Source organism: Suncus etruscus, chromosome 3 (assembly GCF_024139225.1).
Source record: "Suncus etruscus isolate mSunEtr1 chromosome 3, mSunEtr1.pri.cur, whole genome shotgun sequence".
Lineage (NCBI taxonomy): Eukaryota > Metazoa > Chordata > Mammalia > Eulipotyphla > Soricidae > Suncus > Suncus etruscus.
The window spans coordinates 110,836,990-110,981,168 of record NC_064850.1 but is presented as its reverse complement, the minus strand read 5'-3'; the positions used below and the strand labels follow the sequence as shown (position 1 = coordinate 110,981,168).

At 43.4% G+C, this 144,179-nt stretch overlaps 1 protein-coding gene across 1 annotated transcript; it reads left to right on the top strand.

Annotated features, from left to right (window-relative positions):
- The first annotated feature begins 47,823 nt into the window (after window positions 1–47,823).
- Window positions 47,824–138,233, top strand: FHIP1A (FHF complex subunit HOOK interacting protein 1A). Its single transcript, XM_049770192.1, has 12 exons — window positions 47,824–48,051; window positions 59,140–59,766; window positions 70,529–70,687; window positions 72,516–72,602; window positions 111,333–111,500; window positions 117,153–117,232; window positions 124,380–124,570; window positions 126,393–127,051; window positions 127,262–127,631; window positions 135,033–135,211; window positions 135,843–135,981; window positions 137,980–138,233. Exons 1-12 carry the CDS (start codon window positions 47,947–47,949, stop codon window positions 138,231–138,233), a joined length of 3,018 nt encoding a protein of 1,005 aa, XP_049626149.1. The 5' UTR covers window positions 47,824–47,946.
- Window positions 138,234–144,179: the final 5,946 nt, after the last annotated feature.

The following is a 144,179-nucleotide window of genomic DNA, read 5'->3' as shown; positions in this document are numbered from 1 at the left end:
AGGGTAAGATATTCATTAGTTTCCCTGAGTGATAATCTCTGACACCAGGAGTGTGATTTCTACAGAGGGTTTATTGATGAGTCACCAGTTCATCAGGATCTCTTTCTTACTTTCAGCGTCTTTGTAATCTGTAAGTGTGTTTTAGTTTTCCCTGAGGATTTGAATTGTAATATTTTCCCAGTAGTAGTGATAGAAGCCCAGATTAACAGTAGTTTGTTGTTATTTTTGATTTTGTTGGGCCACACTTAGCAATGCTCAGAAATTACTCCTGATGATGCTCATGAGACTTTATGGGATACCAGTGAGAGAACCTGAATTTGCAATGTGCCCTTCCCACTATACTGTCTCTCCGGCCCCACAGGTCTTTATGATCTACCTTCACTTTGGTAGAATCTTATGAAGAAGATATATATATATATATATATATATATATATATAAATAATTTTTTTTTAACTGGGGCTTTCACTGTTGCTGTTTGTTCATTGATTCTTCTACTCAGTAGCTATTGGTGTGTCTATACCTGCCAAACACTACTCTGGTGTTTGGAAAGACAAAAATTGAGCTCAAAGAGGTGAAGCTTCTTGAGGCTGAAGGTCTAATGGAGACACAGTGACTGCAAATATATTCTGAGAATGCTGTGTTGTAGGTATTTACAGAGTCTCTGAAAGAGCCTGGATACAGACCCATAATTCTAGCCTGATCTAACACATTCTCAACAGGCTGTACCACTAGATGGAGCAGTAGTTGGAGACTGTGAAACATATTTAGGTGGTTCAATTTAAAATTATGATCAACACCCTGGTCTTGCTCAGGGAACTGTAGGTGCTGCCAGGGATTGAACAGGGTCAGTCACATACAGTGCAAGTGCTCTACGTAGCCCTGTACTAGTTTGCAGGTTCAAAACATTTTAATTTCTTTTTATTAATATTTTGAAAATATAATTTTTGCATTACCAATTAGGAAATATTTGAGAGCTGGAGCCTACTCCTGGCTCTGCTTAGGGATCTCTCCTTGTGATTAAACCTTGTTTGGCTGTATGCAAGGTCAGTGTCTTACATGCTGTACTATTACTTTGACCCTTGAATCTGTATTCTAAAACTTTAAAAATATAAGTGTATTTTTAATATATGCAGATACTGTTTTAGTTTTACAAATGATGCAGACATGAAACTTACATAATATAATACAATATTTTTAAAAAACCAAAACTAAAAATTGAACTCAAAATTATGAGTTAAAAAGGCCTGCATAAATTAGAGTCGCCCATCGCTGTTATCTCTACAGTTTATGTACATAGTTCATGGTCTCAGGGCTCTGTATTGTGTGACTGTATTGACTAGAATTCTCTCCCCAGCTTTTTTCTGTGCATATTTATACCTTCAAAAAATGTTACCATTTCACAGATGCTATTTTTATATCCTGATTTTTAATATTTAGCTATATATGTATGTAAAAACTAATATCAGCAATATTCTGATATGTTTTTCTCATAGTGTTTTTCAGCATTTTATCTTAAAAATAGAATCTGAAAAATTTCAAGTAGATAGCAAAGTTGAAAAAAATTTAATAAATAAAACATTATTTGGCATCTCGATTCTACAATTAAACCATTCAATACTTGTTCTGCTTATTAACCCATATATATTGTTTGAGGCATTTAAAATAAATTTTTGATATCTTGAAGTGTCCTCTAGGTAATTCAACACAGTTATAATTAACTGAAATTTAGTATTGGTTTATAGATTTTTTTTGTCCTGAGCCACACCAGCAATGCTTAGGGGTAACTCCTGGCTCTGAGCTCAAGAATCAATCTTGGTGGTGCTCAGTGGACCATATGGAATGATGAGGATCAAACCCAGCTTGATCATGTATAAGACAAACACCACACCCGCTCTTCTATTGCTCTGGTCCAGTTTACAGATTTTCTTTAGACAAAAATTTATACTTAATGAAATATATTCATTCTAAGTGTTCATTTGCTGACCGTGACAAAGAACTGTACTGGTACAACTTTATCATAACACTTATTACACATCACCATGACCCTAATGTTTCCTAAGATCCATTCCAGCTCTGACCACTTTACCCTTCAAAGGCAGCACTATTATAATTTTTCTCTACCATAGACTAGATTTTTCTTTTGTATCATCTCATATATATATATAATGATACAAGATACACTCCTCTTTTGTATGATTCATTTTTTTTTAATCTCAACATAGTTTTATTAGAGTGGGCCTTCCCAACAGTACCCAGAATGTCTAGGGACCCCATGAATGATTGATTCTCAAGGCCTGCATTTCTATGTAAAGGTCTGAGGATATAGTGCTGCTTAGGCTCTTTGGTGCTGGAAATTGCCTGGGTCATCAGGGCTGCATCCAGAAATGCTCAGGGGACCATGTGGTGCCAGGGATGAAACTGGGGTTGACCACATGAAAACCTTGCTATTTTAGCCCCTGCATCATCACTGGTCTCCCAATATACTGTTTTTGAAATGAATTCTTTATTATTTATGGATAGTAATTTATTAGAAAAGAAGATACCACAGTTTTTATCATCTTATTGATGAGTACAAAGTATTTCTCTTTTTAGCAATAAATAAAGCTTCTATGAATTTTTTTAATGTTTGTATGCATTTAGTATCTATATATACATTTGTCTATATTTATTTTACTGTTTGTTTAAGGTAAATGTCTTGAAACTACCTTTTTAAGCTTTGGATCAATGGCTGGATTGGAGGCCATGTAACTGAATGTGGAGGTATGAAAATATGTTTTTAAATAAATGTCTATTATAGTAGGGTTATGAATTGGCAATTTGTGGAGAAAATACTCTGCTGAAGAGTTGGTGTTGGAACACTGAATGCATAAAATACTATCATTGATCATGTTCTCAATAACAGTACCTAAAATTTAAGAAAACTTGGAAAATGTATAACTTATATGTTTAATTTCAAGTGTTTCATTTCAATGGCTATTTTATATACACAGGTTACATAATAATTTTTAAGGTGATAAAGGGTCATGAGTGGAAACAGTTTAAAAAGTTCTGGTTTTAATGGAACTGATTTGAGAGCACAGAGTAAATCCTGAGATCTATGGGCAGTTCATGTAGGTCCAAGATGCTGAGTGTGTGGACTGAGATAGGAAAAGCTGCTTTAGAAAATGGTGCTGAAAAACTTAGAGAGCGTTATGCAAAAAAGAAACAAACAAAAACCCAAAACAACTGGAACTATATCCCACATATTTTCTAGAAATTAATTCAAAATGGATTATAGACTTTGAGATGAGACCAGACTACATAAAATGCATCAGAGAAAACATAAGAAAAACTTGCCAGGGGGGACTGGGGGCTAGAGAAACAGCACAGTGGTAAGGCATTTATTTGCCTTGCATGCAGTTGACCTGGGACGGGCGGGCCCAGTTCGATTCCTGTCATCCATATGGTCCACTGAGCTTGCTAGGAGCGATTTCTGAGTGCAGAGCCAGGAGTAACCCCTGAGCATCGCCTGGTGTGGCCCAAAAACCAATCAATCAATCAATAAATAAGTTGCTTAAAAAAAAAAAAAGAAAAACTTGCTGGGATATGGATCTCAGAGGCACTTTCAATTATTTGATTGCCACAGAAGGATAACAAAACCAAAAAAATCAACAAATGTGACTACATCAAACTTAAAAGATTTATATTTTCTGGCAAAAGAGGCTCAGGATAAAATAAAAAGATAACTTGAATGGGAGAAAATATTTGCACACATGCATCAAATAAAGGACTAGCATCCCAGATACTCTCCAGATTCATTCCCTTGTTTTCAGATAGCATGATCTCATCTTTTCTTCTAGTCAAGTAATATTCCATTGTGGCTATAACCCATAGTTTCTTGATTTTCGCCCAGCACTTTGGTTGTTTCCAGATTTTGGCAATTGGGAATAGTGCTATTAATGACCATAGGAATCAGTGGCAGGACTTTTTTTTCCCCCTTTTTTTTCATTTACCTGTGGGCCATCTGTATGTCTTCTTTGAAAAAGTTTCTGTTCATCTCTTCTCCCCACTGATTTTCTCTTTTCCTAACTTTTCAAAGGATGAGCATTTTAAAATTTCAAGTCCTATATGCTATTTTTCTCTTATTCCTGTTTTCTGTGACAGAGACACTGGTCCATCTGTGACTAAGGATGGTAGCCTGGATCTCCCTCTGAGAACTTTGAGGTCTTGGCTGTGATGTTATTTCACATGTCAGATCAGTTTTGAATTAGGTGAGACCAAAGTCAGGTCCATATTTTCCCATGTAGACAGCCAGCGGTTCTAGCATCATTTTTTCAGAAGAGTTTTCTTCCAAATACTTGATTGCTCTGGTGCATTTATTGAACACTGTGACTTGTACCTATGCAGGTTTACTCCTGGAATTCTTCATTCTGTTCCATTGATCTACCATGAGGGTGCTTGTCTAGCACCATAAAATGTGTGTGAAGCACAGATGTGAGTGATCATACAGAATCTTTGCCAGTGCCACACATTTTAAAAGTGATATATATATATTTTTTTATTTTAAAGGACATACTGTGATTGCATACACAATTGCATAAATTTGACTATTTAAATATATAGGTAGTAGATAAAACTTAAAAACATAATTCTGGGCAGATATATCCAAGTAACATTATTGTTTAATGTTAACCAGTAAATTCTAGTTTTTACTCTGTGACAAGTGAGTGCTGGCTTTTGGCAAGAACATAGACTAAGAGCTGTGACCAGAAGCCGTGAAGTCCTCAATCAGCTGGGAGAAGAACATTTGCTTTGCTTCTAAATGTTATTTATAGATTATTTCTATTATACTGTCAACTATTATTTGAGTAGAGAAGTACAGAGATTAAAAACTGCTAAAGGACTAACCTAGAACTTACTGTTCTCTATGGTCCTCTAGTCTATTGTAAACATGTATTCAAACACATACCAAATGATTTAAAATGAGAGATGGATCTATTTGACCAATCCTCTAAAAGCCTTTGCTGGGTAATGGAAGCCGAACAGCAGCCAAAACTCATCTCCTGTGTCCTGTCAGATGTGAGAGGTTATCTGCCCTATGCTTTCCTGTGTGGTCATCTGCTAGGCATTTAGTTGTATAATTGATCCCCTGTGCATATTTCTATTTTATATGGGCATATACATAAAATTATACCACTGCATCAAGTGTTTATAAATGCTGCTGCAGCTTCTTCATTGATCCACTTCTATGAGTCCTTTGTAGTTTATATAGGCCACCCTAGACTTCACTTGAAATATATGTACTGTTCTTTGGGAAGATACATTTTAATGGAGAAACAGTTATTTGGAGTGAATGGTACGTCTTTTGTGTGGGTTCTAGAAACTTTAGTCTTTATTTTTCATATGAAGGGTGAAAATTTTGTGCTTTAGATTTTTTCCCCTGCCCCTGCTTTGGATTTTCAAAATTTTATTTTATTGAAACCATTGTGATCTACAAAGTCCTGTATATATTGTTTGAAAGTTGTTCAGAAATACAGTGAATCAGGACCATTCCTATCACCAGAGTCCACCTCCCTCCACCAATGATCCCAGAGTGCACTTCCCTTTGTCCCCTGACCTGCCAGTAGAACATTTAAGTTTAGATTGTTAAAGTTTAGTTCTCTTAATTCTATTGTTGTTGACTTTGGCTTGGATATTTAGTTCTGTTTTTTATTTTTTTTCCATCAGTGCACTTGAGACCACTTGGTCCCTGGCCCCATTCTTTCTTTTTCCTTTCTTCTTGATTTTATAGAAAAATGAAGAAATAAGAGAGGTAAAACAAAGTAATCTGTGTTCCAAGGTTCTCTGAAAAAGGTGGGAGCCCTTATTTAAGAAGAAAAAAAGAAGAAAAACAGCAAAAAAAAAAAAAAAAGGGTGTGTATATGGCAGGTTTGTTTGTTTTTTGCTTAGGTGCAGCAAAGGTTTGGGAAAATAGAAAGGAAAAAGCTTTGACCTAAAATCAGGGAGACTCTACACATGAAGTATCCTGACATAAGATCAACTACAGGCTCCGGGCATACTAAGTTGCCTAACCCCAAAATCTTTCTTCATGGTCCTAGTAAAAGATCTTCTCAATCACAGTTGTCGCAGTCAGGTTTCTGAGATTAGAGATCTTGGATTTTGAGCAGATCCTATATCAAATTCGGGGTGACACAGAGCATCTTTTGGTTTCATCTCACTGTTAGGAAACCTGCCCTGAAAGCAAATTATTGCTGTTTTCATGCTGTTGGAGTGTCATATGAACCCACTTTCAGCAAGACAATGCCAGGGCAGCATTAGGGCCTTCCTTGATAGAAGTTCAATTCCTGGTGCCGAAAACTGTGCCAGTTCCAAAGATGGAGTGCTTTGGATTTTTTAAAGATCTTTTCTTGCCCTTATCGTAATTAAGATCTATTTATGATGGAAAAACAACTGGACTGGAAAACCTCAGTTTTCATAAATTATTAAGTCATCTCTGCAGTTTGTAATCAAGGTTGATTGATGCATTTTGTGGGAAGCAAGATTTCAGCAAAGCGGAAAGATAGAGAGGCCTATGGAGATAAGAATCCTGGGAAATGGGCCCGGAGAGATAACACAGCGGCCGTTTGCCTTGCAAGCAGCCAATCCAGGACCAAAGGTGGTTGGTTCGAATCCCGGTGTCCCATATGGTCCCCTGTGCCTGCCAGGAGCTATTTCTGAGCAGACAGCCAGGAGTAACCCCTGAGCACCGCCGGGTGTGGCCCAAAAACCAAAAAAAAAAAAAAAAAAAGAATCCTGGGAATTGTCTCAGAACAGGTTCTTTGAATTTTCACATGTGCTATTTTTTTTTTTCTGTTTGCTCGATAAAGCATTTTGTTGTTGTTGGTGGTGGTGATGAGTTTGGGCCATAACTGGCAGTGCTCAGGTATTACCCTGGAAGCTCTACGTGGTACCCAGGATTGAACTGGGTTATCTACATGCAGGGCAAATACCTTAGCTCCTATGCTATCTTTTCTAACCCTCTGCTACTGCTTTTTTTTTTTTAATTTAATTGTAGGTTTACAATACTATTAATGATAGATATATATGTTTTAACACATTCCAGCACCACTGTTACACCAGAGTGTGGCTTCACCCCTTGTAGAAGTCTTGCCCCTGTGGTAAGTATCCTGCAAAAGAGGAGTTCTACTATTTTCTTGCCTTTGGGCCTTTTCGTAAGTGGGCTATGAAGAAAAAAAGTAGGGGTATAACAGATAGCTCCACTTATTCTTGATGACATACCCCTGTTCCTTGCTGGTCACTTTAGATATTTGCTGTGGGATTCAGTGGAGTTGGGTCACAGTTGGCTGCTGTTCTTTCCCTTCAGAAGCCACCTCTCCAGTCCTCTGGATATTGGCCTTATGAGAAGGAAGCCCAGAAAATGGGTCAGAACTAGAACCCAAGACATATGGCAAGCTGAAGATGTTCATCAGATTTTTTGAAGAAAAAAATCTGGGAGATTTGGGTGCTCATATAGTTCTAAAGCAGAAGCAGAACATCCAGAACATTTTACTCTATTCCTTCCTCCTCATGACTCTGGGATCTCTTTGACATCCTCAGTGTGTGTCATCACCATAAGGTGTGCATGGCTTTTTCCGAGCTGCCTCTTACTGCAGTGAACATGATCATTTATATGGTCTCACCGTAGTATAGGCATGCTAAATAATTGATCAGGCCGTGGCAGGTAGAGGAGGCGAATGCAGTCTCTTTGTTGCTATGGTAATATGCTTGGTTTAAGGGAACTGTTTGTCATTTGAATCATATGGGCTGGCATGGGTGACATAATTGCAGTGGTTGAGGCAGTTGGAGGGGGGAAATCAACTTAAGAAGAGGTGACATTTTGAAGCAAATTAATATATATTTTAGAGTGTTCTTGGGCTTCCCATTGTGGAATGATTTACTCCCCCACCCCCCATGAAAAGGCTCATTCTTAGCTAATGCATTTGCATAGAGAAACGAATCAAGTGACAGATTTGTTTACTTGCTAACATGGTGGGATTTGATCATTTATTGTTGACAATGGCTCTGGGATGAGAGCCTCGTGCTTCTCTCTGTTATCCCTAGGAGGGTTCGCTTTAAGTGAAACTGATGCCATATCTATTAGAGATCCTGGTGAGAAAGGACAACATAATCTCTCATTTTCCATTCAAAACACTCATAAGTACTTACAGGCAGGGACTTTGTTGGTGTATTCTTTGAACAAACACTTAGCACTCAGCTCGCAGGACTTGGGAGTGGAATGTGAGTGGAGCAGAGATGTTTCCTGCCCATAGGTGAGACATCAGTGGACCAGCTCACTTCTCTCTAGGTCTCTCCATTGCTCTCCCCATCACCTTACAGAGAATTTTTCCATATATATATTTGATCAATGTGCTTGTTTATCTTCCATCCTAGTACATTAATTTTATTGTCTCTCTTCATGGTTGATAACTCCCATTTGTTGACCCAACACCTGATCAACAAAAATTGTAGTGACATAAGCTCATGCCCGTAAGGGGACCCCAAACTTCTGCCTTCAGCTGGAGGTGCAGCTGGTAGATCTTTCTGGATATTCTCCTCAGTGAGCATGTTCTACTTCATCTTGTTTCCTGGGTTACTTTGTTGTAACTTCAATTTTCTTGTGCTCTGGCCATACCTCTTACATGTGTTGGGCAGGAAAACAAAAGTTCTCGGCCAGTGGTTGGTTACAGGATCTAGAAATTATTGAGAGGAAACCAGGGAGTGGAGGAATGTAAGATGCCAGGTTTGTACATGAATTATAGCTGGTGTCCATGTTTCTGGCTTTTGGGATCTCCCCTTTGACTCTTTGGACACTTTTCTCTGTAGAAGCTCTAGCAGAAGTCATGCTCTCCCCAAGTATCTGGGGGCCTGGTCCCCACTGGATGGGTGTGAGCATTAGTGAAGCACTTGGGCCTCTTGGATCATGTTGGTGGCATGATACTGCAGAACTAAAGGGTGCCACACTTTATTCATGTTTCACTGGGATAGTAGAAACCATTATGTGTAGACTTCTAGAAGATTCCCTGAACATATGAACACTCAGGGAAGAGCAGAATATGTTGCCCTGTGTCACATCATGGTGGCAAAGGTTATTTAGGAAATAACCCTAAAAGGTCAGGGTTGCCCCCTGCACACCCAGGAATGTGGGGTTCTTTGTGATAAGTATATGACCAATGTAGGAATCAGATGCTCAAATGGCATGTCATATGGCTCCCATATCTTCTAAACAAAAGTGGGGATTTGGGCTTGAAATATTGCTAATGATGAACTCCCTTTTTTCACTGGTGGAGAGAGTGTTTAGAAAGACTTACCCTTCATCCCATGCCTAAACTACTTTGAACCTAAAGGTGTGGGAGGGCTGGAAATGAAGAGAAGTAATCAGACTGACCAAAAAGGATTCTGGTTTTTTTTCAGAACTTTGCTGAACCTGCTAGATGCCCCAGACCTAGAATCAGGACACCAGCTCAGCACTCGATTCTTGAACCTCTCTCTCTCTCTCTCTCTCTCTCTCTCTCTCTCTCTCTCTCTCTCTCTCTCTCTCTCTCTCTCTCTCTCTAACTTAATGAAAATTTTCATAATTGAGTTTCAGACATGCATTGAGCCCACCACTAGTGTTAACTTCCCTCCACCAGTGTTCCCTGATTCCTTTCCAGATTCTCCCATTGTTCACCTTCCACCAGGACAGGTACCTCTTAAAGTTTTGTTGTTAAAGTTTGAGTCTCATGATTTCAGTGTTGTTGACTTTGATTTGGATATTTAGCTCCATCATCCTTAACATCACCAATGTACCTGAATCTTCTTCTTTTTTTTTTTTTGGTTTTTGGGTCACACCCGGCAGTGCTCAGGGATTATTCCTGGCTCCAGGCTCAGAAATTGCTCCTGGCAGGCACGGGGGACCATATGGGGCGCCGGGATTTGAACCAATGACCTCCTGCATGAAAGGCAAACGCCTTACCTCCATGCTATCTCTCCGGCCCCTACCTGAATCTTCTTGACTCAGCTGCCTGCCAGTTCTCACCTGTCTTTCTTCCTATCTCCCACTCTTGTTTCATCCCTTCTCCTTCCGGATGATTCAGGTACCCCCACCCCTTTAAACTGGGCTGTTTTATATCTCTTTAATCTATGTCCCATTATTGAAGCAACCAGAGAAATAGAGAGCATTTTCCAGTTCTGATTTAAATCCCAGAAGAGAAAATCACATTGGTCCAGTCCCACTTTTGCAGTCAAGATACCACAGCAGCCTGACTCACATAATGCAAGGCGGCTCCCAGTTCCCCATGCACCTCCTGAAGTTGGGGAGTGACAACAGAGAAGAGAGGGCAGGTATGCTCAGCAAATGGAAAATTTCCATGTAAGGATGCCTAGTTCCTAAACAGTTACTTGTCATTTGTTTCAAAGTGCTTTGACATTTCTTTGTGGCTGAATTAAGAATTAAGTCTTTGTTGGTCCATTTTATCAGTGTGATTTTATTTACTTATTTCTTTGGTGAGGAGGGTTGTTGGGTCACATGCAGGATGTTCAGAGTTTATTCTAGGTTCTGTGCTGAGGAGAAATCCCTGGGAATTCTTGAATGACTATATGGAGTGCCAAGGGATTTGAGGCAGAGTCACTGCTAATGTGTATATGAGGCAAGTGACACTTCCTGTGCTATCTCTCTGCCTTTGAAAAAAAGTTCTGAATCCTAGTTTTTCTTTAAAGCTAATGGATTCTGCTTATCCCTGCACTTTATGAACTCAGATTGGAAAATGAAGGGTTTTTTTTGGGGGGGGTTAACATTGTGAAGTTAGAGGTCTGCAATCCTTTAGCATAACAACTTGAAGAATGTTACCTTTCATTTAAAAATATTTGTTCATCTAAAGTTCCATTGTTTATATCCTTCCCCAGAAGAATAGAATGAATAACCTTGAGATGTTGAGAATGTAAGAGGTGCCTAGCTTTCAAGATTTCATTTTATTTATGGGTTACAATTATGTACTCAGTGAAGTTTGCTGACTCACTGATCATCACCTCATGTGACTGTCCCCTGGTGCTCAATCCCCTACAGATGCCCAAGTGTTCCCCATCACTTACCTGACACACTGTGCTGCTCACTTAGGCAACACATATCTCTGACATGGCAGTGGGGCCAGCCAGTGGCTTCTGTTCTGCTCACACTCACCCCTGTGTTTGGCTGTTTTGCCAGAACAGCAGCTGCTCAGAGCCCAATTCTCTGGGTGGTGGGTGCTGGAGAAGCTTCTGGAGCTCACGATTTGTAAGCTCTGCAGCATAGCCCAACATCAAATAAATCTAGATGAATTACCGTGTGGCCTGTTACAGGACCCCTGACTCCCTCTCCGGGTTTGATTTATGCAGAAGTGCTTGCCTGCTGCCTCTCTTAATATTCAAGGAACAAGTTTTCAGTGCTCTGTGCATGTTGGAGAGCGGTCCTGGCTCAGGAAGCTGGGGAAGGTGTCAAGGGCATCAGCTGAACCCCATCATTCGATTTCTTAGAATAAAGATTTCTCCTATATAAAGCAGAAAGGCGAAGTGGAACAGATTGGGTTGTGAGCCAATAAGATAAATGATAAATGGAATGGGTCCTCAAAGGTGTGCCCAAGATGCTGGGAGGGGATTGGAGGCCTGGCTCAGAGGAGGTGGGAGGTAGTGGGGGGCCTCGTGGCCAGGCCTTGGCATGATTGATTCCTCTAGTTAGGCTCCTGTTTTCTAAATTATGGATTTTGATTGGGACTGAGGCTTTGTTGTAAGGCTGTTCTTTTATTTTGAGGGACTCGACTACTTTGCTTTTCTGTTTTCACCCTTTTCATGGAAATTCATCTTAGGAAACCATCAGAGTGTGCTTTCATTTCTATGCCAAGTAGTGTGGAGTAGTGAGAGGTCTAGAGGTGACCCAGGAACACAGAGTACTTTGGGTCTTGGAGGCATTGCACACTGCAAACTTCTTCAAGAGATGAATCACATGCTTGTCCCAATAGAGGCATTCCCCCCACCCTTTATGTGCGAGGGTAATCTAGATCTAAGGCTGCCATCTAGAGCCAGGTGGGCCTGTGATAAGTGCTGTGCCACATGGATCAACCCCATCTTCCTCCTGGTGTGCTCGGTGAGTCCCTGGAAGCTGCCCCTTGAATGAATCTGCTCTTTTGGGGGTAGGTACCCAACAGACCAAGACCCGGAAGAGGAGGGCGGTTTTACCTCTCATCCTGCCTTTTCTTTCCTTCCATGGCCTGTACTCTGTATGTAGTTCAGAGTCTCAAAGAGGACTTGGCTGAGGCTGAACCTCGGACCAAATTGATGATGAGGATGGTGTGTGTGTGTGTGTGTGTGTGTGTGTGTAAATTAGTTCTGCCTAAGGCTATTCTTTTGTATTGACTTAAGTGGTTTCTGTTTCTTTAGAGGGGTCCTCGTGGTGGGGCTCACAGTATGGGAGGGGTGGATGAGAAGACATAGTCTTATGATGCCCACAGATACAAGAAGGTGGAAGTTATTATATTTGTTCTGAAATGAGGAAATTGGGGGCCCAAAGTGGTTAAGTGCTTTGCTTAAAGCCTCAGACTTAGTGGGTGGCAGAGCTGACATTTGTAAAGCCACGTTGATTGGAGTCCACCAGGCCATGACAGATTTTCATACCTACCAGCTCTTCAGTAATGAGGCCAGGCTGTGTTGAGATGACATGTGACATGCAACCCTTCCTTTCTTGTTCCTGAGTGAGAATTTTTACCCAGTTCTTGATAACCAGGGTCCCTTCTCATTTTTGCATCTCAAGGTCAAGATCATCCAATAAGACTAAGTTTTCAGCCATCAGAAAAAAAATGTAATACTTGGTTCTCTGCAGTATATATACAGCACAACTGAGCTTGGGAATGGGCAGTGAGGAGATGAGACTCTAAAAAACTATCATCAGAGTTGCAGACCACTAGGGGATCACTCAAGTTAGTCTCTCTGAACTTGGGGTACATGAAAAAGCACCTAGCACAGCACAGTTATGGGGTGATCACTCAAAGGCCAGTTGGTGTTGCGAAGAGAACTAGGATGCTATCCCTAACACTGTATTTGTCACCTCTTCTCAGGGCTGTTACTGCATGTTACTCCCAAAGGGGGGAGCTCTTAACTTTGAGCTGCAGCAACTGTACTAGAAGCACCTTTATGTGTGGTCCTTATGTTTTGTTTTGTTTATATTCTGTTCTCATCCCCGGGCCTGAAGCATTTCAAGTGTTATAAAGCAGATTTTGTATGAAGATAATTATCATGTTCCTAATGTGGTTGGGAACTGAGGTGTTTTAATTAGTGATTTGCCAGCAACCTTTGCAATAAGGCGAAATGTGTGGTTTTTTTCCTTCCAGGTCGTGTCAGCTTGGTCCTAATTAGGGACATTTGGAGTGCTCCGGAATAATATCCACAGATTTGTACTCTTTCATTAAACAATCACGCTGGGATGACCTGATGGATCAGGCCCTAGTTTAGAAGAGGAGGGTGTTTTTACCCCTCATCCTGACTTGCCCTTTCCCTCTGTGGCCTGTGCCCCGTATGTGCTGCTCAGAGTACGTAGCACTGTTGGAAATTTTTCTTTTCTTTTTTTTTTTAAGGCTTTGGATTTTCATAGCATTTCTCTGCCGCATTTTCTCTCTCTTGCCAATTGAGCTAAATCCCCATGTAAAAATAATACATTTGTGTACCATGCTTACCGTTCTGGGGGTGTTCCAACTGATTCAGGATGGACGTGAAAGATGCCAGGAGTGTCCCTGGAATCTGAGCAAAAAGGAAGAAAGAGTAGGAGGATCCAGGGGGAGCATTGGCTTCATTTCTGACCCTCTTTTAAAAGACTGAGAATGCTCAGAACTGGAATTGAGTTTGACTAGTTCTAGGGCAATCCTGGCACTCAGCACTGAACTTGGTACAGAGTAGAATTAAAGAGGCAGAATTAATGAGAATTGGAAAGCTATTGATGCATAAGCTTTCACACACACACACACACACACACACACACACACACACACACACACACACACACAAACACACAGCTCTTGAGTTTCTAGTTTCTAACTAGAAAATGTGAATCACACTTGCATGCACGTGGTCTGGAAGGAACGCGGGCAGGATGTTGGTTCACATGGATCAGAGCTGCTGAGAACTTATTTTTCAGAAGACAGAAGTTGAATAGCTGCATAATAATTTTGTCATTGTCGGATTTTTTTTTTCTTGATTTTGTCCTTTCATTGCTGGAACTGGGATGACTTTCCAAGCTGAGCATCTTTTAAAATTTTGCCTTTCTATCTTGGACTTTATAGTTGCTGTGTTGAATCACCATTAATTGCTGAACTCCTTTCCTCTTTTTTTAAATTTAAATTTAAATTTTTTTGTTTTTGGGCCACACCCGGTGACACTCAGGGGTCACTCCTGGCTATGCATTCAGAAATTGCTCCTGGCCTGGGTGGACCATATGGGAAGCCAGGGGATCAAACCGCGGCCCATCCTAGGTTAGTGCATGCAAGGCAAACGCCCTACCGCTTGTGCCACTCCGGCCCCATCCTTTCCTAACTCTTAACACAGATTACATAACCGCTAACCTTAGCATTTTCTTTGGTCAGATTCTTCTTATGTTTCAAGGAGGGTCAAGAGTAATGCTGTTGACTTGTATTTGGGAGTTTGGGTCTTCAGCTGGTTCCCTACCCTGTACCTTACAGTGATATTCCAATTAGGGTTACACTGGGTCAGCATATGGAGTGGCCCACTGCCCTCACACCCAGAAGCTGGGTGAGGATTGTGACTCCTGAGATTCTGGGAGCAGGGTGAGCAGGCCTCAGGCATTTTCCTGGGAATAGGGAATGGGAAGCTGGTGGGCTGCCAGCTGCCTTCCAGCAGGGGAAGTTGTCCAGAGACAGGGCAAGGCCCAGTTGCAGAGTGCCCTTGAACACTTTCCCTCTTGTGCTCTTCTGGATGGACACAACTCTGGTGACAGTCCTATAATGTTACCTCCCCTCCACTTCCCTCCAGAGGTAGTAGCACAGACACAGGCCAGCTTAGAGCAGTTTTCTGGTGGGCAGATAGGTTTCTTTCCCTTAGCGCACCAGGACATGTAATATGTCTTCCAGTTCCATAGGCACTTAAAACTGAACTCTAAAGTCAGTCCATGGACCTATTTCTCAACCCTTTATAATTGTTTATTGATCACAGACCATCAGACCAGACACAGGCATCCCCTGCTCAGAGCCAAGTGGAGAGGTTGGGTTGGGGTTTCTGAACTGTCATCCTGTTTGTGATTTCGATTAATAGGGAAAACCCATTTTCCTGTGCAGAAATTTGGTGGTTGCCTCCATAGTGTTAGAGGAGGGGCCATGAGCGATCCCCACTGCGGGAGGAGGTGCAATCAGCAGTGATGAATGTGTGAGCACTTTTAATTAGTTTCTGTGCCTTCTGTCTAATGCAATCAGAAGCCCTGTATCAGGGCAGAGATTTAGAATCAATCATTCATCATCTTCCAAGGGGGAGAAGAGCCCATTTACTTTGCGCCTGCAACTTAAAGTCTCTGCTGGAGGGAATTACTCACTAACCAGGCAGATATCTATAAGCCAAGTATATTTTGAGCCTGTAGACTTAAATCTCAAATTGTGGATTGCTCTGATTAAGTATAATTGTGTGAATTAAGGTGTCTCCAGACTTCACTCTGTATAGGGAAATGCTCCCGACAGATGAAATAGTGATAGAAGCAGCAAGTCAGACTTACTTCAGGTGATCTGAGTTCTACAGCTGACTGTACTAACTAGTTCTTCTATGGATTGAAATGGTTATTATAAAGCCAGAGCAATAAATAGGGTGCTTGCTTTGCATGCAGCTGACTTGGGTTTAGTTCCTGGCACCACATGTGATCTAGTACCCTAGTCCTACCAGAAGTGGTTCCTGAGCACAGAGCTAGGAGTAGGCCCTGAACAGGGCCAAGTGTGGCCAAATAGACAAGAAATAGCTATCATTTAAGTAAGTTTATATCCTCACAGTATTACATCAAAGTTACAGCAGAGCATGACTAGACATGGCCATTTATAGTCTGTTCTGGGATTGGACTGACTAGTCCCATGTTGCTTCTGGGAATCTGCATTTTCACACTCCCACATTATGTGGATGGTTCCTGTCTCTGCCCAGGGAGTCCCGGGTGCAGACGCTGAAGGAGGTAGGGGCTACATCCATACTGATGATCTAAGACCACTGAGTAAATAAAGAATTCAAGGGATGAACCTTGGTTGGCCTTAGTGTGCTTGACAACACTCTGCAATTTAAGGAAAATCAACCAATAAAAAAATGCCTGATTTAACTAAATGATGGCCAAATAATATCTTTCTCTATTTTGGTCTAATGCTAAGATGCTTTTCTTCTCCTTAATGTGAAATTCTTGAGATCCAAGAACAAATTAGTCTTTGTGGCTGGGCTGCAACACCAATGAGTAGATGTGAACTGGCTTGTTTCTGCTGCTCTCTAATTCTGGGAGTGTGAACCAAGCCAGCAGAGCCTGGATAGCCAGAACACATCCGAGCCAGGATTTCCACTTTCGCAATATTAACCCAATGCTAGATCCAGGGTGTTTCTTTAGAAAAAATGCGCATTCTTCTTGCCATTTACCCATGGACCCAGAAACTCTGTCCTGAGAAGATAATTGTGCTCATATGTTCACGATAGCTAAAATCTGGAAACAACCCAAGTGTCCAACAACAGGCAACTAGATAAAGACATTGGGTATATATACACAGTGAAATACTACACGGCTATAAGAAAAGATAACATCAAGCAATTTTCTGCTACATTGGTGGATCATGCTGAGAGTCAGCCAGAAGGAGAGAGACAGATAACAGAATGATCTCTCTCATATTTGGCATAAAAAGAAACATGGTAAGGGAATAAAAAATAGTCAAAGGCAACTGAAAACTGCCCTAGAGAAATGAGTTTTCCAAGGTGGAGGATGGATGGAAGCATCTAATGATGCTTAATGATTAGACATCTAATATGCCTAATGATGGAGGTATCTGGTTGCTCTGGTGGAGGGTGTGGTATTGGAATTTTGTACATATGAAATTCTGTCATAATTGTTTTATGACTCACAGTAACTCTTAATAAAAAAAAGTGTTGTTCACTGTGCATCACACTGAGATCTGGAAGCCAACTGAACATCAGCCATGGATAGATTGGTTCAAGTGCATATTTAATGTTAAATTATGTCATTATAATGCATGTATTTTTTGCTTGTTTCTGGTTTCGAGAAGCCACATCAGACTACTCAGGGCTTACACCTGGCTTAGTACTCAGGGATCACTCCTGATAGTGTTCTAGGGACAATAATATTGTACCAGGGATCAAGCCTGGATCAGTCATATACTGTAAGCACCTTATGTGATCTCTTTGACCCCTGTACATAGCAAGTATTGGTAAGATAATAGTTTATCTTAGTTTATCATAGTTTAGAAAGCAGCTTGTACTGTATGAGTTCATCTTAATGGAAGCACAGGAAGTAGCAAATATTTTAAATTTATCATAGACTTAAACTAGTTATTTTTGTTTGGCTGAGTAATATTGTAAGATATTTTTGCACATTTTCATTTAAAATTTGTTTAGATAATGAATCTATACTGTACTGTGAAAAACAAACATGATTAGCTAAAGAAAACAACACAGATCTGAAATTAGAAAAATAAACAGCTCAGTATAAGGACTCAAATTATTTATAAACATGGATTTCTGAGAAAATATGTAATTGCTATGTATACAGTTCTTTGGGGGGTCTGGGGGTTGGTCTTTATCAACAGTGTTCAGGAACTGTTCTTAGTTCTGTGCATGAGAGAAATCCTTGATGTTACTATGAGAATCATCTAAAGTGCTGGGGATACACACTGGGGTCTGTGGGGTGCAATGTAATTACTGTAATCCCTGGACTACCTCTTTGGCCCTGTGTACAGTTTTTATCATGGCTAATTCAGTTTGGTTCATTTGCCTTTATTACGTTGATAATTGAAAATATTTGAGTCAAGGATTTAGGAAAACTACACTCTGATTTTGCTCAGGTTCAAATTAAAACAAGCTGAAAGGCAAATGGGGGAAAAAATGTGCTTTTGGGAATCAGCCTCCCCAACCCCTTGAACATAGTTAAAACTATGAACAGGAAAACATTTGAATTGTAGACATTTACAGTATGCAAAAAAGCAAACCATATAAAGTGAAATAAAACTCACATATGTATAATCCTGCTTTCCAGAATAAGTACTATTGGCAGTTTGAGGTATATCCTTCCTGGATTCATTATGAACATTAACATGCATGCTGTGTGCCTGTGTATTTGTATTCAAACACTCGGGCTTTGTCACAGGCTTCCTGGAATCACTGAGAGAAAGGAGATGAGCAGACATTGTGTTTTCATGAACAGGGGCCAAGCCCTGTTGAGTCGTAGAGGGTTCCCAGGGCAGCTACTGTGCCTGGAACGTGGAGGAATTTAGCAAAAAACCTCAAAATGCTCTGGGGGAAGCTGCTGTCTTGATTCTTTTTCTGGCCAATTGATTTTATTCCCAAAGATGTTTTTTATGAGACTCTACTAAGTAGTCTCATCTTGTGGATGTACCACATCTGTATGTTTCACTTTATTAACAATAATCAAGTTCTGCTGAAACACACAGCCTTGTAACCAAACATTTGACACATCTTGGGTTATTCATTGCAGGGAATGCACTGAACACTGAAATGCTGCATCAGAGGCTGTGAATAGTTTCTGCCTTTGCTAGTGTTGCCAAACAGCCTAATACTGCCACATCACACTCTGGAGAAGGAATGGGCTGCTCTTGGTTTCAGATATTTTAATTGAGATAATTGTAGATTCAAATGCTGTTATGAGGAATAGTATTCTTTGTCCCATTTCTCACTGGAAATATTTTTCAAATGTATAGTACCATAATACAACAGGTTATTGACTTTGGTCAGGTCCTCACATCTTGCCTACATGTATGCCTTGGGGTTCCCTATTACTCTTCTTAGTTCTGTTCATTGTACCCATTGGGTTAGGTTTGCATCCACCACCACAGCCACTCAGCAGTTCCAACAATATAACCACACCCCTCCCCTTTTAGAGTCAGGCCTCTTCCCTCCTGCCTTTTCAGAGAGCATCATTCCATGCTGGCAATCACATTAATCAATCTATTATTACATTTTGTCATTCTTTTTTACATTTTAAAAATATAGAAAAATAACCATTCAGTATGAAACTATTTGAAATTTCCCCTTCACTCAGCTAATTCCCTGGAAATTTATCCCAGTTGTTGCTGGTATCAATAGCTTATGACTTTTTTATCATTGAATAGTGTATCCTGGTACAGATGCACTAAAATTTGTTGATCTTTTGCTCATTGTGGGAAATCTGGTCTGATTTGATTTTTTTACTCTATTCAAACAGACAGGAGCATTTGTATACAGGTGGAGTGTGTGTGTATGTATGTTTTTGTTGTGTGTGTATGCATATTTTTTTTGTTTCTCTGGGAAACAAGCTGGTAGATCCTTGTCTGAATGGTAGAGTAGGTACATGTTTAGTTAGGAATCTGCCAAACCATTTTGCATGTGACCTGAAACGTAGGAGTGATTGAATTTTCACATCATCACCAACTTTAATTTTATCTATTATCATAGGAATATGGGCACGCTTTATTGTAACTTTATTTTTAAACTTTATTTGTAAACTTTATGTTTAACTTTATTTCCTTAAGAATTGGTAAGAGCGGGGCCGGCGTGGTGGCACTAGAGGTAAGGTGTCTGACTTGCCAGTGCTAGCCTAGGATGGACCGTGGTTAGATCCCCCACGTTCCATATGGTCCCCAAGCCAGGAGTGACTTCTGAGTGCATACCCAGGAGTAACTCCTGAGCGTCACCGGGTGTGGCCCAAAAACCAAAAAATAAATAAATAAATAAATAAATAAATAAAAGAATTGGTAAGAGTGAATATCTTTTCATTTGCCGATTATGCACCAAATCTTATTTGGTGCAATATAAATTCATTTCTTTGCCTACTTTCATTTTAAATTATTACTACTTTTACTATTAAAAATTGAGAGTTCATTAGTTTTCTAGACCTTGCAGATTTTTTGCCAGTCTTTAGTTTTTCTTTTCATCATCTTCTAGTAGGATTTTATAAAATAGAAATATAAAGATTTCTTTTTTTCTTTTTTCGGAGCCACAGCTGGCAATGCTCAGGATTCATTCCTGGCAGTTCTCAGTGGACTGTATGGAATCCAGAGACTGAACGAACCCAGTTAACCCACTGTGCTTTTTCTCTGGCCCCCAGAAATGTAAAATTTTCTATGTTTTGGTTGAGTTGACCAGTTTTAAAAGAATCCTTTTAAAAGTTTACCAGTTTTAAAAGAATCCTTAAAAGAATCTGTTTTTGTTATCAAGCCTCAGAATTCTGCCTTGTCATGAACTTTTAGACAAGTCTTCCAGAAACCCTGTAGCCTTGATTGTCATTTTGTTAGCTCAGGATAATTTAAGGATGGGGTTGAAATATTCCTAGCTTATTGGCATTAATTTTTTGGCTTTATTAATAACCCTTCCTTTGTCATTTCAAGAGCTGTAATAGCCAATTACAATGTTGCTTTCAAATGAGCCTAATCATTTGTTGTCTTCAGTCTTTTTTCCTTTCTTTCCTTTTTTTTTTTTTTTTTGCTAGTTCTGCAGTTTATCTCACTAATATGGAAAAGGAACTTTAGTCCTTCCTTTGATAAAGGGTGAAGACCATGGGAATAGGATTCATGAGGTGACTGTACTCCCATAATTGGAGACAGGGTTTCTTCTGAGGCAGAATGGGAAAAAACTTTGAGCTTGTTAGTTATTGAGAGGGGATGGGAAGGGAAGGGAAGGGAATTGGGCCATACTTGATGATGCTCAGTGTTTAGGGATCACTCCTGGTGGTTTTTATGGAGCTATATGTGCTGCTGGGGATTGAAATGGAATTTTCCACACTCAAGGCAAGTGCTTTATTGAAGCTGAAGCCTCATGGCCCACTACCAAGGGATCCAGGAGACACAGGTCTGGGAACAAAGGCTGACATGAGAAATAATCCACATAAAGTTGAAGGGGATTTATTTTACACCATATCTCTACTATATCTCTGGCCCCCTCTGGCTCTATGTATTAACTAGTTCTCTCTGGCCATGGTAGTGTTGCATTGTTATAATTTGGTTGATGGCAAATCTGTGGCCACATGGCCTAGTTTTTCATCTTGGCTCTTCTCCTACTTGCTGCTTGAGCAGGAACATGTTACTTTCTTTTGGGGGCAACCCTCCTAAGCAATGTGAAGGAGACTGGAGGCCACTCCTGGTGATACTGGACCAATGCAGCTGGTGACCAAATGCCAAGGATTCAGTGCTGTTTGGGTACTGTGGTGCCAGGGTCCACCATGGCCACCCTCTAGAGAAGGATTCTCCTCATAGTGCTCTGGCAATGCTAGGGGAAGATATTCTGTGACTGTGACCTCATTTTTGTTCCCAGCCTGGGGAAGCATGTATCGTCATCTCCTTCCCTTCACTGCCCCCTAAAGTGGGTATAATAATAGGGCCACAAGTTTCTTCCTACAATATAGGGTCACTATATGTAAAAGTGCTTGGTATGGTACTTGGCTCACTGTAGTTTGAATATAGTTTGGAAAATTATTGATGCAGCACTTGTTTTTAACAGTTTTTGGTTTAATAGACCTACATGTGTTCCTCACAAGGGTCCTCATATCACCTTTCACCATATAGTTGACCCTTGTCACCTGGTAACACTCATCCCTCCATGTAACCACTGATTTACTCTTAGAATCTAAATGTTTATTTATTTATTTTTAGTTTGTTTTGTTACTTTCTGTGCTATATTAGAGGGAAGCCATACAGTATTTATATTTTAATTTCTGCAACCCTTATATCAATATCTCTTTGGATACTTGTGAAAGTTTCATATTTATGGACCATAGAGATAGTACACTAATAAGACACTTCCTTTACATGCATCTGATCTTGCCTTGCACTGTAGTCCCCTAATCACTGCCAGGAGTGTTTGCTGAGCACAAAGCTGGGAGTAAACCTCAGTACAGCTGGATATGGTCTAAAAAACTGGGGGGAAAACAAACAAAAACAACAAAACCAGAAACAAATCCTGTTTATCAGAATCCTGGGTCTTTATTTCTGATCCACTGATTCAGACCTGAAGGATTAGAGCCCCAGGATTGTATTCATAAGTATTCATAAAGTTCCCAGAGGGTACTTAAGAAGGCTGGATTTATTTCACCATGGAAGTGAACTCTCTAGTCTATGTGGTGTTTGGATGCTTTTTCTAGGACCAATGCCTTCTCTCTTAGAGCACCCCTGGCATTGCCAGAGTCTCACCTAAGTTCATTAGAAAATCAGGGTATGGTGGAACTGTGTTCCATATTCTGCTTATGGAGTGGTACGTCCCTGGTAGGGAGGTGGAATCAGTGACAGCCGTTGCATTTCCAACAATCCCCTTATGACAATAATAGTAATAGACACTGGTCAGTGAATGGCCTCACCTTAAAGGCTTCCAATCTTCATAGTCTGGCATAGATGTGAAACTGGGTCTGAGGGTGATCTTAGTGGTAGCTTATGAATCTGTGTATGTATTCTCAGTGAGCTGCTCAAGAACAGACATTTTTCTATCAGCTTCTCTATGAAATTTAGATTCCAGTGTAAATGCCACAAATTAAACTCTGGGGCTAGTCCCTGGCTATAGAGATAGCAATCTGTTCTTCCATTTCTCCCCAGAGAAGGACTCTATAGGACTTCTCCTTCAGGAATGCTGTGGAAACACAATGAAGGTTTTTTCCAGCAACTTAAACTAGACAGTTTTGCCTACACATAGCCTTTAGATATTAGCTCTTGGAAACACAATTGGCTGCTTTTTCTAATACAGAGGAACTTCTCTCAGCCTATCCAAGTGCTGGCCAAGGTTGTTAGTGGAAATTGCATTGATGTATGTCCGCTTCCTGCTGGATGTGCTGTCTCATTGACTACTCAGTGAGCGCTCAAGAAGCCCAAACTTCTCCCACCGCTGGGTGGTGGACATTGTTACAACTATAGTACAGTTCATTATAGGACACAGAACTGATGACATATTGTTGTGAAAAGAAATTAATTGGTTTCTATGAAGTTGAATTCTTTGGAGGGACTAAAGAAGGACAAAGTGTTAGAAGACATCATCGTTGAATCTAATAGAACTAAAAGATTGGGCAGGATGTTTTTAAAATGTGGAAAGATTCTTACACTTAGATTTCTTCACACTGATATTTTTATCGACTTGAAGGAGCCAAGCTGGCAGTGATGTTTTATACATTGTGAGTATGGCTCATGCAAGTAAGACAACTTTAAACTTCCATCAGTAGACTTACACTTGAAAGGAAGAGCATGGACTTCTGTGAATCTGTTGGCCAAAGAATTTACTTTTAGAGTTATATTAAGACATTTAAATGTATACATGTTATTTTTAATACATGTTATTATTTATGTAAATATTCTGAGCCTCAAATTCTACTAATCTACAAATCCTCATCCTAAAGGTAGGAGGATCTCACAGAAGTGCTCTTTCATGGAGCATGATACTAACACAGCTAAGGGTTTGACAGAGGCAAAGTTGAAAAGAAGTTCTCCTCTGAGAGAAAGCAAAATTCTAGATGAACAGCCTCTAAATATCTTCTTGAACTCTCTCCTGTGTCTTGGTGATGATGTATATATTTTGCATTTGTGAGGCTCTACGTTCTAGATCATTACTACCCAAAACTTTAAGAAAATGAAAGTCCTTGTTGAATTTTATAGTTTTGAAATGTGTAGGACTCTTTATTTTTATCCTGTATTTTTCATTTTAGTTTTTCAAATTCTTAAGTGATACCAGTTCTACATTTGGTAAAAATCTACATTTTGTTTTCTCTTCTGGTGGAAACTCTCATACAACTGATGTTCAATACTGTGTACTGTATATAAGGCAAGGCAAAGGGATTAATTTTCCAAGTTTAGGAGTATTCAGAATACCACATAGCAATGAAACTAGGTGTAAGAAATTATCCTTACTTCAAATGTGAACTGATAAATGGTTTTGTAAGAGCTTAGAATTTCAGGAATAGCATCACGGGTCAGCTTCACAGGTCAACTCTGTTTTCTCACACACAGTCTTCTCCACTGAGTCCTTTGACCTAGTCAGAGCCTGTACAGACAACCCAAGGTTCTAGGAGCATGAGCTCCTGTGACTTCCTGAACCAAGATCCTCCCAGGTAGAGGAGGTGAAGGTAGAATAGTTAGAAAATTTGAGTGACAAGCTACATGAATTTGGCATATACGACATTGACTCTTGTCCATAAAGACACACAGTTGAATAATACTCTTCCTGAAGAAAGAAATGAGCTTTCATTCAAAATACATTTGCCACACTGATGAAGGGTGTACTTTTTTTTATGACCATAACCAAACTACGAACATATATGTAATCATGGTGCTTGAATAAACATATTAATAAAACAAATGAACAAAATACATTTGCCCTTTTATGTTAATGAATCAGTTTTGTGATCTGCAGATGCTAGATGCAACTTATGTTGTCACTTTTATCTGGATTCCTTCCTCTTCTTAGTTAAAGTTTTTTGTTTGCTTGTTTTATATTTGGGGGGGTGTAGGGAACCATACCCATAAGTGTTCAGGACTCACTCCTGGCTCTATGCTCAGGAATCTCTTCTGGTGATGCTGTATGGGTATAGGGTTTCATATGCAGTCAGGGAATCATACTGGCATTTGATACATGCAAGACAAATGTCTTAACCCTTATATTGTCTTTCTGGCCCTGATTTTCAAAGTAAATTTTCTTAGAGAACATGGAGTGCACTTGTGTTCTTAGCAGCAAAAGGCTAAGTAGATAGAATGATTTATTACCTATACCTAGAGCAGGCCCCCGACTGCTGAATGAAGGCTGATCTTGCTCATCTTAGTTTCCATCACTCATATTTGCTCACTGATGAGTGAAGACAGGGCGTATCCACTAGGTTAATGAAGAGTAAGGGGTACCTGTGGTTATAATGTGGCAAAGTGGCCTGGCTGGCTCAGGCAATTGGGCTTGGCCATAGCACGTGCATGTGGATGAGCCTTTATGTGGCTTTCTCTTCTCCACCAGGACAGCTCATTCATTTGCCACTCCTGGCTGTGTCCTCCCCTCTTAGTAATATTCATTAAGCTCTTACATGCTGAGTAGGGCCGGGTTTTGTCCCTTTTAATGAGCATGACCATTTAGGTTGAAGGATGGGCTTTTGTGCCTCTGCCTTGTCCTGCAAGAAGTAATCTGTGAGTATACATGATTCTGGCACTCCGTTCTCCTCAGTTCAGCAAGCTAATTAGATCAATCACACATTTTCCTTGGCAAGTGCTGGCTGCCTCTTTAAAACAAGGGGGAAAATCAGCTTGTCTTTGTGCAGAGATATTATCAGACCTGGGCTCTTTGTTAGGGTCAGCCTTTAGTGGGGTTTTTATCTTGATTTTGTAAATAGCCACTTCCTTCACACAAAAGATGCTTTTGATGTATGATTCCTTGCTAATCATTTCAGCCACTTAGCTGCAGTGCTTGTTCACAGTCATCAGATATGGCTTATGAGATGATGTTGACTTTGTGCTGTGGGTTAGGCTTTTAATTAATGCTTTAAAAAATAAGTAATTGCCAGGAAATATTGCAAATAACATCCAAAGAAAATCCAAAAGGAAAGGAAACATGGGTTCTCAGTGGGTTGTGAGTTGTGATTGGGTCTCTCCTTTTTGCTGCCAGTAGTTAATTTCCCTTCAAAGTGGCTTAAGTTTTCCCCCAACACCCACCACTGCAGGCTCTGTGTGTTGTTGCCTGGCCAGACCCATTTCATCACACCACCTGCTTTTCTATAGCCTCCCCTCTCCTCCACCCCTCTCTTCCGTTAGTTTCATTCCAGCTGTTGGGACTGACTTCTCTGAAGTGGGGAAAGAGATGGCAGCTCTGAGAAGGGAGTCTGCCACTTCCTTTGCTACCTATCTTAGTCACCAGGTGAAGTGCCTTGGAAACCTAGCACTGATCAAAGTCTGATGAGCCCTTGCATGTTCCAGACCTCATATCTAACAGGCCCGGAGTGGTGGTCAGCAGATCACATCTGAGTCCAACTTGTTCTGCCATGTGTGTGAAATCCCTGTCACATGATTTTTCCAGGAGCTTGGAAGTCAGACAGGAGTTCAGAAGTGCTATTTGCAGCTTTAAGCCCTAAATCTCACACAGATTTTCCAGGATTGTCTCTTTTTCTCACAGAAAAGAATTTCAGGAGGAGATGAGTAGTGAAAAGTATGTTTTAATTAGAGAGATAGATAGATAAATAGAGAGAGAGAAATAGGGAGACAGAGACAGACCTACACACTGTGCACTTAATCCTGACAGAACAGAGGCTACCATATGAGGTGCTGGAGATTGAACCAGAATTCACATTGATCACATGCAAGGTAAGTTCCTTATCTACTATATTTTCAGCTCCTCAATCTTACTTTATGGGTGAGAAAATAGAGACCCAAGAGAGAGTGAGGGCCTTGCCTGAACTCAGAGTTGGTCGGAGGTAGATTGAGGACCTAAACCAAGGAAATTCAGATCTAGAATCAATGTTTTTCCTAATAGACCTAAATTCTAGGAATCACTCTGGGAATCTGAACTCACAGTGATGGTTCTATCGAAACTCCTTCCTGATGCAGGTACAGGGAAGAATCAGTTAGTAATGACCAGTACTCTTTGTTTTGAACCCTTAGGTTCTGATTCTATGCTACATATTTCATTGATTAGAAGTCATTACATGCTCACAAGGAGATTTTGGAATGTAGAAGCACCAACAAAGAAGAGAAACTGTCCTTTATTCACAGTCTGTCCTTTTAGTTATAAGTAATAACATATGTACATTCATGACATTATATGTAAAATTACAGGATTATTATGTATCATTTTGAATCTTACTTTTTTTAACATTATAGAGTGAGAGCACTTTTCTGTGTCATTAAATATTATTGTAAATCATCATAATGAGTGAAAAGTTTAGACTATAGCAGACATATAATTTGCTTCTAAATTTAATTTTTTTTTCCTCGAGGGCTATACCTAGTGAGACTCAGGTTACTCCTGACTTGCACTCAGTAGTTACTCCTGATGGTGCTTGGGAGACCATATAAAATATAGAGGATTAGGCCATGTGCAAGGCAAGTGCCCTCACCACTGCTCTTTCTCTCCAATCCTGCTTCCAAATTTTAAATGACATAAATATTTCTGTAATTTGAAGGATCATAGATTGTAGCCATAGATGAACTTTTGAAATTTGAGAGATAGGATGAGGATTAGGGTGTATTCCTTGCAAGTTTCTCACATTGGTGCAATTCCCAGCATCACATGGTTCCCCAAGCATTGAGCAGTGCCACATGTTTGGGGACCTGAACTGAACCATGGGTTCCTATTGGTAGAGTACTGTGTTTGGTAGAGTACTGGAGTTTGTTCAGTAAATACATGGAGCCAATCTAAGGCAAAAAGGCAGAGAGATTTATTTAACATTCATGGACTACAACTAGACAGTCACCAAAATGGGGCTTAGAGAGGAACACAGGATTCTAATAAAAAGATTCCTGGTAACAAAGTACACTTGTAGAGCAAAGGGGAGAAGAAGAGCAAAAGAATTGGATTTCTTGATTGGCTGTTTCATAACATTGCTTTGACGTACATCAAGGCAGGAGAGACAGACATGGGACTTAGAGGGGACCCTTGCTGATGGGAATCTTTGGGATGGACACATTCTATACTAATGGTTTTGTTTCTAGGGCCCCATTCATTTTTTCTTGGCCACAAATTTGGCCTGGCTTTTGTGTTTTGTGCTTTAGTCATAATCTAATGATTTATGACCTATTGATTTTGCCCAGTTCCCAGAGGTGGACTGGATTTTGGCTCCCTCCCTGTGCTTTAGTTTCTTTCTTTTTTCTTCTTCTTTTTTTTTTAAATCTGGGGTGCCATGACCAGTGATTAGCAGCTTTCCAACGGCCAAACAGTGATACATCTGAAATCTCTTGATACTGATTCTGCACGTAGAATAAGCGAGCACCCCTGTGGGTGCTGCCACTGCAATTTAACCCTTATATAGCATGAATTTAAAATTAAAATGAACTCATGAGATGCATATTACTTATTTTTCAAATGCTAATTTATGACTTTCTTACTGGAATGCGCAACTCCAGGCATTTTACTTTGCTGGGGATGACCTGATCCTCGCCCTTGTTGACCAGAACTTTTGGATGAATCATTGTGTGTATGGAAGCTGATCCAACAAGAACCACATCTCAGACCACTGAGCTGGAAGCTCTTTAGACTAGAGCACTCTTGGCTGGGGTTTCAGGAGAGATACGAATGGCATGTAAAATTTTAGCCCTGAGGAACTGGACTAGACCTCAATCTTATCATTAAGAACCCACCATCTGAAGATAAAGTGAAGCATGGAGTAGTAATGTGGACGTTTTTATAGCTGGACAGGAACAGAAAGATTAGATTTGGAGGGTTCACATTCATTGACTTTGCATGATGTCTTCTGCTTCTCACTTACCTTTGTTATTCCCCCTACATAGTCTCCATTTGGCTCTCCAGACTGCAGGCCAAGTTTGGAGGGGCCACAGGATCAGAGGACAAAATATTTGCCACTCTTTTGGGTAAATGGAAAGGGATCCTGATGACCCTTATTAGAGGTGGCAGCTTTGCCACCATGTAGTTCTATCTTGACCCCTTCTAGTGCTCTGGGTTCCAGCATTTAACATTGATGCAGTTTCTGAACTTTGTTCTGATTAAGTCACATCCAAGTGTAAGCCATTGCTGGTACTTGGCAGTGTCAGCATGCCTGTTAAGGATGATAGAATGAAAGAAGTGTGAAGTTGGAGATCTGAAGCTCAGAAGGGAGATCTGGGGTGTGTGGGCAGGTTTGTATGAGAGCTCCTCTTAGAGCCACATCTTGGCAGGAAAGAGGAGACCAGATAGGGCAGGGGCAGGGAGAACTGCTGTTTTGTCTCCACAAAGGGGTGCTTTGGGGAGGACTTGGTATCTGCTTTTAGTTGGGCGAGGGTCCACACCCACCCTTAGTCCCTTGGTGTGAGCTGCCTGTGAGGGGAGCAATAACCTTGACAGAAGTGGGAGAGGCCTATGGCAGTAGCACCACTGGTGACTGGGAGATTAAATTTTTTAGTTCTAGAGGGACTGGGCAGCTCCTAGCATCAAGTAAAGACCTGTTTGCCTTGGAAACTCCCAGTCTGGGTGTGGAGGTTAGAGAGGTCAGCAAGGAGGCTGTGTTCGAGGAAGATGGTTTTAAGGTGGTAGGTAGTTGTGCAGGGTATGTCTGCTCCTGTATGCGTAAAAGAAAGCTTAATACATACCCCAGTACACACAGAAACTCTTTTTCTGGTACAGATGATCTAATGATGGGATTTGTTCCAGGGTCAGATTCTTAATCTGGCCAGGCTGCATCCTTAAATTACTCACCCAGGACAGTGCTTCATTTCCTAACTTGCTGAGAAATTGGATGTTGCTATCTGCTGAAGATGGGCAAGGCCTACAAAGATAATACTGAACCAGGATCACTATGCAAAATTTGAACTGTGTGGGCACGGGGGAAATGTTAAATATAGGCATCAGTGGCCTAGGTTCTTTCAATTGAGCTTCCCCAAAATGTTCACAGAGGTCCAAGGGGCTACTCCTGACAATACATGGTCTGGTGTTTTGGTCCTAGCAGTTCAGTGCTTGGGTCTGGCAATGTAACTGTCCAGGCCTACCAATATTAGTGACCTTTAGGGAAACCCAGTGGGGGAGGGAGAGAGAAGGGGGAGGGGGAGAGAGAGGAGAGAGATGTGGTGCCAGGAATCAAACTCAGGGTTTTGGACATGCACTCTGTACTATACAGTACTTTGTATTAGGAATACTAGTCCCATGGTCTGAATTTTTTTGGGGGGAGGGGGGTTCACATCTGGTAGTGCTCAGACCTTACTCCTGTCACTGTACTCTGGGATCACTCCTGGCAGGGCTCAGAGAGATCATATGTTGTGCCAGAGATCAGGTTAATCACATGCAAAGCAAGTGTCTTACCCACTGTACTACCCCTCTGACCTATGATCTGAATTTTATTTAGACTATTGCCTGGTTTTATATTTAAGTAACAGTTACAGAAAAATATTGCTCATTAAAGTTAGGCACCCCAACTTAGAAATCTCAGTTCTCTCATTTAAATTCAACCTCCAAAGTAGAAGAGATACATGGCAGAATTTATGGGCTGATACACATCTTATGCTTTGGTCTCCATCGCATAAAACAGAAACCACAGGAATATTGCAACTTGGCCTTGTGTGTGAAGTGTTCCTTGATAGATGCTGATGTAGTCCCTCTCTTAATGTGATCATCTGGAGATAAGAAATGAATACCACAGAGGGGGCACCAAGAAGAAAAAAAAAAGAGATGAATATCACTTGGTTGTGTTTCCCATTTTTTTATTGGCATAATAACCAGCTTTCTAAGATGCTATGGAATCATCAGCCATGTTGACCTATGTAGAGGAGAAGGGTAGCAGCCTTCCCAGCAGCTAGTGCCTCCAGGTTTCTGGACTGTCAGAGCTGGCCCTCCCTTAAGATGCCATTAATGACTCTTGATCGGCTAGGTAGAGCTTTTTTAAAAGTCATTCTTTCATCTATTTCCAAATGTCTAATCTTAGTAAAAATTGTATTTGTGATAGGTGTAAGTTCCATTCCACTTTTCTGTTGAGCTTATAGTCAAACAAACATACAAAACTGTTTCATTAAGGGCCTAGAATTCAGGGATCACTTCCAGCTTTTGTCAGTACACTCTTCTCTGCTTCAGGTGTGGGCTTTCCTGTGCCACCTTGGGACATGTTTCCATCAAACGTAGCTGGTTTTCATTAAGAAGCCTCTGTTTGGTGGAACTATTTCTGATTCCCAGTGCTGGCTTGATTCTTCCCAGCCACCTATTACTTCCAGTGCTACTGCTTGCTGGCCATACAGAGTGCCCTTCCTCAGAACTCCTATTTCTTCATCCATCAAATGACAAAGTTACAGATGACAATCCCTGTGTCAGTGAACAGTTGTGAATTTGAAGTCAACAGTTTAAGGTGCCAAGTGCCCAGTAAATAAATGACAGTCCTTATTGGCCTCTCCTTCCTGTCTTCCCAAGCAAATGTTTCATTTCTGGGAACTCCTTATCCCTCAAGCCTGGAGAAAGCTCCAGGCAGCACATCTTGGATAGATAAATGTTTCTGGAATTACCCACTAAAGTAAGAGGGGAGTTTATCCTCAGGGAGACCAGAGTCTCCATCTGAAATAACTGTAGCACAGCAGAATGATTTTTTTCCAGGAAAGTGCAGTTTAAGAGGTTCTGGACAGAAAAATATTAATAGGGCAGGTTTAAGGCAGATGTCTGTGAATGTCCAACTTATTATTTTAGATCTTGGTAGCAAAAGTGAGCACAATAAATATGACCCCAAAATGTGTGTATATGTGTATATGTACATACACCTGTACCTTAGCACAAATTAATAGTCTAATCAGGCAATAATCTAAATGAAAATTTAGATCATGGGGGCCAGAGAGATAGTACAGTGTGTAAGGCACTTGCCTTGCATGTGACTAACCCAGGTTTGATTTCTGTCACTACTTTTTTTTAGATTCTGAGAATTAAACCTCAGACCTTGGACATGCAAGGCATATGCTTTATTTGTAAGCTGTACCTCTGGCCTCTTGACACTTCTGGGGTGCAAGAAATCAATCTTGGTTGATTTGTGCAAGCCCCACTGTACTATCTCTCCAGCTCCCAAACACATTAGTACTTCTCTGCCTCGAGTTGTATCCCCTCAGCTTTAAATGACAACTTGTCTTTGTATCATGTTTGTGACAGAGATGAGCAGGATGCTTTTGTTTTTCTCAGCCCAAGCAGGTGGAATTTGAGCTGGCATCTGCTCAATGCATCCAACTCCTTTCAACACTTTTGTTACCATCGACTGGATTTCTTTTATCATTTGTACTGGTGTGTGCTATGTCATTGAGCGTAGGCTAATTTCAAATACCTTGATCATCGTTAGTGTGTATAGAACATTTGAGCATTTCTGCTTTAATTTTTTTCACTATATATGTATTCTGTTTAATGACAGCAAAAAGTAGATTCTTTCTCCAGCGAAAGAGCCAAAGTAAAAAAAAATTACTTTATAATCCCATTTTGGGCACTGGTTCTTTTGGTTTTGTGGTGTGCTCTCCCTCTCACAGCAGCTCGACCAGGAGAGAAATCATGGGGGGATCAGTTCAGACAGTCGCTTGTTCAATTCCTCCAGAGGCACTGATGCTTTGATCTTCACACTGGAGCTCCTCTGATCTTTTTTTCTGGAAGGCGTTTTTGTCTCTGTATGATGGATGTTTCACTGACCCAAGTAAATGGGAGAAAATTTGCTTCAGACTTTAAATGTATTGCTTTCCTTGTTCTTTCCAAAAACACACACTTCTTGGGTAAGACCATTTTAGAGGCATTTGGCATCAAATCACTAGAATTCTGGCTTTTAATGGAATGTGAAGCACGGAGAGGTAGTTTGATGGTTAAGAACCATTTTTTTGTTTCTTGCTTCTTCACTGGATCCCTGTCACATCTCTTCTCCCACCTTGCCTCTGAAACAAGAGTATCGCATTGAATTTTGGACTTTGGCTTTTTGTTGTCACTTTCCTTGTCCCCTTGGAGGGAAGGAAAACCTCCACTGTATGCAGAGGAAATTAAATTATGAGGGGGAATGTCTGTGGGAGTCAAGCAGGATGAACTGAGGTTTTGGAACTGAGTCTTCCCTTTGCTGTGGATAGTGGAATCTGTGATTCAGAAACTTATTAGTCATTTTGATACACTGTTGATTTGACTAATTACTCTGAAGGCTGGCTGGCAGACTGAATTGCTCAAGTCAACTAGTAATTTTGATCACATCAACAAGTAATTACAGTTTTGTGCTGGCAACAAATATAGAATACTGATTCTGTTAAACTAAACAAGATGTTATTGTGAGAGAATGGTATAAAAATTTAATTCTAGCTCTGCAGCAGTTTGTTACCTTTTTCTTACTTGAAGGATGAAATTCCCAGAACATACAGTAAAAATAGGTGGTGGGAACTTTGGAGAATATATAGTTTTATTCTTCTGATGACATTTAAACACATGAAAGATTGGTGCTAATGTACACAGGTGCATGCACACACACACACACACACACACACACACGTACACACATTTTGAGGGTCACATTGGCTGTGCTCAGGACTTACTTCTGACACCACTCTCAGGAATTACTCCTAAGGATGCTTTGGGGACTATCAGTGGTTCCAGGGATCCAACTAGGATAGGTTGCATGCAAGGCAAGTGCTTTTAACCCATGTCCTATTGCTTTGACCCAGGCAAAAATGAACTTTAATGTGAAACTCTTAAAACTAAATATAACCAACTTTAAAGCTCTAACTTGTTTTTCTCACAAAGGGCTGGGAGAGTACAGATGGTAGGGAGGGAACCTGCCTTGCATATAGCCAACCTGGGTTTGATCTCTGGCATCCCCTCTGGTCTCCTGAGCATTACCAGGAATGATTCTGAATGCAGAGCCAGGGGTAATCTCTGAGCATTGCAGGGTGTGGCCACCAAACAAAAAACAAAACTGAAGATTTCTCTTAGAAAGGCCTAGAAAAGAGAAATTTGTAGGACAGAATCAGAAGTTGTTGCTTCCTTGTAGATTATCAGTTAAGTCTTCATATTATTGTAATTAAGTCTGCCTAAAACCCAAATAACTTCCACCCTCCTGGTTCTTATTCCCTTTCCTCATTTCTAAGAACTCTTCTTGCAGAATGTGCTGTTTATTGCTGAGGTTTTAACTGGCAGTGTTTCTTATATGCTTATGCTTGTGGGTGTAAATTTAAATGAAATATTTGAAAAATAGAGACATGTTTACTTAATGGAAAATGTGTCTTTCATTTTCCTTGATTTGTCTATTGGTTGGTTTACCTATTTTAGACTCTTTTTTCTTGAAAACAGGAAATTCAGTTTACTTGGAACTGAGTATGAATTTGCTTCATAATTAACAGTTGTTAAGTGCTTATTCAGAGGAAAGTGCTGCAGTAACTTTATTGATTGAAATTGTACCATTAAGAAAAAATAAGTCATGACTTAAAGTTCAGAAACTTTTGAGTTTATTCCTGGGAAATTATATGAAACTTCCTGATGGCCTCTGTTTCAACCTGCTTCTCAAAGTGCAAATTTCTCACTGTGTAATACTTGAAAGTAATTCTTACATTTGAAGGACACATTTTAAATTTATTTTTATATAACCTCACCCTAACTGCTTACTGTTTTCTTAGATATACCACTGTTCCTTCAAGAGTAAATGAGAAAAAAGAACGTTGATTTTCAACAAGTGCTTTGCTAAGGGGAACTAGTAACTGTGTGTGTATCTTGCTCTCTATGTTGACATTAAAACATAATTTCCAGGTAACTTGAAATTTCAACAGAATTGAAGCAGATTAACTACTTTGGTAACCTACAGGATATGGAACCACAATAAGTAAATCATGTTAATATTATATAAAGTTATTCTTGCAAGAAAGAAAGAAGTTAAGTCCCCTTTGTGGTTCCATCTTGACAGTTCCTTTGACTTTAGGAGTTGACTCTTAAGTACACAGTGCTCACGGAGCCCTGAAACTCTGGTCTACTCTTCTTGCTCATCATTTTCTACCTAAAAACGTAAGCTCCAGGACGAAACTATGCCAAATGCAAATTTGGAAGCAAAACTTTGAACATTGCCCTTGACTTTTCTTCCTTTGCTTTTGCTTTCTTTCTTTCCCCACTGTGTATAAAGCACCCATAACACAGGTTAATTTTGTGGTAAGGAGTTCTAATTAAGGAAGTACAGTTAGCTTGAAACCATTCAAGTAAGTGCCCTTCACTCCAGAAGCACCATGCAGAGGATTTGAAGCAGAGAGTGGCAGAGTTGCTGTCTACAGTACTGCTCCTGGAGGTTTATAGTAAATGAATGCTTCTCCCCAGAGGGAGGACTCTTTTCTGCCCGTCTCTGTCCGTCAGCCCTATTTTTGCCAGGCAGCCAGCCAGTAAGTCATTCTTGCTACAAGAGAGGAACTGCTTAATAGAAGTTGTTTCAGCTTTGACTTTTATCTCTTGGGAAGGCATCACCATAAGTTCTGGACCCAAAGCGGAAAACAGTGTCTTCATTACCTTTTGCTAATTGCAAATTCTACATAACTTTCTAGTGGAAAGTCTCGGAAGAAGAAATAGCCAATGGTCAGCATTTACATCTACCTGCAGGACTAAGACGTGTGTGTGTGTGTGTGTGTGTGTGTGTGTGTGTGTGTGTGTGTGTGTGTGTGTGTGTGTGTGTGTATCTTTGTGTGTGTGCTCAGGCATGCAAAGCAGAGAGAACTTCCTCTCATTGACCTAACATGCTGCTCTGTTCTGGGGGTAAGACACCTTTCTCTACCTTTCATAGATTGATGCTTGTGGAAAATGAAGGCTTCAAGTCAAGAGTTGCTGTTAATGAAAGCAGTATTAATTTTTTTTTGTTTGTTTTTGTTTTTGGGTCACAACCGACGGTGCTCAGAGGTTACTCCTGGCTGTCTGCTCAGAAATAGCTCCTGGCAGGCACGGGGGACCATATGGGACACCGGGATTCGAACCAACCAACTTTGGTCCTGGATCGGCTGCTTGCAAGGCAAACGCCACTGTGCTATCTCTCCGGGCCCAACTTTTTTTTTTTTTTAATTTGAGTTTCAGTCATACAGTGTTCCAACACCCTCCCTTCACCATTGTACACTTCAATGGAAATTGAGCTTGCATTTGACCCAGAAAGCAGTATTTTTAAAGAGAGTGGTTTAGAAACTTGTTTACTGGTGCATAATTGCCTTTGGTTTTCAGGGCAAATGGTAGACTGAAGAATAGGTTTTGTACAAGAAGAAAACAAATTCCATAGAACATGTAGTATTCTATTTGGAAATATTTGGAAGAGTGGTTGTGGAGGCAGGAGAATTGTTCAAGTGAAAGAGTAGTGAAGGCGATATAAAAGTTTCTTGGCCGTTTTAGGAAACCTTCCTTGAAAGCTGCAGTTCCTTTGGCTAATTTTGATTTTTTTCTTAAAAAAAAAAAAAAGTTCTTGGGGCCGGAGTGGTGGCGCAAGCAGGAGGGCATTTGCCTTGCACACGGCTAACCTAGGATGGACTGTGGTTTGATCTCCTGACGACCCATATAGTCCCCCAAGCCAGGAGCAATTTCTGAGCACATAGCCAGGAGAAACCCCTGAGCATCATTGGGCGTGGCCCAAAAAGCAAGGAAAAAAAAGCTTCTTTTTTTTTTTTGGTTTTTTTTTTGGTTTTTGGGCCACACCCGTTTGATGCTCAGGGGTTACTCCTGGCTATGTGCTCAGAAATCGCCCCTGGCTTGGGGGGACCATATGGGACGCCGGGGGATCGAACCGCGGTCCTTCCTTGGCTAGCGCTTGCAAGGCAGACACCTTACCTCCAGCGCCACCTACCCGGCCCCCAAAAAAAAGCTTCTTAAAGATGATTAGGAGCCTGGGGGTCCCCTAGAGAATAGCTCTTGGAGAATCCTGTGTTCCTTTGTGTACAGATCTCAACTGCAAAAATATTGTCAGAACTTTACCCCCCGCCAAATTCCTAGAGCCATGAATTTCCCTTTATTGCAGGTAAACTGTACTTTTTTAGGTTAGTATTATTGCACCAGACTATTAGAATAAGCTTTTAAAATATGGACCTTAGGAAGGGCCTGCTTTTCTGTCTCCACACATCCCTCAATGGCATTTTCATTTCTGTTTGTTCCACTGGAGAAAACAAGTTAGCTCAGTGGTGGTTGGTTTCCCTTGTCAGTATTTGTTGGGACATTTTATGATCATTTTAATGGATTTAATGGCATATTGAGGTTTACTCTCTTTCAGAGGAGACTAGGATCATTGCTCAATTTTTTTTCCTTGCAGTCAGACCTAAAGGAGACCTTATGTGCCCTATTTTGGCTGCGTTCATCTGGCCAGGGCACAGTGTATATTCTTGGTGAGAGGAGTTGTCACAGTTACTTGGAACAGCATCTTATACTAGCTTTGTTCCATCCAACCTAGAAATGGACATGAGGGGACTGTGTAACTGTGATCACCTGCCTGAAGGTGCATGCACTGCCTGTGACTGGTGGTTCAACTGATGGTTGGCCACATGGTTGCTTCATCTTCCTCACCTCCCTGGTACTCCCAAGTTACCCAGCTCCATGGTTGTTTCACAGCTTTCTGGCTGGTTCTAGGATACCAGCAAACTGATGACTTCTAAACCCATTGCTATTGTTCTCTCTAATAGAGGCACATCCCTCTGTGCCTTGAACATGTCACCTCAGGCTGTTGGGTAGGCATGGAAGTGCCTTTCCAGTCACAGTGTTTGAAGCCTGGAGGCTTAAGCTGGTTAGTGTTCAAGACCATCCATATTGACCCATAGTTGGAGCAACCCCAAAACTGTAAAATTCAAGCTTTTATTTTCATAGAATGTCCATAATTCTCTCTTCAATACTTTCAGAACTTCAGAATTTGACTGTTTTATTTTGTTTGTTTTTGTTGTTGTTGTTGTTATTATTTCTGTCTGTGGCTGTGCTCAGGGTTTACTCCTGGTTCTGTACTCAGTGATCACTTGTGATGGTGCTCAGGGGGCCATATGGATGCCAAGGATTGAACCTGAACCTGATTTGGTGTGTGCAAGCAAGTGCCCTGCCCTCTCTGCTATCTTTCTGGTCTCCTATGACTGCTCTTTTTTTTTTTTTTTTTTGATACCATAACTGGTACTTTGCTTTTTTTTTTCTATTGTGACTAAAGTTCATTACACAGAATTATTTATAATACATAGTGACAATGAATGAAGGGCATTCTCACCACCAATGTTATCCTCCCTCCACTCTTTTTCCCAGCATGTCTCCCACATTTCCCTTCTTCCCCCCCCCCCCCCCCCAGAATCCTAGTGCAAATGGTCTCTGCCTTACAGCTTGTTATAGGTTGGGTATCTATTCTGTTTGGTGTTCCAGTCTGGTCATTTTTTTTTATTTACACTACATGTTCATATAACTGGTCCTGATATCATTCTTTTCCCCCCTCAATTTATGAGGCTGAATAATTCAAATTATGCTATTCTGTTGGAGGTAAAAAGGTTAAGGAAAAGAGGAGAAAAAATTTGGTATCAACTACTAAAAAAAAAAAAATCACCGAATAATATCCACAAAAGTGGAAAAGAAAGAAAAAAGTGGGAGAAAAAGGAGAAGGAAAATAATATAAAAAACAAACAAAAAATAAAACAAAACAACACCAGAAAAAGTGCTGCAGTGGCAGGGTTTGTGTTACCCCACCTTTTTTTTTTTTTTTGTATAGGCACAGCAAGTATTGGGGAAGGAAGGAAATTCCCGTGGCCTAAGAGATTCAGGGTTTCTCTACTCTTGAAGCATATTGTCATGGGAATAACCACTGGCTCCATACCTTCTCATTGCCATATCCCAGTTTTTTGTTTTGTTTTGTTTTGTTTTGTTTTTGTGGTGTTAGGAACCTTTCTTCTGTTGTGGATGAGAAAATAAGGCCACTATAGCAAGCAATCTTGATATTTGCGCAGGTCCTAGGACAGGGCCTAGGATAGAGTCTTTAAGGTTCTAGAGGTACTGTTCCACCATTGTTGGTGTGTTCAGTTTTCTGTATCATGTGCTCCATGTTTTTGCTTGTTCCCTAAGCTGAAGTCTAGGAAATTATGGTTCCAATGGTTCTGCTCAGTCTGTTGTCAGAATTGGGCCTCTGTACTAAGAAGTCTTGATTTTTGTAAAAGACCTGGGCTATAGCCTAGGGTCTCAAGGTACATTCTGTTCAGTCAGAGTTGTCAAAGTCAGTTTTCTGTAGTTAGTGATCTTATTTTTTATAGTTCAAAGGACGATACAACTTCTGATTTCCACTTAGTGTTAGGTGATGTGATAGGACCTCCTGGTCTTAGGTCAAGTTTTCATTTTCTCGCTGCCTCGTTGTCATATTAACACTGGCACAAGTATATCTCCCAATGCAGCTTAGTTCCTGGTGTTGTTGCACGGGTTTGTTTCAGTTCTATGTCTGGGACCTGGGATTTGAGAATGAATTAACACTGTCCAATCTCGTGGAGACTGAGTTGTATCCACATGACATATGTCCAGGATGGGAGGCACCCTTGTATAAAAAGTGTGAGTTCTTATCCTAGAAGATAACATCTTGTGTCTGAGTCCATGATTTCCCCTTATTTACTGTGCCTATACAAAAACGTATGGTGTCCTTTTGTATTGCTGGTGCTATTCCAGGTAAGGATGACAGGCTACACGTACAGTATCTGTGGTGTGGTCTGAGCTTTTATCCCAGGCAAGATGTTTTCTTGGTTTTTGACCAAGCAGCACCAAAACTGGTGAGGGTAGAGAAAATATGTATATATAAAAATAGAATATATAGATAAAATTGAGATATATAAAAAAAGGAAATTGAGAAAAAAAGGGAAAAAGGTATTTGAAAAAAAGAAAGTGATTGGGGAGGCTATCTGTATGTTTAGGAATACATATCTTAAGATACATTATTATAAAGGTATTAAGCTAACATAGGCAATATAGGCCTCCCAATTAGGTCTTCTGAGATATTCTTGTGGGGAGCGAAAGCCAAGGTACTTTTTTGTATCACAGACTTTGGTCTAGAGTTTAAGATATGATTTGCAGCATTTCAGAGTCCTATAGTGTCCTTGAACTGGGGGTTTTGCTGCAGCTGAATTCGGTATCATGCAACCGTCCATGATTTGAAGGGGGTGAGAGGGGTCACAAGCTTGAGTCAGGAGGCTTATTGGTTGTGGTTTCTTGCTGAGACACAAGATGAGGGATCAAGAGGGTGTCGTTCATTGAGGAGCTGGATGGTGGTCTGTTGGGAAGGAGGTGGGTCTTGGTGCCTAAGGAGTTAAAAAATGAGGGTAAACAGGGTTAAATAAGGGGGAGATAACAAATCCAGGTTGGGATATGGGGGGAGGGTAGAAAGGTCTCTGGGTGTGGAAAGGCAATATAGAAGTAGGGCTCTATACATTGTATAGATAAAATGTTTAAGGCTAAGGCTCGGTAGTCAGAGAGGACAACTTAGTAACGTTTACTTAGATACTGACTTCAGAGACCTATTTGAGTGCTATCCTCCATACATAGGACATTCCATTTCCTTACCTACAAATAGTCAAGAATTAGAATATTTTTGGACTATGTTAAAAAGGCTATATGTTGCGCGGTCGCATATGCGCCCGTGCGCTTTTGAAAAAGGTTGAGATAAATCTGCTTTGGCTAGCTGTCCGGGGGTTCTTTGGCTAGTTGTCCAGCCCAGTACCCACCACATACCAGTGCAAGGGACCAACTCCTGGCCTGTGGCTTCTCCAGATCCAGCTCTCACCTCTGTAGCTTCCGAATGAATGGATAGGGGCGGAGTTTTGCTCCACCCCATCCCATCCTCCAAGGCCCAGGTTACCAGATCAGGCTATGAAGACCCTCTGGCGTGGGGGAATCTGGGCCCTCGGACTGACTGGCAGCCATGACTGCGTTTTTATGGGGATTTTGAAACTGCTTCGAAGGGGAGGGACAATCATGGTCCTGTTTCTAAAATTATCTGTTAACTATAGCCACTTCCTTCCAAAAGAATATTCACACATTTATGAATTTGTATATATTCATGGAATTGTCTGGCTACCCACTTCAGTGCACTTAATATGTCTAATGCTACACTTAGGTGAAGGGCATTTTTCTTTTCTTTTCTTTTTTTTTTTTGCAGCCGAGGTTTCCTTGAAGTAATTCCAGAAGGTAATCATCCCATCATCTCCTTGATACTGTAGTTACATACCTGAACATTTTCACATGAGGCATTTCAACCAGTTCCAATGGACAGCTTTCAGGAAACTATTAGAGTCACTTCCTGAAGATACCTACTTGTCCAGAGAAAATGGCCAAAACAGGTGGTCAAAAAAGGAAAATCTGGGAGTACGATGATAGTACAGAGACTGAGGTGCTTATCTCACAAACCATTCTCAGTTCAGTCCCTGGCATTACATATGGTCCCTGAGCTCCAGCAGGAGTGATTCCTGAGCACAGAGGAGTAAGCCCCAAGCACTGCTGAGTGTGGCCCCAAACCTCTCCTCTCCCTGAAAGAAAAAAAATTCAGGAGTATTTTCTTGAAAAGAATATCACTAGTGTCAAAGAGTGCATCTTAGATTCAAAGCATCTGTCTCAATTACCTGCATGAAGATTCTCCCCCATGGAGACAGCTTATTTTATTTCTGTTTTTGTCTTAAGTTTCAGTGTTGTGATGGAATCATAACTCAGTTCTTTAAACTTTCAATAAAATAGTGATAGAAACGTGTGGTACATATCATAAGAGTATCATGATTTATTGAGCTGTTATTGACTTTCTTTGGAGTGATGAAGTTTTTACATTTTGACAACCTTATTCCATGTGTATAACAAACTTTTCCGTTTGGTTGCCAGTGTACTGAAGTTAATATACTCACTTAGTTGTTTCAACAGCAATCATTTTTAGTTCACAAATCATTGCCAGTATGCATTTAGCCTTAAAAATTAAGGTCCAAAACAATTTTCAGGTATGAATTCTGAATAGCAATTAAAAAATTCTTCTCCATTTATTCTGCTAATTAGCGAGTGGCATGATACTTGGATATGATCTAATTGAAAACCTGTTCTAATGAAATTAAGATGCAGAAAATGTGGGATTATTTCATGGCCCGATTCACAGCTTTCTTTTAATCTTGATACTGTTTTTGAAGAATGATTTTTTTCCAAATCTGAAACCATTTGAGTGTAAGCATGGAGAGAATTCTATTCTTGCACAACTTCTGTGTTAACTGCTGACCTCTCATGTGGTAGAGCAAACCAAGATCCTATTTTATTGAAATGATGGGCAGGAACCAGAAAAGGGGGCCAGAGTCTCAGACTTGGACAATTGGAAGGGGTGAGGACAAGGCCAGGAGAGCCAGAGGTTGTTAGCCACTTGCTTGTTTTTCACAGGCCAGCACTGTTCTGTAATGTAACAAAGAGTGAGAGGAGGAACTGGATGAGAGGATTAGAGCCCAGGGAGGATTTAGGTTTAATAGGATTTATTAGGCTCTAAGTAGAGGTTGTCTGAGGTAGATGACCCAAAATGAACCCATCCCCATTGCTATTAGTTATAATTGAGGGCACAAGGTTCCCTTCTCTTCGGATGTTCCCAATATTTGAAGAGTCTTCACCTTTAGATGGAATTTTACATGATAAGCACATTTACAGTAATAGACTTTTTATGGATGTTGTAGTAGCCAATTCAGGGCATTCCAAAGTGCATTCTAAAATAGTGATTCTTTTCCTATTGGCACTTGCTCAGGAAAAACAAACATAAATTATATTTGTGATGGCTGATTTCTGTGTGTGAGTTCCTTTAAGTCTATTTTAACACTGAAAAGAACATTCTAATCTCACATATAGAATTCTTGCCATAGTTTTGGCCATTACCTTCATTTTTTTAAATAATATATTTAAGCACCATGATTAAAACATGCTTGTAGTTGGGTTTCATATAAAAAAAAAAAAAAAAAAAAAGAACAGCCCCTTCACCAGTGCAACCTTTCCACCATTAGTGCCCCCTTTCTCCCTCCTCCTCCACCTCCAGCCTATATTTGAGACAGGCAGACTACTTCTCTCACTCACTACCATTGTCATGATAGTTGTTAGTGTATTATTTCTCTAATTGCACTCACTATTCTTTGTGGTCAGTTTCATATTGTAGCCAGTCCTTCTAGCCCTCATCTTTATTGTCTCTGGGTATTATTACAATATAAACACCCACGGATAGATAGAGCAACCCTTAGGAAAAAGAATATGGGAGGCATCACCTTTACCAACTTTAAATTGTACTACAAAGCAATAGTCATTAAAACAGCATGGTATTAAAATAAAGACGGATCCTCAGATCAATGGAATAGACTTGAGTATTCAGAGAATGTTCTCCAGACATACAACCAATTAATCTTTGATAAAGGGGCAAGAAATGCAAAACTGAGCAAAGAAAGCCTCTTCAGCAAATGGTGTTGGGACAACTGGTCAGCCACATGCGAAAAAGCAAACTCAAACCGGCATCTAACACCACGCACAAAGGTCAAATCCAAAGGGATTAAAGACCTGGATATCAGACCTGAAACCATAAGGTATATAGAAGAACATATAGGTAAAACATTCCATGACATTAAGACTAAAGGCATCTTCAAGGAGATAGCATCACTTTTCAAACAAATGGAAGCAGAGATAAACAAATGGGACTACATTAAGCTTAGAAGCTTCTGTACCTCAAAGGAAATAGTGACTAGAATACAAAGGCCACCCACAGAAGGGGAGAAACTATTTACCCATTACTTCATTTGGTGGCTGTGATTCCCTTTTCCAATAATGAAGCAGTTGCAAGAGAGTACCTACAATAAAGGGTTTTGAAGCAGGGAGAGCACTGAGCAGCTGCCCCATAGTCCTGTCCATTCACCTGAACTTGGCTCCAAACCCAGATCCTGTTGGTGGCTGTCTGCTCATCAGAACTGGGAGGAGAGTCCTGGGGCCCCACTTTGAGTTCAGAGCTGAACCCCTTAAATCGGGACTCCTAACTTTCGGGTTTGGAGAACTGAGCTAAAAGCTCCTACCCTTTATTTCATTTTAAATCTTTCTAAACTCCCAATCCTTCCACAAGTCAGCCAAAGAAATCATAAGGGGCTGAAGGATTGAGGTTTGTAGAGGGGCCTGCTCAGTCTCTGTGCCACTGAAGGCTGCATTGCTGTGCATTTGCTGAATCTCTGTGAAGACTAGTGCAGTTGCTTTGCCTCCTGTCATATGCTTGAGCTTGTCTTTGATTTGTTCTTCTCACCCCGTCTTTTCCCCTCTTCACCACCCCACCAGTCTTGATTCTCCATGTTCTTTGGTTCCTTCCCATTAGATGTCAACAGGATAAGTTTTTTCCTTAATAAAAATGTTTCTTGGACTGTTGCCTCTTATGGTGGCCATCCATTTATGTCCCTTAAGCAAATTTTATTATTCACTATTAGAGGATATTATATAAATAGATGAGACTATAAAGGATGAGCTATTTACAATGAAATGTCAAAAAGTTTACTATATAAATTTGAGTGAAAATCTGAATCAAAGAGGGACATTTAAAGTATTTAGTTATTGGCGATTCACAGAACAAAATATGATTTGGATGTGTTTGTAAATTTCTTAAGAATTGTACCAAAGGGCCGGAGAGATAGCATGGAGGTAAGGTGTTTGCCTTGCATGCAAAAGGGATGGTGGTTCAAATCCTGGCATTCCATATGGTCCCCCGAGCCTGCTGGGGCGATTTCCAAGCGTAGAGTCAGGAGTAATCCCTGAGCACTGCCTGGTGTGACCCAAACACCAAAAAGCAAAAAACAAAAAGCAAAAAACAAAAAAAAAAAAGAACTGTAGCAAAAAACATTTTGCAACAAGGTGTCTATGTGGAAATGAAGAGAAAGAAATCTTTATGTTGGATAGAAACTTGAGTTAGAGGACTGGGATCTAAGCTTTTAGCATTGTATGAACTATTTCATAATTTTATGATATGGAAGCATATGCTTTTCTCTTTTTATAGTCAAATATGAGATTTTTGTATATGTTTATGCAGATATTTATAATAGATATTTATGCATAATGCTTATGTATGGTGTTAGAAAATGTCTTTTCATTTTCCTAAAGGGTCCACACCTGGTAGTATTTGGGGAGCCTGGGAATGCTATTGAAAGATCTCAGCCAAGAGGTTGGCTGGGCAGGAGCTGCTGGGAATTTAACCCAGGGCCTTGCACATGGGAGGGGTCCGCTCTGCCACTTGATACATCTGTAGGTCATGTCTCCAATGATTCGTTTTTTTTATTTCTTTTTTATTTTGGGGGCCACACCTAACTGTGTTGAGGGTGTACTCCAGGCTCTACACTTAGGGGTCACTCCTGGCAGTGTTTGGGAACCATAGGAGACTATTGTAGGAATTGAACCTACTTACTATACTATCTCTCAGGTCCCATATTTCCAGTATTTCTGAATCCAATTTCTCTTGCCTTATGACTGGAAATTATTTTATAACTAATATTGAGAATATGCTTTATGGTTTGCATTAATAATGTGTTCTGGTAATGACCAACCAAGCCAGTGCAGAATCTGCCGAAATAGTAGTTTTCTCTGCATGTATTTTGGTAACACATTTTTCTCTCCAACCCATACCAAGAAAACACACTGCCAAACCACAGGCAACTAGTCTTGTGAAAAATAACCCTCCAGAATATTTTTTTTGGTTAGTGATGATTTAGAAATTAAAAATATGACTTGTCAGAGTTGGAACACTATCCCTTGGGTATGAAACGTGAATCTGTGCATAGGTGGGTTGCTCCCATTTTCCAGCTCCTGATGCTTGAGAAGAGAACAGAGAGAAGCTGATCGCTCTCCCAGGCTGCACATATGCACACATGGACACACACTCACATATGCATACATACTCACACTGCTACTCATGACTTTGCTTTGTTTTGCCTTTCTCAGTTTTTTTTTTTATTTTGAGACTTCTAGCTGTGATTTGAGAATTAAAAACAAAACTTGGGATATAGGGGGAAAAACAAGTGAAGACTGGTAATAGGAAAATGCAATGGTTATTGCAAACCTTTCTGCCCTTTTACATCTCTGATATATATGAAGCCTGCTCTTTCTTTCAGTTGCATTTTCTCAGGGACACGTTATTGCTATATTCGTCCTCCAATGACTCCAGAGGAACAATGGAAATACCCAAATCTTTGGCCTCTGGGTGTATAAGATAGTGGTTTCATTTGTGTGTTCTTCTGGCTTGGTTTTCCCTTCTCAGTTGTGGCTGCTTAACTCACCCTGACACTCTATGTTTTCTTTCACGACAGAGTTTCTTTGTGACTTTCTGTGCTGTGACACATTTAGCTAGTTCAGGCATCTGCTTCAGAAGTAGGATTGGATAAGAATCAACCAAGTAAGATGCACTTTTCTTTGGGAAGATACAAAGTCCCTGAGGGAGCAGGGCCAGGGATTTGTGCCAGGAGAAAGAAGAGGATTGTTTTCTAGAAAGAACACTGTCCTGGGAGTCAAGGGACTCATTTTCTATTTCTATCAAAACCTACTTACCAGTGTGTGACCTTGGCTGAGGTAGCTAGCCTCATGGCCCCTATTCTCGTCCTCTAAAGAGCTTGCATGTGAGGTTCCTTGGCAGACTCACTAAAGGGATTGTAGGAACATATTTCTATTTTGGAATTAAAGGCCACTGGCTCTGGTCTATTTCCCTTCCAACTCTGGAAGAGGACCCACTGTCCCAGATCTGGAAGCAGACTTGGCTTCTGCCTTTCCAACCTGTGGAGTCAACTCACAACCTATGGACATTTTCATAGCACACAGAAATGTGGTCTCTGAGGATTGGCCCAGAAATGGTGATATGAAAATGCAGGCAGCACTCAGATCCCAGAGGTAATAGTGGTGACAGGACATGAGGGGACACAGGCTGTGTCATGGGGCCACCCCACCATGGACAGCTACAACATGCTAGTCTGTGAAGGGCCTTATTTTACTCTAAACAAAGATCATCCCTGGTTTCTTTGTATGTTTGTTTATGACTTGGATTTACCCTCAGAGATGGACTTACTTGTAAACCTGGGTGTATTTACTGCCCACCCAGGGGTTGTCCCTATACTCAATAAAAACGTAGTTCTGGCAGGCAGCAGGGGAGCCATACTAGGTAGAAGACTGCCAGATTATATGTGTTTTACCCTCAGCCTGGTCTGGATTATTTCTTGTGTGACCCTGATTCAGACTCACTGACCTGGGCTTAGAGATACAGCAGCATATGGGTGATTTTACAGGAATTCACCATTTTCAGTAATAAAAGATAGTTCAATGTGATGGGTATAGTCTTTCCAATAGTCTTTCTCTTTGCTCCTATTTTTGTCTTTTTGTTTTTGTTTTGTTTTGGGGTTACACCCAGAAGTTCTCAGGGGTTACTCCTGGCTCTTCACTCAGAAATCGCTCCTGGCAGACTCAGGAGACCATATAGGATGCCGGGATTCGAACTACCGACCTTCTGCATGAAAGGCAAACACCTTACCTCCGGCCCCCAATTGACTTTTTTTTTTATTAAGTGGATTTTTTTTATTAACTGGATTTACAAAGTTATTTTATTTTTACAAAGTTTTTTATTAAGTGGATTTTTTAATTAACTGGATTTACAGTTACTCATGATGAAGTTTCAGGCATAAAATATTTCATACCAACCCCACCAACCAGTGTCAGCATCCCTCTACCAATGTCCTGATTGCCTTCCAGAAATTTGTAATTCTCCAAGAAGTAGAATGTTTGATAATTATTATCTATGGGGTCTGTGGTCTATAACAAGAATAAGAATAAACATGTATTTAATTTACACATGTAGCTTTGGTAACATAGTTATTTGGTACTTTTGGTAGCAGGATGGAAGAAAAGAAGGGGACCTTTAGAGTGAATAGGAACATATGTTTTGCATCTTGTCTTTTGCATTGAGTGTTCATGCTTTGATTTAGATTTGCCATTATTACTGTTCTCTCTCATACAAGAACGTAATGAGTTATATTTTTTTGCTGTCACTCTTGTCATTACAGATTTTGAGAAGTGCCAGTGAAGCAAGATGATGTCCCATTTCTGATGTGAGAATGAGAGTTCATGACTGCTTGCCAAATTTCTGGGACTATGAAATATGACTTAGAGGCACTAATTGATGAAGGTTTATGATGTCATCGGTGGTGACAGAAGGCAAACTCCAGCAGGCTGTCAGCCTGCAGGGAGTTGACCCAGAAACATGCATGATTGTTTTTAAGAACCACTGGACACAGGTAATGTATGAGTCACTTTCTTCGCTGGTCCTCATGGCCCTTGAAATCACCCTCACGATCAACTGGGGCTTTTGACCTCAGTGACAGGCAGATTGGTTTTCCAGAAACAGTGAGGAAAAAGTCTGTCCTCCCAGAGAGGACAGAGTATCTCTCTTGCTTTCCTAGACTAGACACCTGGTTAAAAGTCATGGTTTTCACAAAGGCAGGGAATGTCTGTTCTTATGATATTTTTAGAGGAACAGCAGTTGGCTTCCAAGTGACTTTGGTATCACTTTGCAGCATACTTGACTCTGATTATATCCTCTTTCATTTCCTCCTCCCTGATTTCCCAGTCTTTACACTGACCATGCTAGCTTACACAGTCATGAAATATTTACCAAGTGCTGTGCTGAGTACTCCAATTGCCTTCTATTTTTAATTTCCACAAACCCACCAGTTGCCTCAATTTGCAGTTTAGGGAATGGGAAATCATGGAGGTTAAAGATCTTGCTGGAAGTTATGTTGTGCCTCAGTGTCTAAGCAAGTGTCTGAGACCTGGGCCCATGATTCTGTGGCCTTTATACCCACCTGAATGCTTTTCCTTTTCTCCCACTGATGGTGTCTGTACCACTTAAAGAAAGATGATGCCTGGCAGTGGTATCTGAATTTATTACAAAGATGGTTAGAAACCTTTATTTTTACATCTTGTTTGATTTGACTTCTGTTCATATGGATAATTAGGGTTGAATATTTGGAAAATTTACCATCTCGTTCCCTTCCTCAGGGAGTTTCCAAGCAGTAAAATAAAATTGGTTTTCTTTACTACGTATCCAACATTATGCTCCCCAGGTGAGCCAGTAAATGGTTCTTCTTGTGACAGTTTCTTAATGACTACCCAGTTCCTTCCTGAGGCCGGAAACAATGCCTGGGTTAGAGCACTAAGCCAGTAAATCAGGGCAATTACAGGAAATACAGTTTGGATCAAACTGGCATCACTTCTTCCTGGGCTCATTTGTATTGTGTAGCCTCTTGCCACTGTCCAAGGTAAACTCTCAGTTCTTTTTCATTTGTTTTTGATTTGGGGGTACATACAACAATGCTCAGGGGATTACTCCTGGCTTTATTTTCGGAAATTATACCTGCTGGGCTTGGGGGACTATATGGAATACCAGGAATCAAACCCAGGTTGCCCATGTGCAAGACAAACACCCTACCAGCTGCACTATCACTCCAGCCCCCAGTTTCCAGGTTTTTTAAATATGTATTTTCTTTTTTTTTTTTTTGATCCCTGACATTTGACTGTTAGAAACTTGTGGGTTTTCTTTATTTTTGGGGGGGGGGAGGGAAAGGGGTCACACCGGGCAGTGCTCAGGGGCTACTCCTGGCTCTACACTCAGAAATCGCTCCTGGCAGGATCAGAGAACCATATGGAATGCCGGGATTCAAACCACTGTCCTTCTGCATGCAAGGCAAACGCTTTACCTCTCTTTGGCCCCAACTTGTGGGTTTTCTCTGAATATTAAGGGTAACATCTGCTTTAGCCAAAGGAAGAAGACACTTCAGAAGTTTTCCCAAAACAGTAATTACCTTTGGTTTTGTACTTAAACATATTTTAAGGTAGTGACTAAACCTTGAAGAATATATGTCAGAGCCCATTCTGTGTGGAAAGAGTTAATGAGAAAGGCTATTTTTATTTTTCATTTCAAAATATCCCATTTTGTATTTATATTGTGCATACTATATTGTTTAGTATTGTGTGCATTTTATGATTCAGTGTTTTAACTGGTAGGAGTGCACAATAAGGTATTTGATAGTAAGAACTTTTTCAGCCTCAGCTGTTAGAGTTGGATGAAGGAATCTATCATTTGCTTTACAAATACTTTGCTTCAGTTGTTGTTTTGTTTGTGTGTGGTACCTGGGATTGTGACTATTTCTGCCTGAGTAACTGCTGTGACCCAGTTAGTCTTCTGTACTACTCTTCAAACTGGATGTGATCTAATTAGTATTTGGGAATAGGCTCTTGATTTTCTGGGGTTGGGTCATCTGTCCGAGGCATGCTTTCTCCAAAGCTGTGGGGTATTGTTAAGTGTACCTCAATCCAGGATACATCGGTGTACTCTTTTACATTGGTGAAGGAATATATACCCATCCCTGAATCACACTGCTCATTTCCATACCATGAAGAACAACTTCAACATGATCAGACATTTGAGAGGATTGGAACCGTAGTACCCTCCTTTTAGTGCTGCAAGATTTTGAGTTGAGGATAAGGATAACTTTGCCAGGAGAACTGTGTTTTTTACCTCCTTTCTTACAGTGGGGACTATCTTGGAGGATATTTCTTAAACTTTGTGAAAGTTTCTTACAACTTCAGGCATGACTTTTCTTTTACATAAATTGAAAAATACTACTTTTCTCTTTTCCAAGGCTCTCGAGAGTCTTTCTACTACATTTATGAACGAAAACGTTTGGAGAAATTTATGTAGGTGCTAGTTACTTATTAAATAGAGTTTCACTGTCCCTAAACTTGAGAGGTATTCACTGTCATCATTCTGGATGAGGCAGAGAATGTCTAGGCCATACAAAGAATATAAAGCAAATTCAGTCAAGGTGCATACTTAGCAAAATGAATAATCATGGTCATAGGAATATAGTCAGGAAAAGTATAATTGTTGAGACATATGGTCAAAGAAATGGAGAAAGTGAGATTTTTCTAGCTTCACTGAGAAAAGAAGGTATTGATGGTAGTGTGTGTGTGTGTGTGTGTGTGTGTGTGTGTGTGTGTGTGTGTGTGAGTGAGGGCCACACCTGGCTGTGCTCAGAGCTTACTTTTGTCTCTGAACTTCTAAGTTCACTCTTGGGAGGTGTTCGGTAACCAAATGAGAGACTGGGGGTAGAACCTAGGTTGGCACCTGCAAGGCACTGTACTATCCTACTGTACAATCTCTTTAGCCCCAGAAAAGAAACATTTTTAAAGGAGTACTGGGTTAGGAAGAGAGTAAAGAAGGTAAAGTGCTTGTCTTGCATTCTACTGACCCAGCTGTCCCAAGGTTAATCCCCAATACCATATATGATTTCCTGAGTCCTGCTGGGAGTGGCTCCTGAGGACAGAGCCAGGAGTAGGCCTTGAATATTGCCAGAATGCACACCCTCCATATAAAAGAGTATTAGGCACAAATGATCAATGCTGACATTTTTGAGTGGTTGACAAAGTGCGAGAACAGGTTAGGGCAAGGGAGAAACATACACTGTGTAACAGGTAAGGAGGAAACCCTGAGTTTGGTAGGGATAAATGCTATTTATTTTGGTTTTTAAAGTTGTCTATATTAGTACTATATTATTAGAACAGGCTGGAGTGTGGTGAGCAATTGTAGAGTTGTTGGGAAACAAGCTAAAATCTGATGTAAGTCCCTATGACATATGACCAGAGCAGCTGATTTTTCCTAAAGTCACCCGAGGAAGCTTGTAAACTGGTAGGAAATAAGGGTTCATCAGAAGTGGACAACCAAGCTTCATTTCTTGGAGTGTCTTCCAGCTAGCAGGTACATGAAGGGGAAGCTATGGGACAGAGTCTATGGTAGCCAGTGTCCTTCTCTGTCAGGATTATATCCAGTAACTTCACCTGTGGACAGACTGTGTTAAACAACTTCTGTGGCCCTCAGTTTAGAAGCTGACTTTGATGGCGGAGGTGTTCTATTTTCCCTTAGGCCCCCAACTTTGTCCGTCAGAGCAGGCCTGCCCTCTGAGCCTGCAGGTCCTTTGCTTCTGGCTGGTCATGGGGTAGAGGCTTCATTGACCCTGGACACAGCATCTCAGTGCTGGGTGGACTTTCAGGAGTAGTTGGTGCTGGTGAGCCTGGGCTGCAGGAAGAACCGCGGCCTGTCCTTCTGCTCCCCCTGGATGATCTTGTGTTGTAAATTGCCAAAGCAGTAGACCCACAATCCAGGTCTGGGTTGTTCCTAATTAGACTTTTCATGGTGTCTGGACAGGATGGCCGTTTTTCCCTCTTGTTTCTCAGTCTCTAGAAAAAAATAGCATTCAGGGTGTTTTTGCCACCCATCCTGTGTGGTGCCCACTGGCTATGGCCTATCTCTGCTCTTCTTTCTGCCTAAATTCAGACTTAAGTATATAAGGATATTTTAATGACAGGGACACCCCCACACCCAGGCTTCTTGTATTGCAGTAGTTCCCAAGCTCTGGTTGGTGCCAAGAAGATGAGCAGCTCTGCATGCTCTCATTTTGTCCTAGGTGTGTTATTATTAGGTGTGTCTCTGCAGTAAAGGACTAGAGCAGACATTCCCCAACTCTGCAGGGGCTCCTATGTTAGGCTGTTAACTTTGTCTGAGAAACACCTCAGAAAAGGGCTCCCTGGAGAACAGGTGCAAGGATGAAATACAAAGCCATGAAAGATAAAAGTGTGAAGTACTAAGCAAGGACTGGCTGGGTACTCATTATGGTTGTAAAATTATTAGGAACATTCTGTAAAATTTGGCTGAAGATCATGAAGTATTACTCTTCTGGATGATGGAAAATGTTGCTCAGTTATGTTCTTTTGCCATAATGCCACTTTAAATGACCAAAAAATAGGGATATTCCTGTGACTCTCTTATGGTGACTAGGCTTTGGCCAAAGAGGCCCAAGTTGTCACCTGCTGATACATGCTTCTGTATAAAACAGAACAATGTTCAGAGAAAGTGGAAGCCAACTTCTCAACAGAAATTCTGGTGTTTGTCTTGAAGAGGAATCCAGTAGCACTCCATTTAGGGAGCTCTTTCATTCTGAAAGCTTTGATAATTGGGAGTTTTTGTTGAATTCGACAGACTACTGGTGGCCAGGGCCATCGTTAACATTCAGGAGCAGTTGGTAACCCTTCAATCTGCAGGGCTGGTTGATTTCTTTCCAGTGAAATGCTGTTTGCTTCTCCTACTCAGCTGCTGTAATTCCCAGAATTATAAATCAAGTGACTTTGAAGTTAGATTAAAACATAGTCACATGCATTAGTATAGAATGTGTAGGTCCTGGTCCCAAGTATTGATTGTTTGCATTGTTTCTTTATAGGATGACTGTCATTTCCATGTGGATTCGTTTGTGATCCAGTCTCAGAAGTCACATGTACATATTATCCCAGCCTGTATTTGTTCAAATTTTTAGATCAGCAAATGCCTCACTGTGATCAATGAAACATTTACTATGCTACTTCTATCTCAGTTGGTTTACTTAAGAGCATAGGTTTTATATCAAGGATTAGTTGGTGTTTATTCAATGCTACTTTCTGCCTCTCAAGGTGTAGATAAATAAAGAAAAAGCATTAGCAAAGTGGATTTTACTTGTTTTCACTCTCTTTCCTACTTGGTTTCCTCCACCTCTTCCTCTTGCCCCCTTAACTGTATTTTTATTTGCTTCCTGAATTGAATGCCCATGGAGAAGAGTATTCAGGTAGAAAGAATTTGGGCCTGGAAAGCCAAGGGAGACTGAGACTCTCAAATAGAGGGAATGGCAGGAATGAGCCAGGCTCTGGAGGTGAGTAGCACAATCCTAAACCCACAGGACCAGAAAGTCAAAGCTGATAGATAAGTAGGTACAATCAGGCAGCACAGATATCTGAGAGCAGGGTAATTGGAGTTGGATAGTAACATGAGAAGCAGTCGCTGCAAAGGAGAGAAACAAGGCAAAGCCCGGTCAGTCGCATTAGGAATCCCTCTTCAGAAATTGCAAGAAAGCTGAGCCACAGGGCCTGCACCCTTATGCCTTCAGATTTGCGATTCTTGGGCCTGTCATTGCAAACTGATCTCCTTCCAGCAGCTTTATGGGGGTGGCAAGCAGGACACTGAGGGCTGATCCCCCAGATTTTACTTTAAAAGCAGGTCATGGGTGTGTCTGCCTGGGAGAAATGGGAGGTGGCTTGGGACAGTTTTGACAGCTAGAGAATGAGGGTTAGGGATGGTGGCAACACAGAGGTAATCAGCACTTTGCTGATCTATGTGTATTCCATGACTCACAGGCAGTGGTTGTATCACACCCATCTTCCAGGCCGTGAGGCAGCTGGGCACGTCCGCTCTATTCGGGATCACTACCTAGGCTTCTGACTCTAGCTCTTATCTCTCATTTCTCTGGCCATTACAGGGCCAGTACAGGGCCCTGCTTTCTACCAATACCAGTTCAGTCCCTTGCCTGGTTTATGGTCCCCGACCATAAATGACCAAGGGTCATTTCCAAGCTAGGAATAGCTCCTGAGTAACACTGGTTATGGCCTTGGCCTCTAAGCCCCACTCCCCGCAAATGTACAGAATAAAATCTAATAAATGGTTTGCATTCAGTATAAAAATCTTAGTTCTTTTTGTTTTTCAGAGTAGAGAGTAGAAGACAAAAGTAGTTTTATTTTCAAGTCAATTTTATTTCTAAAAATGATTTATTGGGGCGAGCGCGCGTGCGTGCGTGCGTGTGTGTGTGTGTGTGTGTGTGTGTGTGTGTTTGGCCACACCCAATTGTGTTCAGGGGCCTCTTCCTGGCTGTGTTTTGCATTGAAGTGGCTCCTAGGGGGCCTCAAGGACCATGTGTAGTGCTGGGGATACCAGCCAGGATTGTGCTGTCAGCTACATGCAGTCAATTGCCTTCTTTCCAGCCCTGCCTGTAGAACAAACGATGCTTAATTCAGGGGACCTAGGAGATAGCTCAAAGTGCCCCATGATCCATTCCTGATGTCACCCATAGCACTTCCCAGTGTAGACCTGGAGCTCCCGTGCATCCCTAGGTATGAGTAGCACCCCCAAATTCTGCCCAAACATTGAACAATCTGCCACTGTTAGCTGCATATTGCTGAGAAGGTTCCCAGATGTTCAGGGCATTGCTTGGGAATCCCTCCCCCAATATTAATTCAGAAGAAAAGAATGCAACTGGTGATTGTGTAAATAGTCTTGTAGGATATTGCCTGAACCTGAGAAAAGCAGAACAGCAGCTTATAAAATGTTGATTTATTTGAGCACAGTACCTTGGAATCAGGCAGGGCCACCTGGGAGTAGTTCAATATGCTGCATCTCCAAGGCTGGGAGAGGTTCAGAGAGAAAAGACTGAAGCCAAGCATGGGAGGGAGGGAGGGAGGCATTGACTGGCTTCTGCACAAGCTCCCTTGGCTGTTTGTCATTAGTTTTTGGCTTCTAGTTCTGTACCCCAGCCACTGATAGGCTTCGATTTGGGCCTGCCAACTCAGGCTTTGACCTCCTCAGTTTTGTGACCCCCTCCATTTCCATTTTTAGATTTTTAATATGATGTCATCAATTCCTACCTGTGGCTCTCACTTGAATGTGGTTGCATTAACACAAATTGTAATTCTGGCATCAGCATGTTAAAAAGGTGCATGATGACCCCATTACAGACTGTGGTATTGCTTTAAATTAAATCCTTTTATGTTTATCAGTAAATGTCTTATTGAAATAACCTGTTTCATATTTCTGTCTATATACCCCAGGTCAGTAAAAATTTCTCAAGTGAAATGAGGTAGGGAAAGGTGAATGGGAAAACTTTAAGAATCCCTAACTTAAATAACTTATATATATAATAAATCAGATATATGATGACTCTATAATAAATTACCCATACTCAGTGCTTTTGTTCTTTCTTTAATACAAATTAAATTAATTAATTTAATTTTTCTTTAATTAATACAAAATTACATTGTGTGCTTTTCTTTATATTATGAACTTAGATCAGCTTACAGGAAAAGGATCTTACCTTAAAAATCTCATTTCTTGGGGCCGGCGAGGTGGCACTAGAGGTAAGGTGTTTGCCTTGCCAGCGCTAGCCTAGGACAGACTGCGGTTCAATCCCTCCGGCGTCCCATATGGTCCCCCCCAAGCCAGGAGTGATTTCTGAGCACCTAGCCAGGAGTAACCCCTGAGTGTCAACAGGTGTGACCCCCCCAAAAAACAAAAAACAACAACAATAACAAAATCTCATTTCTCTTCACACTCTAATCATACACAATTTGTCATGATTTTACTGTATAATTTAAATTATTTCATGACTGTATTTACACAAAATTATATGATTAAGTATTTTAAATAACTTTATGATGTTATAACCTCTGAATTATAATTTTCTTATACTTGACTGAGTCATTGATATTTTAACCTTTCATTGAAAGATTGCTCTGTATGAACTGTTTTTGGGGCAGGCCACACTCAGCGGTGTTCAGGGGTTAATCTTGGCTCTGCGCTTAGGGCACTCAGGAATTACTCTTTGTGTGCTCAAGGGAACTGTATGGGGTGCCAGGGATTGGGCACATGCAAGGCAAATGTGCTACCTGCTGTACCTCACTCTGACCCTTGTCTGAACATTTTTTGAGCAGCTAATTTGGATAGAGTTGCTTCCTTCCTTAGGACTTCCCCAAAAGTGAGATGAACAAGTCAAAGATCACGAACAGACTCAGAACTTCCCTTATACATCACACCTTGTTTTCCAGAAAGGTTGAACTCATTTCATGCCACTGTCAGTTAGAGGACCCAGTCCCAAGTTTTGGGCAGTCTGAGCACACATGACTATAATTACACTTCTGCCCCAGGGCCTCTTCGCACAGAAAGCTCTCATAAGTAAACGCTATAAGTGGACTTTGGAATTACAGAACTGATAAAGCCTGTGGCTAATTTGTTCTTTGCAAAGCGGAGTCTAAGAGCTTCGAGCTAGAGAACATGCTGTGTTGAGGTGGAGCCCCCTCTTGGATAATTGTGGTATTGTGTTCACTCTCAGATCCTTGTCTGGGCAAGCCCCACTGTTTCTGTCAGTGGGTTGTCAATCTGCTAGGAGTTGAGGGGGCATTTTGTTGGCTGGAATGGGTGTACACTCTGGAGTTTGACATGTAGAGAAGGAGAGGGGATATTTAGTTGGTACTCTGGGACCACCAGTCCTCGAGCCCTATATCTCCTGGGTAGTTGCTCACAGAAAAACTTCCTAATGTCAGCTCAAGGGTGTTGGGGTGATTTTTCTCCTCTATATGACAACATTCTTAATTTTATGATGAAGCTGATAGAGATCACAGGTTCTGTTGAGATTTATACATTCTAGAAGGCTATACTTCCCTAGTCTTTAAAGATTCGTTTGCCTGGCTTCTGACAGGAGAAAAACGTAGCCGTTCCCCTTAGAAATAAATTTCCCTCATTGCTCATGCATGCTGACAGAGCATTGTACCTTTGCCAACATCCCCAGTAACTTGCAAAAGTCCTGTAACCTAACTAAGACATATAGCAGTGCATGTGCGTGGTAGAACTGGGCTAGGAGCAAACTTTCAGGTTGTAGAAGACTGAGTCTGTAGTGGGTTGTTCAGAAAGACTCAAAGTTGTCTAGAACACTCTTGGTCCTGAAGTATAGTGAGTAGAAGGAAAGAAGTTGAGTGGAGAAAGACAGATGTGAAGTAATAGGGGCCAACAGGATTCAGTACATCGGTGGTGTTAAGGAAGGACAGAACTAAATATCCAAATCATGGAGTCAACAACAATGGAATCATAAGACCCAAACTGTTCGCCAAACTTAAAAAAGTGCCTGTTAGGATGGCAAATTGCGTGGGGGGAGGGGAGGTATGGGATGGACTCTGGGAGTATTGGTGGAGGGAGGTTGACACTGATGGTGGGATTGGTCTTGAAACATTGTATGTCTAAAATTTATCTATGAATAACTTTGTAAATCACAATGCAATACAAACATATTTCATTTAAAAAAGAAGACTGAAAGGAACCAATACAGTCATGGATTCAGTGTTCAATTATTGTAAAATGTGCTCTCTGAACATGAGTTTTAAAGGAAGCCAGTTGAAGAATTATCACAAAAATTCTAAATCACATAATAAAATGGAAGCAGAAGTCTAAAATTTAATTCTAGGTATCAGTGCAGTATAGATGAGTATAAGGAGGTGAGAGATACCAGATTCCTGCAGTGTTTCTGGGAAGAACCTCTAGGGCCCTCTGACTATAAACCATTTCCTTTGGTGGTAAAATATATAGTGTTATATTTTTTTTGTTATAGAATTTTGTTTGTTTTTGAGACACGTCTGGCTGTGCCCAGGGCTTACTCCTTGCTCTGCTCTCAGGAATCACTCTTGGCTGGCTCAGCGGACCACATGGGGATCAAACCTGGGTTCAGCTACATGCAAGATAAATGCTCTACCCACTATAGTATCTTTCTGGTCTGTGTGGATGTTTCGTTTTAAACATTTTAAAGAGTATAATTCAACAACATTAACTTCATCTGTACATTCTCCCTTTTTTAAAACTTCTCATCACTCTGAACAGAAACTCTGAATATAGGGTTTTGTTTTGTAATTGGTTAAATCAGGTTTTTTTCTTGGCTTACAAAAAGAGTTTATACTCTTAGTTTTTTCGGTTTTAACATCTGCTTCTTCTGGAGGTGTGTCTTGCTCTCCTCAGGTCCTGCTCACACTTCTCCTGCTGCCTTTGTCAGTAGAGAGGTTGTCTGTCCAGGCATACAGGAAAGGGTGTTGCTCTCTCAGCAACTGGGAGCCCCTGAATGCCCAGATCAGTTGAGCTGAACTCCCAAATCAACTTTTTTAGAAGACATGAGGACTTGTGCTTACTTGATGTATTTTAAAATGAAAAACAAAACAAAACAAAACAAAACACCTTTCATTCTTGACAGTATAGGAAAAAAATTAAAAATCTATCATCACCTTGAGTACAAAACCAAATACTAGTTTTCCGTGCTTACTTTAGTTTTTGCACGTTTTTGACATAGTTGATAATTACGGATCTAACTAGACACTAGTACCTGACTTTTTCATCTAATATATTACTGTTTTTCAGTTTGCTGTACAGTCTTTGGAATAACAGACCCAAGAATGTATGTAGCTTAGTTTTCATAAACATTCCTCTGCCTTTGACACTTAGGTTGTCAAAATGCATAACAATCATAAGTGAGCATCACCAGGGATCTTTCTCTAGGCTAGCTCCTTTATTTTATTTTAGGACACATACACACACACATGTTCACTCTCACGTTTATCTCTCATGGCTCCATCTTCTGAAGTGATTTGGTACAAGCAATGGTGCTGCTCTTGGTAAGGATGATCTGTATCAGCTGCATGATCTGTGTTTGGTTTGGTTCCAGGTTGTGAAGATCTTAGAGAAGCATGACCCCTTGAAAAACACACAAGCAAAACACGGCTCCATCCCCCCTGATGAGGCCAGTGCTGTGCAGAATTACGTGGAGCACATGCTCTTCCTGCTGATTGAAGAGCAAGCCAAGGATGCTGCCATGGGGCCAATTCTGGAGTTCGTGGTCTCTGAGAACATCATGGAGAAACTCTTCCTGTGGAGCCTGAGGCGGGAGTTTACTGATGAGACGAAAATCGAGCAGCTGAAGATGTATGAGATGCTGGTCACCCAGTCACATCAGCCTCTGCTGCACCACAAGCCCATTCTCAAGCCCCTAATGATGCTGCTGAGCTCGTGCTCCGGGACCACCACCCCCAACGTGGAGGTGAAGCTGGTTGTCCTGCTTAACCAGCTCTGCTCCATCCTTGCCAAAGATCCCTCCATTCTGGAACTCTTCTTCCACACGAGCGAGGACCAAGGGGCTGCCAACTTCCTTCTCTTCTCCCTCCTGATTCCTTTCATTCACCGAGAGGGGGCTGTTGGGCAGCAGGCCCGAGATGCTTTGCTCTTTATCATGTCTCTCTCGGCTGAGAACAACATGGTGGCCCATCACATTGTGGACAACACTTATTTTTGTCCAGTAAGTTCTTCTCTTTCGCTTGTTTCCCACCTACTCCTTTTCTCTTCTCCTGTCTTTGTTCCTATCATTTAAACATTTTTTTCCCTTTAACTTGGAGGGTATGAGGGCCACACCCATCACTGCTTAGGGTTTCCTCTGGTGGTGCCCAGCGGACCATATGTATGCCCAGGATTAAACTGGGGTTGCCAGAAGGCAAGGCAAGCAAGTGCCTTAGCCCCTATTCATACTTAGCCCCTGTTCCATACTTTTGCTTCTTTCTTTTCAGTGAGTTGTATCTAGAACATTCAGAGCAAAGATGTTTCAAGGAAAATCTTTTGCATTGGACCTGAGGCATTTATGGTGAGATCTTTTTAGGTTGAGCAGTGCCAGCAAAGGGAGCTTTATGTGTTTCCATTTCTTGGTTCATTTTTGTTAGTGTCGGAGCTGTTTTAGTTAGTTTGTTTGTTTATTTATTTATTTTAAGTGCATATCCTGAGTGATTGGCCAAATATGCACATTCTGTGTTATTAGCTTTGCAGGTTGATTTTGAGCCAATGAATCATGGCATGTGGTGAGACCTCACACAGCTGGCTCTCCAAATTAATTTGTTTCTCAGCAAGATAATGACCATAATTGTAGACCCACAGCACTGACTTTATCTAAAAAATACATATTTACTATTTGAGATAGCAAGGAGTACTCAACTCTGTTTGGTTTTTAATCATTGGTGTGGTGAGAAATAACATGGGAGAGCTTTTGCAGGTGTTGAACTCGCCCAGGCCCAGTCTCACTCAAGAAACAAGCTTGCCACAAAGTGGAAGAGGGACAGGGAGTGCAGTTTGGATAGAGGGGACCAGTGTGACAATAGTAGTTGAAAATAGCCACTCTGGACAAGAACTGGTCTGAAAGGAGGTAAAGTGACATGCATGATATCTCTTCAGTAACAATATTACAATCACAGTGCTTAAAAGGAAAAAAGTGGGGAGTGATGGAGGAGAGGAGAATGAGAAAAGGGGCTCTTTTAGTGGCAGGCTGGGGGTGAGGTGGGTAGGAGGGTAAATGGGGTTATTGCTGTCAGGAATTGGTGTAAGGATGGGTATTGGAACAAATCAATATTTTTGTTAATTAAAAAAAAGAGTGGATAAGGCTGGAGTGATAGTACAGGAGATAGGGCTTTTGACTTGCATGGGACAACTCAGGTTTGATCCTGGTATTCCATATAGTTCCTGCACCTGCCAGGAATGATTTCTGAGCAGTGAGCCAAGAGTAACCCGAGTGCCGCAGGGTGTGGCCCTAAAACCAAAAAAGGAAAACTGGCTACTTTTCATATATATGCAGCCATCTTGGGTTTGATCCCTAGAGCCACACATTATGCTCAATGCTCCATCAGGAGTGCTCTCAAAAACTCTCAGGAGTCAGCCCTGAGCACTGCTGGGTATGGCTCCCAAACAAAACAAAATGCTTTAGGACTCTGATTATTTTTTGGTGTTAGTATTGTCTTTCAATGACAGATTTCTAAATGTTTATTCTGGTTTATCAGAAATGTTGGGCAACAGTTACTTTGTTTTTCAACTCAGTGGATATTTCTAGTTTATTTCCATTATCAGTGATTTTTTTCTTCCAAACCACCTCATTATGTTTCTTTATAAATTAAATTGCTTTTGATAGTCCTGATTCTGCTAGAGAATAAGACAATTAGTGAGTTTTAGTGGAACAAGCTAGGCAAGTCACCATAAGAATTTTTATTGTTAATTAACACCTTGTGGATCGGTCCTGACCTGGCTGGGGGCATTTTGAAGTATATGTGTGACTGGTTCGGTTGTCATAGAGACCCTGAGTGGCTATGGAGGCTCATGCCTGATAGCTTTATAACAGTCTTGCACAGTAAAGAGCTGGTTTCCCAAAGTGGTCATTGTAATCCCAGTAAGTAACATACTGGATTTTTCTTTGAGGTTCAAAACCAATAATTTTATGCAGCTAAATACTTACTTTATATAAGGAGCCAGTATTATTTAGTTTGCAGTCAATATTTGAGTAAAAACTTTGAAAATAGAATTTCTGTTAAGAAAGTCAGGATACTATGTATGTCTTCTGAGTTCTTCCACTGATAGAAGAAATTGTGCCAAGATTTATAGTCAAATGGGAAGTAAAGAAGTAATTCTATTCATGTGTTCTAGCACATGAAATGTCATTTATCAATGTTAGAATCTTATAAACTGTTTTGAAAGATCTGGGCAAAAATGGGACTTCTTACCCTGATTCCAAACATTTCTCAAATACATTGCTGGCATTAGTTTTCTACTGCAGTTGTAACAAACTGGAAAAAAAAATAAAACAAAACAAAACTGTGTGTGTTTTAAACTACACATATTTATTATCTTATTGGTAGTAGTCTCTAACAAAGTCTAAGAAGTCCCACAGGCCCAAGATGTTGACAGAGCTGAGCCTCTTTCTGGAGGCTCTGTGGTGAATCCTTTCCTTGTCTTTTCCAACTTCAGAAGGTTGTCCACATTTCTTGACTAACAGCCCCTTTCCTCCATGTTTTCAGTCCACTGTCTGGTACTGTTTTGACTCCTGTCCTCATACCTCTACTTTTCCCCTCTTTTACCCTTTTTGACTGCAGTAGTTTTATTATATCCTCCAGGATAACCACTCCTCTTTAAAGATCCACTGATTGGAAACCATTGAATTTCTGCTAGAGCCTTTCTTCCACATGTTACCTCATGTGTTTGCAGCTTGAAGAAGTAGAATGAAAAGAATCATTTTTGTTTCTGGTGGAGGAGTGGGGGAAGCATCATTCTGCTAGTCAGGATTACTGCATTTAGAGAGCTCTTGAAATTTGGGCAAGAACACAGTATATTTGTGTTCTTCTAGAAATTTAATCTAGGTAGATAGGTAAATTTGGGAGATGCTAAGTGTAGTAAGAAGATCCAGTAGGATGTAGAAAAGGAATAACAGCAATGAGAAGGAAAAGTTGAGTATGTGTAACATCCTGGATAGAAGTAGTTTTATGAATAAATTCTACCAAGGTTTGAGTCTTGGTTTATTTGAATTATTTTGGGTTATTTTCTTGTCAAAAAAAACCAGCATAGATATTAAAGAGATGATCAAAATATCCAGATGGTTCTGTATGCCAAAGACAATTTAAAAAATACCAAAAAATAAAAAACCCAACCCCCAAAATGAAACAACAAAAGAAAGATAGCTTTCATAGAAGCAACACAATCCTGAGGTATTCTGAATACATATAAAAATATGTGAAGGTCAGCAAAGATAGTACTGTGGGAAAGGTGTTGGCCTTGCATTAGTGTTAAAGCAAAAGCTAGGATTAAAGACAATAATAGAGTAGCAGATCTTTGCAATAGAAAAAATCACACCAAGAATGACAAATGAATGTTAGCTAAAATATTTTTTTTAAGTTGTAAGTCCTAAAAATAAGAAAACAGTGAAGCAACTGCTTAGAAAATTGACAAAGAACTGAAACCCAACTACAAACATGTTTGTACTCATGGTGCTTAAATAAAGTTATTATTAAAAAAAAGAAAATTGGGCCCAGAGAGATAGCACAGCGGCGTTTGCCTTGCAAGCAGCTGATCCAGGACCAAAGGTGGTTGGTTCGAAATCCCAGTGTCCCATATGGTCCCCCGTGCCTGCCAGGAGCTATTTCTGAGCAGACAGCCAGGAGTAATCCCTGAGCAACGCTGGGTGTGGCTCAAAAAAAAAAAAAAAAAAGAAAAGAAAAGAAAATTGACAAGGAGTATGAATAGAGTGCCCCATGAAGACACACAAAGCCAGTTAACATAAAATATGTTCCTTTTTATTTTATCATCAGGGAAGTGAATATTAAACTCACAATAAGATACTACTTTGTTCTCATTAATATGGCTAACTTCAAACACAATGCCAAGTGTTTTTAGGGTGTTTACAAGGGTGCATATCCAGAGATATTCAACAGAACAGGAATTTGAGGAATGAAAAGTACATTAAGGGGAAAGATAAATAAGTGGGTTTATTTATCATCATTTGAGTACTACTCAGTATTCAAAATAGAATAAATCACATATAATTGCCTGCACATATGTGCAGTTTAGTATGTCCAAAAGTGGGTGGTAAAGGGGGGAAAAAGTGGGTAGTAAAGTAGAAAAAGGTTACATAATGCCACATGTAAATATTTGCTTAACATTTACATAAAGATAAAAAACCTGAATTTTAAATACTTGAACAGGTACAGGAAGATGAATTAATACCATTTGAACTACTTTATAGGTAAAAGGATAAGGAAATAATGGAATTATATTTCATTATAGAAAACAAGTTAGCTCTATTTTTAAAGTTTTATTTTGAGAAAATAAAAAGCATTAGGTTCAAGGTATAGCAACATGTTAATATCTGTTAAATTGTGAGGATAGTTTTCTATCCTGTTTTATATATTTATAATATGTCATATTTAAATATACTAGGATGAGAATGGAGCATGCTTTTAATGTTGAGATTTTTTTCACTTACTATAAGCAGATTTCACTGAGTAAGTGTAGCTTTTATCAAGACGTGTTTGAAAACTCAATATGGTTCATTAAAGCAAGGGAAAAGCCACCTCTCCAGCTGACCTTATTGCTGGGCTGGAACACAGAGCTTCGTTGTGTTAAGTTGCCCCTCAGGATAGATCCCATAATCTCATTTGTCCTCAGTTTTCTATAATTACATCTGACAACATAATTAAAAAAGGGTTTCTTTATGTTGAAGATAAAAAGCATACTCTATTAACCATCCGGCTAAGGACCACAATTGACAAAAAGCTTTCTCTAATTGGTCTGATTGTCAAAGTGTGTTAGCATCAGATTTTTGGAAGAGTAATGACTCCATTGGGAAACTGGACCACTTTGGGAAACATTGGCTTTTGTTGATAGGAAGTGCCCATAGGTTCTTATTGCAGGCCAGGATTCTCCAAGTAAAAAGTGAAAAAAATCCTCTGCGTTGGGCAGTTGTGGACATTTCAGTACCAGAAAACAATTGGGGACTGACTGACCATATTTCCTATTTATTTGTCTTATTTTCAGGCCACGCCTGCCAATGTACAGGGCTTACTCTTGGCTCTGCTCAGGAATTACTCCTTGCCCTCTGTTCTAGGAACCTGAGGGAGTGAACTGGGGTTGGCCATGTGCAGGGGAGGCACCTAAGCCCTAGTATTGTCCCTCCCTGATGTTTGTGTTTGATCCAAGATTGAGGATCAAGTCATCAGTTTCACACAGTGACCAGAGAAGAAAGCAAGTCCTTACATTGAGAAAAACAAATGGAAATAAGCAACCTTTAAGCACACGGCCACAGGTAGAAAATTATTTATCCATATCCAGGATTTATGAGGCTTTTTATTTTGGTAAGTTGTATCAAATGGTCCCCACCAGGTGTTTTGCTGCTAGCTTCAGACTAAAGCCATCTGTTCAAGGGCCTTTGTTTTTGCTAAAATTAACTACTACCATTCGATGTTGGAAGTTACAGCCAGACCTCTCCTGAGTTGTTCACAATGCTCCATGCATGTGCTGTTTTCTTCCCTCCCTAGGAAACCTGGCCAGGGCATTGTGGTTTGTTCTTTTCTTTAATCCTTGCAACCAGTCACTGAAGAAATGGAGCCGTTGAAACTGGAACACCTGCCTGTAAATGGCAAACCAATTTGATCTAATGCTAAAAACCCCAGTGATAGCTCCCAGGCCTCAGGGCTGGCAGGGAAGTAGTTTGCTTTTGAACTTGTATTCACATTGTGACTTTATGTGGTGATGTTTCCTTTAAGGTTACTTGGGGAAATTTGGGTTAGGGCAGAACAATGGTACAGGGGTTAAAGTGCTTGCCTTGCATGATTTGAGGCTGGTTTGATCTCTGGCACCACAACTACTTTACGGAGCCCTGCCAGGATAATCCCTCAGCCAGGACTAATTCCTGAGTACTGCCTGATGAGTCAGCCCATCCCAAATTGGGATATAAATGACCTGTAACATGATGTTTCCAGTATACAGCCTTACAGTTTGTTACGTGTATATTTTTGGATCCTCTTGAGAAGACAAAAATATCAGATTTCTTTCTATATCAGAAAGAAGAATAATAGCTTACACTTACATTTTTATGGTCAGGATCCAAAAACACGAGTACAGTGGGTGGACATTTTGTTTTTTATTTTGTCGCTCTTAAGTTCCAGATAAAATTTAATGGTAAATAGATTGTGTCATAAAGTTACCCAGAGGAAATTTTGTAGCCCTGCCTTCCCTCTGCCCTGTTTTGCCTGCACCCTTCATATCCCTTTGTTGCCAACTTCTTGTTACTGTTGACCATAGAACATGTGGGAGTAAGAGGCACCACCTCTCGGACCAGAATCCATGTGGTATCTGTAGTTTCTGGGGCTGGCCCTCCCTGAACTTGGACTTTGAATCCACAGGTTAATCCAGCTCTCACCCATGACTGCTTGAATCCATGAACATGGCACTGGAACCAGAGTGGTAAAGCCCCTGTGCAAAGTTAGGCCCATAAGTTCAAGGTCAATTGTGTATGTGCTGTCTTCAACATCATACTTGGCTGACCTTGTCATTATTTCCCCAGCAGCAGCCACTGGTAGCCTGCCCCACAGGAAGTTTTTAGAAGGACCTGGGGGCTGGGTGAAAGAATCTGAACCCTGAATTCAGCCTTGAAAGGGAGGGTCTCCATGTTAGTGGCAAAAGGATGGATCTTCCACGGAGAGGGAAAATGATTCTCATTCTGCAGAGGCCGCTCTTCTCTGTTCCTTTGCATTTAAAGAACAAAATAAGACTGTCCCATGTGTCCCTTGCTGTGGTCAGAGAAGGGCAGAAGTGATTTCAGTCCAGCTCTCATGTGGCACCATCCCGGTTGGCAGCCTCCTTTGGCATCTCAGCCATGCCTTTCCCCACAATACTCTTAAAAAAGTGGATATTAGGTACGTGTTATTTTTAATTACTGTCACTGATGTATGTAATTTGAAAATTAATGTTGCTGTAATTATATTGATATGCTGAATACTTATTCCCAGCTTTTTAGTCAGACAAATTAAGCCTGTCTTTATGAATTCATCTTCAAAGCCTCCAAGTGGTTAAGGAATCAGGAGTACGCAGAATTAGAGCCTTTGTTCTGTGGTTAATTTAGCATGAGTTAGCAAATGTAATTGATTTAAAAAAATGTGGCATCAAGATCTGATTTCCCTTCAAGGAGAACTTCTGGTCTCTGTTCTTTCTTGCCAGAGGTTTGTAATTTATAACAGGCAACTCACTCGGGTCACATTGAAAACCGGAATTAAAGTGATTTGTTTGGGTGTGTTGACAAGGAGTTAAATACTTTAAATAGGGGACATTCTCTTTTGGGACCACAGATGCCCTGATTTTGCAAAAAGAGATAAATACATTCTCTCATTAACTGTTTCATTCTGTACTGAGCATAGTCAGTGCTCAGTAGACTTTTTCCTTGCTGAGTAAATGAGCGAGCGATAGGGTTACTAGCAAACAGAACAGAGGAGTGCCTGCAGTCTGTGGGTTTCTCTGGGGAAATGGGTTGTGTGTTTTTCTCCCGCCCTTCTACTTCATCGTGGCTTCCAACCATCTTACTATCCCACTTCCTCCCATGAACCTTTCTGGATTTTCTGCTCGCAGACCTCAAACTTCTCTCCCCTTGGTTGAGCCTGTGCTTTATTGTTGGGTTGTGGATGTGTCTCGGGAGATGGTTCTGGCACTGGAAACTCAACTTCTCCAACCTGACACACCCTTCATGCCCAGGCTGTGGATTGGGGTCTAACCAGCAAGTCCGAGGCAGGAGCATGGAGAGGACAGTGAGTGGATAAAGTCACAGAGCAAGAAAGAGGATCCCAATGGGTACAGAGGCTCTGTAGTCACAGGCCAAGAAGAAACAGACTATGAGTCTGTATCATTTCCCTAAGTTCCTCCTGACTGGGATCCTTTCACTTTATTTTTGGGCCACATCTCACAGTGCTCAGTGCTCAGGGACTGCTCAGGGGTCACTCTTAACATTTATCAGAGGACTAGGAAATTTCCATCTGGTATTGGAGATGAGCCTAGGCTTGCCCTCTGCCCATTGAGCTTCCTCAGTCCCTGCCTTCATTTTTGGTATCAACACAGAAGAATTCTTTGTCAGACTTGACTCACTGCAGCTTCCCTGTCTATTCTCTGGTCTGTGTGACCAGCTCTGTGCCTCTGGCCCTGGCCAACCTCCCACCCTTGAATGTTGCACTTCACACGTCATGTCCCCAGCTCTTTACTCTGATCTGAAAGACCCTATAGGGTCTTCTGCCTCTACTTCTCTGTGCTGCACTTCTCTTCGTCCTGCGAATATGCTCTCTCCTTTGTCCTGTTCAACTTTGGTGCACACTGTTCCCTCTACATGAAATAGTCTCTTCTGGTACTTTTTTTTTTTTTACATCACTTCTGATTATTTTTCAGTAGCTTGGACATCACTTCCAAGTACATTTTCTACCTCTAGTCTTGCAGGTTTGATTTGAGAGGTTTTTTGGTTTGTATAATTTTTAAATTTCATTTATTGAATTTTAGTGATTTCACTGGAAGATACACAAATGCCAAGTTGTTGATGGGTGAATTTGTCATACAATGTTCCAACACTCATCCTTAACCAGTGTATTTTTCCTACTATTAATATCCACAGTTCCCTCCTTATTCTTCTCCCAGCCTGCCTCTATAGAAGATACTTACCTTCTTTATTTTTCTTTCTTTTCTCTTTTTTTCCCCATCCTCTGCCCCTAAACAAGCCTCCCATCCCTTTAAGCAAGTTACCTACAGAACAGAGGATTTTGTTCATTTAAAAACTAGTGTCCAGGGGGGCGGAGAGATAGCACAGCGGTGGATTGTTTTCCTTGCAGACGACTGACCCGGAAGGGACCAGGTTCGATTTTTGGCATCCCATATGGCCTCCAGCCTGCTAGGGGCGATTTCTGAGTGCAGGGTAACCCTGAGCGTCATTGGGTGTGGCCCAATAGCCAACCAATCAATCAATAAAGTTTAAAAGAACAATAACTAGTGTCCACACCTAAAAGTGCTTGGGTTCCAGGCCACTCCTTGAGATACTCAGGTACACACACACACACACACACACACACACACACACACACGCACGCGCGCGCGCACGCACACACACACACACACACACACACACACACACACCTACCTATGCTCTGCAATACTGGGGGCCATGCAGTGTAAAGGACTTAACACAGGACCTAGCACCTGCTGAACACTTGGCTTCCCTCTGGAGTTCTTTTCCTGGCCCATATCCACAATACTGTTGAGTTTCTGTTCCATCTTTTGGGCACACACTAATTACTGTGACCTGTTTTGACCTGTCAAAAAAGACAGATTAGTGGCTGTTTTGCTTTCTCTCCTAGCCTCACTCACAGTCCAGTGTTTCCTTTGAATGCTTCCATCCCTGTGTGTTCTGTGATCCCTCAGGATTCTTGCTGGTTGGACCCCAGTCACAGCCCTGCCTGATTTCTGGCCCTCTTCCTCTGCACATCTGCTAGCACAGGAGCCTGCCACACTGCTGGCCAGCTCTGCCTGCTGCTTGGAAGGCCTCCAAGGACTAAAATATTAATCATTGTCTTTGGTCTTACACCCACTCGATAAAATCAGGAGGCACTCAGTTTAAGTGGGTTCTTTTTTGACATTTCTATCCATATGAAAACTATGGTTTTCAGCTACTGAGAGGGCCACAGAAATGAAAAGGTTTAAAGCTACTGCATGAAAACATCCACATTTTTCTAATAATGGTTAAGCTATTAATCCAGTTGGATGGACCCAAAGCTGTTCACTGGGTTTGTGCTGGGAGGCAGGGAAGCTGTAGGTAAATCCTGGAATCCCCAGTCTTTGTCTGCTGAAAATCTTTTGGTAGACCCCCATTATTTTGGTCTGGACTATTGGGATCATGTCCCTCTTCTCTGTGACCTTATTCTTTCTTCTTTCTGTAATTTGTGACAATCAGATGAGAGGGTAACTGTGCAGGAAAGTGCTTCTAAATAAATGGTAAGCACACAAACAGCTGCCTAACCCTGCTTGGCCTTCTACAGAAATCTCTCATCTCACTGCCTGTGAGACCGTCTGTCCATGGATGCCTCCATGTAGGGCCCCCCACCAATTTATCTCTATGCTTGCATGATTTATGCTAGTGTGCACTGGTGATGAATTTGCACCTCTCCCGAACTTGGGGGAGGGCGTGGTCAGCAGAAATCAAGTTTCCCCTCTTTCCTCTTACTCCTCTTCTCCTCTTCCTCTTCCTGTCTCCCTGTACTTGTACCTCACCCTATAGCAATGCTGGGGCTACTCCCAGCTCTGTGCTTGTGGGTTGTTCCTGGCAGTGCTCAGGGGACTGCTATGCTAGAGCTCAGACCCAGCTCTTGTGCTAGCAAACTGTCCCAGCCCACGGAGCCATCTCTTAGTGACCAGGCTTCCCTCATCTTGACTGACACATTTCCTTACACACACCCAGCTCAGCTTCTGCGTGGAACTTGAGAGGAGCCCCCTCCCTCCCCAGAGGAGCATGTCTGGAGCACTTACTGAGTGCTTCTGGCTCCACCATGGCCTTCATTGGCATGTCTTTCTCTTCTTTCTCTTTAAGCTGCTGGAAACCCATTTCTTATCCCGAAACACCTCCCACACCTGGTACCTAGATCGAAGGCTTTGGGCCAGTGCTGTGGGTGTCACCTGGGAGCAGGGAGGTGCAGGTGGAGCATGTTGGGATCGAGCGATCATGCTGGTGCTTCTGTATGCAGGTCCTCGCCACCGGGCTCAGCGGCCTCTACTCATCGCTGCCGACAAAGCTGGAGGAGAAAGGCGAGGAGTGGCACTGCCTGCTCAAGGATGACTGGCTCCTGCTGCCACCACTGGTCCAGTTCATGAACTCACTGGAGTTCTGCAACGCTGTCATCCAGGTACCGGCCCTGTCCACAGCAGTGGAGCTCAGCACTGCAGAGTGTGGCCAGGCAATCCAGCTTTCATTCACCGAAGGGTTTATGGGCAACTGATGCTTCAAGTAGATCAGATGCCCTTGAAGAAGTGAAAAACGTTAGTTTAGAGGGTTTGGGGAAGTTTTAATTGAGCAAAAAATGAGTAGATTTTTTTATCTTGCTTATAAAAAAAGTGTTAATTCTATTTTGATTATCCACTTAACCATCAAAAATAAGTTTAGTGCCTGACTCATTAAATAGATATTTTTAGACTTCTAAGTATTGCAAATTATACCACTTTTACTTCAAGGTCTTCTTGGAGTCTACAAAGGAAAACACTTTATTTTGTTTAATGGTGCATAGTACATAAAGAATATTGTTATCCCAATTGAATTTAGAAGAAGTTAAGCATCTTCTTAGCAACACAAATTAAATTTGCTTTAAAATTGGCCTGCTTCAGGGAAAAAAAAAAAACCCATCCCGAACTATAGTATATTTGGCTTCTTGATTAAATTTTTTTACCTTCAGATTTCTTTTACCATTTTCAATAAATATCAAGCTTCATATATATATTTAAGGATGTAGTGGGTTTTTATCAAGAATGTGGAATTTCTATAAATTACAAAAATTGCCTTATTATTAGATCTATGAAAAAGCTACATTTTCTTTATGATAATAGTAAGGTGAAAGGTATTGTTATAATTTGTTTACCTATCAAATAGAGAAATTGCTCTGGAAGAAAATGTAAGAAAATTAGTTCCCATCTCCTTTTATTGCTAAGTTAAAGGAAGTCTTATTTATGTATAAGATAAATAAGTTACATCATAAGTTATTTTTTCCTTGAATATTGCAGTCTATCAACATTTTCTTACAAAAGTGTGTGGGAATAAAAAAACACAGAACTTTTGGTTCTTCCCAAATGATATACACATAAACACTAGCATATACACACCGCGATTATCAGTAATTTAAAGATCTAATTTTACTTTTAGAGAAATTGTATTTTACTTTATGGTTTGACCTTAATAGTTTTTTTGAAGAGAAAGAAGTAGAGATAACAACATTGTTAAGAACAGGGAAATGATATAGTTCATATTATATATTGAAATTGAAATCATTTCTCTTTTTTGTCTAGGGCAATACTAAAAAATGTTATTTTAGAAAAACACATATAAAGGGATGTCTATTGCTAATATATTTTGGAGATCAAACCTAAAAATGTTATAACTCTGACAATGCTTTCTGCTTCCCAGCAGTATTTTTGTGAAACATTTCTTGAATATCTTTTTCAGTATGGCTCCAAAACAGCAACAACAAACAAAAATGGAGAATTTGAATTATTATTATTATTTATTTATTTTGAGGGGCACATCTGGCAGTCCTCAGGGGTTACTCCTGCTCTGCACTCAGAAATCACTCCTGGAAGGCTCAGGAGACTATATGGGCTGTCCTACCTGTGCTATCTCTCCAACCCCTGATTAATATTATTATTATTTTTAGTTTTCTTCCTTTCTTTTGTTGTGGAGGAGCCACACCTAGCTGTGCTTGGGGCTTACTCCCAACTCTGGGCTCTGGGATTACTCCTTGTGTACCGCATGCAGTGCCAGTGATTGAACCTAGGTTGGCCATATTTGAGACAAGCACCTTACCCACTGTTTTGCCTTTGGTCATGAATTATTCTTTAGCTGTGGTATAAATGGCCAAAATTTGGATTTCCTTTTAGAATTCAGGTGGAACACAGGAATGTTTGATTCTAAGAATTCATTTCAATTCAGCTCTTTGTCCAATTCCTAATGGTCTATTTCTCTCCCAGATTGCTCATCCCTTGATTCGCAATCAGCTTGTCAACTATATTTACAATGGATTCTTGGTACCAGTCTTGGCTCCTGCACTCCACAAGGTGAGTGACTGGCGGAGGGAATCTTTCCTCCACATGTAGGATGACAGATGGAAACTGAGGAGGGAGAACATGGCGGCAGCCACTCAGCGGTGACTTTAGCCTTACTTTGCTTTTCATTTCAGCTTTATTTATTCTTTAGCAAGAATAAACTTATTTATTCTTTATTTCTTCATTTAGGTCTTAATACTTAATACTTAAAACAGTTTCAATCTAATAAGATTCATTTGGTGTTGTAATTGGACATCATGAATGCCCTATTATGTCAAGGAAGAGAATTGAAATGAGGACTGACAAATGCACCAATTCTCATTCCTACTTGGACTTATGACTTCAGAGTCTACTGAGGCCACATCTGTCATAGAGATGGCAAGACTTGTGTGGGCTTGGAGAGGGGCCATTGTGGCACAAGGGGCATAGGTTCGTCTCCCTTATAGAACATAATTTTTTATTATAAAATTTTTTGACAGCAAAGATGAAAATGAAGCCAACTTAGGGCCCCATCAAAGGCTGGCTGTCACATTAGAACTGTTCTGAATTTCTTAGGACACTCTCATTTTGTATAATAAATCAACTGATAGCATTTCCACTGTGAGTTCTCTGGAGACACTCATGGATCTAGCATTCTAATTCTAATTTTATGAAGTTGTTTTATTTTACCCTCACTAAATAAAGAGACATAGTATTCAGTTCAGAGCTCTATTCAGGTAATTGGAATTGCTCATACTGGCAGAGAAGGAAGAAAGAACAACTTAACATGTGTTTTGATGAGAGAGGCTCATCCAGATGTTCCACTTTCTGGGATTCTCACTTTCAAACCTAGGCACATGTGATTAGGGCATTTCTGAAGCCAAGTAGTGCCTGATGGGTTTCTCATTTTAAGGAGGCTGTCTAGCTCTTCCCATTGAGTCCCATTTGTGCATAGTGGCCACGGGACCTAAAGTGAGCAGAATACGTGACCTAGCTGGGATCTCAGGTCCTGATAGGTACAAGAATCTATCTTGTATTTGACTTATACATCGCAAATATGAAAATTTCAAGATTATTTTAGTAGGTGTTGGGCAAAAGGGAGCAAGTCTTGGAAATTCAATGTCTTGGACAATCGGACCATCTCTTTGGAAATTCAGACCTTGTGTTTGTCTCCAGATCATTGTTTGGAGTGTGCCAAGGTATTAGGGCATGGAGTTGGGTGTCTGTGTTGAAGGCCCCGGGCTCTGCTGGTATGAGTGTGTGTATGTGAGGGGGAACTTCACAATTTACACTTTACAATTATTCTTGTATAGTAATTGCTCATCTGCTCTAGTCAGTGGAACTTGTTCTCTCATTCATTTTCTTGCTCTTTTAAGCTTGTTAATATAAAATAATTCCCAATAATTTGTTAGACAATTATAAGACATTTATAAGATAATTACAGTTATTATTTGTTTAGGACTTTTTCTGTTGTTAGACTTGGGGCATTCGTGTTGCCAACATGAAGGTTAACTCTTTCATCAGAACTGAGAATAAGCTTCTTTTTGTACAGTAGTATAAGGAGGTAGTGGGTCACTGTGCTATTTATTGCCTGTCTTCACAGTGGACTAATAATGTGTGGAGAGAACAGTAACTTGTTCTGTGCATTTGCAGACATCACAGCATGTCAGCTTGTTGAGATGGGTTCATAATGTTTTAATATAGATGTCTCTTTACCTGAGCACAGCCCCTAAAGAAGTTGAATCACACAAGGAATGATTCCAATCAAGCACCAAGCACAGTTCTGGGCCAAAGGGCCCTCCCAGAATGGGAGCACTGTATTGATAATGAATAATTGTTCCTGTTGATACTGTTCTCAGTTATGCCCCTAAGATAGGAGGCCCTTTCAAATCCTGAGGTTTTATTAATACATGCTGAATGTGTAAAACATCCACGTTGGGGCCAGAGAGATAATACTGGGGTTAAGGCACTTGCCTTGCATGTGGCTAACTGGTTTTCTCCCCTGGCACCACATTTAATCCCTTAAATCCTACCAGCAGTGATTCTTGAGCATAGCCAGGTGTGACCCCCCACCCCACCAAACAAATGAACCAAAACTAAAATAAGGGTTCAGAGTGGTGGCGCAAGCATTAAGGTGTCTGCCTTGCCCACGCTAGGATGGTACCGCGGTTTGATCTCTCAGCATCCCATATGGTCCCCCATGCCAGGAGTGATTTCTGAGTGCATAGTCAAGAGTAACCCCTGAGCATCAGTGGGTGTGACCCAAAAACCACCCCAAAATAAAACCTTAAAAAAATCATGCTGAATATGTATTTGAATATCTAATCCCTAATTAAGATTCTTCTGTATTTCTCTCAGTATCCTGAGAGGGTCTTTTGTCTGATTGTCCCCTACCTCTTCTGTCCCTGCTCTGCTATTCTCACTTAGAGTGTAACAAGGCAAAGGAAGGAGGACATGAAGGGACAAAAAGAAAGCCTGCCCTGGAGTCTGGGACAGCCACAGAGTTTCTGCTTAGCTGGGATAACTCCCATCCTCTTCTCCATGGTTTGGCTTTGTTGCCCAGGCAGAGGAACCTTATTTATTCCCCCAGGTCATCTACTCAGTGCCCTCTCTCAGCTCCTGTCTAGACACTCTCCCTTCCCTATGTCCACTAAGGCACTTTACAGATTCTCCTCAATAACGCCGATACAGTCACATTCGTTTCCCCTTCCCATCACAGTGGTACTTGTCAGTGTTTCAGCACTTCTTGACTAGAGCTGAAGCTGTCACAGGAAGCCTATGGAGGGTGAAGAGCTACTTTGAGGTAGAGAGGAGGCAGACCTGCCCTAAGTGTATTCTCTCTGGGCTCCCTGACCAGTGTGGATATCCGGCCAATCTCATGGGGAGAGAAAGCCCAGGCACACCTGGTTTTTCTGCTCAGTAATATGGATGTACTGTCTGTTATCCATGCCACCAGTTCAAAAAGCTCTGAAGCAAATTCTGTCTTACGACTTAACCTTGGCTGAACTCATTTGCCAACAAATCCCTGTCTGGGCTGACTATTGATCCTGAGGCTATTTGTTTATATCTTACCATGTCAGTGCTTATATGTCCTGTGGAAGGATCATAACACGGTTGATTGTCGGATGCTGCCCACCCCAACCTGCTGGTTTATTTGGAAATAGACAATGGTCTGCTTTCTTGAACATGAAGAGTTTAGAATCCCAAAGACACATAGTTTCTAAGCAATTGGGTGAGGGTCTGGAAGCCTGTTTTGACATTTAGGAAAGGCCAGTTTTGGGGATAGAAGCAGAGTTCAAATCCACTTTGAAAAAGTCATAATGATGCCATTTAACATCAGCCATTGAGGAATTGGATCTTATCATAGATCAAGACGTCACATTGTTCTGAGCTGATTGTTCATGACTGGGAAGGTTCAGACCTTATTCAGCAAGAGCTACTTTTGTTGTCTCTCGTTAACTGATCAGAGCTGAATTGCTGTTGCTACTGCAATAGTGGTGCTGGGGATTCAGCCCAGAGCCTGACACACGCAATGCATGTACTCAGCTGCTGAGCCACATCCTTGGCTCAAGGCTGAATTAGATTTGGAGACATTGAACTTGCCCCAACTGTGTGGTCTGATGGTTTAGGGCTCTGACATTGCTATGCAGTAGTGGTTGGCCCCTCATGGGCCTGGAGGCTGTCAGGACTGCCAGTGTGTCAATCTGTTGTGCCAGGGATGGACCACAGCTTCCTGCACACACACACACACCAGGCATGTGTTCTGGCCCATTGTGCTGTCCTCCCAGGCCCTCTGAGAAAAATTGAGCTTGTGAACTTGGGTTCTTAGAGACATGGATGCTCAGATAGATTTTCACATGCTAGGGTATTTTTGTTGTTGCTGTTGTTGTTTGTTTCTTTTTTTTTAAATATAAATTCTTATTTAAGCATCATGATTACAAGCATGATTGTAGTTGGGTTTCAGTCATAAACAGAAAACTCCCTTCACCTGTGCAACATTTCCACTACCAATGTCCCCCTTCCACCTTCCCACCCCCTGCCTGTATTCAAGACAGGCATTCTACTTCTCTCGCTCATTAAGGTTGTCATGATAGATGTTAGTGTAATTATTTCCCTAACTGCACACACCACTCTTTGTGGTGAGCTCCATATTTTGATATGGTCCTTGCAGCCCTCATTGCAGCTGTTTGTCCGTGGGCATTATTACAATAATGTCCTTAATTTTTCTTTTTGGTTTTTGGGCCACACCCAGCAATGCTCAGGGGTAACTCCTGGCTGTCTGCTCATAAATAGCTCCTGGCAGGCACAGGGGACCATATGGGACACCGGAATTTGAACCAACCACTTTAGGTCCTGGATTGGCTGCTTGCAGGGCAAACACCGCTGTGCTATTTCTCCGGGCCCCCTTAATTTTTCTTAAAACCCATAGACTATTCTGTCTATCTCTCTCCTTCTGACTTATTTCACTTAGCATAATTGATTCCATATACATCCATGTATAGGAAAATTTCATGACTTCATCTCTCCTGACGGCTGCATAATATTCCATTGTGCATATATATATCACAGTTTCTTTAGCCATTCATCTGTTGAAGGGCATCTTGGTTGTTTCCAGAGTCTGGCTATTTTATTTTTATTTTTATTTTATTTTATTTTATTTTATTTTATTTTATTTTATTTTATTTTATTTTTGGTTTTTGGGCCAGACCCGGCGGTGCTCAGGGGTTACTCCTGGCTGTCTGCTCAGAAATAGCTCCTGGCAGGCACAGGGGACCATATGGGACACCTTTGGTCCTGGATCGGCTGTTTGCAAGGCAAACACCACTGTGCTATCTCTCTGGGCCCGAGTCTGGCTATTTTAAATAGAGTTTCAATGAATATAGGTGTGAGGAAGGGATCTTTGAATTGTATTTTTGTCTTCTTAGGGTTTATTCCTAGGAGTGGTATAGCTGGATCCTATGGGAGCTCAATTTCCTGTTTTTTGAGGAATGTCCATATTGTTTTTTATAAGGGCTGAACTAGATGGCATTCTCACCAACAGTGAAAGAGTTCCTTTCTCTCCATATCTCCACCAGCACTGATTTTTCTTGTTCTTTGTGATGTGTGTCATTCTCTGTGGTATGAGATGGTACCTCATTGTTTTTTTGATTTGCATCTCCCATATGTTAGGGTTTTCTAAGGGAAAAATGCTGGTGAGAAAGCAAGAAAGAGCTGAGAAAGTTGCCAGAACATTGTGCAAATCTGACCCAGAGGAGAGGAGCAAGGGAGCAGATGACTGCGAGTGGCTGTGATGAGTGCTGTGAGGGTGGGGTAGTCCCGTATCTCTGGCTGGCTGCTCGTACCCAAAACCTTCAGCCTTTACTGGGAATGGACTGTGGCCAGTGAGGAAGTTCTCAGCAGCAAGGCCCTGTGGTCAGTCACTGCTTCCTACAGAAGTGAAGATATGCAAGGTGTGTTTGTGCAATTCCACATTCCTAGGGAGTTCTTGTTTGCAGATCTAAAAGAGACGGAGTGAAATGTTTGCCTAACTAATAGCCTTCCTTCCTGTGAGCAGAATACACATATGCTCTGTGTGTGCTCTTGTTGACTTGCTCTTGTGTTGCTTGTGTTGACCTTGGGGTCAACTCCTTTGGAAGGAGTTGAGTGTTCTGGTCACTGCCCAAGATGGCCACCATCAGCACTTCAGCCTCCTGGCAGGATAGTGTCGAGTCTGTGTCTTGGTCACACAGCTTATCCATCTTGGGTATGAGCCGGAGGTCAGAGGTAGCTTTTCTTCTCCTTCAGGGTGCCAAATTGCTGGAACTTTCACCCTTTTGGAATTGTCTTGCTGGCATTGGGTTAGAGGCAATGACAGTGCCCCGAGCCCTCTTACATGAATGTAATCCACATGCTCCCTGTCTCATGCACAGCAGGTTGCCAAGTCTTATCCTACAGCTAGTGCTGTGCTCCCTTCTGTCAAGGACCAAAGTCTTGCATGGGAGTCTTCGGCCTATCATGGGTGTTTGTCAGGGAGACCCAGGAAGAACAGATGGTACCATGTTGGTTGCTGGGGGGCTATTTTTGGGATCTGTGACTTAGGCCAAAACTACCCCCAATGTGTGACAGAACAGCTCTGTATGATGTGCATAAAGCTCAGCTCTTGGTTCAGGCTACAGACAGGGCTCAGACAGGTCGGCTCATCTTCTGAAGGGCAGGATATGAATGTGCTTCTTCACACAGACCCACATGCTTAAAGACGGTGAAGATGAAAGTTTATGTGACCTCTATTATGTCATATATGCATTATGTTATTTGTAATATTATTAATATTACCATGATTAAAATGTAGATGGTATTTATGTATGACAGAGATTGTTTAAATAAAGAGCTATGACAGAGACTATGGGATACACTAAGTCTAAACTTGGTCCTGGACAGAAAGTTTGCTCCCCTTTCTTGCCAGAAACCTCTGGAGTACTTGTGTACTTTGGGATGTCAATAAAGATTTAGAGATGATTAGAGTAATGGATGCAAGGCTCTAGTTGGAGAAAGGTAGCCTGGTGAGGGTGAGGGTTGGTGAAGGTTTATTTGGAGGTGTTCTGGAAAGTAGGATCAGCTCAGGTGCTGCCTCAGTGCCCTCAGGTAAGGTAGGCTTTGGGCTGTGTGAGGTTGGCATGTGGCTCCTTGCAGTGTCTTCATGCAGTTCAGGCCAATGGAGACCAGCAGTTGGAGATAACACCCAGAAAACATGCAACATGTAGTTGCATAAAATGCACTTGGCCTTCATCATCTGATTTCTCTCAGTTGTTTTGTGAATAAAGATATTCTTGTGGGTTATTTTGGATCCTGTAGGTAGAGACTTTTAGGGAATGGGGCAGGAGCAGAATTTGGGGCTTTACGCAGGACCCAAGGCCAGAGACCTTGAGGCAGATGTATTGGAAAAAGGGCCAGAGAGAAGGAAAAATAATGACCCACTCGCTTTTCTGCAGGCGACTCATAGGCATTCACTGTTAACAGTGACCTCAAAGGAGCCAACACTTTTGATTTTTACACAGAGCAACCAGCTGTGTTTCATTCCATAGATTATTCCATACAAGTGAACTTGAAAAAAACAAAAGTGAAATATGTACTGAAGAAGCATTTTTCCCCATGTCACTGGTGTGCTAAAACTGGGCTTGAATAAGCTACATAGGTGGCATAGTCTCAGCTATTTTCTTCATGGCCTGTGTGCTGGTGTCTGAGCCACTATATGGATCCCATTTCAGACCATCTTATCTCCCAAACATATACACACACATTCATGTTCTGTCTTAGGAGCACAATAATTCATGTCTTATTGGCTTGGGCTGATAGATGATATTTTGGAGGGACTAGAGAAGGAATGATAAAAATTCTGAGTAGCGTGCTTGTGAATCCCTGTGTAGCTTGCTTTTGGGGTGGGATGTGGCCCATTGGGGCCCTTTCACCCTTTGGGGCCCCATCTAAGTGCTCAGTAGGTTGGGATGTTTTTCATTTTTATCCCCATGAAACTAGTGACTGAAAATCTCTAAGAGCCATTAACCTTAATTCAAGTCATTCCATTAGTGAGTGTTAATGAGCTGTGGTTATGGAGTCTCTACGAGTCTGCACTGACCCCTCGGCCTGTTGATTCTAGTCTCCACTTTCCCCACAGGCCGAGATTCTACTGCTCAACCAGGACAGAACTTTCTCTCTCCCCCATTTTTTTCTCATGCAGCTCTGGGGAAAACTGGTGAGGTTATTACTCTCATTCTCCCTCCAGTTTAGTCTCCCTTCTGGTTGCCCAATGCAGCTGGTCATGATCTTTGTCACCCTCCCATCACTACCATCACCTTCTGATAAACAATACTGTGGCATTTTATGTACTATTTTCAGATTTTATTAATCAGGGTGTGGTTTTTCATTGGGAATAGAAAGAAAGAAGGACTCAGAAGTACAGTGGGACTAGTCTGCCATCTTGGTCTTTGGCTTTCATATGGGAATTTTCTAGTTTGTTGGTTCTCTAATTTGTCTTTTATCATCTCCCTTGAGCTCTTTAGAACCTTGATAAAGGACCCATGAGATAGTATGGTGATTAGGGGACATGCCCAGGATGCACCCAACCTAGGTTCCATTCCTGGTCACTCATGGTTATCCTGAGCATCTCAAGTACAGTCCTGGAGGCACCCAGTACTGCAGGGCTCAAGTAGCATGGCACCCCCAGACCTCAGGATTGAACTGCTAGCTTGGCAGTAGGAGGTTCCCTAGAAAGGGAATACTTTCCTGTAAGACCCCTGGCTATGTTCCATGTATGTAGCTGGCCATGCCCCATACAGGCCTGAGCTCAGCAGGACAGGAAAGCCTGATACACATGATGTCTGCTAGAACTTATCTTGTGCAGTTGTCTTTGTGCAGTGCTGGAGATTCCGGTGTTTCCAGATCACTGGGATGGCAGTGGCTAGGCCCAGACTGTCATTCTGACTTGTCAGTGGTTGAGTCCTAAAATGATGAGTACTGTGGAAACTGGGAGGCCAAATATGAGATCACTTCATTAATGTGTAATGCAGTGGAATGAGGTCATTTACAAACCTTGTCATGGGTCAGAGCTATGTAAAATGGACCAGTCGGGGCACTATTCAACTTGAACTGAGAATTATCCAACAGGCTGGTTCTGAACAGCCTGAATTCATGACTTCTCCATCCATACAAGTAACAGTAAATAGATCTTGATTTTATTGGCAGTTTTAAGGAAATTTGATTTGGAAGTAACTAGATTGCTTATTGGAATTTGAAAGTTAGTGTGTGCCATGTACTACTTTCAGTTAGTGTCTGATTGTTAGTTCTCCATTTTGTCTTTTATTATCACCCTTGAGCTCTTTAGAGCTCTGAACAAGAACTTCCCTTTCAGGGAAGCAGTCTAGCTGCCAATCCAAGAAGTGGGCTTTGAGGTTAGAGAGACCTTGACTTGTGGTTTGGCTATTGCTACTTCACTGGCAGCATGCCCATGGCATCTGTGAGTGTTTCTTGTGCCCAACAATACCTTCCTTTTTGGGTTCTTGTGAAGAGCAGGCAAGACACTGCACTTCAGGGGTTGTGTCTAGCACTTATCACAACATACATATTACCTGACTCAATCAAAAACATACATATTTACTGACTCAATCTCCTTTTTATTGTGGGGGGCCACACCCGGTGACCCTCAGGGGTTACTCCTGACTAATCCTACTCAGAAATTACTCCTGGCTTGGGGGACCATATGGGATGCCAGGGAATTGGACTGCAGTCCATCCTAGGCTAGCATGAGCAAGGCAAATGCCCTACCGCTTGCACTCAATCTCTTAAGTAATCCCTTCTTCCTATGAATCTGTAGGTTGCTGGATATGACTATTATACTTTTGTTTGTTTTTGTTTGAGGGCCATACTTGGTGGTGATCAGGGTTTACTCTTTTTTTTTTTCTTTTGGTATTTGGGCCACACCCAGCTGTGCTCAGGGGTTACTCCTGGCTATCTGCTCAGAAATAGCTCCTGGCAGGCATGGGGGAGCATATGGGATACGTGGATTCGAACCAGTCACCTTAGGTCCTGGATCAGCTGCTTGCAAGGAAAATGCTACTGTGCTATCTCTCCGGCCCCAGGGTTTACTCTTGACCCTGAGTTCAAGTACCAATCCTGGAGGGACCAGGAGGCCATATGGAATGCTGGAGATTAAACATGGGTTAGCCACATTCAAGGGCATTGTACTTTCTCTCTGCTGTATTTTTGCTCTGACTCCAACATTTCTCTTAAGTCCTTTTATTACATTTTCATTTATTTTTTTGTTTTGGGCCCATATTGTGGTTATTCCTAGCTCTGCACTTAAGTACTATTCCTGGTGGTTCTTGGTGGACCATATGTGATGCTGGGGGTTGAACCAGAATCCACTGCATGCAAGACAAGTGCCCTACCCTCTATACACTCTTCAGTACCTGGCCCCAATGGCTATACCATTTTCAGTCACTCTTTATATTAGCATGTATATTGTTTCTTATGGGCTTTTTACATTTATAGACATCATAAGTTTGGATCTTCGTATTTTTCTTGGAATGTTACAGCAACCGCTTGTTCAACTGGTTGTGTTAACAATAACACAGTTGTTCAGAGAATCTTTTTCTTGTTATATAGCTCAGTATCAGAGGGTCTTAGACTTAAATAGCAAAGAACCCAGGTGATTTGGCACATGCAGACTCTTGGTAACCAGAGGCCTGCCTTCACAACAAGATGGCGCCTGGGAATGGGCAGTTTAGCTCTTGTCTCACTACTTTAGTCTCTACAAGGAGGGCCACATGGATGAGCCTTCCAAAGAGATCCCTCTTGTGGGGACTTCCTAAACTGGTAACTGTCTAGTTTTTCCATTTCTTTTGATTCCCACCCTGTCAATCTTCTGAGCAGGAAGCAAGACCACAGTGGGCTGGGAAGCTTTATCCAGAGGAGCAAGGTACAAAAACGACCCTGACTCCCTCTGGCACTGTTCTCACCATTTGAGCAGATTACATGGTCTAAAGCCTTTGCCCCTTTCAGGGTTCCTTCCTAGAGGCCCCAGCAAGTAGGTAGGACAGGGCAGGTCATTGGGTCCTCAGTTTCAGTCCGAACTGTGAGGATATTTCTGCTCATGTTTGGCTGGGAGAGGTACCTCTATCACCTCTGCAGGTGATGGGCAAGTGTCATTATTTGCAGCTTGGAAATCCACTCACTTCTCCCTGTGATGCTATTAAGATAGGTGGATAGTGGTGTCAGTTCCATAAAGCTCCTTTCAAATGGGAATGTCATCAGCTGAGAAAGGGCCTCACTGATGTCACATAATCTCAGAGGATTATCACCAGTTTCCTGTGACCCATCTCATTGGCTGCTTTGATGTGACAGAACACTAGAGCACTGTGGAGCTGCATCTTACACAGGAAATGGGGTGGGGGCTTCTGTCCCTACCCATTGGACAGAAGCTGCTGCTTCTCATGCAGCCACATCTTTATTCCGTGGTGGTGAAAGTTGGTGTGAGCAGGTCTGGTCCTACTGAGTGTTTGGTCGGCAGGGCTGCTTGCCACTTTTGGCAGGAAATTGTGGCCATCTGATAATCAAGCCTCAAGCTCCAAAGCCAGGACACTGGAGAGACATTGGTCTGGAAGCAAATGCCAATGCAGGAAATTATACACACACACTGAACAGGGTGAAACAGGATCAGGAATTCCAACACGCAAGCTTTCTGCTCCTAAGAAAGCAGCAGCTCAGTGGGGAAAACTGGAAATGCAAGGGAGTATTTTCCTGAGATCCAGGCTATTTATTGGAAGAATCAGACCACACCCTGGGGTGGAGTACATTCAGAGATGTTTGCTATGAGTGAGAAGGCATATACTGAGTAGGATGGCATCCCGTTAATCCAACAGCCACCAGTGACTCCTTCATTTACCCACCGACATGAGATGCATGTGCTGGCATGATTTCCCCTACTGCCCATTTATTGGCCCAGTCTGAGATGGAGAACTTTGTGTCAGCAGAAAGCCTATCTCTGTCTTCCAGGGATGAGGGCCCCTGAAGCCCATCAAATGAGTGGGCTCTCTGAGGTCTCCCTGCCCAGGAGAAGGCTCATGTAAAGGGAGGGACCAGAAGGACCACCCACAATCTCTGCTCCTTCCCCATGTCCCTGTGTCCAAGCCTTGGAGCCAGGGAGCCCTCTTTGGATTGTTAGCAATGCCTTCTGCACCCCAACCCTGGCCAAGGTCATCCAGGACCATATTCCACCACATCCCCACCACCTAGAAGTCCCTCCAGGAATCTGTGGTGTAATGACTGAAGGTGGATTCTTCCTGCTGCCACTGGTGCTACAGGCCCTGGCCAAGTCATCCTTGAGCTTGGCCTTCCCTGTTTCCGACAAGTTTTTATGGACCTGACCACATATGATGACACTAGGAAGGTGGTTAACCAGGCCTCACTGGTCCCCTTAAGAGTATCCTGAGAATTTCCTGCTTTTAAAGAGACTCCTACTCTCCACCTCCATGGTGTTCTCAGTCATCTTCTACTTTGTTGTTTTCCTGGAACAGTGAATTTGGAGTCCTCTACACCCCCAACACATGGGGAACCTCCTGACCTCTGTGGTTCCAGAACCCCAGAAGGAAGGGAGAGCCTTACAGCCCTCAATCATGTACCATCAATAAAATGCACTGCACCCTGAAAAACGTAGACAAAAAGAGTTCCTTTAGTTAATATAATGATTGTCATATGTCCCCTGCCCTCATATTCTAAGTGGAAATCTAGAAACTTCCCATATTCTCAATGGAATGACGATATGTTTAAACCTCTATGTCTCAGAGTAGTTGTTACTGTCCTTAGAGTTGGGGCAGAGATTGTGGGGAGTAGTTGCCTCGGATGTAATTGAAGGTCACCTTGTTATTGTTCACTAGAAAAGGTCTATTTTAAGGGTGCCATTGAATGAAATTTTTGTTTGTTTGTTTGGGTCACACCCAGCAGCGCTCAGGGGTTCCTCCTGGCTCTACGCTCAGAAATCGCTCCTGGTAGGCTCAGGGGACCATATGGGATGCTGGGATTCGAACCACCATCCTTCTGCATGCAAGGCAAATGTCCTCTCTCCATGCTATCTCTCCAGCTCATGAATGGATTTTTTAAGTGGGGCAACTGACCAAATAAATTTGGAAAGCTCTGATACAGTTTTTGATATATATACAAATAATTCTTTTCCTTCATATAATCTATGGGGAAGCACAGCAGAGGCTATTTTTGTCCTAGTCCATCACAGGGGCCCAACTGTGCAGCATGTCTGGTATTTGTTGTGGAAGATTCTAGAATATAGATATTACTTGTTACTGCAACAGTCACTTTCTATTTTTTGAAAGGAAAATCATTTTATTAATGTCTAAGTTCTTGTGTTGAGTTTCAGTCTAGATGAACTCTGTAGCTCTGGGAGTTCTGTAGACGAAGTGGCTCAAGATCAAGCTCATGGGCATGGACTCAGCCACGGCTTTGCCATGTTGGATGTAACTGAAGACCAAACTGTTGCCATTCATTCAGAAGACTCACGGAACAAGTATTACAGGAATGATGATGCTACTTTGGCTGAAAGTCAACTTCGCAGTGACCAGGTTACATTCTTCTCTCTATAACGGCAGTATACTATAGTATTGAAATACTGGCCTAAACCAGTAGGCTTCAAATAGAGTAAGGAGAAAGCAAATTCATTGACATAAATATCAATGCCATGGAATCAGTAAAAAAAATTCTCTGAAAAATATTTGGCCCTATGTGAATTTGAGAGCCAGATGGCAGGGACGGTATTCCAGTTCTCTGATCCCAATTCCCTGAGTGCCCTGGCGCATAACTTTCCTCTTCAGAGGTTCATTTTTCTTCTTTGCTAAATAGTAATGATAATAGCAGTGCCCTTTTAGAATTTGTGAGGATTGAATGAGTGGGTACTTTACAGTGGTGCCTAGGAAATGTATCAACTCCATGATTATTATGTTCTTGTTATTTGCATATTGGAAAATCATAGTTTCAGATGACAGAGCAGTACTTTCATTGATCTGGAATTTATAGAACTTGGCAAATTACCAGGTTGAAAGAGGACATAGGAGACATTAAAGTATTTTATCAGAAATAGCTGATTTGGTAGATCCCACCTTTTTCATTCTTACCTAAAGCTATTCCAGTCTTCCTCCCACTGACCTCTCCATTGCTTGACTATTCCAGCTTGCCCATTTTCTCTACCGTGGATCTGCTTGCTGGTTGATTGCCTTTGCTCAAACCTTGGCTCTACAGAGACACTTTTTCCCACCATTGGTACAGACATATAATTTTCTCAGTGCCAATGCCCTAGCCACCACATGCCACCTCCTCCTGAAAGTTTTCTTATCAGGCCGGGTATCACCAATCTCTCTTCATTTCTGTAAGGTCAGTCATATCATCTGTCACTTAGGGGTAATTCTGTATGTTCAATGAAGGCTTCATAAGTCCTTTGATCAGGAAGTAAATGTCATGAGAATAGGGGACATTTACCGTATTTTCCTGCATATAAGACAACCAGGTATATAAGACGACCCCCTAATTTTTCAGTTAAAACATAGGTTTCGCTGTATCAGATAGAACGTTCCTGTGCTGCAACTGTTTGTATCACAGTGAGCCAATCACAACAAGCAAAGGTTCAAAGAGTATACTGTAATAGACTTCCTCTCTGACTCTGGCCAATCTGAGCAGGCTTTTTACAGTGTAGATTTGGGTCAAGAACATTGTCTAATTTGCATGCATAAAAAGCCTGCTTGGATTAGCTGAGTTAGAGGGCGGTCCGAGCAGCCTTGCAGTGATTGGTGCAGGATCGAGTTGGAAAATTTTTTTGTGGCAATATTCACAGTTTTCGTTTAGTGGCATATTGAAACATTTTTCAGGATATACTCGGTGTATAAGACGACCCCGATTTTCGGTTGACTTTTTTTGTTTCAAAAGTTGTCTTATACGCCAGAAAATATGGTATTTTTTTAATTTATTGGCTTATGAGGGTGTTGGGACAGGTGGCTCACTGCCAGTGGTGCTCAGAACCTACTCCTGGCTCAATACTCAGGGAATTCTCCCTTGGTGCCAGTGCTTTTGGGAATCTACTGGGCCTGGGGATTGGACTGAGGGCTTCTGCATGCAAAGCAGGTGCTCAGCTGTAGATCCATTTGCCAGGCTCATCATTATTGATCAAACATTGTAGCAGCACATCTAGTACATTACCTTGGATATAATAAATATTTTGGTATTTTTTGAATCTAAGTACATATGTGAAATCAGACATGGGAAGTGTGTATGTGAGCAAATATGAGGGAGTAAAAGGAGAAAGCTGAGAAGAGATTAAGTCATTGTTGAGGTCAAGTCAGGTTGAACTGGTGCTGCCTGCCAGCCAAGTCTCTGGGGTGACTTGATGTGGGAGAGAACAACATCTCAGGGAGGCATGGCTGGCATTGGCCAGAGGTAGCAGTTATGGAAATCCAAAAGGGGAACAATCAGATTTGAGCCAAATCCTGCTGAAAAAAGAAAAGCAAGATATAATTAAAGAACAAGAAGCAGAAAGAAAATGAAATACCAATATTATCCAAAATTTTAGTGATGGTCAGGTTTGAAATGTGCTTATCCATACTGAGAAATGACGAAATGGACCAGTTTTTCTTCTTTCTGGTCTTGGTGTGGATTACTATACTGTGTTACCTTAAAAATAATTGGCGGTCTCTCATTTTCCTGCTTATGCGATCAGACTGCGTAGATAAGTGTGTGATATTTATATTTAAACAGATGTAACTGGATTATCTGTTCAGTCTCTTTCTTTGAAGATAACATTCTACCTGCTGAAATGAGGAAGTTCGAACTTGGAAATCTACTAGATTTCAGTTATGCAAAGGAGATATGCATGGTGCAAAAGCAAGGGGCACCTTTATTGTCTCCTTGTCCTTATTCCCTGGCAGGAGGCTCATCAGTGCTTGACACCCAATAAATAGGTGCCATTTATTTTGCAAAGATGAAAAGATTTCAGAATCGCTCTAAAAGGAAAATGATGGGACAAATTATGGAAGCTTCCAAAAGCTTCATTACCCAACTGGTCGTGGAATCTCAACATTATTGAATAAGTTAATTGCCCAAGTGATTACTGGGGGACTTGTAGAAACCAGAAGGATTTGACAAATCCCAACTCTCTAAAGAGTTTTCCAGTAAATGAATTAATGACAACTATGCTTAAAACGCAGTATGTTCTATTTGCTCTTCAAAGTTGACCAATATGGCTCCAGATGTTATCCTGGCTTCTTGTTTTCCAGTGCCATCGAGAACCAGATAGGATGAAAAACTATCTCAGATTCACACAGATGATGATTTAAGGTGTGAGCCTGGACCAAAGCCTGGCTCTCTGGGCTTTAGTGGATCATCCCTTTCAAGTACCCCATGTGCCTTTCATGACATAAATTAACTCCCCAACTTCCAATACAGAATTTAGAGGAAACCGTATTCTATGCTAATTTCAGCACAGAAAGAGCCTTTCAAGAGCAAACCCATTTACTTTCAAGATTCCTGGGCAACCCAGGGACTGCTTGGGTACACCCACATGAAGCTGTTGGAGCCATCCTTGAGTCTCCTAGCAGTTCTGCTTGGAAAAGGGGAGCTTGCACCATCTAGTGGCTCTAAGAGGAGGCTTTTAGGTTCAAGTGTTCGGTGACCTGTGTTTGAAGGAAGCAGTATTTCTACTTAACTCATCGATCTGTTATCCCATGGACCCTTTGGTTTCTGTCATGAGAGAGAGGCTAGAAGCATCAAGGATACCACCATTTCATTCTTCCCTGTGCCAAGAACAAAGCATGTTTTTGAACACGTTGGAAGGAGCTTGAGAAAGTGGGTAGTATGCAGATCTTGTGTTTCCAATTGTTGCTTAGATGCTTTACTCATTAATTAAAAATGTGTTTTTGTGCAATGGGCCTTCCCACCAGAGTTGGAAATTAGTCCATTGCTCCTGGAATTCCTCAGAAATTCTCTAGCACTCATTTGGTCAATTAACTTAATAATGTTCCGTATTCTACTACCCAGTTGGATAAATGACATGTTTGAAGCTTCTAAATGACTCCTTTGTTTTCCTTCAATGGAGATGTCAAATCTTTTCACAAGCCTTTCAGAGTAAATCTTTTGTCTGGCAGGTGGCAGAACATGGTGTCTGTCAAGCCAGGGTGATGTGATGACAAAGTGGGTCACACAGGGTTGGGGATCTTAGTGCCAATTTTGCTAAGATCTGAAGTGCCCTTTTGCCTCCCAAGTTTTCTTTGAGGGGTTGGGGGTGAGATCAGTTAGCTTCACAGTTCCAAGGTAGTGCTCAGTAAAAACCAGGTGTGGCCATAACTCCATCAGTCAGAATGTCTGATGGGGCAACGAATCCTCTAACCACATCTAGAAGTTCTCAGTCAACTTTATCAGGGTGGGTAGGCCAGGGGTGTTGAGAAAGCTCCACAAGTGGTTCTAACATATATCCGGGACTGTGAAAATTGTCCCACGGATGTTCAGAAGTGGATTGTGACAACTGGATAGCCAAAGTGTGATGCTGAACCACTGTTTCACATAGTGCTTGTGACTGAACTCAAAATGGATTTTAGACGTTAGACCTAAATTCATAAAAATATTCCAAAGGAAACAAAAGCAAAACATGATATTGGCTTCATCAGAGTTCTTCAATGATTGGAGAGGATGTCTTCATTGACAGGAAAAACAAAAGCAACAATAAATCAAGGGGTCTACATCAACTGAAAAGTTGCTGCCCTGTGAGAGAAACTATAACTAAAGTAGAACTACATTCTATGGAATGGGAGAAAACATTTGTCTGCAGTAAATCTGACACAAAGAGCTAATAATATCCACTGAAGTATAAATTCCACTACCAAAACCAAAAATTAAACAACTTTGTCAAGAAATGGAGAGAAAAGATGAACAGACCCTTTTCCAAAGATCTATAAATAGTAGGCACATGAAAAAAAAAGAAAAGTTCAGCTCTCTGATGATCAGGAAATGCAAATCACAGTGGCAGTGCGATAACACCTCACATAGTGAGAATAACCTATAGCAAAGAGGCCAGAAACAAGCTGGTGGGGGTGTGGAGAAAAAGGAGTGTTCATGCACTGTTGAATATAAGCTGAAGGAATATATTCAATATATTCAGGAATATATATATTCCTGGAGGAATATAAATGGGTTCAGCTCCCCTGGCAGCAGTGTAAAGATTTCTAAAAGAAATTCTAAATAGAACTACCACATGATCCAACAATCCCAACTCCTAGATGTCTGTCTCAAGAACACAAAAGCACAAATTTATAGATATATGTAAACCTGTGCCTATTTTAGAGTGCCATAGGCAGTATCCAAGATTCAGAGATGACCCTAGTACCTAACAGAGAAGCAGGGAGAGCTAAGGTATCATATGCACAATGTACTTCTGCTCATCTATTCGAGGTGAAAGCTTACTTTTACATACAGAATTAACGGAACTGAAGGGCATCATGCTAAGTCAGGTAAATTTTTTTTGGGGGGGAGGGCAAACCTGGTAGTGCTCAGGGGTTACTCCTGGCTCTGTGCTCAAAAATCGCTCCTGGCAGGCTTCGGGGACTGTATGGGATGCTGAGGGTTGAACCCAGGTCTGTTTTGGGTTACCAGCACGCAAGGCAAACACCCTACCACTATGCTATTGCTCCAGTCCAAGTCAGGGGAAATTAACTGGATGATCTCACTCCTGTGTGATGCATGATAAAACTAAGCAAGGACTGACAGGGTTGATGCCTTAGATTCTGACCACAAAAATGGTCAAGGGGAAGGATGCCAGGCAGCTGAACAGTAGACAGTGATGAAGAAAGTTGACATTTTGATGATGGGGGTGGAATGGTAATATTGCATCCCCAACACTTTGATGATGGGGATGGCATGGTAATATTGCACCCCAACAATATGGTAAATAGGCAGTAGAATGCTCCTTTAATTCAATGTTACATAAATTAAAAAATAATTGCTCTTATTTGTTGTTGTCTTCAAAGCCAAGTTTGAACATATGGGATGCTTTTCCTTGGGGCCAGAAATCATGCCATATTGGGACAGGGTGCTAGAGTCACTGAGGCTGAAGGGTTCCATGTTGCATCTCTAATGAAGACTCAGTGCCAGCACATGTCCCATTGTGATGACTGGGACCCTAAGGGCTGCTCCCTGGAGCAGGAGTTGACATTATTCTTGTAGATCCTGATTCTCTTCAGTTGTCCTCTTGTCTACTGGCCTCTATCAATTCTCATCCCAGAGACCATAGAGCATTTGGTATCTCCCATGCAACTTGTTTCTTTCTTTTTTTGTTTTTGTTTTTGGGCCACACCCAGCGGTGCTCAGGGGTTACTCCTGGCTGTCTGCTCAGAAATAGCTCCTGGCAGGCACGGGGGACCATATGGGACACCGGGATTTGAACCAAGCACCTTTGGTCCTGAATCGGCTGTTTGCAAGACAAACGCCGTTGTGCTATCTCTCCGGGCCCCAACTTGTTTCTTTCTTTTGATGGTAAGAGCCTTTCTCCCACGGCTGACTCAGGTGAATTTTACCTCTTCTGGCTATTTGATTTCCAGAGGTAAGATGTCTGATGAGTTAAAAGTGCTGGCCTGGATTTATATCCTCCAATAGCCAACTTGAACTCTTGGAATGGAAGACACCTTTCACTTCATCACCACATTGTTGGTCTAACTTTCAAGGAATTCCAACACTCGTGGAGTGATTCTGCTCAGGTTTTGGGGTCCAGGGGATATAACCATCAAGGAATTGTTTAAACTCTATTTTCCTCAAAATTTAATATGGAGCATGAAATTGAGTAGTAGATCTGGTATCTATCTTTTGGGGTACTTTTGGGTGGTGGGAGTTTGGTCACACTCTTTGGGACACTGTATATATTCCTGGCTCTGTTCTTGGGCTTCATGGATCCCTAGAATTGAACCAGATCAGCCGCATGCAAGGCAAATGCCTTAACCCTTGTGCAGCTCCTCTGTTCCTGAGGTGTGTTTTCCAAGCCTCAGTTTTCTGCCCTTGTAAGATGAGAAACCCAATTCTGACTTACCAGAGCCTGGCGGATTAATTGGGAGAATGTAGAAGCATTTCACATAGTAAGTGGCACAGGCCTGAGCTGTGTCCTTGGTGGCTGTTGCTGGGCTTCTGCTTACAATTGGAAATTGTGGGCTGAAATACCACTCTCAGCTAGTTTTTCCCTCTCAGGTGGGTTTATTTTTACCTAAAACAAAGTTTATCCCTGGTTTCCTTGTAAACCTGGGTGGGTTTGCTGCCCCACCCAGGAATGATCTCTGTACTCAATAAAATAGTTCTGGCAGGCAGCAAGCTTCATACTAGGTAGAAGACTGCCAGAATATACGGGTTTCACCCTTAGCCTGCTCTGGATTGTTTCTTGTGCGACCCTGATTTATTTATTTATTTTTTTTAATGCATAATTTTTTTTATTTAAACACCTTGATTACATACATGATTGTGTTTGGGTTTCAGTCATAAAAGGAACACCACCCATCACCAGTGCAACATTCCCATCACCCAAGTCCCAAATCTCCCTCCTCCCCACCCAACCCCCGCCTGTACCCTAAACAGGCTCTACATTTCCCTCATACATTCTCAATATTAGGACAGTTCAAAATGTAGTTATTTCTCTAACTAAACTCATCACTCTTTGTGGTGAGCTTCCTGAGGTGAGCTGGAACTTCCAGCTCTTTTCTCTTTTGTGTCTGAAAATTATTATTACAAGGGTGTCTTTCATTTTTCTTAAAACCCATAGATGAGTGAGACCATTCTGCGTTTTTCTCTCTCTCTCTGACTTATTTCACTCAGCATAATAGATTCCATGTACATCCATGTATAGGAAAATTTCATGACTTCATCTCTCCTGACAGCTGCATAATATTCCATTGTGTATATGTACCACAGTTTCTTTAGCCATTCGTCTGTTGAAGGGCATCTTGGTTGTTTCCAGAGTCTTGCTATGGTAAATAGAGCTGCAATGAATATAGGTGTAAGGAAGGGGTTTTTGTATTGTATTTTTGTGTTCCTAGGGTATATTCCTAGGAGTGGTATAGCTGGATCGTATGGGAGCTCGATTTCCAGTTTTTGGAGGAATCTCCATATCGCTTTCCATAAAGGTTGAACTAGACAGCATTCCCACCAGCAGTGGATAAGAGTTCCTTTCTCTCCACATCCCCGCCAACACTGTTTATTCTCATTCTTTGTGATGTGTGCCATTCTCTGGGGTGTGAGGTGGTATCTCATCGTTGTTTTGATTTGCATCTCCCTGATGATTAGTGATGTGGAACATTTTTTCATGTGTCTTTTGGCCATGCGTATTTCTTCTTTGTCAAAGTGTCTGTTCATTTCTTCTCCCCATTTTTTGATGGGGTTAGATGTTTTTTTCTTGTAAAGTTCTGTCAGTGCCTTGTATATTTTGGAGATTAGCCCCTTATCTGATGGGTATTGGGTGAATAGTTTCTCCCACTCAGTGGGTGGCTCTTGTATCCTGGGCACTATTTCCTTTGAGGTGCAGAAGCTTCTCAGCTTAATATATTCCCATCTGTTAATCTCTGCTTTCACTTGCTTGGAGAGTGCAGTTTCCTCCTTGAAGATGCCTGTAATGTCCTGGAGTGTTTTGCCTATGTGCTGTTCTATATATCTTATGGTTTTGGGGCTGATATCGAGGTCTTTAATCCATTTGGATTTTACCTTTGTACATGATGTTAGCTGGGGGTCTAAGTTTAATTTTTTGCAAGTGGCTATCCAATTGTGCCAACACCACTTGTTGAAGAGGCTTTCCCTGCTCCATTTAGGATTTCCTGCTCCTTTATCAAAAATTAGATGGTTGTATCTCTGGGGAACATTTTCTGAGTATTCAAGCCTATTCCACTGATCTGAGGACCTGTCCTTATTCCAATACCATGCTGTTTTGATAACTGTTGCTTTGTAGTACAGTTTAAAGTTGGGAAAAGTAATTCCTCCCATATTCTTTTTCCCAATGATTGCTTTAGCTATTCGAGGGTGTTTATTGTTCCAAATGAATTTCAAAAGTGTCTGATCCACTTCTTTGAAGAATGTCATGGGTATCTTTAGAGGGATGGCATTAAATCTGTATAATGCCTTGGGGAGTATTGCCATTTTGATGATGTTAATCCTGCCAATCCATGAGCAGGGTATGTGTTTCCATTTCCGTGTGTCCTCTCTTATTTCTTGGAGCAGAGTTTTATAGTTTTCTTTGTATAGGTCCTTCACATATTTAGTCAAGTTGATTCCAAGATATTTGAGTTTGTGTGGTACTATTGTGAATGGGGTTGTTTTCTTAATGTCCATTTCATCCTTATTACTATTGGTATATAGAAAGGCCATTGATTTTTGTGTGTTAATTTTGTAGCCTGCCACCTTGCTATATGAGTTTATTGTTTCTAGAAGCTTTTTGATAGAGTCTTTAGGGTTTTCTAAGTAGAGTATCATGTCATCTGCAAACAGTGAGAGCTTGACTTCTTCCTTTCCTATCTGGATTCCCTTGATATCCTTTTCTTGCCTAATCGCTATAGCAAGTACTTCCAGTGCTATGTTGAATAGGAGTGGTGAGAGAGGACAGCCTTGTCTTGTGCCAGAATTTAGAGGGAAGGCTTTCAGTTTTTCTCCATTGAGGATAATATTTGCCACTGGCTTGTGGTAGATGGCCTTCACTATATTGAGAAAGGTTCCCTCCATTCCCATCTTGCTGAGAGTTTTGATCAAGAATGGGTGTTGGACCTTATCAAATGCTTTCTCTGCATCTATTGATATGATCATGTGGTTTTTATTTTTCTTGTTATTGATGTTGTGTATTATGTTGATAGATTTACGGATGTTAAACCAGCCTTGCATTCCTGGGATGAAACCTACTTGATCGTAGTGGATGATCTTCTTAACGAGGCATTGAATCCTATTTGCCAGGATTTTGTTGAGGATCTTTGCATCTGCATTCATCAGTGATATTGGTCTGTAATTTTCTTTTTTGGTAGCGTCTCTGTCTGGTTTAGGTATCAAGGTGATGTTGGCTTCATAAAAGCTATTTGGAAGTGTTTCTGTTTGTTCAATTTCATGAAAGAGTCTTGCCAAGATTGGCAGTAGTTCCTCTTGGAAAGTTTGATAGAATTCATTAGTGAATCCATCTGGACCTGGGCTTTTGTTTTTCGGCAGACATTTGATTACTGTTTTAATTTCATCAATGGTGATGGGGGTGTTTAGATATGCTACATCCTCTTCCTTCAACCGTGGAAGATTATAAGAGTCCAAGAATTTATCCATTTCTTCCAGGTTCTCATTTTTAGTGGCATAGAGTTTTTCAAAGTAGTTTCTGATTACCCTTTGAATCTCTGTCATATCAGTAGTGATCTCTCCTTTTTCATTCCTGATACGAGTTATCAAGTTTCTCTCTCTCTCTTTCTTTGTTAGGTTTGCCAGTGGTCTATCAATCTTGTTTATTTTTTCAAAGAACCAACTTCTGCTTTCGTTGATCTTTCGGATTGTTTTTTGAGTTTCCACTTCGTTGATTTCTGCTCTCAGCTTTGTTATTTCCTTCTGTCTTCCTATTCTTGGGTCCTTTTGTTGAGCATTTTCTAGTTCTATTAGCTGTGTCATTAAGCTACTCAGGTAAGCTCCTTCTTCCTTCCTGATGTGTGCTTGCAAAGCTATAAATTTTCCTCTCAGTACTGCTTTTGCTGTGTCCCATAAGTTCTGAGAGTTTGTGTCTTTATTGTCATTTGTTTCCAGGAACCTTTTGATTTCCTCCTTGATTTCATCTCGGACCCACTGGTTATTGAGCATGAGGCTGTTTAACTTCCAGGTGTTAAAGTGTTTCTTCTGAGTCCCTTTGGAGTTCACAAATAATTTCAGAGCCTTGTGGTCAGCGAAGGTAGCCTGCAAAATTTCTATCCTCTTGATCTTATGGAGGTATGTTTTATGTGCCAGCATGTAGTCTATCCTGGAGAATGTCCCATGTACATTGGAGAAGAATGTGTATCCAGGTTTCTGGGGATGGAGTGTCCTATATATATCCACTAGGCCTCTTTCTTCCATTTCTCTCCTCAGGTCTAGTATATTCTTGTTGGGTTTCAGTCTGGTTGACCTGTCCAGTGTTGACAAAGCCGTGTTAAGGTCCCCCACAATTATTGTGTTGTTGTTGATATTATTTTTCAGATTTGTCAGGAGTTGTATTAAATATTTTGCTGGCCCCTCATTCGGTGCATATATGTTTAGGAGAGTGAATTCTTCCTGCTCTACGTACCCCTTGATTAATATAAAATGTCCGTCTTTGTCCCTTACAACCTTCCTGAGTATAAAGTTTGCATTATCTGATATTAGTATGGCCACTCCAGCTTTTTTATGGGTGTTGTTTGCTTGGATAACTTTTCTCCAGCCTTTTATTTTGAGTCTATGTTTGTTCTGACTATTCAGGTGCGTTTCTTGTAGGCAGCAGAAGGTTGGATTGAGTTTTTTGATCCATTTAGCCACTCTGTGTCTCTTAACTGGTGCATTTAGTCCATTGACGTTGAGAGAAAGAATTGTCCTGGGATTTAACGCCATCTTTATTTCAAAATTTGGTGTGTCTTTTGGGTAGTCTTGTCTTAGATTAGGTCTTTCAGTTTTTCTCTTAAGACTGGTTTTGTGTCTGTGAAGTTTCTGAGCTGTTTTTTGTCTGTGAAACCATGTATTCTTCCATCAAACCGGAAAGTGAGTTTTGCTGGGTATAGTATTCTGGGTGAAGCATTCATTTCATTCAGTCTTGTCACAATATCCCACCACTGCTTTCTGGCATTGAGTGTTTCTGGTGACAGGTCTGCTGTAAATCTCAGGGAAGCTTGCTTGAACATGATTTCCCCTTTTGATCTTGCTGTTTTCAGAATTCTGTCTCTATCTGTGAGATTTGTCATTGTGACTAGGATGTGTCTTGGGGTGGTTTTTCTGGGGTCTCTTTTGGTTGGTACTCTTCGGGCATGCAGGATTTGATCACATATATTCTTTAGCTCTGGGAGTTTCTCTTTAATGATTTTCTTGACCATTGATTCTTCCTGGAAATTTTCTTCCTGGGTCTCTGGGACTCCAATGATTCTTAAGTTGTTTCTGTTGATCTTATCATAGACTTCTATTTTCGTCTGTTCCCATTCTTTGACTAATTTTTCCATTGTCTGCTCATTTGCTTTAAGTTTTTGTCCAATCTCTCCTGCTGTATGGAATTGTTATGTATCTCATCTTCCACAGCACCAAGTCTATTCTCAGCTTCTGATACCCTGTCCCAGAGCTTATCCATTTTGTCATTCACTTCGTTTACTGACTTTTTCAGTCCTGTTAGTTGACATGTTATTTCAGTTTGGAGTTTTGTCATTTCTGCCTTCATATTTTCTTGGTTCTTATTAGTGTTCTGTTCAACTCGATCCATGGTTTCTTGGAGTCTGTTGAGCACCTTCCATATTGCTAGTCTAAAGTCCTTATCTGAGAGGTTGATTAGTTGTTCAGTCATTATCTGGTCCTCAGAATTGTCATCTTCATTCTCTATGTCTAATGCTGGCCTGCGTTGTTTCCCCATTGTCACACTTGTATTGTGGGTTTTTCTACGTGTTGTGGTGGTATTCATTGTCTATATGATGTAGGCAGCACACTCCTCTGGCTCCTCCCTTTCTGGATGGGCTGACTTGCCTCTAAGGGAGGGGAGTCCTCCGTGGATGAAGCCTCACACTGGGTCAAATCTTAGGCCCGAGCATGCAACAGAGAAGACAGTCCAGAGAGAAATGTTTGCTTCTGTGATATAGCGCCGTTCTTAGTGTGATTTTTCCTTCTTGTTGCAATGGAGTTCTTTCCTTAGAAAGAGTGCACGGCCGCGTAGCGAAGCGGAGCGGCCGTGCTCCTCTGAGCCTCTTTTTGCCCCACTCGCAAGAGTTTCACGCAAGAGGACAGTAGACAGACATAGACAGGTCACACTCACAGTCTTTCACAGCTGAGCCCCACTGGGCCGGTGTACTTTCGCGGATTTTCCCCGCCTGGTGTCACACACAGGGAGCCACGCGACCCTGATTTAGACTCATTCACCTGGGTTTGGAGATACAGCGCGTGTGTGATTTTACACTAAAAAGTACCTTTATGGCCAGAAACAGGCATGGTACAGGGCACCGACAAGGTTGTGCAGGGATTTCTGCCCTGGTTTTGCCTGCATGTTACAGTTTAGTTTCATGGCTCATGGCTCCCTTCCAGGGTGGCTACTTCTGGTGAGATTTGGCCCCCAACCCTCCAACATTTGTGTGTCTCACCTGTATCCTTTGGAAGGACTTAGCAGTGCAGTGGGTAGTGGGTTAGTGGGTTTCTGGATATTGTTTCGGGGGATTGTTCTGGGCTTCTGTTACTCAGAGTGGACTGGACTCAGGGGGGCTGAGGAAAGGGGGAGGCTTAGCCCTATAGTCACCAAGTTTGACTGGGCCAACAGAGCTCCCCTCCACCATGGCCTGTGTGTCACTCACAAGTGGCAGCTGTCACTGTCATCTGCTCTGAGTGAGCCACATCAAGAGCATATGGGCCTTGCCTTGACCCTGGCAGGCTCAGGAATCAGTATGAACTGAACCCATACCACTGCAGATTACAGAAAAGCCAGTGAGGGCTAAAGAGCCTGGGCCAGGCTTGCAGGTCTGAACTCTAATGGGCACAAATGCAGGCAGTGAATGAAGGAAGTAGAAGGCCAGAGCTGCTCCTCTAACACCAGTTTAGCTGCTGGTGGACGACCTGATTAAATTAACCACAAATTAGCCACTCGGTGCTCTGGGGCCTCTGGGGTGAGAGATACAGGGAGAATTGTGTACACCAGTATTCTGGCCACTGGGAGCAGCAGGCTGAGGCTTTGTCTTATCAAAAAGATTAGATTGGGGGGCCGGAGAGATAGTGAAGCAGTAGGGTGTTTGCCTTAGACGCTGAAGGACTGTGGTTTGAATCTGGGCATTCCATGTGGTCCCCCAAGCCTGCCAGGAGCGATTTCTGAGCCTAGAGCCAGGAGTAACCCCTGAGCGTTGCCAGGTGTGACCCAACCCCCCCCCCCCAAAAAAAAAAAGATTAGATTGCCCCTCCTTAGGGAAGGGCAAAAAGGGGACTGAGAGTAGCTAGACAGGGTCATTGCAGGAACAAACAAGTCTGATCTTTCAAGATGACAGGATATTGGCATTTGGCAATTGGCAGATCAGAGGAAGGTGGGCTGAATGCTACTGCTATCTCAACTTCTTGTCCCCCTGTCAATGCCAGCAGAGAGTATGACTTGGCTCCTCTTTTTGTATTTCCACTCCTAGGATATGATGCGCATGAAAATAAACACATAGCTAGTTCAGGCCAGTAGCTGAAGAGAGCCACTGTACTTCCTAAGCCCCATGCATGGGTAGGTTTTATCAATTCGGCTGGAAGACACAGTTGCTAGAGCAGAGTTACTTGAGTCCTTGGTTCCATTAGTTCTGTGCCATCAAAGATTCAGGTCTGGGAAGCTCAAGGCATGGACCTTCTGTCTCAACACCATCATTTTAAGGGTGAGAGCAGGACTTGGTGCTGCAAAGTCTCGGAGACTTGCTCTGAAGGAGGAGTGGAGGATGGAAGGGAATCCCTCCCCTCCCCTTTTAGCCTCAGACCCTCTGCTTCAGGGCCAGGAAGTGGTTTGAGGTGAGCATTAGGACTGCCTCAAAGCAGTGTTTCTCAGACCTGGGTCTGTGGGTGTGAAGCCAGACAAGGTTGAAACCTATTGGTCTGAGGTTCCCTGGAGTGTCTCTACTTACCCTCCTGTAGAGCCTCCTTCTTTATGCTCAGTCCAGCCTGGGTGGAAGGCTCTGCCCCCTCTCTTAGGGGAAAGGTTTTTCACTATAGCACATTGATGACATTGGCCCTTGGCATGTGAGCTTGTGTGCTGGGTGACAGGGTAGATCAGAGGCACTTGCAGCTTTTCTAGCCACGGCAGGTGAGATGTCGAGACAGGACTGGCATGCCCTGGGTACCAGGTAACAAGAGTGAAAGAGCCAGGATCTTCTGTATCCCTCACATCACTTCTGAACCCTGTGTATGGCCCCCTTTCTAGAAGCCTTAGATTTCTGGGTGTCCACTTAGAATTCTAGCTTGGGTAGGAAGCACTTGAGTGGTTCCTTCAGGTTAAGGAGGAGGAATAACTGGCCTGAGACTGTCAGCATGAGGGAAGGAGGTGGCACCCAAGGTGGAAGAAGGGCAGACTGGCAGAGCAGAAGCTGAGGGGTGCACAAATGGGTCAACAGCAGGGCCCCGCTGTGCCTCTATGCCAGGCACTTTCCCAGTGCCACCCAGTGTCAGTTTGATGTTCTTGAGATCCATCCCCAAGACATCAGTGGGTCCTCTGAATGGTCACACAAATATTTCCACTGTCTTCTTTTTTCATACATGTATGAATATCATAGGTTTTTATTTTCAAAATTAACTTTTTTGGGGTCACACTTGATGGCATTCAGGGCTTACTCCTGGCTCTAAGTTCAGAAATTATTCCTAAAAGACTCAGGGAACCATATGGGATGCTCGGGGTTGAATCTGGATCAGCCTGGGTCAGTTTGCAGGGCAAACACCTTACCTGCTGTGCTATCAATCTGACCCCTTAAAAATTAATATTTAACCTTGGCCTTTCCTCTTTCTGTGTGGTACATAGGGGTCACACTTGCAGCTCCAGGGTTACAGCCAGTGATGTGGGGCCAGTTCTGGGCATTGGACTTGTCTCTTGACCACCTGCTTGCAAGTCACTGATCCGCAAGTCCCCAGTCCCTGCTTCATTGGTCTTCAAATACTGCTTTTCCACATAAGTGAATCAGAAAGCCAGTTTGGCATATTTCCATTGGTACTTAAAGTATCAGCATACAATATATGGATGATGCTAAATATTAGAAATAATTTTAAAATTTATCCTTATGAATTTTAAGTTTAATAAGAGTTTGAATGCCATTTCCTCTCTTTTGGAGGATTCTCTGGAGAATAGGTCCTGGGAACAGTCTTCATGTTACCTTTCTGATGTATCATGGGCTCCTGTGTTATTGAACATCTATTTATTCACTCATTCAACAAATAGACTTTGAACGCCTGTTATATGCCAGGCACACACCAGGCATGGGATCTCTGTAGCAACTCACTTTCAAGGCAAATCATCAGTGTGTCCATTTGCATAAGCTGTACCTGTGGGTAACAGAAAACTCCATTTAATGATCTTTTCCTATTTCAGAGACCGACCCTGTTTCCACCCCACTGGCCACATAAAGGAAGAAGGGAAATGTAGTTTTTCAGCTGTCAACTTTGTTTCTTGGGTTGGGTAGGTGGCTCACATGGCTGAGCATGTGCTTTGCATGTCAGGGGAATGGTGGTACCTTGGATCCCCAGCACCATATTTTACTGAGCATTTCCCAGAGTGAGCCCTGAGTATCATCAGGTATGATCCCAAACAGAACCAAAAAATAGCTTTCTTTCCCAGAAAAAAAAAAACAAGAATATTCTGGGTATTTTTATTTGTTTGTGTGGGCCACATCTGGCCATGCTCAGAAGTTACTCCTGACTCTGCACTCAAGAATTATTCCTGTTGGTGTTTAGGGGATCCTATAACACTAGTTTGGAACTTTGTTGACTATGTGTAAGGCAAGCGCCTTACCCATTGTACTATGCTCCCGCCCCAAATGTTCTGTTTTTAGAGAACTTAGAGACAAGTTGTACCTACTGAAAACCTCAAATTTCATTTCTTGTTAACAAGATATTGATCCATTGATGAGAAGCTGGATGCTTCTATGACTGTAACTGCTGGGCAGATAGAGGCCTTCAGATGATCTGCAGGGGAGAGAGTTCTGACTTACAGCTAGACTGGTCCTCCTTGTGCTCTGCCCACCCTCAGGAAGAAACGGGCCTTCATCCACTTGGCAGGGACATATTTTTCTTTGGTCAGACCACATGCTTCCCACATTGTGGGCCTTGGTATTTGTCTGCTTGAGACAGGAGCCTTTAACTTGGATGTAGACTTGCTGTGTAAGGGCTGACTTTTGAGGGTTATGGGGCTCATACTAGCCTGGGAGTGATATTAAGGATTTGGTCCCAAACTTACCTGGCTTACAGGGCGATTTTGCACATGAAATTGACCTGGGTAGACATATTGACACCTTCAGCCTCCACCAAGTAGGAATTGAGACAAATATACGGGCCGGAGAGATAGCATGGAGGCAAGGTGTTTGCCTTGCATGCAGAAGGACAGTGGTTTCAATCCTGGCATTCCATATGGTCCCTGAGACTGCCAGGAGCGATTTCTGAGCATAGAGCCAGGAGTAACCCCTGAGCACTGCTGGTGTGACCAAAAAAACAAAAACAAAAAGAGAGAGACAAATATACAACTTTGTATATTTGTATATTTTGTATATTTGCCCAAACTTTAGGTCACCTGGGCAGCGAGCAGCAGGTGCCATTTGTTCAGTACAGTGTTACTCCCATGTCCGAACTCACTGTTGAAGTTGACAGAGACATTAAGAACAGTTAGTACTTACATCAGAACCCAGTAGAGACATTAAGAGCAGAGGCTGGGATATTTCACATAGCCAGTTAACAAGTCCCAAGTATAAAGTGACTTTTCTTGTTTTGTTCTTTTGTTTTTGATCCACTCCTAGCAGTGCTGAGTTGGGTCTTACTACTGGCTCTGCACTTGAGAATCACTCTTGGCAGTGCTCAGGGGACCATATAGGATGCCAGGGATTGAACCAGGGCCAACTGTTTGCAAAGCAAGTGCTCTCCCAACTGTGCTATCATACTGGCCCCTTTTGTTTGTGTCTTCACCTATTCTTTCCTGCATGCCTTTCTGCCTGACCAGTAAGACCTGAACTGTTTTGTCCAGAGGATTGTTTTGACTTTGTGGTTTTGTTGGGGAGATAACTCACCATTACCTGGGAAGACAATTTTTCTTTGTGTATGTATAACATACACACACTTCATTGTAGGCACACACAAAACTACTCTTTGTATGCACATACACAACTTCTCATTTTACATATACCCTCACATGCTTAGTCTAAGTGCCATAGACAAAACTCCTCATTGAATACTCTTGTCTGTTTCTCTCTCTCTCCATTTTCTCTTTCTCTCTCCCCTTTCTCTCTCTTCACTCTCTCCCTTTGTCTCTCTCTCTCTTCCACCCCCCTCCCACCTCTCCCATCTGCCCAGTATAATGTGCTGTCCAGCTTCCTCCTGACCTCTCCATATGTTTCATGCCTCTTCTCTCCCCACTGAGGAGGGGAAAAATAAGGCTATAAATTAAGCCCACTTTCACTTTCAATTTGAAATGGGAAATTAGATTTTTTTTTTCTTTTTCAACAAGTGCTTTAGGGAAATAATGCTGTATCAAAGGCTTTGGTTCTTAAGCATTAAAATTATGAAAAGATAGGGTCCTACCCTCCCTCTGCAGAGAAATTTTAAAGTAAAAAAAAAAAAAGCTCACACAGAACCCCCATCTTATCAAAGGCAGCCAGTGGCACCCATTTCAGACAAGCTGGAGCACACCTTGTTTTGGATCTTGATTCTCGTCCCATGTGCTCCTATGAGAATTCAGACATTCAGCAGCAGCAGCAGCAGTAGCAGCAGTAAATATGCTACAAGTACTTCAACAAGTTGTGGGAAGGGAATCCGAAAGGCAGGAGGAGAGGAAGGAAGGAGACAGCTTCTGGTGGTGGGATTCTCCTCGGGCCCACCGGAATTGTTTGTAAGGGCCTCCTTTTCCTCGTTCTGCATCCATGACTTGCAAGTCAGACGACAGAAAGAGAACTCTGACATTGCCTCCCCAGTGTGCCTTGTCCTGTGGGTTTTGAGGGCTGTGTCATGAGCAGTTTGGGATAACAGCAAAAATCAGATCGACAATAATTATGAACATCATGGAGACAGACACTAGTGTGTTTTTGTTGTTGTTGTTCTTTGTTTTGGGTCACACCCAGCAGCACTCGGGTCATTCCTGGCTCTACGCTCAGAAATTGCTCCTGGCAGGCACGGGGAACCATATGGGATGCCGGGATTCGAACCACTGTCCTTCTGTGTGCAAGGCAAATGCCCTACCGCTGTGCTGTCTCTTCGGCCCCATAGTGTGTTTTTTCTGTCTTTTGTCTGGAGTCTCTGTGTGTCTTATGGAAGGTAAACCAGGAGCCACAGCTGTCTTTGCTCTTCTTTGCTTGCCTTTGATACTGTCTTGGACTCCAAGAAGATGGTCTGTGGATAAATTCCACCCCCATATCACATGGTTTTGCCCAGCAGGCAGGTGGAATGAATGGGACAGAGGTGGCGGGTCTTCAGTGCCCTTTCTGAGATAACTAGTCTTAGTTACTTTTACTGGACAGAAGCTACCAAGACTTTAGCCCGTTCCTCTGCTGGTGCTGGGTTTCAAGTCCTCCTTATCAGAATTCAGCAGTGTTGTCTTGTTAATCAGGAAGAGAAATTAGGGGAAAGTCTTAAGAAGCTTTTTATATCCCCCCGCAATGGATCACTTTGCCACTATTCAAGAACATGGCTTGAGTTAGGTTCTGTGTTTGCCATGAAACAGTTTGTACTATAAAAGGAAATTTTTCTCTGCTGCTATGTATTGTCCAATTAATCCAGCCCCCTTGCTAATGAAGGCCCCCTATGTGGGCTGTGAGAATTGAGGGTTTCTCTGTTGCTAAGGGAGCTGCTGGTTCCCTTCTTGACACATTTATTGATTTTCCTCTGAGCGGTTGCCACAGCCCAGGGACTCTGGGACTTTTCCCCCTGATCAGAGGCAGTCCTCTCGTGGTCCTTTGGCTATTGGAGAGAAGGAAAAATTTGCTAAGAAATAAAAAAGGGGGGGCTATAGTGTAACAGGTAGGATGCTTGCCTTACATACAGCAGACTTGGGTTCAATCCCTGGCACCCACTTCCCCAACTAGTAGTAGGAGTGATTGGTCAGTGCAGAGCCATGAGTAAGCTCTTAAGACTTTTAAGTGTGGCCTGAAAACCAAAAGAAGGAAAAGGGAAGAAATAGAAAGGGACCAGAGACAGTGTAGTGGGTAAAGTACATGGGGTCCACACAATTAGATCCCTAAGTACTTCCTAAGTACTTCCAGGATCGATTGCTGAACAGAGAGACACAAATAAAACTTGACTGAAGCACTGCAGTGCCTCCACCCCAAACCAAAAAAGAACAAAATTAGGACAGGGAATAGATTGTGCCTTGTGGAAGTAGAGGGTTGGATGAGATTCCAGAACATGAGAGAAAGGTGAATGGAGTTTGGGACAACAGACCTTCTCCATCACTGCTTGTTACCAAGGAAACAGAGAAGGTACAGCGGGAAGCAATTCCAGGAGGGTGTGGGGATCCCCTGGACCAGGAGGAAGGCTCTGTGATCAAAGAGTCCTGCTTCGATGCCCAAGGAAGTGGGGAAGGGCTGAGTTCTACGGAGGGCTCAGTGGCCTGTGAGTGCCCTGCCTCTCTGGCCTGCATGGCTGCTCTGGCATTGCTGACTCACTTGGCTGGTTACCCTGTCTTGTCTTACTGACCCACTGTGTGCCTTAAAGAGCAGAGGTAACACTGTGCCCTTAAGAACACAGTGACTGCCCCAGAACTGATGGGGATACTTTTTTTTTTCAGTTCTTTCTGTTATAATTGAGAAAAAACTAGAGCAAGTAATACACAGAAAAGGATGGAGCAAGGGGGCTTTGGAACATTTCAGATCTATGCTTCAGGTCTCCAGAGTTGGGGATTGATTCCAACCCTCAGTTCATAGGGTGACACCTTCTGAGATAGTCCCTGTCATGTGAGGAACACAGAACCTGGGTGGCAATGTCAGGTTCCTGGTAGGGAATTCTGGGATAAGCTAAAAATAAGCCGTGGGATCCAATGAAACCCACACCAGATAGGAAAGGTGGAGTTAGAAATAGTCTAGGGCCAGGCCAGAGAGATATTGCAATGGGCAGGGCACTTGCCTTGCATGCTGCCAAGTTCAATCTTTGGCACCCATATGGTTTCCCAAGTACCTCCAGGAGTGATCGCTGAGTACAGAGCCAAAAATGACCCCTAAGCACTGTTAGGTATGATCCCCAAAATAAATAAAAGGAGCTGACTACCCAGGGGAGAAGTTTGTGACTGGCAATAGGAAGTTTATTCTACTCATTTTTCTAATTAACATATTGCAGATCCTTCAAAGAAGTGCTGATGGAGGAGAGACAGCTTTGTTTCATATTTAACCTCTTTTCCTTAACCCAAAGTTTCTATCAACCAGCATTGCCATTTCCTCCTCCTACATATTTTTGTGCAAGAGCTCACCAAGCTTCCAAACTTGGGCTTTCACCTCCCTTGCCTCTGACAGCCCCGTCAGTGAAGTGTGGGACCCCAGCCCAGATGGAGGAGAAGGAGGTATGAAGGGCGATGGCATCAGCAATGGTAGGACTCTGCAGATCTGGAAGTGTCAGGCATATTTTGTCCTGAATATTTGGCTGCAAAGAGTGGAACCCACTCCCTGGGAACCAGGTGTCTTATCTGCCCTTCTGTGCTTGCATCTTCTGAGTCTTGAGTTCTCAGAGAGCTGAGCTCAGCCCGCAGCCCCCAGAGCTGCCTTGGCCACCAGCCTGTCCTTTGTTCTATCTCTGGAGGTCACCAGAATAGAGTTCTGGCCTGTGTTTGTTCCCAGCTTGCCAGGGATTCAACCTCCTCCTGCCTTCTTACCCCCAGGTTCATCTCAGTGGGCAGGGCCTGGCTGTTTCCCTCATCTAAGGACTCACAGCTCAGTGCTCAGCCAGTCGCCTCCGCCTTGCAAAAAGGGAGCGTCAAGGAAGCCTGACTTCTAACTGGGCCAGGGGGCAATGGGCACCCACTCCAAGGCCTGACACCTGGCTGGCTGACAGGTATTTGTTCCAGTGTGACTGGACCACAGAAAAAAGCAATTAGTTCATGGGGAATTTATTTTTCAGGACACATAAACCTGTCGTTACTGAGGATTCCGGGTGCTAATTTAGATGCAAATGGAACTGCCGGAACAGAGCTGATTACAGGAAGGTCAGGCTGTCCATGTGTTCAGCTCCACTCCCAGGCCACACATCTAGCTAATGTGCTTCCACGCCTGTGGCTATGGGCTGCTGCACTTGGTGCCAGCCTGCATGTGGGAAGGGTTTGAGCTGTAGAGGAGTACCAGGGAATTTAGGCTGCACGCCACCATTTCCACCCGCCACCCTAGTTTTGGTATGGGCCTGGGGCACAAAGCAATGCTAGGTGTGTGGAGCCATTCTGAGAGACACCTGGCCTGGCCATGTGGGTTCTGGCTTGGACCCAGCCATGTGGTACCTATTGGGCCCAGAGGTTCTGGATGCCAGGGCAATACCTAGTGATACTGGATGGGCCATGCACTACTGGGGAGAGAACTTGGGGCATAGTGCATACAAGTCACATGTTCTGGTCCTGGTGCTGTCTCCTGGGCCCCTCCACATTTTAGAGGGGTATCTCAGTGGTTCTTCAGGGAGCCCAGGGTCCACTCCCACCAGGCTCATGATTCAATGTGGAGGTCCTGCAATACCAGGACTACCCACATTACTTCAGTGGTGCTCAGGGGCATCCAAAGCTGCACCCAGCCATGCTCAGAGCACTAAGGGATGTCAGAGATCAAAGTGGAGCTTAGCACAGGCAAGGCATGCCCCCTAACTAAGATCCATGCTGTCTCTCTGAGATGACTTTTTCTGAAGGCTCGGCTCAATGAGGCTAATAGTGGGATAGTTAGGGATCTGGACCCTGGCTGTGGTTTAGACCTCAGCTGTATCTGCTTGGCCATCACAGTCACCACGGTAGGAGCTGAGTCTTCCCATGGTTGTTATGCTTGTTTTTGGGTCTTCCTTTAGTAAAAAATGCCTTTAGCTTAATCATTAAGGCAGAGAGACAGAAGAAGACAGTTACTAGGATTCCTAGGAAGAGTTTTCTAGAACAGGTAAATGAAATCATCTCCAAGTCAGGCAATAGGTCCTACTTACATCAGTGACTGATGATCCCATTTACTGGGGCCATGACGAGGAGATGCCCTGTGTATGTGTATCCTGCCCTGTGCATCTTTCCTCTTGGCAGCATTATAGACATGTCAGTGTGAGATTCTGCCTGGCACAGCCGCCTTCCCCATGTAGTTCATTTTTAACTTCCCGGTGATCATACTTAGGCCTGGGTCTCATCTGCATTAAGGAGTTTGCCTATTTGGGGGATTAGGGGGGCCCTCTGAAAATAAGATAATGGTGCAGGAAAAGATTTTCTGGGATCAAAGGATTCCAAGGGCTGTAAGAATACAGTGGAGGGAAGAGAGAGTGAGACAAGAGAAACCAGCTCACTCTGGATTGGGTATTAGCTTAATGTGAATGTGACCCTGACTTAGAGAGTTTTCAAACTCGAAGCCTAATAGAATCAGGGTTTTAAAAATGTGTAGCGTGTAATGTAAATGCTCTCCTCCAGTTACTTTCTTAAATCATCTCAGCTTATAAATGACAGGTTTGATTTCTTAAAACAACAATAACAACAAAACAACAGAACAAAACAGAAAACCAGACAATCTTCTCATTTATCTAGCCTAAGTGTAGTAAACAAATGTTTGATGTCTCCTTTCATGTCAGCCCAGAAACAGAGACATTGAGTCTAAATATTTCATGGCTGAGCCTTTGTGCTTACAAAGTTCTAGCATCATGTGTAGAGGTGCAGAATGCGAAGAGATGCAGCATTCACAGTGCAGAGGCAGCTCTAAGAACCATGCAGGACACACAAACTGAGCAGTGGGCATGGTTGCAGAGGGGGCGTGCAGGAGGATTCACTGGACTTCGATAGTTGGGGTGTCAGGACTTTGGGGAAAGGGAACTTGCCCTTTGGCCTCCACACTCTGCCTGGAATCTGCTCTTGGGACCTGCCCTTGCAGCAACAAGATGGGTCTGAGCTAAGGGAACTCTATGCTTGGTTTTGTGGCCATTTCTCCTGAGCGCCCAATGATTAGACATAATTTATTTTCAGGAATTTAGAAAAACTGCCTTCCCTCTCGGGGATTTTCAAAATATACATAAAGAAGAGGGAAGAATCAAACTTAAAGCTCCTCAAATGGAGCTTTATTCTCAAAAGCTTATTTTAAACTGGGGCCAGAGGGATAGTGCAGGGGATACGATGCTTGTCTTGCATGTGGCAAAGCCAACTTTGAATTCTCTGAGGACACAGGTCACTCCTGTGCAGAGAGCCAGGAATTGCCCCCTGAGCACTACTGTGTGTGGCCCTGGATTTTATAAAAATAACTTAAAGCTCTGTTCTGGTAAATGTCAATTTGGGGACTGCCAGTCATTCTGAAAGTGGTCCCAAGCCTTCTGTGGACTCAACTTAGTCCATTGTTCTTAAGTTGCAGAGAAAATCCAGTGTATGCAGCTCAGCACAGAGCCTGGCCTGACACAGAGAGCCCCAGAGCACAGGTGGGAAGATGGCTCAGATGCAGGGAAGCAGCATAGACTTCTCCAGGTAGTTCAGAGCCCAAGTGGTCAATGCTGTTGCTTCAGCTGTGTTTGGGCTCCCAGAACTCTTCAAAGAGGATATGGTGGCTGTTGAAGGTTGAGGGTGCAGTGAAGGTTGAGGATGCAGAACTGGAGGGGCTGGAGGTTGTCCTCTGGCCCCACACTCAGATCCCTCAGGGCCTCTCTGGGTCCTTGGGAAACACATCTCACTCAGGATCAAGGAAGCAGACTGAAGCAATCCAGCCATATTTTCTCTCTGTAGAGAGGGGGGTTCTATCTGCTCCTCTCTAGAATATGGCTAAGAACCAGGACATGTGGCAACATAGATGAAGTCCTTTATGCACAGATGTAGCCAACAAGGCCCAGCTCCTCATAGGCAATGGATTTGCAGAACTAGATTCTAAACTGATGTGTGTGTTTTAAAACTAGAAAACTAAAGAAGAGAAATGTCTTAGAAAATACAGGGACCCAGTGCAGTATGATAAATTGACAGTTAACACTTCTAAAAGGAGCCAGAAAGAAAATGGGAAACTGGAAAACGGAAGATGCGATCACTCAAAGTATCGCCATCTGTTTCCTTTAGCATCAAGTATGTCGGCCTTAGTGCAGGAGAGTCTTTGATTTCCAGACTCCGGGGTTGGTATCATCTGGACCTTAGAATTGTGTTCCTAGAAGTTGATGTGCATTAAGTTTGAGTATTTCTGTTCTCTAGATTGTAAAGCTGGTGCATCTGGAGAGGTTTTGTTCTGTTTTTAGAAAGACACCAACATATATTTGCACTCTTAACATACTCCCAATTAAAATTCATAACATTAAAATTTTGATGCTGTAAGTACCAAATCATCAGTTCTTAGAAAGATTCAACCATTCTTTCTCTGAAAGACAGATCCATTTCTGCATGAAACAAATCATACGACGTAGAAAGTATTAATTTGTAATATAAAATTCACAGTGACTTAATTAAGTAGTAAGCTGTTATAACACTTTAAAAAAGGATGCTTAACTCTCCAGTTCTAGAGATTTGATTTACAACTTCCCAACTTGCTGTCTCAGTATCTGGCAGATTGTTCCTCTTACTTCCCAGTGATTGCTTTGTTATTTTATTTGTTCCATCATGCATCACTGTCTCCCCATTGGACAGGATTTTTTGGGGGGGCCACACCTGATGATGCTCAGGGGTTACTCCTGGCTATGTGCTCAGAAATCGCTCCTGGCTTGGGGGACCATATGGGATGCCAGGGAATGGAACCATGCATGGTTTGTCCTAGGTCAGCCGTATACAAGGCAAATATTCTACCACTGCGCCACTGCTCCAGCCCCAGGAAATAGGTTCTATGCTTCTAGCTCATTGCACACAGAAAGATCCAATAAATATTAGTGGAGTGACTCAACAGAGACATAGGTTATAGTGAGCTTTCTAATTAGTCCTTTACTGACCATGTAAAGACTTTCCATTATTTTTTCCCCATTCTGATGACACACTTAAATCTTTATGACTTTTCGAAATTAGAGGTGCAGAATCTCTGAACTGTGTCTTTCTTTCTCGGCTTCCCATGGCTGAGTTAAAGGGCAGAAGTGGCCTGAAGAAGGGTGGAAGTTGTTAGGGTTCAGTGCCTCCTCTGAAGGGGTTCCAGGGGCAGGTGTGTTTTTGCCTTCACAGGGTCATGGGGGAGGCAGAAGCTGGATCCCTGAGGGGTGTTCACTGTGCTCCCTCTGCTCTGTCATTGACCGCAGGTGACAGTGGAGGAGGTCATGACCACCACAGCATACCTGGACCTTTTTCTGCGCAGCATCTCCGAGCCAGCCCTCCTGCAGATCTTCCTGCGCTTCATCCTGCTGCACCAGCATGAGAACGTCCACATCCTGGACACGCTCACCAGCAGAATCAACACACCCTTCCGGGTGAGTGGGGTGGGGTTTCCACCTGAGCACTTTTTGGTGGGGTTTGACAGGTCAATATTCCCTTTTCTCTTTCCTTTTTCTTTTGTTTTTCTTGTAGCCATTACCTTTTTTTGTTTGTTTGTTTGTTTGTTTTTGTTTTTTTGGGCCACACCCGGCGGTGCTCAGGGGTTACTCTTGGCTGTCTGCTCAGAAATAGCTCCTGGCAGGCACGGGGGACCATATGGGACACCGGGATTCAAACCAAGCACCTTTGGTCCTGGATCGGCTGCTTGCGAGGCAAACGCCACTGTGCTATCTCTCTGGTCCCTAGCCATTACTTTTGGATGGGATGAACAAGGTGCATTTTGCTGCCAGGATCCCCTTGTCAATAAGCACTGACTATCTTTCCCAGGACATTTTTTTTCTCAGTGGCTCTTCATTGGTACTTTTATCAGTAGAACTAGCAGAATGCCCCCAGAGGTGGCAGCATTATGGGTGCAATGGGCTTACACACAGAAAGATCCAAGGAGCCACACTGTATCATGTCTGGGCTCAGAGTTCATCTTCCTGTCCACACATGCTGTGAAAGGGAGTCTGCATGGTTGTGAATGTAGGGATTCATCCCTTAATTCAGAGCTCTTATTCACTTTGAAAACCCTTTGGTATTACTAGCATCCTCTATCACAGATCTCCTCAAACATGAAACTATTATTTGGGGGAAAAACTACTAGCAGTCTAACAATGTATTGCATTGAGTTTGTAATAGCTGTAGTATGTATAGCAAGGAAGAAGGGATAGAGCTATAGCCGAGTGGTTTTTTGTATTTCACTTATTTATAAATCTGAAGTAGAATCTTAAAAGTTGGGATGTAAAAAGTGGTAAGGCTTGAACAGCCACTAATAAAATAACTTAGGGAATATGATGAAAAATCATTAGAAGAATGAAAATGTTATACCAATGCAGAGACAGTAAAAGACAACTAGGGTGTCAATAAAGCATGAGCCATTAAAAACAAAGAAGCAGAATAAATCCAGCAATCATGTAAACAATCGAATGTTTAAATAGGTTGAATACAGCATCAGGGACATTGACTATATTATAGAATAGATTTATAAATTTCAATAGACAAAGTTCATTAGACTGGAGAAAAAAATGAAGTCCAGCACTCTGTGGGAGAAGCATTTTTTTTATTTGTTGTTTTATTCTGGGGCTCAAAGATTAGTTGCTCCTGATTCTGCAATCATGCTTACTTCTGGCAGTACTTGGGAGACAATATGGGCTGCTGGATATTGTACCTGGGTGAACTGCATGCAAGGCTAGCCTCCTACCATCCTACCTGCTATACTATTGCTATAATATAAAGGGAATCTTTCTTTATTCTTTTTTGGGGTCTGGGGGTCATTGCTCAAAGTTATGCAAGGCACACACTCTACCTACCCTACCATCTATCACGCTGGCCCTGTGGGAGAAACACTTTAAATTTAAAGATACCTGCAGCATGAAAGTTAAAATAAAGGGGAAACCTTATGAAAAGAATGACCAAAATAGAGCTGCAGTGGCTATAGGAATAATCACCAAGGTGGCTTTAATCACCGGAGGTGACTTTGTTTGGTTGAACCACACCCACCATGGCTCAGGGCTTACTCCTGGCTCTGTTCTCAAGGATCACTCCTAGCAGGGTTTGGGGACCATACAGGGTTCTGGGGACAGCAGTGTGCTAGGCATATCTAAAGTTGTCCAGTACTTCAATTATTTACCCTCCATAATAGATAGAATGACTACAAGTCAGAAAAGGAAATAAGAGATTTGAGTTACACCCTAGGCAAAGTTTGTAGACTTCTCGGCCCCACAGTTGCAGTAGATCCATTCTTCTCTAGTGCTCAGGGAGCATTCTTTATGACAGACACACAAACTTCATTGTGTTCTGGCCTCTGACATATCTGAACATTCAACTGTCATAGATACTGGACTTTACATCTTTTTTTTTTTTTTTTTTTTTTTTTGGTTTTTGGGTCACACCCGGCAGTGCTCAGGGGTTATTCCTGGCTCCAGGCTCAGAAATTGCTCCTGGCAGGCACAGGGGACCATATGGGGCACCGGGATTCGAACCGATGACCTCCTGCATGAAAGGCAAACGCCTTACCTCCATGCTATCTCTCCGGCCCCCCGGACTTTACATCTTGAATATGCTAGGCTCTGGGTTTGGATCCAATCCCCAGCACTGTGTGGTCTCCAAGGCACCTCCAGCATAACTCTGGGGTCCCTCAGCACCACATCACTGGGGTGGTTGTGAGAGTCCACCTGATCTCACTGGCAAGAATCAAATGGTTCTTGAGAACCATTCAGAGAATTTCAAGGAGCACTGTGAGCTGTCAAAGTGCTGGAATTTACTTTTTGAAGAAGCTGCATAAAGTATTTCTCCCCCACTCCAAAGAAATAAAAACATTGAAATCATTTAAGGTATATTTTCTATTTGCATTGGTGTGAACCGAAATACTATTGACAGAAAGAAAATTCACCATACATGGAAATAAACAACATTGTAATCAATGGGTCACAAGGGAAATAAGATGATGCATTAAGTAAGTAGGAATGAAAATACAACATATCAACATTTATTAAATGTAGTAATAGCATTTATTAGAGAGCAATTCATCATTTTAACCACCTACAAAAAAAAATCAAGAGTAACAAAGCCATAACCTAAACTTCCCCTTTCAGACCCTGGAAAACGGAAATCAAACTCAAAACAACAGGGAAAAAAGAGAAAATGTAGGGCAGTAATAGACATTATTTTTATTTTTATTTTTTTTTTTGGTTTTTGGGCCACACCGAGCTGTGCTCAGGAATTACTCCTGGCTATCTGCTCAGAAATAGCTCCTGGCAGGCATGGGGGACCATATGGGACGCTGGGATTTGAACCAACCACCTTGGGCCCTGCATTGGCTGCTTGCAAGGCAAACGCCGCTGTGCTATCTCTCCGGCCCCAGTAATAGACATTATTGGCATAGGGATTAGAAAAACAGCAGGGAGAATGAACAAAACCAAAAATCTGTTCTTTGAAAAAGGTGACAAAAATTGGGGGCCAGAGTGATAGCCTAGCGGGTAAAGAGTTTGCCTTGCACATAGCTGACTTGGATTTGTTCCTTGGCATTCTGTATGGCTCTCTGAGCCTGCCATGAGTGATTCCTGAGCACAGAGGCAGGAGTAATTAATCCCTGAGTGATGCTGGAAAAGAAAAGAAAAACAATTCAAATACTTTTAGCTACAACACTTTTCCAAAGTGACTGAGGACCATCTTTAGGGGTCTCTAGAACCATGACTGGGGGGATCGAGGGGGTTACAACTGGGTGGACATTCTGTTTCTTCACTTAAAGAAGATGGATTTCTAAGGGGACACTGATTTTTTTGTTTCAAATGGGTGGTAACCAAATACGTTTAGAAACATCTGAACTAGATTAATGAAAAAGTGAGAGGACAGATATGATTAAACTCAGGAAAAAGAGGATTTTTAATTACTGTTGACCTTACAGAAATACAAAATAGTACTACTTTTAGTTAAAAATAACCCTTTTCCTAAAAATAAAATATTACTGTAGGGGCCGGAGAAATAGCATGGAGGTAGGATGTTTGCCTTGCATCAGAAGGATGGTGGTTCGAATCCCGGCATCCCATATGTCCCCTGCACCTGCCAGGAGCGATTTCTGAGTGTAGAGCCAGTAGTAACCCCTGAGCGCTACCAGGTCTGACCTAAAAACAAAACAAAAACAAAAAATTACTGTTAACCTTACAGAAATAAAAAGGGATTACAAGTAAATACTATGAAAAATTATATGCCATGTTATTTTATTAAAAATAAATATTTAAGGGGGTTGGAATGATAGTATAGCAAGCAACATGTTTGCCTTGCACATGGCCAACTTGTGTTCAATCCCTGGCATCCTGTATGGTCCCCTGAGTTAGGAATAACACCTGAGCACTTACAGGTGTGGCCCCCAAACAAAATAAAATATTATTTTAATTTTTATAAAACATAATACTGACCTTATACAAATTTTAAGAAGGCTTATGGGAGAATACTATGAAAATTATATTCCAAACTATAGGAGAGCTTAGGTGAAATGGGCAGAATCTACAAGCACACATACTCCTGGCACTACTTCACAAAATAGAAAATATAGTAATAGAAACTTCCAAGAGGCAGTAGAAATAACTGAAAATCTTTGTGCTTTGCAGAGGGTACCATTAGGTGAAATAAGAGGAAAAGTTTGCCAATTACATGTGATAAGTTACTCATACATAAACTAAAGAATGTGTCTAACTCCATAACAAAAGTAGGTACACTGAGGTGAATTTGCAGTCGTGTCTATCATACTTAGGGAGTACTCTGGTCTGAGGCTGAGACTAGAAAGGAAGATACTGGGAGGACGAGGGCCCAGAGTAATCAAAGACTTGGCTGCATTTTGAAGAATTAGCTGATGGTGGCCTGATCAGGAGGCAAAGAAAGGCTTTCCAGGGATTGGAACAATAGTACAATGGATAAGAACTCACATGCAGCTGTCCCAAGTTTGATCCCTGATACTGTACATGGTCCCCCAGCATCTCACGAAGTGATTCTGAGCACAACTGGGTGTGCCTCCCTACCAGAAGGAACACCCAAACTAATAAGGCTTTTATATATGCAAGATTAGCATGTGCAAGGCAAGATGGATGGGATGGAGATGGTCCTTCTGGTAAGTCCAAGTAGATGCCTCCTGTGAGTATAAGAGTGCTCTGGGCCAGTGCATGATGGTAGTTTCTTATAACCCATCATGGATTTTATTGACCAGATTTAAAGCTATTTCTTCCTGAATGCAGACGGACACTGTGCAAAGAATGAGAGCTTAAAGTGACTTAAGTCTCCAGATAGAATGATGAGACTGGAGCAATAGTACAGCAGGTAGGCCACTTGCCTTGCACATGCCTGACCTGGGTTCCTAGCACCCCAGATGATTCCTCAAACCTACCAGAACTGATCCTTGAGTTCAGAGCCAGGAATAAGCCCTGAGCAAAACCAGGCGTGGTCAAAAAACCTAAAATGGTAAAAGCTTATGTCCTAAAAAGGCCACGATCATTTTTATAACATACTTCCAGTAATCTTCTCTATTTGTCTGTTTATCTTTCCTGCTTTGGAAATCAGGTGGCTTGGATATCGGCATTTAAAAATGGACTTTGTAGAAAAGTTGATAAACACTTTCCCTCTTCACTACAGGAAAAGGAATCCAAAAGATTCTTTTTCCAGGCTAGAGAGGAGCTTTAGTGGGGAGAGTTGGTGTGGCTGTAGGGTATGTTCCTGTAGATTGTGCGTATATAATGTACATTAAATTTTCTGTGTGTGTGTATATGTGTGTGTGTGTGTGTGTGTATTTAGCTTACCAAATATTGGAAACAGGCACAGGTAGGAGCCTAATCCTGTGTAATGGCAGAATTCCAGGCCCGGCCTTTTGAATCAAATCCTGCAGGAGAGCTCAGAGCCCGAGTCCATGTTCTCTCTGGCAGAGCATGTTCTTATCAAAAGTGCTGTAAAGAAAAGAAGGCCGTTTTATTTTGTAACTCTGACTTATTTACCATCTGTCAGGAGACGCACTCCTTCCTTCCGTTCATAACTCGAATGCATGTTCATTGCCTTCTCAGCTGTGCGTGGTGTCCCTGGCGTTATTCAGAACCCTCATCGGTTTGCACTGTGAAGATGTGATGTTACAACTAGTTCTAAGGTGAGTTGCCACCTTTTGTTGGCTTTAATCAAAAGCTTACTCTAAAGCTGTTGCCATTGTATTTCTCTCCAGTAATGTTAGCTGCGTCAGGGTCATGCTTCCAAGGAAGAGAGTCCTCAAGAAATGCAGACTTCCTTTCTGCATTATTTCCCAAGGTTAATGTTAATTTTACTATTAAAACTAGGGTAGGGAACCCAAGGCCCTCTCTGATAATGTAGCTCCTGGAAACATTCAGAAGTGTACTGAGACCTTTTCAGGTCTGTGCTGGAATGATTTTCTCCGAAGTGGCCCATGGAATAAGAAAACAGCTCTTTCAGTAGCAGATGACTTTGCTATTGGATTGTTCCTGCTCTTCGCAGTTCATTCCAGTGAGGACTGTGGATGAGATTCAGGATGGGCTTAGAGGCCCTTTCTCAAGACAGTGCAACAGGAATAGGACAAGGAATTGAAGTCTTGAAAGCCACTTAAAGGCTGGGAGGAAGAGGTGTGTCTGGCAGAAGCACCAGGGTCAAGGACACAGAGGTGGCTGCAGGTGGGAGCCAGGGCTGCCAACAAGCATTAATTTGGTCGTTTGTGGGGACACTCAGGAGCACCAACCCCTGGGCTCAGTGAGGCTTCTTCCTTCAGCCTGTGGGTGGCCTCTGGATTTTCAGTCAGCCCTGCTGCTCCCCTCTCTGCTTCCCTCCTGGGGCAGAAAGATAAAGGGAACAATGGGGCGGGGCCTCTGGCAGGACCCCCCCCCCCACTCACACACACACACACACACAGTTGGGCTTAGTGCTCTGCCCTTGGAAATAAAATTGGAGGATGCAGACACCTAGGGAAACAGAGGGAGACTGGGGTGGCCTCTGGAGTCTAGTTTTTGTTTTTGTCCGGGGTGTGTGTGTGTGGGTGAGCTGGGGACACATCCAGGGATGCTGGAATTTCCCCAGGTTCTGTGCTTGGTGGTCATTCATGGCACAGAGCCTGTGCCTTAACCCCTGTACCATATCTGTAGTCTGTGTTGGGTTTTTGAACACAGCTTTGGACTTTGAGGGTTATGAGGATAAGGGGGGGGGGGGCGGGGATAGAGCAGCAGTGCCACCCAGTAGCTACATAGGAACGTGTGTTCTCAGGCTTCTCTGGATGGATGTGCTAAGTCAGAACTGGGGGTTTAGGCAGAGTTAGCTGGGTGGTGACAGATGCAGGGGCCACAGGCACAGCTGTATTGGGACGAGCAAAGTGACTTGAGGGTGCTAGTTTATGTGCTTCGGGGTAACTGGGCCCCCTGCAAATGAGCCACAGTGGGTAGCAGCAGCAGGCTGGAGAGGGGTTGGCAGTCTGGCCCAGTTGCTTGCTTGGGGGGTACACCAGAAATAGTTGGGGACTATTCTCCACTCTGGGGTTTCCCTTCCTATGCAGCTCCAGGGGACCTTGTGATACAAGGATCGAACCCAGGCCTTCCACTTCCAAGGCCAACTACTAGCCCATCCCCAGCTGTGAGCCGGCTCTGCTCTGTCCTGGGTTTCTGCTAAACCATCACTTATTGCTCTTCAGAGTTTAAAGGAGCGTGTGGATTTTTCAGACTTTGGATCAGGTCATCAGTAACTAATGTTTCAGCAGGAGCAGAGAACAAATCCAGCCATTGAGGAGTCTCCTGGGTTGTCTGGGGGCCTGCACTGGGTCTTTGCCCTGACAGGATTATTGGAGCTGAGCTGACAGAAGGCTTTTGAGCCTGTCAGAGCAGCTTGCTACAGCCTTTGCTGAGGCCAGACCCAGCTTGGGCCTCCCACCTGGGGAAACCTGATGTTCAGTGTTGAATTCCCTTTGAGAGCTGGGGATGATCTTTTCCTCCCGTACACCTCCAAATCTGGTCCTGTGCAGGTGCTGCAGAGCTTCCAGACTTAGGACAGAGGATGGGAACCCTAGGTGGGCAAGCTTGTTGTAGTGTACCACTGTGGGTGAGCATGTCATGCCCTTGGGTCCCCTGGCAAAGCCCTGTCTGTTACTATGAACTACCCTCGGAGGTGTGAGACCCAAGGGCTCTGGTTAGAACACAGACCCGTACTCTAAGCAGGAGATCACCCTAACCAGCTTTGGGTTAAAATATTAGCATGTGAAGATGCTGAGATGGGACTCTAGAACATGTGTGGTGGGCATTGCCTGAGTTCTGGTGGGCCTGAGGGACCCAGAAACAGCACAGCTGTGCTCACATGGTACCAGGAGCTGGAACTTTGCTGCCTTCTGCCCATCACTGATTCCCTTCAGGGGAGCAATTTCTCTGTTTCTCATTCTTCCCTGCCTGGAAACCAGAAAGGAGGAACTGCACTGATACCAGAATGCAGCCCACCTACACAGAAAAGACTGGTGTCTCCCTAAATAGTTATTGCTCCCTTCATCACAGAGTTCACATCTCACAGCACAGACTCTTGAATAAAATCCTCATGACTGACCAGCATGAGGGACCAACTGTTGACTCAGTTCCTTGTCTGCAGCCCTGGGCCCACCCATGCTGTTTTTACCTGGCAAAACCATTGCCTGGATCCATAGATCGATTTATGTGGACCCCCCTTTTTAGAAAAATCACTCAAAGGCCCCTGGAAATCCACTGTCTTAAGTGAACAAACAGAGCCTCATTCCACTTGTACTTGAGGCTATAACAGCCTCCCTGGCCATCCTTGCTGGGAGAAACAGACTAAGTAGCCCATGACCCATAGTCTCCTCTCTAGGACTCCCGCTCCTGTACCCTGAACCTCACCCTCAATTTGCCTCGTGGCTGTGACTCTTTCCTTTACACTGTCCTTGGGGTCCAGCCACACTATGGCTGGTGTCCCCAATGTCCTTCCTATAAGACTGAGCAATCCATCACTGCTCATGTGCCCTTCACTTTATCCAGTCACCTTTGGGTGCTCATTTGGGGCTAAGATCATATCAGAGCCAGCTGTCTTGAGCCTATGAAGGGTTATGATCATGCCTTCAAAATTCTGCAGACAGTACATTGAGTGTGTGTATCCAGAAGTGCAATGGTAGGAATCTACGATAATTTTGTATTATTTTGCAAGCTGTTTTCCATGCCAGCAGCAACATTTTACATGCCTACCAATAACTTATCATGATTTCTCATCCTTGTCAGTATGTGTAGTTTCTGTTAGTCAAAAGTAAGTGTTCACATGACCAGTTTAAAAGGACTGGCAGACTTGAAGAAGAATCAAATATAGCTCTTAAAAGTAAAAACAAACAAACAAAATAATTAAAATGAAAAGTTAAGCATTAGGGGCAAATAATATATAAGGCAAATTGAAAGAAAATCAATGAGCTAGAAGGTAAAAGTTAGGTTTGCAACAGAAAGAAATAAGAGAAAAAATATGAAAACTGGGTCCAGGATGTGGCTGACAGTGGCAGAGCACATGTTGTGCACATGTGAGGCCCTGAGTTTGATCCCTAAACCACAATGGCCCTCCATTCCTTTGGACTACAACCCTCATAGTTCTGAGCAGTTTGGGACCCACACATCATTCAGAACTGACCCAAACTTCCCCAGTGTTTCTGCATGTAGCCCTTTGTCAAAAACAGTAAAAATAAGGCTCTGAACAGTGGAAGTGGGAAGGATGGGAGCTGACATGCCCAGGGGTCCAGGATCTTCCCAGTGGTGCAGCATTTGCCTTTACATGTGAGACTCTGAAGTCAGTTCTTAGCATTGCCAGAACAAAGCATCTGCCTTTCTGTGTAGGGTCCTGAGTTCAGTTCTCAACATTGCTGGATCAAGAGAAGATGTGACCAGCTGCTACCTCACGGGGTTTGTTGAGATTTTGGAATTGGCTGCCTCACACTTTTTGGCAAAGGATTGGTGGCATTATATTTGTGGGAATGTTTTGAAACACTGCACATTTAAAGTAGGGAAACTTTTCAGAAAGTGTATTTTAGGAGGTTTTTGTTTTGTTTTGGGGCCACACTTGGTGGTGCTCAGGGATTAGTCCTGTGGTGAGTTCTGGAGAACATGTGGGATGTCAGGGATGGAACCAGGATGTCAGGGATGCAAGGCAAGAACCCTACCCACCATTTTATCTCTCAGAAAGCATCTTTTAAACTAATAAGACCCTCTTTTCTGATTCATAGTCTGTGCAAAGCAGAAGGCAGTGTGAAATCCTTGTTCTTCTGGTCATTTAAGCTTTATTTTAAGGGATGTCAAATTAATTCACATCCTTTGTGTTGTTGCCCTGGAGCCATTCGAATGTGCATGATAAACTGGTAGGTCTGAGAGGCAACAGAGCAGTGAAGATTATGTGAATCTTTTTAATGAAGTTGTTATGTGATAAATAATTAGATCAGTTTTTATTGGAGCCCAAATATTTTCTTCTTTTGTTGCTGTTTTTATTGTTTTATTTTGTTTGGTCAAAAGGGAGCCCACTGGTGATTCTCAGCTAATGGGATGGAAGCCTGGGCTCAAGACCCCAAGGATACAATTATGCTGATGCTGCCCAGACCCTCCCTGAAATGACAGGGGTAGGGGAGATTCCCCTCAGTCGTGGTTGAGGCCACCAGAGTTCCCCCCCAGCAGTGCTCAGGGACCATGCAGTGCCTGACATCAAACTCAGGTCAGGTTGGGTGTCTGCTAGGCATTTCTGGCCTGTGGATACTCTTAAGTATCACAATACTCTTAAATATTGACATTTCAAAGCCTTTATCCCATTGTAACCAGACTGTTTCTTTAATTTAGAGAAATGTCAGAGGAGCAGTTAAAAGAAGGCACCCCAAGGCGAGAGGTGCTGGCAGTGAGAAATTGTCTGCTGGGGTTGTGGCATAGCATGGGCCAAGGGCAGGCAGGCAGGGATGCTGGGAGTGGCAAGAGGACAGATCCCAGCCAGGGGCCAGTATTCTAGTGCAGGTGGAGTTTTATTCTTACTATCAGATGGCCATTTCTGAATGACCAGGTTAGGGAGCTATCCTATTGTCCTATAGGGTCTGCATTGCCTGTTGCAGCAAGACAGAGTGACAGTGTGTCATCGAGCTTTCCCTTTGGTCTAGGAAGTCAGTCTCCAGGAGAGCGGGCAGAGGCTGAGCAAGTCAGCCTAAGTAAGAACAGAAGAAACAGGGTCAGCCCCCCCCCCCTGAAAACAATCTTTTTGAAATTCTCACATTGCTGCCTAGATTTTTGCCTCTTGGTGCACTCTGGAGGCTGTTATCAGCAGCATATAAAAAGCACTTGGGTTCTTTCATTTTTCTTCCCTCTTCTGTTTTGCTAGTTTGTCAGCATGGTAACAGGCAGTCTATCTACTTTGTTATTGATTGGTTGTCAGGGAATTGTTTCAGAATGATGATGATTTATTTTAATGAGTGATATCGAGGAAAATAGCAAACAGACTCTGGCTGCAGAGGGCTGGAACAGTAATGAATAAGGGGAGGGCAGGGTTTCTTTTTCCTTCTATATTATGGGATGGCTTTGAGTAATTTGGGTCTTTAAAATCATATTTATGAGCCTTTGATTCTTTTTACCGCTTCCTGAATTTAAACAGAGTCCCTAAACAATGTAAGTTGGGATAAATGAAAAAGATAGCCTGATGACAGATACCTGTGCGGAATTCTTATGTGCATCTTTCACTATCAACAGCTACTTCATTTTTATTTTTGACATCTAGAGAGCTTCGGCCATTCTTCCTGTCCTCATCCTTCCCTGTAATTAATGGAAAGACAGGGGTCAATGTCGGTTTCTCCTCGTTCCTCTGGGATCATCCTTTATTTTAAAGGCATAGTAGAAGTGCTGCTTTGAATACAGGAGGGTAATTCATTCGCAAAGACTTTTCCCCATTTCCAGTTTCATAGACCATCTCCTGTAGCCAGTATTGGATCTCTAACTCTCTCTCTCTCTCTCTCTCTCTCTCTCTCTCTCTCTCTCTCTCTCTCCCTCTCTCTCCCTTTCTCCCTCCCTCCCTCCCTCCTTCTCTCTCTCCCTTTCTCCCTTTCTCCCTCCCTCCCTCCTTCTCTCTCTCTCTCTCTCTCTCTCTCTCTCTCTCTCTCTCTCCTCCCTCTCTCTCTCTCTCTGATTTGCTCAGAAGAAAGTTCTTGGTTTCCACTGAAAACACAAACTTGCAGAGTTGCAAATTTCCAATAACTCTTTATTCTAATGTAATTTTAAGCTATCCCACTGGTGATATTTGATAAATACTTTTATTAGATTTGATCCAGTGTTCTTTTTTTAATATTTCAAACAAAGAGTGGAAATCTATGTATATGGAATTAAATCATGAAATATGCTTGGCTGAATCTGCAAGTAGTCATTGAGTTTTTGTGGTATATAAAAGCATTCAAAGCAGTTTATTCTTGAATAATTAATGACAGAAATAGAGCTATAATGCATCTTATGTAATCCCAGCTTCCCTCAGCCTAGCTTCTGGGATGGGGATCAGAGTCATTCTTCACCTGAGACCCCTGTCCCTGACAGGGCATCAGCTGTTACCCCCTGGGACTCCATAGTAGGGGTCTAATCTGTGGCCACCAGAGTCCAATGGCTGGTGCTGCCTCATTCTTGTCCCTAATGGGTCTTTTTAAGTACAGGGGTGCAAGGGGCTGAGTCCTCCAGAGTGAAGAGGTGTGGGAGGCTGGGTCCTTATGAGCACAGTGGTGTGAGCCTTGGGTCCTCAAGTGCAGGGATATAGGGGTTTAGGTCCTCCTGAGAGCATAGGTGCAGAGGTCTAGGTTCTTCTTAGTGTAGGGATGCAGGGCTTTTGGTCCTCCTGAATGCAGGGATGTAGGGGCTGAGTTTTGTATGCAAGGTGTGCAAGGGAGGGAGTGCTTTCATCCATAGAGTAGGGAAACAAAGGTATGGGTCCTCCTTAGTGCAGGAGTGCAGAGGGATGGGTCCTCCTGCTTGCAGGGATGTGGGGTGCTGAGTTCTGGGTACAATCCCCATGAGTGCAGGGGTGCTGAAGAACATGCCCTTTCCATGCCCCCTGGTCCCTCCAGTTGTGCTTCTGATCCCCACAGAGACCCTCTCAGAATGAGTTTTTTCACTGTGAGCCCCCCCCCTTCCTCCTAGGATGCCACATATGGAGACTGGGACAGCTGGAACTTTGGTGCTGCTAGCACTGTGAGACTGAGCATGGTGAAGGGCAGGGTTGAAGGGTGTTGGCAGTGGGGAAACTGAGGTACCAGACTCCCTTTGTCCTTGCAGGTACCTGATTCCTTGCAACCACATGATGCTGAGCCAGAGGTGGGCCGTAAAGGAGAGAGACTGCTACTCTGTGTCCGCCGCCAGGCTGCTCGCGCTCACCCCGGTCTGCTGTTCCAGTGGGATCACCGTGACACTGGGCAACCAGGAGCGGGATTATATTCTCTGGTCCAGGTGCTCACAGGAGAGCGCAGGTAGGAGCTTCCTTGTAGAGAAGGGCCTCAACTTGCCCTCTGGGAAAGGGGCAGAAGGCAGCAAGTCTCACCCTCAGGGATGACCCCGGACCTCTAATGCATATTGAGTTCAAAAAGGAAAACACCCACCAGCCTTTCTTCTCAAGGAGCAGGGTGAAGGGCTGGCAGATGCTCAGCGCCCACCCTCCGAAGCTGGAGCCCTGGGATGTGGACTCAGCACAGAGGGAGGAGGGAGCGGGGATGGGTTGAGCCAAGGTTTGGAATCTTCACTGGGCTCCTTCCAGAACAAAATCTAAACATTTTTTTAAAACGTTTTTTAAACATTCACAAAAATGTTTTTAAATTAAGGCACCGGTAATTTTCCAGAGTGATTTCTGACTGAGTTTAAGGCATACAGATTTCTATACCGCTTCCACCACTCGACTCTCATCTATAATGTAGACCCTACCTCAAAGAGTTGGGGTGTGAGGACAGTCGAAAGGAGCACCCCATGCTGGGCTCTCCTCATCTCAGCCAAGGAGTTCCTCCTGCTTTAAGGGGTGTTCTTGGCACTCTCCACTCTGGAAAAGTTCTCATCTCTTATACACCCCCCTTTCTCTCTTCCTCCTCTTCTCTTCCTCCCTTAACATATTCCCTTAATAAAATTTTACTGGAGCTAGAACCATAGCAGTAAGGCATTTGCCTTGCATGTAACCAACCCAGAATAGACCCGGGTTTGATCCCTGGATCCCATATGGAACCCTGAATCTGCCAGGAGTGATTTCTGAGTGTAGAGGCAGGAATAACCACTGAGTGCCCTGGGTGTGGCCCAAATGCCCAAAATAAAAATAAATAAAAATAAATAAAATTTTTACTACAGTGCCCAAGTGAAAGTACAGCAGACAGGAACTTCCTTTGTAGCTGACCTGGGTTTAATTGCAGCACTCCATTTGTTCCTCTAGTCAATGGCAATACTTGAGTACAGAGTCAGAAGTAAACACGTGCGCGTGCGCGCTTTTGGAAGACTTTCTGGCACTTAGTGCTACAAAACTATCACCAGGGATTGTGTCATGTTTATTTTTTGTCATTTTATTTAAAGTGGCTATTTTAAGAAAGAGAGCCTCTTAGGGGGTATAGCTGTGAAAATGAATCGCACTTATGCTGCTCACCTGGAAACAGGTCTCCTTAAAGAGTCCTTCTGGCCCAGCAGGGCAGAGATATAGGTGACAGGGAGACTAGAAACAAGCAAGTGTGATGCCATCGCCTGCATTTCAGCTGCTGTGAAGTGACTCGCAGGTGAGCTGTGGCCCTAATGGGGTGCTTTTATGCCACCTAGCCTTAGTTTTTCCCTCTGTATCTGAAGAAAGTACCTTGGAACTGAGTGCTCGTAGTGACTCTGTGCTCCTGCATGGATAAAGCAATTGCTTCTGAAGCAGGGATTTTAGAAATGGTAGAGATTTGTGCATCTTTGAGTTTCTTTTTCTCTAAAGGAAAAATCAAAACCTGAACACAGATCTTTGCACAGCCACTTCATATATAGAACTGGCAGCCTCTGAGTTTAGAATGGCCAGTGTTTGCCCAGAAAATACCTGACCTTCTCCCCCCAGCCCTCAAATGTGACTTTTCAACACCCAGAAACCGTTCACTGAACACATCCAATACATGCTTCCACTTAGGGTTCCCCTGAAGAAGGTTTAGAGCCTGGCATCTACATCACCCCTGGCCCCACACAGAAGAAATCTTGTAATGACCGAAGCCAGGTCAGGAGTAGATGAGTTGTAACAGCGGCCTCCCGAGCCACACCCTGTCCCCCACCCCACCCTCTGACACGTCTCTTCCACAGGGTTCTCGGAGGAGCCCCCAGTGCGGAGCTGCGGCCCGGCCGCCTGCATCGTGGAATATGGCCGTGCCCTGGACATCAGCTACTTGCAGTACCTGTGGGAGGCGCACACGAGCATCCTGCGCTGTATGCGGGCCTGCCGTGTGTGGTCTGCCCGATACGACGGTGACAGCCCAAAGCCCGATGCCAGCGCCACTGCAGGGCGTTCGAAGCAGCCTCCGGGAAACTCCGAGGCCTGCCCAGCACCCCGCAAGGACAAGGCCCACACCGAGCTGGAGTGGGATGACAGCTATGACGCGGGCATGTCTTCTGGAACTCCGGCCGACCAGCCGGAGCCTCCTGCCCCCCCAGCCCCAGTGGAGCCCCCCAAGCACATTCAGGAGCTGAAGAGGAATGCCCTTCTGCTTTTCAGGGGCGCCTACATCGAGGAGTCGGACTTCCAGGATGACGTGATGGTGTACAGGTTGTGTGCTCAGAAGGATGTGCAGGAAACTGCTGTGCCCCCGCCACCAGGCCCTGCCACTGACAATGGCCCTTTGTCCAGCCCCCCTCCAGAAGCAGGGTTAGGGGAAGAGGACCAGAGTGACCCTTCAGACCTGTCACCAAATGAGGCCATGGAGATGGGACCTGAAGGAGCATCTGGGTGCAATGTGGAGTTAGCAGCCTCTATCACTGAGGCTGAGCCCCAGACACACCCCGATGCTGCAGGCCCAAAGGATAAAAATCTCATTACCCAGCACCCCATGGCCTTGGGCCCAGAGGGAGAAGATCTCACAGCCCAGCACCCCACAGCTGTGGGCCCAGATGGCGAAGATCTCATTGCCCAACATCCTATGTCAGTGAGTCCAGAGGGTGAAGTTCTCATTGTCCAGGACCCCATTGCCCTGAGCTCAGAAGGGGGAGATCTCATTGCCCAGCACCCCACAACCGAGAACCCAAATGGAGGAGATCTCCTCGCCCAGTATGACCAGATCATCAAAGAGCTGGATTCCGTCCCCGAGGGCTTGATGGAAGCAGATTTCTCCTCTGTTGATCCCTTGCTGCTCACGGTGGAGCAGGAGCAGGAGGTAAGCAGCAAAGCCGAGGAGGAGAGGAAGGCACTGGAAGAGGAGGAGGACAACTTTGACTCCTTGATCGCGGAGCCGCCTGCCTTGGACAAGCTGGCATCCCCATTCGGGGTGAGAGATGACACTGCCTCTGCTGGCCACCAGCCTCCTAGGACTCAGAACACCCCGTTCACAGGTGATGAGCTTAACTGAGGTTTCTGCTTTACAGCATGTGCACCCACTTGGCAAGAGGAAGGCCAAGTAGGTGGCATCGAGGAGCTCTGCCAGCTCCCTGAGCCAGGCCAGGTCTATAAGGAGCAAAGAGTCTATGGTTTGATTTCATCTGATCCTGTCATTCTGCCAATGAGTCTCTGTCTCTTTGTTCCAGCAAATTAGAGGTTAAATTGCAGAGCATTAGTTCAGTCCTTTTCCTTGCTTTGTTGGAAACTAGTAGTACTGTTGAACCACATAAGAAATCCGGTTTCATATTTAATAGCCTTGTCTCCTTTAGTCTGACTTACTTTTTCTTGCCTCCTATATATATTTTATTCTTTTGGTTTTTAGACACCAGGCAGCTCTCTGGCTCTGCACTCAGAAATTTCTCCTGGTAGGCTCAAGGGACCATATGGGGTGCCCAGAATTGAACCCGGATTGGCTGCATGCAAGTGAAACTCCCGCTGTGCTATTCCGGCTCCAGCTCCTATATCAGAAAGATTACATGTAAAGACTCTATTTTTATATCAGAAAGATTACAGGGGGCCCCAGAGAGATAGCACAGCAGCGTTTGCCTTGCAAGCAGCCGATCCAGGACCAAAGGTGGTTGGTTCGAATCCCGGTGTCCCATATGGTCCCCCGTGCCTGCCAGGAGCTATTTCTGAGCAGACAGCCAGGAGGAACCCCTGAGCACCGCCGTGTGTGGCCCAAAAACCAAAAAAAAAAAAAAAAAAAAAAAAGAAAAAAAGAAAAAAAAAAGATTACAGGGGTCATAGAGATAGTAAAGTGGGTAAGACACTTGCCTTCCATGTGGCCAACTCCAGTTCAGTTCCCCACACTACATATGCACCCCAGAACACTGCCAAGAGTGATCCCTGAGCAGATAATCAGGAGTAAGTCCTGAGCATGACTGGATGTGGACTAATCATCAAAATAAACATTAAAAATTACTTCAAAACATAATTTTTAAAAATTCCAGTGCCCCCCTCCCATTCATATGCTCCATTAGGGTACAGGTAGGTGTTGGCTCCTGTTCTCTGTTCTTTTCCAGTGAAGGGCTCCTGGGAAGACACAGCATGACAGAATAGGCAGGAGTGTGGGTGAGGGGAACTGGGTGAGGAGGCTGCACATCAGGGTGAGGGTGGGATGGGTGGGATAAGGTGGGGGGGGCAGTGGGCGAGGCGGGTCATCACGGATGACAGTTAAGTACTGTGTGGATTTGAGAATGAGTGCACAGAGTGGAGAGACAAAGAAGTTTCCAGAAGTTTGGGGAAGGCTGGAGAAGGGCCCTCTGTGGTGCCTGGAGGCACAGAGCTGGCACCACAGTGCCCTGGAGTCAGGCCTGGGGAACCCTGTTGCTGGCACTCATGGGAATAGGGTCCAAGTTCCTCTCACAGACCACCTGAGCCTCCACTGGGCCAGCAGGGAGGGAGAATGTGGTGAGGAGTGAACAGAGTCCTGTCACCCCTCCCCCCATGAGCAGATTCTGTTTATAGCTTCTGGCCAGCCTCAGAGGAAGAATGTGATTTGCAAGGTGCTCCTCCACCCACTGCAGTGCCCGTTTGCCTCTTTATCCAGTTATCCTAGGGACAGAGCTGCTCATCCCAGAGTGGAAAGGGAGGTTCTAGTGGACTTTGTTTCAGTGTGACTGGGTTTTCATTAAAATCCCATCAGTTGGTTAGTTTTAAGTCAAGAGGCTGAAGCAATCTTCTGCTCACTAAGGGGAGGGCAGAGGTTGATGGAAGAGGGAGCTCGGCCATTTAAAAGGGGGTGCAGAGTGAAAGGGGCAGAAGTGACCCTGCACCCACAGTTTTGTGAGTGTCTCCCCCCCCCCCCAGTCATGCTCAATCAACAGGAACTCCCAATTGGCAGAGTTCTTCGAGGCATTAGGGCGAATGAATGGTGCTTTCTTGATTCTTTCTCTTGAGGGCCCCCTTCCCCCCCATGGCAGTTTGGGAGTCACTTGGGGATAAAGACAGTACAGGGACTGAGGCACTTGCTTTGCACGTGGTTTGTTGTATTAATTTTTAATTATAAAGGCTTAGTGTTGTGGATGGTGAGGCCTTTCTCGGCTCAGCGCCTGCAGCCCCTTTGGCTGGTAGGTCTGTAGGTTCAGGATAACAGCAAAGAAATGATCCACAGCAGTCAGATGAAGTTTCAGGAGATATCCAGCTTTATTACATGGTCCTAACCGCCATGTTAATATTTTTCACATGCCTTCTAAGCTAAGCAACCTCCTTCCTGCTCCTCCATGATTCTTCCTGTGTCCAACCTCCTTCTTCCCCCCAGGCAACCCCTTAATTGTCAACCAAAGACCCCTCCCAGCTGTGACTGGGTCTCACCATGCAGGTGAGATTAGCATATGATGTTGGGGGATGGGTAACAGTGGTTGACCCTTATTCCATCCCTGATACCAAGTGTGTTTCCCTGAGCAATCAGTAGCAATCCCTGAGTCAGTAGCAATCCCTGAGCACAGTCAGGGAGAGCTCTCAGCTACTGCCCAGAAAACCCACCAGAAAATAGAATGCTATTTTGTTAGGTCTAGAGAGAACTTAGTGTATTGAGCGCATGCAGGAGGCCAGGGTTGGACCCATGGTCCCCAGAGAAACCACTGGGGCAACCACCACTACAGAGCCAGGAGCAGCACCTGAGTGTTGTCAGGGATGGCTCCAAAACAAAGACCAGAACTAGAAGGCTGAGTTCCTTATAAAGGGATTTCACCCCTGGGAAATAGGGAAGTTGAGAAAACTACATGTCATGGCAAAAGCTAATACAATTCTTCTTCTTCTTCTTCTTTCTTCTTCTTCTTCTTCTTCTTCTTCTTCTTCTTCTTCTTCTTCTTCTTCTTCTTCTTCTTCTTCTTCTTCTTCTTCTTCTTCTTCTTCTTCTTCTTCTTCTTCTTCTTCTTCTTCTTCTTCTTCTTCTTCTTCTTCTTCTTCTTCTTCCTCCCTCCTCCTCCTCCCTCCTCCTCCTCCCTCCTCCTCCTCCCTCCTCCTCCCTCCTCCTCCCTCCTCCTCCTCCCTCCCCTTCCTCCCTCCACCTCCTCCCTCTGTTCCCTCCCTCCTCCTCCCTCCTCCTCCTCCCTCCTCCTCCTCCCTCCTCCTCCTCCCTCCTCCTCCTCCCTCCTCCTCCTCCCTCCTCCTCCTCCCTCCTCCTCCTCCTCCTCCCTCCTCCTCCCCCCTCCTCCTCCCCCCTCCTCCTCCCCCCTCCTCCTCCTCCTTCCTCCTTTCTTCTTTCTTCTTCTTCTTTCTTCTCCTCCTCCTCCTCCTCCTTCCTCCTTCCTCCTTCCTCTTCTTCCTCTTCTTCCTCTTCTTCCTTTTTCCTTCCTCCTCCTTCCTCCTCCTTCCTCCTCCTTCCTCCTCCTTCTTCCTCCTTCTTCTTTCTTTTCTTCTTCTTCTTCTTCTCCTCCTCCTCCTTCTCCTCCTCCTCCTCCTCCTTCTCCTCCTCCTTCTCCTCCTTCTCCTTCTCCTCCTTCTCCTTCTCCTCCTTCTCCTCCTCCTTCTCCTCCTTCTCCTCCTTCTCCTTCTCCTCCTTCTCCTTCTCCTCCTTCTCCTTCTCCCTCCTTCTCCCTCCTTCTCCTTCTCCTTCTCCTCCTCCTCCTCCTCCCCCTCCCCCTCCCTCCTCCCTCCTTCCTTCTCCCTCCTTCCTTCTCCTTCTTCCTTCTTCTTCTTCCTTCTTCTTCTTCCTTTTAAATGCATCATGTCTTGCAACTGCTACACCTGGGAGCCAACACAAAAAAACAAGCCTGAACTCTGCATAGGTCATTTTGACCAACCTGCCATTTTAATCCTTTGGGACTTGGGCCACATATGTTCTTTCTTTTTGGCCATGAACCAGGTCGTTCTCAGACTTTCCAGTGTGGTGAGGTGTCTCCAACTTCTGTCTCCATAGACTGCTGGCATCTGCAGACATGGGCTCATTTCTTGTCAAAATAATTGTGTCCCATGGCTTGAGTCGACTCTGTTCACGCTGTGCCATTCCTTAGCATCCATCAGACTCCAGGATTGGCACTGATGAACCAGTGAAATGAAGGAGTCTGATGAGTGGCAGGATGGACATTGTGGTTTGAAAATGAAAATGAAACTGTGATGGCAGCAGCAGGACACAGACATACCCACACACCCATTTCCCTGGGCCCAGGAAGCAAGCTAGTTTGTTAGTTAAAGTCTCGACTCTGAGGATCATTAGCCTGGGTGAAATGTCTTGACTTTTGTTTGCTAGTTGTGTGCACTGAGCAGCTCACCGCTTTTCAAAGTAGGTAAATACTGACCTGACTACCAGAGGGACTGGGAGTTGGTCCTGGTAAGAGCAGAGGCCAAGGACCTAGCTCATGGCAGATAGTATGTCTTACCTGGGGGAGGCCTGAGTGTGATCTCAGCACTTTTAAATCCACAGAAAAGGGTTTAAAATGGGGGGAAGAGCCTATATCAAACACCCCCAAAACACTGTCAGTGTTTTATCAACATTCTTACATAGTAATTCAGCTTCTAATTCATTATCCACACAACTTTTCTGGCATCTGGTACCCCAGGGAACTCTTTATTGAGAGGGGGAGGAACAGCTTGCTGAGGGAGGCTGGTTCTTCATATCCCCATCCTGTTGGATCAAAAAAGGAGGCGATTCTGTTTGTTTTGTGTTCTGCCCACATCTGGCAGTGCTGGGGGCTGCTCCATGTGGTGCCTGGATCAAAGCTGGCCTCCCTGCATGCAAGGCTGTGCTGCAGTGAGCCGTCTCTCCAGCCCTTTCGATTTTTAATTTCTGACTTGACTATTCAGACAGAAGAACTGTTGCTGCTGCATTTCAGACAAGGGCTGAGGAGACTGACCTGTGGCAGTACTGGTGGGAGTAGAGTGGGATCTAAGATTGACTGGAAAGTTCAGACTAGATACTGGAGGCAGGACTGAAGGGGATCCGAGACATGTGAGCAGCAGGGAGGGCAGATGGGCTGCATCAGTCCTTAAAATTGAGCCTTCCACGATGAGGGTGTTTATCTGGTTTGGAAGAAGATGAGGGTGTGGTGAGGTATTGGGGGGGGGGGCAGAGGCAGCACCTAGCCCCAGGCACATCCATGGCTCTGGTCCATGGCTCACTTTCTGATTTCAGCATTTCCACTCTAGACTTCAGTGAGTTATTCAGTGAATCTTCCATTTGAGTCTTCAGCAGACTCAAACATAAAGCACATTATTTAATTAATCTGGCAACTCATATTAATCAAAGCTGTGTTTTAGAGGCTTGATATCACTGATGTGCTAGCCTTTGTAGACCTATGGCCTATGGATTTTCCTTACTTTCTTTTTTTTTTTTAAAGCTAAACAAAACTTTATTCCATTAGTCACAAGCCCTATACTGACTGGTCAGGGCCATCTCCCAGAGAAGATGACCACACCCAAGGTCACAAGTCAGATTATACAGGGAGGGAATGCATGGAAGTTATAGCTTCTGATCTTTAAAATGGTTATTCTATATCATCTTCTTCTAGATTATTCTTCTTCTAGATTTTTTTCTAGATCTCTAAAATGTCTACAGTACCTTCCTATTGCTCCTTTGTGTCCTTTCCAGATAGACTACCTGGTATGGCCAGGTACCTTGGGGAGGTGTTAAAACAGGCTTGAGAAAGCTTAACATGTGGCTTACAACATGTGGTCCTTACAAAATGGCATTCCTTCTTCTTTAGAACCCAGGGCTCCACATTCCCTTCTCTTCTTTTCCTTTCTGAAGCAGTCCTTGCCACGCCATTCCATGTGCTAGAAATTGCTGCAGAATATTCTGGAATTTAGAAAGGATTGAATTTCTTTCACTGCATATGCCTGGGAAATTGTCTGGACTGACCTAACCCTCCATCATTCAGTGAGAAGTGGGAAGCCTCAGCATTCCTGTCTCCACTGCAGTGCAAGCTGGGGAGGGCTGGTAGCTGCAGCGTCTAGTCACAGCTGACCATGGAGGCTCAGGACCTTGTTGACTCCTGTTATACATGAACGTTCTGGCAGCTTCTTTCACCACCCTTGACTGAGTTCCCAGTGTTTGTCCCCTTGGAAAGGAGACACGGGCCTGGCCAAGGAAGCAGTGGTGGAGTGGTGAAGGAGGGACAGGCTGGAGAGTAGGCGCTGGCAAGTACCTCTTTAGATCCTTCCAGGCTCATCCTGGCCTGTTCAGAGGTGACTGGAGCCTTGCTTGCTGGGTTGCTGCTGGAACCTAGCTAGCTATGTCCTGGTGCTTTCCCACATGAGTGTCTAAGGCTAAGCAGTTTTGCAAACTCTCAGGGATCATGCAGAGCCCCTCTCTGCTTCATGCTTGGCTGTGGGGGAGCTCTCCCTCATTCTGAAGGGGCTATTGAGGCTAAGGTTTGTCCTAAGGGATGCCTCTGACACCTCTGTTCCTGCCACACTTCTATGGTGCTGGCTGCTCTGGACATATGGTGCCTGGCTGTGTTCCGGTTTTTCATGGTGCTACTTCCTTGCAAGAACTCCTTTATGGCCCACGCAGCTGTCACAGCCAAATCCCGCCACCCTGAGGCCTGTGGCAGGAGCTTGCCCACAGTATCCTCACTGCTTTGCTGAGTGGCCATCTCTGTAGTCAGAACAGAACATCTTCAACTCATTTCATTAATGCCAGGTTAATTTTCTTGATTTCTCTCCATTTTCAGCAGACTTAAACATAGAGCACATTAATTAATTAATCTGGCAACTCATATAAATCAAAGCTCTGTCTTGGAGGCTCGATATTGCCATTGAGCTGGCCTTTGTAGTCCTATGGATTTTCCTTTCTAAAGCAGCCTGTGCCACACCAGACTAGTATCTTGTGCCTAGTCCCTTCTTTCTCATCTAACAGTGACAGCAGGCGATGGAATAAGTGCCATGTGGGTTGTGGAGGCCCCAGCCTGTTCCCGGGGTGCCTTTCTTGCCTGCTGCTTCTATGCTAGACCTAGATGCCACCGTCTTACTCTTGTGCTGGTTGCAGACAGGACTTTCTGACTTGGCAGGTGGCCAAGTGGTGAATGCAGTTGACACGTGTCTCTTAGGGTCTCTGACATTGGCACGAATCCCTGAGCCTGTGGCATGGGGAGAGGGCTAGGTTAGGCGTGCTGTGGGAGCATTCACAGGCTAAAGAAATGCAGAGGGGAAAGACAGCAGGGAAAAGTCAGTTCTCAGGCTCACACTTAATAAGCTGTGTGTGGTTTGAGCTCCCTCAGCCTAGGCTGTTTCAACAGTCGGTGGCTCCTTAGGGTTTGCTCCACAGCCTCCTCCTCTGCTCCCTCTTGGGGCTGACAGCTGCATGGCGCCTCAGTCTCAGGCTGTGTGTGGCTGATCTGCATCTAGTGGAATGTGCTGGTTGGGGCGCCAGAGGGACAGAACTGTGGCCCTAAAGCCCTGTTTTCTGCCTGCAGGCCCATTCATCAGTGTGGTCCTGTCCAAGTTGGAGAACATGCTGGAAAATTCCCTGCACGTCAACCTGCTGCTCATCGGCATCATCACCCAGTTGGCCAGCTACCCGCAGCCCCTGCTGCGTTCCTTCCTGCTCAACACCAACATGGTCTTCCAGCCCAGTGTCCGCTCACTCTACCAGGTACACGGCTGAACCTTGCCAGTCATTGCTCCTTCCCCTGGCATGTATTTTCATGTTCTAGAAAGAACCCTTTACTTCTATTCATGTTCCCGCCTGTTCCAGTTCTCTCATGTAGAGAATGGTTAGTGGCAAAATTTCCATCTAGTTTGGTTTTTCAAGGTGACCTGGCCAAGAACAGTTAAGAAAGTGCATAGGTTGGGCCGGAGAGATAGCATGGAGGCAAGGGGTTTTGGCTTGCATGCAGAAGGACGGTGGTTCAAATTCCGGCATCCCATATGGTCCCCTGTGCCTGCCAGGAGTGATTTCTGTGCGTAGAGCCAGGAGTAACCCCTGAGCACTGCCCGGTGTGACCCCCCCCCCAAAAAAAAAGAAAGTGCATAGGGGCCTGAAAGGCAGTACAGTAGGTGTGGCGCATGCCTTGCACGTGGCCAATCCCAGTTAGGTCCCTAACACTGCTCGGCCAGGGGTAACCCCTGAGCAGAGACCAGTGGCTGTGTCTCCAAAGCCAGAAAGGAAAAGGAAGAACACTCATTCCTCTCAGAGTAGTTCCCTCCTGATGTAAAGCTGAACCCAGAAGAAAACTGATAACCCAGAAATCCCTCAGGAAGCCTGATCTTGGGCATTTTGACAGGTGCTCGCATCTGTGAAAAATAAGATTGAGCAGTTTGCCTCTATGGAGAGAGACTTTCCGGGCCTCCTCATCCAAGCCCAGCAGTACCTGCTCTTCCGTGTGGACATGTCTGACCTAACCCCCGAGTCACCCACCAAAGGTAAGCCAGGATCCTGTCACCTCCTCCTTATCTTCTAATGTATTTTCTTTTTCTTTTCTTTTCTTTTTTTTCTTTTTTGGTTTTTGGTTTTGGGGCCACACCCGGTTGTGCTCAGGGGTTACTCCTGGCTGTCTGCTCAGAAATAGCTCCTGGCAGGCACGGGGGACCAAATGGGACATCGGGATTCGAACCAACCGCCTTTGGCCCTGGATCGGCTGCTTGCAAGGCAAACGCTGCTGTGCTATCTCTCCGGCCCTTCTAATGTATTTTCTAATGACACCACCTGGGCATAGATAGAGAGGAGAAAGTGAAAGAGGAAGATGGAACCTGACCTTGATCAGCTCCAAGGCCCAAGGCAGGTTCCTCAGCCTCCAGCATGTAGCAGATGCTCAGAGGCTGCTCAGAAGGGAGCCAGGATGGGGCTTGGTGTGAGTGATGCTGTTTGGGTAGGGAGGGCGCCGATCTCAGAATCTTCACATTCAGCAGAGGGGAGACCCCTGAGAGATCCAAGGACATGGCAGAGGCTATTGCTGGTGAATAAATGGAAGGAAGCAGGATGTGGGATTACTTTTGGGGTCAGGAAGCCAACAGTGTGGGCACAGCCTTGGCATCTAGAGGGGTGAGTCTGTATGGGCCAATGCTGTCTAGTGGCACCATGTGCTTGGAATCCTCACTCTACACTTTCCCAGGTTAGGTGAGGACCCTGATGTCATGTCAGCAGCAAGGAGGGGCAGAGGGTCTTTTATCCTCAGTTCTGGGGCCTTATGGCGTATATGGCATAGACTAGGATCTGGATCTGCTAGGGAGCAGCAGTCAGAAGGATTGGAGTGCAGGTGCTCCCTACAACTGTCAGTGGGCCCCAGTGATATCAGATGGGTCCTCCCTATTGACTGGACTCCTCTGAGTTTCTTCAAGTGAGGCAGCCAACAGCAGAGAGATTCCAGCAACTTCTCCGGTTCATAGCACATGCTGTCATGTGTTTGAATCTGGAAGGATATTTAAAGCAGCAAAGTGGAAGGTTCTTTTTTTTTCTTAACACTAAAGACTATAGTAGTGAGATGTGGAATGTACTATAAATGTCAAGAATTTTTAGTACCGTAGTTAAGCAACACTTTGGGAAGAGTGTTGAAAAATGGGATTGAATTCTAAGTAGTAGCCAAAATAATGAAGAGCTTGAGGATAATGATTTATAAGGAGTAACAAGACTGCTTGAGTAGGGGAAAGAAGGCACAAATAATGCCTCTAAACACAGAGGAGGCTCTAGTTATCCTATAAATGGAATTTAGGAATTAAATAAATTTAATTAAAAAATTAAATCAAGGTTTCTTGGTAACCTGGATTGGATAAAGATGTAAACCCCTTGAAGATGTTCAGAGTTGGGCTGCTACCCTCTTTAGATGACCTGAAATGGAACATTCTAGAAGCCTTTCTAATATGGAAGTCCCTTTTTTGCCACTGGCTGCCCACACTGGCCTGGGAATGGCTCAAGTTGTCTCCAGAGGCACCTCTACTCAGTTTTTCCCTGCCAGCAGTGAGATGCAGGGGAGGGTCCCCAGAACCCCTGGAGGCTGGAGAGCACCCTGGCAGGGTGAGAACCCTGGAGGAAATGAGGGCAGGTGCTGCCTCTGTGAGTCTTGAGGAACCAGGGCTAAGCTGCTCGTGGATGGTGGCCTGAGCTGCCATTATATTTCCCCTGGGGTACAGAGGGGTTTCCAGTAAATGTGTGTCCTAACTCATTGCTGGAATATAGTTATCATGTTACATCTACTCAAGTGGGGTTCTGGGGGGTCCGTGTGCCCTAGGCTGCACCTCAGACCATAGTCTGTTATAGGAACCAACCCCCCTTCACCAACTTCACCAACCCCAACTCTCCAAATCAAAACAAGCCCAATCCATCACAGAAAGTGGGCACAGAAATAAGAGGGGCCCCTGTGTCACAGGAGAAGGTGGGCACCCTCAGCTCTGGTGATTCTTCTTACATGCTTTCTTCTGTTTCAGATTCCACTCAGGAGGCATCCCGGATGGGAAGTGCCAGGGCCCTTTTGGATGGCCCCCCAAGAGTGCTTCAGCCCTTCCTGAGCAACCGAGCCAAGGTGGTGGGGGCGCCGCCCTGCCTGCCCCTGCCAGTGCGAAACCCCATGCTGGCGGCTGCACTCTTCCCTGAGTTCTTGAAGGAGCTGGCAGCCCTGGCACAGGAACATTCCATCCTGTGCTACCCACTCCCCAGTGGCTACGAGGATGCCTGCTGTTAGGACAGGCAGGCCCAGGGCCCAGTGTCCGACTGAATGTTAAACACAAAGCTGCTCACGAACCTATGATATTTCCTGACAATACTTGATTTGCAGGGAAGGAGCCGCCCTCGGACAGCTGGGGTCTCCTCTGGCAAAGTTTCTTCTGCCGATTTTCCCCAAGTGGTTCGGTGGTTTGTCTCCCATCCCCCGTGGTCCCTCTTCTTGCCGCACCTGTTACGCCAAGTGAATCTGAGGGTTCGGCGGTTTCCAGAAGTGCCTCTTGTCAGAGGGCCACTCCTCACCAGCCTGGGGAGACCACACCCCCGCTCCAGTGCCTTCTGTGTATGGAGTCCTCAGTGGGAGATGGGGAATAGAGAGGGGAGCCTCTGCCTCCAGCCAGGTACATGTGTCCCTCAAACTTGACTGCTCTGCCCATAGTCATTGTGATGGCTTGGGCAGTCCCCACAGCCTCCACTTCCTGGAAGGAAGTGAGATCCAGCAGGAATTTGGAATGTGGGGACACAATTTGAGGGCTTCAGATCCTAGTGGCTCACAAGCCCCATCTTGAAAATTGCCTTATTTTCCTAAGACTTGCACCTCTCAAGTTAGGACCGTACCTATGGTCACTCTGGGTTTCAGGAGTTTCATCAGATGAAGAGAATGTGGCCTCCTGGACATGCTCAAGGGGCCCATCATGCCTCTGGGTTTCGGGTGCCTGGGTGGCGTGGGTGTGGACAGTAAACTCAGCCCAGCCTGTCAAAACACTGGAACAACTCATCGGCCTGGTATGTTTTTGTTCACTGTTTCTAGTATGTTGCACTTTGCAGAGATGCTGGGACTGTCCAGCCTGTGGGAGACAGGGATGTCAATGCCAGTAGGTCACAGGGGACCTTGCAAAAGCAGGTGCCTGCTGGGGCCCCCCTCCACACGGCTCTGCGCCTTCTGAGTAATGGGATTCATTAGACACCTGGCATGATGTATTAGTGCCTCCGATGCTTTGCAGCCTCCTCTACGAGGAGTAATTGTACCAGAGCCAGAGCGTACCCCGCAGAGAATCACAGTCCGTCTGTTTTTGTGACTTTAGCCCCACTTTAGGAGGGAAGGAGGATGGGCCAGATGTCCCACAGGCTCTGTTCTCCTGATGGGCAGTTCAGCTTAATTTTATTGACCCTCAGTGAAGGAGGGCAGGGATGAGCTGAGGCCATCTAAATATTTGGGGTCTTGCAGCAGCTTTTTTTCTGAGACATTGGGTTGGGGCCCTGGAGATCTTGGCCTCTTTTGTGGCACCTTGGCCCAGCAGGAAACCAGAGAAGCCTACTGGTTTTTCCATTTCTGACTTGAGATTTGTTGTCTTGAGAAATGGGCCACCCAGTTGGAGGGTGGCAGAGGTCTGAGGGCATGTGGCTCAGCAGCCTGACCCTCCATTGTTCACACCCCATCATGTTTGTGTTCTCAGGAGACAAGGGGCTGCAGGGAGAGAGTCGGGGGACAAAAGGGGATGATGCTGTCATTGACCCTCCTTGATAACTCTTGAAAAGTCTTTTTTATCTTTCAACTCCATTTGCCAGGGGTACCCAATGTTCCTGTAACTTCTGGAAACTTCTTTGCTCTTGGATCCAAGGTGCACCTCCCTCCATTTCTGGTGTGTAGGGGGTCCTCTTTTTGGTGTCCCCATGGTTCTACAGAGAACAGATGGGGCCGTGGGGCTAGTGTCCTGGGGAGAAATGGACTCTGCAGTAGTCAGGAAGTAGCGAAGGGAGCAGGATCTGGGTTGAGGAGTGACAGTCTCAGCCCAGGAGAAGCCTTGCCCTGCCCTTTTCTCCCACTGCTCTGGGAAATATATACCTGGGATCCCCGCAAGGCACTACTATTTTAGAGGGTTTCCCCGTGTGAAGCTGGAGAATGAGCAGGGAGTCATGTGTTGTTGGGTGACTGACCATGGGGTCCTTAGTGTGGCACTGGGATGGGGCAGACGGAACCGCGCAGGCCGGAGCTAGCATTGGGTTTCCAGCCACAGGGAGCATGGTGCTGCCTAGGAGATGTGGATATGTGTGGAGTGGGGGTTACTCTTGCAATTGTGATGACCCCATATGTTAAGTCTCTCACAGAGTAGAAGGACCAGGGGTCCCTATCCACTGTCATCAGTGAATAGGTGAGACCTTTGAGGAGCACTTACAAAAATAATGAGTTTGGATGCCAGAATGATAGTGTGTAGGGCATTTGCCTTGTACACAGCTGACCCAGGATCAATCTCTGGCATCTGGTATGGTCCCCCAAGCCTGCCAGGGGGTGTTTTATGAGTGAAGAGTCAAGAGCACCGCTGGGTGAGGCCCATAAACCAGAAAAGAAAAAAAAAAAAGCTTTTGGGGAGAAATTGAGAGATTGGACATGTTTAAAAATGGGGTCTCTGAATAAGGACCCTTTTCCATGCAGTGGCTGGAGACGTCTTCCCCTGCCTATGGCTGTGGTGCTATTTCACTCCCTTCAGCCTTTCCTTCAGAGTAGTCCTCGTGACTGGAGCCCCTGCGCCCCCCCAACCCCCCCCCCCCCCCCGCTTCTGGAATATCACCTTAGACCCTGAACTAAGTGGGTGAGTTCTAAAGGGGGCGAGGAGGCTTGAAGCTCCAAGTCTGTAAGGATACCAGGATGTTGAAGACTGAGATTTGGGGGGACAGTAAGATAGTCCAAGTGTTTAAATCTCCGGCATTCCATATGGTCCCCTGAGCTCTGACAGCAGTGATTCCCTGTATGGAGCTAGGAATAAGCCCTGAGCACTACTGAGTATGCCCTCTGCCCCTCACCCCCATTGAAATTTTTGAAATGGCCAAAATTTTCCAACCACAAACTTTCCAAGGTGGGATTGGGGTAACTGAATAGTTTCCTGATTCTGATTCTGACCTGGCGATGGAGGAGCAGCCCTTGGGTCCAGCCTTTTCTTTCTCACCTGGCTCTTCCTTGCTGGGTATTGGGAGATTGGGAAACCACCCCGGGTTCGCATTTTAGAAAGTCACTTGGCAGTGCTGGGTTGGAACCAGGGCCCCTGCTCAGTGTCGGGAGATTAGGTTGGTTATGCTCCGGGCAGCACTCAGCCCTAGTCATTGGCTGTCATGGGAAGCAGGTGACACTGATGGTTTTGAATCATCCTCAATGCTTGAGAAGGGGAGACAAGATATGGGGGTGCTATTCACAGAATGCAGCCAGTTCTGGCCCACCTGGGCAGTTAGGACCTGGAGTTGGACTCTGAGTGGTTCTGATCCACAGGGCACCAAGAGGAAGGTCCACATGAACCACCTACCACACAGATGCAGTGTTTGGAAACATAACATGGCAGGTTGGCCATGCAGACACTGGGGATACCCAGCCCTGGCCCATATGACTTGCTTCCGTCCTGCCAGCTCTTGGGTCAGCATATACTAGAGCAGTGGCTGCTCAGGCTCCTCTCCAGGACCGCTGGCCAGTCCCTAAATCACATCCGCTTATTCCAGCAAATTACAGTAGGGACCCAACACTGTCCAACGGGTTTCACACCCTGCTTAAATCACATCATCAAGGAAAATATCTGAAGGGAATGGAGCCGACTCTTTTATTCTTTTTCTGAATGACCATCATAAACCTAATGTTTTAGAAAGAGCTCTCAAAAGACTTGAGAATTGTTTTTGGGATCATTTGGCCTCTGCAAATCCTCTCTAGAGGATTATTAGGCCATTACTTGTTTTGGAGGACAGACAATCTGGCAGCTCATTAAGTGGGAAAACAGGGCTTTAAGCAAAAGATTTGGGTGAGGATCTGGAGGGAAAGGACAGAAATGGGGTGCGGGGGTCAGATGGAGCTTTGGTTTCTTGGCCTCTTGCTTAGTAGGCTCTGAATGCTGCATGGGGGGGGGGGGTGTTTTGGCTGCAGTCAGCCTTCCCGGTATAGGTGGCTACTGATTTTATTTTTTTGCCTGATTTAAATGCACAACCTCATGGACCCCCACCTGGGGCTGGCATTAGAGAAGTATTTCTGGGACCTATAATCTACTGTATTGTTTGACGAGACAAAGAAACTCCTAGGCCAATTTTCCGTGGCATGTTTCAGAGGCTTCCCATTGGCACTTGCATGATCAGCTGACTGGATCGAGTCAAGGAGAGCAGGCCTACCCCTCAAGTCCGCTTCTCAGACCCCCCAGAGACTAGAGAGGGATTTAGTTATGAAAAAGCCCATTGGTCGTTGCTAACTCTTCTGAGTAAGGGAATGAGAGAGGATTAGCATGGTAAGAGGCGCCATTCATAATGTGGGGTCAGTTCTGTTGACCAATAATCCACAAATGCATTTGCAAGACTCAGTGGAAGCAGCATGGTGGCAGTTCTCACACTATCTTTGCAGTGGGTGTAGGCACTGGGTCTTCAGGATGGACTCAGTGACCTTTTCAAAGTAGAATCCTTGAAATGCTACTGCTACCTTCGGTAGAAATGAAAAAAAAAAAAAAGTAAAACATAGGTTGCTGCCATAAATGATACGTTGACTGGACCAACAGACTCTCGAAGTGTTCTGAGATAGATTTCACACCCTTCTGACCACCAATAGCTATGTTGGAAAGGGAGCAGGTCAGAGCTCAGCAGCAAATGAAGTAAATGCTTTTCTGTGGGCCACACCTTGAAAGAAAGGAAGTTTACCTTGAAGGTGAACTGTCTTCAAGACCCAAATGCCCCAATTTAAAAGCTTCAGTGTTGGAAGCACCAGGCTCGTTGAACAAAGGGCCCCCACACAGGCTGCCATTGATTTTGCTTCACAAATGTAATGAGCTTTTACTGAAAACTTACTTGGTACCTGGCAGCTTTCTGCTGGCTGAGCTGACATCCAGTCCCCCTCCCAGAACCAGGCAGCCAGATTTCTGTGGGCCACACCGAGCAGAGATTTCCAGCACTTTCTTCTCCAAGACTATAGGTGTGTGGGTTCCAGTGACAGATGGCGGTGGCCTCACCTATGGTGCCAATTCATACATTTTAATGAGATTTCCCCTGCATAGTTAAGAACCAGGCAAAAATTCACACACATACTGAAATCGTGTTTAAAGCTGTATCTCCCAGAGCAGAGCACTGTCTCGTGAGTCTCAGCGTCACACAGTGTTGGAGCATCAAGTCAGGTTCCAAGGAAGATATTTGTGCTGAGCCCTGTGTTACTCTGATTAGCAGTGAGGACAACCCAACAGTCTGGATTTCAGGGTTTCCTAAATGGGCATTTTTATGATGGGCACTTGGCAGAGGCCACTGTAGAGATTGTGTGTTTCAATGAAGGTATTATTCTTCTCTGGAAACGATCATTTGGAATAGTTTATGCTTGACATAAAAGTTCAGGTAAACAGTTCTGGCCCCCAGCCCTTTCAAACTGATTATAAATGATCTGGAAAGTTCCCTAATGGCCCACCCTCCACTCTTGCTGCAAAGTTGGATGACAAAGAGCCAGAACTTTGGTGAAAATGGAGTTTGCACAACAGAACAGAATCCTTAGTATTTCTTGCAAAGCAGCGAGGGTGCTGGGTTGAAAGTTCAGGTTGCCTTTGCCCAATGGGAGCTCGCTGACTGAGAATCTTTCTCTGAAGCAGAAAAAGGAGGTGTTAGAGAGGAATTGACCATCAGGCCTGGCAGTTGATGGTGGTATAACAGAATGTGGGGCCCCGAAGTTCCTGGGTGATGTGACAGCTCTGGCCATCCCAGTCACTCTCTTGACAAAACTGCTTTGGGAACTGAGTAAGCAGGTTACAAGTAAGTAACCTTGTATATCATGGCCCTGGTTCAAATCCTTGCATCACTTATGGTCCCTAAATTCTGCTGGGTGTACCCACCCAAATAACTGCTTTCACCTCCATATGCTGCTTCTGCTGCTGGTCCCTGCAGTGGGAGAGGCAGCCAGTTTCTCCCCACCTCTGGGGTCTTAGCAGTGAGTGTGGCAGCACCCCGAGACGCTGAGTGGGTAAAGGAAAAGGTG

What these genes read in the sequence shown, in the direction of transcription:
- FHIP1A (XM_049770192.1), top strand. Translation starts at nt 47,947, where the DNA reads ATGATGTCATCGGTGGTGACAGAAGGCAAACTCCAGCAGGCTGTCAGC. An exon ending in ATGTTACAACTAGTTCTAAG is followed by an intron (nt 117,233 to 124,379) that starts GTGAGTTGCCAC and finishes TTGTCCTTGCAG; the next exon opens with GTACCTGATTCCTTGCAACC. An exon ending in GGTGCAATGTGGAGTTAGCA is followed by an intron (nt 127,052 to 127,261) that starts GCCTCTATCACT and finishes CTCATTGTCCAG; the next exon opens with GACCCCATTGCCCTGAGCTC.